The sequence below is a fragment of the Apteryx mantelli genome, chromosome 35, assembly GCF_036417845.1.
Source record: "Apteryx mantelli isolate bAptMan1 chromosome 35, bAptMan1.hap1, whole genome shotgun sequence".
Classification (NCBI taxonomy): Eukaryota; Metazoa; Chordata; class Aves; order Apterygiformes; family Apterygidae; genus Apteryx; species Apteryx mantelli.
In genome coordinates this window covers 639,151-760,646 of record NC_090012.1, presented here as the reverse complement: position 1 = coordinate 760,646, position 121,496 = coordinate 639,151, and the positions used below count along the sequence as shown (strand labels likewise).

General features: G+C 62.0%; 10 protein-coding genes and 2 long non-coding RNA genes across 12 annotated transcripts in view; 8 read left to right on the top strand and 4 right to left on the bottom strand.

The window, feature by feature from the left end:
* Positions 1–4,897: 4,897 nt before the first annotated feature.
* On the top strand, positions 4,898–24,126 carry ZNF541 (zinc finger protein 541). The gene is made up of 14 exons (XM_067314411.1): positions 4,898–5,201; positions 6,495–6,738; positions 8,064–9,840; positions 11,820–11,878; positions 13,367–13,526; positions 15,021–15,345; positions 16,056–16,119; positions 16,855–16,997; positions 17,487–17,590; positions 18,504–18,579; positions 19,124–19,212; positions 20,111–20,251; positions 21,106–21,287; positions 21,663–24,126. Exons 1-14 carry the CDS (start codon positions 4,898–4,900, stop codon positions 21,841–21,843), a joined length of 3,849 nt encoding a protein of 1,282 aa, XP_067170512.1. The 3' UTR covers positions 21,844–24,126.
* A 991-nt stretch (positions 24,127–25,117) lies between these two features.
* LOC106486164 (E3 SUMO-protein ligase ZBED1-like) lies at positions 25,118–27,145 on the bottom strand. Its single transcript, XM_013944705.2, has one exon. The coding sequence runs from the start codon at positions 27,143–27,145 to the stop codon at positions 25,118–25,120; it is 2,028 nt and encodes a 675-aa protein (XP_013800159.2).
* A 4,604-nt stretch (positions 27,146–31,749) lies between these two features.
* On the top strand, positions 31,750–46,371 carry NAPA (NSF attachment protein alpha). The gene is made up of 11 exons (XM_067314393.1): positions 31,750–31,888; positions 35,407–35,486; positions 36,048–36,164; positions 39,832–39,878; positions 40,337–40,414; positions 42,308–42,363; positions 43,017–43,101; positions 43,433–43,537; positions 43,731–43,799; positions 44,290–44,340; positions 44,902–46,371. Exons 1-11 carry the CDS (start codon positions 31,791–31,793, stop codon positions 45,001–45,003), a joined length of 888 nt encoding a protein of 295 aa, XP_067170494.1. The 5' UTR covers positions 31,750–31,790; the 3' UTR covers positions 45,004–46,371.
* A 1,178-nt stretch (positions 46,372–47,549) lies between these two features.
* Positions 47,550–52,390, top strand: KPTN (kaptin, actin binding protein). The gene is made up of 12 exons (XM_067314512.1): positions 47,550–47,787; positions 48,422–48,504; positions 48,586–48,670; positions 49,122–49,176; positions 49,626–49,701; positions 49,916–49,989; positions 50,114–50,223; positions 50,584–50,684; positions 51,137–51,186; positions 51,470–51,605; positions 51,945–52,154; positions 52,267–52,390. The coding sequence occupies exons 1-12, from the start codon at positions 47,577–47,579 to the stop codon at positions 52,375–52,377; spliced, it is 1,302 nt and encodes a 433-aa protein (XP_067170613.1). The 5' UTR covers positions 47,550–47,576; the 3' UTR covers positions 52,378–52,390.
* A 9,333-nt stretch (positions 52,391–61,723) lies between these two features.
* Positions 61,724–70,593, top strand: SLC8A2 (solute carrier family 8 member A2). Its single transcript, XM_067314463.1, has 7 exons — positions 61,724–63,462; positions 66,009–66,112; positions 66,248–66,265; positions 66,782–66,906; positions 67,061–67,160; positions 69,098–69,373; positions 70,217–70,593. Exons 1-7 carry the CDS (start codon positions 61,910–61,912, stop codon positions 70,591–70,593), a joined length of 2,553 nt encoding a protein of 850 aa, XP_067170564.1. The 5' UTR covers positions 61,724–61,909.
* Positions 70,594–76,432: 5,839 nt separating this feature from the next.
* Positions 76,433–85,160, bottom strand: CATSPERG (cation channel sperm associated auxiliary subunit gamma). The gene is made up of 27 exons (XM_067314410.1): positions 84,954–85,160; positions 84,812–84,865; positions 84,576–84,720; positions 83,788–83,914; positions 83,617–83,686; positions 83,186–83,341; positions 82,919–83,090; positions 82,688–82,825; positions 82,536–82,601; positions 81,588–81,648; positions 81,313–81,424; positions 81,044–81,202; positions 80,756–80,871; positions 80,245–80,458; positions 79,806–79,868; positions 79,504–79,687; positions 79,073–79,191; positions 78,766–78,846; positions 78,533–78,589; positions 78,258–78,414; positions 78,042–78,105; positions 77,845–77,943; positions 77,477–77,575; positions 77,188–77,280; positions 76,978–77,077; positions 76,735–76,861; positions 76,433–76,630 (listed from the first exon to the last, which is right to left on the bottom strand). Exons 1-27 carry the CDS (start codon positions 85,158–85,160, stop codon positions 76,521–76,523), a joined length of 3,150 nt encoding a protein of 1,049 aa, XP_067170511.1. The 3' UTR covers positions 76,433–76,520.
* On the bottom strand, positions 81,658–82,181 carry LOC106486182 (uncharacterized). The gene is made up of 3 exons (XR_001292846.1): positions 82,100–82,181; positions 81,957–82,007; positions 81,658–81,717 (listed from the first exon to the last, which is right to left on the bottom strand). It is a non-coding gene; the product is annotated as an uncharacterized lncRNA (long non-coding RNA).
* Positions 85,161–85,744: 584 nt separating the features above from the next.
* Positions 85,745–89,912, top strand: PSMD8 (proteasome 26S subunit, non-ATPase 8). Its single transcript, XM_067314427.1, is given in 12 exon segments — positions 85,745–85,964; positions 87,717–87,756; positions 87,759–87,788; positions 88,034–88,136; positions 88,364–88,467; positions 88,470–88,528; positions 88,728–88,773; positions 88,776–88,827; positions 89,105–89,181; positions 89,184–89,215; positions 89,368–89,422; positions 89,425–89,912. Coding segments are annotated over 12 exon segments (831 nt in total). The 5' UTR covers positions 85,745–85,811; the 3' UTR covers positions 89,505–89,912.
* Positions 89,913–95,574: 5,662 nt separating this feature from the next.
* On the top strand, positions 95,575–99,905 carry SPRED3 (sprouty related EVH1 domain containing 3). Its single transcript, XM_067314471.1, is given in 5 exon segments — positions 95,575–95,745; positions 96,591–96,759; positions 97,606–97,922; positions 99,317–99,829; positions 99,831–99,905. Coding segments are annotated over 5 exon segments (1,245 nt in total).
* A 2,526-nt stretch (positions 99,906–102,431) lies between these two features.
* On the top strand, positions 102,432–105,874 carry LOC136994980 (uncharacterized). The gene is made up of 7 exons (XR_010886717.1): positions 102,432–102,513; positions 103,310–103,404; positions 103,497–103,623; positions 103,772–103,855; positions 104,132–104,248; positions 104,659–104,821; positions 105,644–105,874. It is a non-coding gene; the product is annotated as an uncharacterized lncRNA (long non-coding RNA).
* A 2,167-nt stretch (positions 105,875–108,041) lies between these two features.
* Positions 108,042–117,504, bottom strand: RASGRP4 (RAS guanyl releasing protein 4). The gene is made up of 9 exons (XM_067314409.1): positions 117,447–117,504; positions 116,173–116,354; positions 114,841–114,933; positions 112,202–112,350; positions 110,975–111,148; positions 110,014–110,130; positions 109,037–109,312; positions 108,381–108,461; positions 108,042–108,296 (listed from the first exon to the last, which is right to left on the bottom strand). Exons 1-9 carry the CDS (start codon positions 117,467–117,469, stop codon positions 108,042–108,044), a joined length of 1,350 nt encoding a protein of 449 aa, XP_067170510.1. The 5' UTR covers positions 117,470–117,504.
* A 2,048-nt stretch (positions 117,505–119,552) lies between these two features.
* RYR1 (ryanodine receptor 1) overlaps positions 119,553–121,496 on the top strand; it is a gene marked incomplete at its 3' end in the record, with an annotated part of 52,462 nt that continues 50,518 nt past the window's right edge. The window contains 1 exon segment of the mRNA XM_067314408.1: positions 119,553–119,597. Within this exon segment, the coding sequence (XP_067170509.1) occupies positions 119,553–119,597 (45 nt within the window).

Sequence of the window (121,496 nt, the reverse complement as noted above, 5' to 3'; positions counted from 1 at the left end):
TGGGACTATGGAGGGGTTTATTTTGGTGCATTACACTATAAAAGTGCAGTGCTAACCGAGTGCAGTGACAGTTTAACAGAGGAAGGAGACCGCGGTCTGAAGCGGCAGTAGCAGCCGCTGCCACTTCAGCAGCATCGTTATTATTTCCTGGTTGTAAGCGGCCTTGCTACGAGTCTGCCAGATAACTGCTGAAAGCTGACCTAATCAGGAACCATTAACGAAGTACAGAAGGCCACGCAATGGTTCCTAAAGTAGTTCAAGAACTTGAAATAATTTGAGTAGGTGTGGAAAAGGAGATGAAAAAACTCCCTTTACATTCATATTCCAGTCTCCATAAAGAATATTGCTTATATAAATGTTAGAGTAATACAATGCATCTTTACACTTGAATATTTTCTTTCCTTTAGCTTTGCCATACCATTACAGAGCACTGGAAAAACACAGTGGAGTCTGCCATGTCTAAAAAAACTTGGCAGAAAGCCACAGTAAGTGATAATTAGAGTAACCCATGGGACAAGATTGTTCAAAGAAAGAAGCTAGTTTGAACTATGTTGCTATCAACAGATCTCTTAAAGCACACGGTTTATTTCCAAGTGGGAAGTGTTAATAAGATACAAAAATCTCTTATAATATTATTACGCTAATTCTACAACCATTTTTTTTTTCTTTCCCATACACTTTAAGCAACCTTTACTAGAGTAACAGATTGCTTCCCCACAGTTTTATCCTGCTATTCTGAATAAGCAAAGGTCAAATTCTCTGCTATAATAAATGGATGTGACTTTGATGACTTCAGTTTGGTGCACCTCATGTACAGCATGAAAATTTAGTCTTTAAAATTCACTGTTCAAAAGTAGGGAAGATGAGGCAAGTTAGATAAACCCTTTAACTTCCATAGAATTATTCGCATACAAATATGCTGTCCTTAGAAATCACTTTTTGTCAGCTGATCTTAGAAAAAACTTTCACAGTGTGGCTGATACAGTTAAGCACGAGAGAGAGCCACAGGGAACTTTGCCATGGGGAACTCAAATGGTGCACTGCGGCAAAGCAGCAAACCCCTGGCAGAATCACCGCTACCTCCTCAGCCCCCCGAGTTGTAGCTCAGCACTCTTCAGGCCACGAAGCCTTCCCTAGGATGATGCTCTCTTGTTACTTTCTTAACATCGGACCAGATTCTTTAGTAGAGCGAAATGTAACAGACCCACTAATACGGCAGCTGCACCGATTTATTCTAAGTAAAAACTTGGCCTATCATAAGAAATAGATTAAAGTGTTAGTCACATCATGCAGTGTACTAGTTAATTGGTCTTTCTATACCTATATGGACACGAAAATTCACTCTCAAAAGAAATCTGTCAAATCAAACATAAAGCAGAGTAATAACAAAAAACCCAAACACAGCTATTTAAGTTTGCTTAAAATATACTGCTGATGACTAATACAATTACATACCATTTTTATGCAATAACACTCAAGGACTGAACCCTTAAAGGTCTGTTAATATCACTGTAGCTCATTCCTGCTTTAACCACTAGACTGCAGCAGCAGTAGTTGCTGAAGCACCATTCCAGTTTAAAACTGTGTCGTCTACTTACTTTCAGTTGATTTTTCTCCCACTTCTTCTGAATTACTTTACTGTGATTCAGGTGGCTCCAGATGACTGCTCTGTCAGCCAGACCAAGACTGTAATACTGATAATAGAGCTTTTTCACTGGTACAGTTAGCGCATTATTACAATTCAGGGAGTAGTAATGGCCTAGAACACACCATGGGACAGAAGGACATCCTACTAAAATTAAACCTAGCTCCCTTCTTTAAAATCCTAACATTAAATAAATAGTGGGGAAAAATGAAATGGGACTGAAAATAGCTTGGAGAGAATGCTTAAAGAGGTCTTGATGAACTGCAATAACCTATCTTTTCTTATTTTGAACTCAGGATTTCTTGGTATTTTTCAGCCATCTGTTAATAACAAGTAATGCATGAAGTATTATTCACATTTTACATGGGAATAATTAAGTTTAATAAATAATTTTTCCAAAGCCCAGCTCTGAAATGCCTAGGTGAGAAGCACATGGGTCAAAACACCTTTGTTCATCCTTCACTTGACATGAACAGTTTTAGCTAGAACTGTATATTCAGATTAAACCCCCTCAATCATGTAAAACGAGATTAAGCTCAATTAAACAAAGAACTTCACCTGTATGTACTAAGTTACACATCACAGTAATGCCCAAAGCTTCCAGGAAGAATTTGCCATCCGCACGTACTGCTAGTGTTCCTGACACCCTGGATTTTCTAAGCACATGCAGATTACCACATACAGTGCACAAGCAAAAATCAGTTATTCCCCAGAAACACCAAGATTTTCTACATATGCACTGTGCAGCAGCTGTAAATGGATTAACGGCTTTAAGTATCGCACATTTTAATTGATTTTTTTGTCTGTTTTGTGAAGCCTTGGCTTAGGAAGGCCTTTAAGTCACAAGGAAGTTTAGTTTAACTACTTCCCCACGATAGCCTGCAGTCACAAGCACATTCTCATGCCCATTTACTAGCCCCAATTTTACTTTTACTCACTGTTCTCCACTTTCCCCCTTAAACCCACGTATTCCTTTTCCCCTTTCTTAAGGGCCTACCCCTTTCTTTGCTTTCTCAGGACTTTACCCCATAACTCTCTTACAACGTTTTTGAGCCTCTTCCCCAAGCATTTCTCCCAAATTCATCCCCATTCCCTACTACACCTCCCTTCATGCTCACCACACACCACTTCCCTCTTCAACCACCTCCCGTTCTCCTTACGTTTTTAGTTTGCACATCATCCTTTTCCACTCACCTTGCTCCTAGGCCGCCGCCACCACCACCTCTCTCAGGCACCTCACGTCCCTTCAACCCCCCCTTCCCCTCACGCCTCTCCCTCCCACACAGCCACCAATTCCCCTTGTTTCTCCTCACAGACTTCCCCCCCACGCCCCCCATCGCTCCTCCCTTCGCACAGCTCCTTTTTCACCCTTCTCCCTTCCCTCTATCCGCTCATTCCTCCTCTCCCCACCCCCCCCCCCCAAAATGGCGCCGCCGCCGCGGCCTCCCGCCCGCCTTTTCCCGCCCAACCCGCCCCCTCCCGTCACGTGACTGCGCGCGCAGCCTCCCTGGGGCGGGGCGGGGCGAGGCGGCGGCGGCACGAGGCGCGCGCGCGCATGCGCCCGCGGCGGGCGGGAAACGCCGGGGCGCGAGACGACGGGTAGAGCGGCCGCACGGGCGGAGGGGTGAGGGGACGCCCTGCCCCCCCATCCCCATCCCTGTCCCTCTCCTCAGCTCCTGCTCCCCCTGAGGAGAGGCCCCGGCCCGCGGCGGCCCCCAGCTCCCTCCTCCCCACAGCTTCCCTCTGGGAGAGACCCCCAAATCCCCGCCTTGGGGGGGGGGGGAGGCCTGCTGCAAGGGTGGGAGCAACATTTCCCTGTGGGAGAGACCCCCTTGGCCCCAAATCCCAGCCCTGGGGTGGCCCCCCAGGCTGCTGCAAGGGTGGGAGCAGCGTTTCCCCCTGGAAGAGACCCCCTTGGCCCCAAATCCGAGCGCTGGAGTGGCCCCCCAGGCTGCTGCAAGGGTGGGAGCAGCGTTTCCCCGTGGGAGAGACCGCCTTGACCCCAAATCCCAGCCCTGGGGTGGCCCCCAGGCTGCTGTAAGGGTGGGAGCAGCGTTTCCCTGTGGGAGAGACCCCCTTGGCCCCAAATCCCAGCGCTGGAGTGGCCCCCCAGGCTGCTGCAAGGGTGGGAGCAGCGTTTCCCCCTGGAAGAGACCCCCTTGGTCCCAATTTCCAGCAATAGGGTGCCCCCCAGGCTGCTGCAAGGGTGGGAGCAGCGTTTCCCCCTGGAAGAGACCCTCTTGGCCCCAAATCCCAGCGCTGGAGTGGCCCTCCAGGCTGCTGTAAGGGTGGGAGCAGCGTTTCTCCCTGGAAGAGACCCCCTTGGTCCCAATTTCCAGCAATAGGGTGCCCCCCAGGCTGCTGCAAGGGTGGGAGCAGCGTTTCCCCCTGGAAGAGACCCCCTTGGCCCCAAATCCCAGCCCTGGGGTGGCCCCCCAGGCTGCTGCAAGGGTGGGAGCAGCGTTTCCCCGTGGAAGAGACCCCCTTGGCCCCAAATCCCAGCGCTGGAGTGGCCCCCCAGGCTGCTGCAAGGGTGGGAGCAGCGTTTCCCCGTGGAAGAGACCCCCTTGGCCCCAAATCCCAGCGCTGGAGTGGCCCCCCAGGCTGCTGCAAGGGTGGGAGCAGCGTTTCCCCCTGGAAGAGACCCCCTTGGCCCCAATTTCCAGCAATAGGGTGGCCCCCAGGCTGCTGTAAGGGTGGGAGCAGCGTTTCCCTGTGGGAGAGACCCCTTTGGCCCCAAATCCCAGCCCTGGGGCTGCGCTTCCCCCCTTCCTACCTATTTGTCCTTGGGAAAGACCCCTTCCTCCCATAACTGCACCTCGGTCTTGTTGCAGCCCCTCGGCCTGTTCCAGGGTAGGGGTAAAATTTCCACCCTTTTCCCCAGTGCGGACCCCCTCCTACCCGTCCACCTTCGGTTAAGAAGTTCTCCCCAGCCCTCCAGACCTGCCCTGGGGTCTCAGCAGCTCTCCCCTGTCCTGACAGCGGCAGGAGCCTGCACTCGTGTTTGGCGTAGGAGCCAGGATCCTTCTGTTTTCCTCTCCGATAAGGTATGGCTCGTGTAGGGGCTGCTACATCCGTTCCAGTCTTGGTTATGGGTTCGGTAGGTAACGTCAGATCGTCTCTGTTATTTAACTTATCCTTTTCGTCTTTTGTTTAGGATTCGTGTTATCTTTTGCTGCTCTTCGCGCTCGTTTTGCTCTAGGTGGAAACCAGAGCAAGTCCCCTAGCCGGTCGCCGGGGTTGGTGGTTGGCATGGACCAGTACCGCTTCGGCGAGGAGAACGCCGTTCATTCGGAGATGCAGCTTTCTGGATTTTCAGAAACTCAGGGGCTGAGCTGTAGTGACGCTCTCAACCACAACTCGTGTCTAAATACGAAAGATATGGCATACGCAGGCCTGAGCGGCTTAGATAAGGTTCCGGGCCTTTCAGCTGCAGATCTGGCCAGTGATGCTTTGGAGGCCAATTTAAACGGACTCTCCTTGTATTCAGTGAAGGACTGTGATTCTGTTAAGCTCCTTGATGAGTCTGACTCTGACTCACAGCCTTCGCTGCGTGGTGAGTACGCTGGACTTTGCTTTCACTGCTGTTTTGAAGGGTATCTTACAGATCAAAGCAGCCAGAGTTATTTAGTAGTTTTATACAGGAGGAAAAGTCCATTACGTGGAAATTTCTTTGGGGTAAAAGCAGTGAATACATTTTTTTTTTTTTTTAATCAGTTTTAGGTTGCTGTCATGTAAGCACTTCAAAAATGTTTCTTGTTGCCTTTTACCTGTAAGATGCTATTCAAATTGATAATGCTGTAGAAGATAATTATAATACTTCTCTTTCACAGGAATTTCACTTCTGTCCTATTTTCTTAAAATTATACTCTAGATAGAAATATGTTTTCTTCAGAAGTCCTTGCAGCCTGCTCTCCAGCTGGAAATGGAAAATTTGGAGGCATTAAAATGACAGATTTGCTAAATATGTTGCTAACATCTATATTACTAGCTTTCCCTGAAGCAGAGAGGAGACAGTCTGTTTAATTTTTTTTGCATTTCAAATTCTCTGTGAAATGGATTAAGCAAAATGGGCTTTTTCTAGGTCTACCATTAAAAGTTAAAAGGAGAGTGCCTTCAGTAAAACACTCTTCTTGAGGGAATGGGTAACTTAATTGCTAACGTATATAAGAGCACACAAAATTTAGGTGACTTGAAAACAATGCAAATCAAAACCCATAACTAACAGCGCTCAGATAAGAAAATGAGACTTTCTCGTAACAGCCGAGGCCTACGTTTTTACTGATTAACAAACGAATGGTGGCAAGGTGTAATAGGTCTCCCCCTCATTTCTTACCCACAGGTGGGAAATCTTGAACTGTCTTAAAGTCCAAGCTAACGTGAAGTACCTGGTTTATCATGCAGTTAATCATCTGATAGCCTTAGATAAAATACTGTATAGTTCAGTTGAACAAAATGGTTTGAAATTGTCTCTTTTTCTCCCCCTTTTCCAGGAAAGGGGAAAAAATTTGGTAAAATTCATTACAATCACTGGTCCAATTAAGAGGTTTGAGATAGCAAAGTATGTTACAGAATGCCAGAGCCTGTGTGAGGGTACAACATCAGTTATGGAAACCCTAGAAATAAGGTATTTACAGAGCTACAGATCATAATATTTGGAGCAGATTTATGGGATTTTCATCTCACTTTTATGCAGATAATCAGTCATCAAAAACCTTGGACCAGAGTTCTCGAATAGAATTATGAAAAGAAATATTTTTATTAGGAATTAAGTGAAAACCTTATCATAAGAGTAACTCGGTATGGCACTGGGCATAATCTAAGGATTTTACTTTCTCCCTCTGTTTAGAACTGGGGCTTCCCACACTTACAGGATCGAAGGAAGTCGAACAAGGAGGCAGATCCAATTCTGGTACTGCAAGGAAAGGAAAGCATCAGCACAGCTCTCCTCAGGCCTCGTTCCTGGATTGCAGTCTCTGTGGGAAGGTGTTCAGCAGTGCCAGCTCTCTTAGCAAACATTACCTGACTCATAGCCAGGAACGGAAACACGTCTGTAGAATCTGCAGCAAAGCTTTCAAACGGCAGGGCCACCTGTATGTAGGCATTTACCATTAAAAATGCATAGAGTTGTTATGGTCTGTTTCACAGATGTAAATAAGACTCCCCTCTGTAGTACTTTATTTTCCAATTTCAGTAGCTGGTAGAAGTTACAGTCCTTGGTAGTCTTTGTTGGTGTTCTCAAGCTAGCAAACACTGTCAAGTTACATCACAAAACTATTTCACTAGCACATGCAAATTAACTTTGAATTTTCCAGAGCAGGCGGGTGCAGAAAAAGCCTCAAATGCACTCGTTTCTATCCATCTGCAGAAGAATTGTAATCCTGAACTGTGTAACAGAAGTTAAAGTCTTTTTCTTTCTAATGACTGGCTTAGGGAAAATTGTATTGGTATTGAAAGAATTTGCAGTGCGTAGTCAAGTTCTGATTTTGGCAGCCAGTGTTTTAGGAACTGTTGCAGTTAAAGCTTGCTTATTCATGCAACTGCTACCTAGGATCCTACGCTCTCAAATGCTGTGAAGCATTTATTATTAACTCTGAATAGCTTTTGAAACACCAAACCTTCAGCAGTCTATTCTAGTTCTGCTTTTTGGCAGTGGTGATCCAGGGCTAAGTAAAACAAGTGTGATGCATCAGATCAGAGCAGTTGCCAACAGTCATACATACCTCTTCTGTCCTAAAAAGTGGCTCTATGAAGTGACTTTGTGGAATTTTACAGTCACAGTTTTCCATTAACTTATGTAACATGCTTGCTTAATTTGGAAGAGTTGTGTTTTTTTTTTTTCCTCTCTACCAAACTTAGCCAAACCGAAAGAAAATCAGGACCAGATTAGGCCCTCCCTTTGGTTCGTCTTGACTGATATCTGTGTGGATATTTGCAGGTATAATTTGGATTATAGTCTGAAAACGCTGATTATAACAGTGCACCTAGAGACGGGACAGTGTTTTGATTGTGGCAGTTGTTAGCTGAGAATGCATAAAAATACAGTTCTGACTTAACAGCATTCTTCCTGAGTGTATGGGGGCTGAGAGGTTGAAAACCTCCTCCCAGATTTTAGGAGAATTTATGAGATTCCTTTTGAACGGTTTTTCTGGAGATATGCCAGCGATGGTGATAGGCAGGGGAAGTTGGGTTGTTCTGCTTCCCAGAGTGAAAAGCAATTGGACTGCAGTTTAGTGAACCTCTTCTGAATAGAAGCCAAATTATGCTTTGATTTATATCCTGTGCCACATCTTTGACTTGCGTAGAACTGTACTAAATAAAAGGAGTGCAAGAGCTGCAGTGGTTTAGATGCATAATGGTTTCATTTTTCAGCTGGAGACATTAACATGCAAAATGTGTCTCTTCTTGGTTATCGCAGGAGTGGGCACATGTTGACACATCAGAAAACAAAACCTTTTATGTGCTTAGAAAAAGGCTGCGCTAAGAGTTACTGTGATCACCGTTCATTGCGCCGGCATTATGAAGTGCAACATGGCTTGTGCATCCTGAAGGAGACTCCTGATGAAGATGGCGGTGACAAATCACTGCTTTCTCACAATGCGTTTATCCAAGCAGGACAAGGCAGTGCGAGGCCTACGGAAAGACTGACTGTGCACTCGGAGTCCAAGTCAGGTTCTTCTCCACCTAGCAGAGACCTACTAAGATGCATTGTGAACAACTTTGTAAATCAGAAGCTTCCATCAGCTACGTTGTCCTCTGCAGAGCACGCAAATACTGATTTAACAGACTCATGGCAACCCTGCTGCTCTTCAGCCAGCCAGGTCTCTTGCCTTGCTTCGAACAGTAGTGGACTTGTCGAGGCTGCAGGTGATGATATGCTGAAGGATCACCTTCCTTGCCAAAAGAGTGCTGCTTCTTCCAATGTGTATGCTATAATAAATCCTGGCAATGTGTCTGTAATCGCACCAGGCGAGAACTTAGTTACAAATTTGACTGACAGATCTTTGATTCCAGAGCCACAGTTCCCCCTGGAGCCCACAGGGCTCGAGTATTGTCCTAACAGTGCTCTACCTTATTTCCCGATATTCAGAGGACAGAAGACTTCTGCAAACGCTCACCAGTCAAGCGGTAACTTTCAGTGGATGAGAAACGTGCCAGTTTGTGCTAAAAACAAAAGGAATAGTGTGTGTGTTGCTCACAAGCCATCTCTTGTAGCTCAGGATGTTTCAGAGGGGTCAGCTGGACCTTCCCACACGTTCTCAGCCTTTCCACAGACATATGAGTGTCCCGACGCTTTATCATTCACTGTTGCACCTTTTAAAGAAGAGGAAGCCTTGGGTGACTCAGTGCTTAGTTGTTCTGAGGAGACCTTTAGGTCAGCGAGAAGCCATGACTCTCACCCGTGGGAGAACTGCGGGGAGTTGAATTTTCAGGACATTCAAAAGCAGAATGCGTTCCAGAACGAGAGCAGCCCCTTAGTGAGGCAGCTTTTCATGAAATCTCAGGAGTCTGTGGTGAGCCAGGAGCAGGTGCAAGTGCAGCAGCACCTGTTTCAGATGATAACCAAATCTCAGCATGTTCTGTCCCATACCCAAATGGTGGCTCCGTCCCAGCTAGTGACTTCTGAGGCTAAACATGTGGCACCAAAACCACTCCAAACAGTATTTCAGCAGCCGCCTCGCTTGACTCACCATCTTCCAGAGCCAACAGAATATGAAGGGTCTTCCACGTACCTGCAAAAGAGCATAACCCAGTTTCAGAAGGACGTTTTATCAGATAATGAGAAAAGAGGACTGCAAACAGTCCCTACTTTTCAGTCCCTTCAGCCAGGACCCTTGAAAGAATATATAGGATTAAAAGATGCCTCTATTCCTAGTCAACTACAGCCTGCGATGCATGACAATGCCATGGGGTACCATTCGTATGGGAAGTCAAATCAGCTGGAAAACAAGACTTCTATATCTAACAGAAAAGAGAAAAGTAAAGGTTGTAGCAAAGAAACAGGTGGAAAAACACAGATGAGTGTTGGTAGATCTCGATGTTTGCCTGGTATCCGTAAAGAAAAGCTGAAATTTGACGTGACTTGCGCAGCTTCCCCGAGTCAAGTAGCCATGGCGTCCTTCTCGTCGTCTGGTACTTCGTCTGCGCCCGTGTTCAGGGAGAAGCCCAGGCTGACCATTTTCAATAGGATTCAAGTATGTTCATGTACTCTTTCTTCATGTTTAGTAGTCTGTCATTTGAGTTCTTAAGTGACTTAAATGTTTTTCGCTAGATCGAAGCATAGAATGTGAAGGTATAATGGAAAGGTTTTACTTTTTTAAATAGATTTTTTTTTTTCTTTTAAGTACAAATACTTGTCAATGACCTGTTATTTTATAAAGTACATGGAGAGGTTAATTTTATTACTTTGGAAAACAAACCCAGGGATCTGCTTTGCGGTGAGTTACTGGAGGAGCCTGGAGTAGAACGCGGGACGCCCATCTCGGAGTACAGTGCCTTAGCCATTTATTGTCTTCCTGTGCTCTTTTAAGTGCTTTTTATTAGTGTTGACAGCTCTAGATTCACCAGTAATAATACTTAGCACTTACATGGCACTTTACATGTCCAGAGTGCTCTAAAAACATTAACTAATTAATCCAGTGCCAAAGGTTTAGAAATGATTTAACAAGATCAAGTCTTGGGGTATTTAGTAACGTGATACATAGCCTTTCACCTAGCTTACTGGTTTGGCTTGCGCGCAGGTCAGTAATAATCAAAAGTCGCTAACATCTGAGCATTTGGCAGGCTCAGTTCTGCCATGGGCACATGTCTGTAGGACTTGAACCACTTTCTCAATTGGAAGTAATTGGTATCTAGTTGCCTGTGTCAACAGGGAGATCAAGAGTCAGTCTAAATGAACTTCTCACCTTTAATGATAGTCCCTTGAGGTCAAAGTCAAAATACGTTAGCTGAGTGGGGTTGTATAAGCTTGTGTTAGTGGTAAATATGCTGTATTTGTTTTGGGGACTGAGTATCTCCAAAGTTTAGGGTTGCTGTACTTGTTTTTCTTTTTAATTATTAGTTGGACTTTGCAGTTATACACAAATCTGGAAACTTCTTCCCCTGCCTCAAGTGTGACTCTGTTCTGTGGGGTTTGCTGCCTCTTTTTCTGAGGTTGGCCTCCTTGCCTAGGTGCAAGGGGACTGGAACCCCTCAGGGCAAGGAGCCTCTTCTGCACTGGGGTTAAACCAGTTCTGCGTTACTCTTTTCTGGTTTCCCTTCTGGGTGCTCGAAAAGGCCTCTGTACTCTGGATGTTACTTGAACTGTCAAGGTGAGAAATCTGATGGCGAGGGGAGTCTTAAATTTGCATCCCTCTGTAACTCGAGGAGATTTCAGGAGCCTGGACTGTGTATGGGGCCTTGAGTCCTCCTCCTGCTTTCAAGTGCCTGGTTGCAGCCAGGGACAAGGGGTTATTTTCTCTGTACCGCTGAGATGATGACTAGTTTTCTCTTAAAGCAGTGGCCTATCTTTCCCTCTAAGTCTCATACCAAAGCCTACGTGAGCCTGAGAGCCACCAAGCACGCAACGCGTGTTTCAGAGCCCTGTGGGATGGGAAAGTTTTGGAAGTAGCTGGCAGGCCGGAGAGATCCTTGGCTGCACAGGGTGAGATCTCACCGCTCCGCTGTGAGCTGCGGCTGGGCAGGGCGCGCAGTCCCGGAACGACCTGACAGTGTGGTTTTCGCAGGCTCTGACTCGATGCCAGCAGCAGCTGGGGATCTGGATTATCCGATACTCCCTGCACTGCTGGAGCTGTGTTGCTGGTCATGTGGCACAACTGCGGCATGGGAACCGTGTGTGGCCGAAGAATCAGAGCGTGGCCGCCCCTGCTTAAACAGCTTGCGATGGAAATAATTCTGTTTGATAGCTGTGTTATGTAAATAGGGATTCATGTTTGCTGTGTATTTACAGTGTGCACATGCGTATCCAAGTGTTGCAAGGAATATTGATTAATGACTGTAAAGATTTATGAGATCTGTTAATGAGCGTTGCTGTACTGTGCAAGTTCAAATTGCTGTTTTCATGGAGAAAACTCAGATGTTCCATTTCTTCTTTAAACATGGAATGACTTTATTGTAAAGTTTTACTTGCAGACAGAATAACATCTGGTTTTGATTATTGCTTCTTTAACTGCAGGGTGGAAATATCTACAGCCTTACTAATACAGTAAAGGAAGAAAGTTTTTCAGCTGGATGGTAAGCAGGTTACATTGACGTTTTGAGGGTGTTTTTTTTGTTCTGTTTTTAAATTTGACTTCCAGGTCTGGCTTCTAGTGTCTATGCTAGCAGTTACAGTCAGGTGCATTTCTTTTCCCTCAAGGCCGAGATTTAACATATCCTTTTCATTTGGCTAGCTTTAGATTGTGCTAATTAATAGATGTCTAAATTAGAACCACAAGACTTTCGTAAATGTAATTTCTAACTCTCAATCATGAAAAATCATGCAGCAACTTGAGCACGACAGAGGCTAACTTGAGTGAAATGTTTAAGACTATTAGGGATGTAATAAAGAATGACTGGGCCTGTTCTTTTCACATGTTACAACGATAAAAGGCCGAAGGATCACCATGCAAGTAAGGAGAGGGAAATCTAGCATAATATTAAGAGATTCACCTAGCTGAAGGGTTTCTGATTGGCTGTGGTTCAGGCTTTACTCTCAATTTCATACCTGGTGAGTATCAAATCAAAAGAAATCACGGCTCTGCCATCTTATTGACCTGTCTACATATCTCACAATTTACTAAATGAGAAAATAAAAGCTGCTCCTTGAAAAAAAGGTTTTGGAATCTATGTCCTTCTGAATATCAGCGAGGTTCCTGCACAGTCTGCAGAGAGCTACCTTTTCTGCAGCGTTGCTGACCGTCATAAATAAGGCAACTGTTGTCAGTCATTAAGAATGAAGAATTGCATCATTTTTTTAGGCAACAAATGAAAGTCATGGTTCCTGGTTAGCCACATGAAAATATTTGTCTGGTACCGCAGGCGTTAGTAGTCTAGCCAGTCTTTGATTTCCATATCAGAAGAGGTTCCAAGGATTAGCTAAGCTATAAAAACGCCAGTTCTCCCAAGGTAAGACAAGAAGTAATGATGGTGTTGAGAAGCTGTAGCTTCTTTTGCTTTCTTTGTAGTGGTAGTAAAGAAATTGATCTTCAGGATTTCTGATGTCACCTCTCATAAACACTAAATTCACAAGGGGAAGTAATCCACAAATAATGCATTTTCCATTAATGAAACCAGATATTGCAGGAATTCCATGTTGTATTAAATGCCTGGTTTCTAAAGAAAATGTTCCTGGACTTTTTAATGCAGGTCATACTTTTTCTCAAGATTTTTTTCCCCCCCCATGATTTTGAAAAAGAATCTTTGCAAATAATACTTGTACATAGCTGTTAATAGTTACAATTCGTGTAAATGCTCCAAAGAGGAGGCATATTACCGCATCTCTTATTTAAAGCTATATCTCTATAATGCTAGTGATTGATGTCCCACTGGGGATTTTCCTCTAGTTAACATCTTTTGCTGGTAAATGAACTGTAGAGGTTTCTCGGCTAGACATGAAATGAGGCTCTGCAGAAGGAAAAGCAAGCATGTATTTAATGTTGATAGTGACTAAATTAATAAAAAAAGCTGTCTGACTTTATAATGCTAATTTTCTATCCCTTTACCTTGATTTTTCACTCTTAGTAATAAGACCAGTGGTGTTCCTACAGATGGAGGCAAATACGAAAGTGGTTTTCTTTGCAAGAACTGCAGTCAGCTGTTTTATACTGAGAAAGGTCTGGAGAGCCATATGTGTTTTCACGGTGAACAATGGTATCCACCAGAAAGGCAGGAGGAACAGCAGGTAAAGAAAAAGTGAATCCTTCAGTACTTATTATTTAATAGGAATTTGAATTAAGGTCATAAGGATTCTTTAAAACCTGCCTGTAGTGTAGGAGGGTAAAAGCTGTGAAGTAACTTAACCTTCTTCCTAAAAATTCTGACGAATAAAAGAATAGGGTCCAGAATCATGGTGCTACTGAAAGCCCTTCAGGTGATTATTACGTAGAGGAAGTTCTTGAGCAATTGTACTGTTTTGCATTCTTTTGCTATTTCCAGTAGTGTTTCTTGCTATACAGTTATGAAGTATGAGAGAGAAAATTAAGCCTGACTGTTATAGCAGATAGTATGAACTTGGGAGCTCAGTTTCATAAAAATTAGGATAAGGAATAGGTAAAGTAAGGATTCTGTTCCAGGCTCTAACTAAATTATGTTGTTTTTAAAGAAACTTATTTTGTGTAGTGGGTCTTAAAGCAGTATTATCATCATTATTTTATATAATGGAGAAACATTTTAAGTGAATTGAAAGAAGTTTGCAAAGCACTTTGATGTCCTCAGGTGGATGATGCCAGAAGATATACCTAACATCCTTATTTTTGTTTGTGGTAAGGTGCACAATGCAGAACATGTAAATGCTCAGAAACTGTTGCTCAGGCCAACAGGAGATGGAAACAGTCCCTCAAAAACTGAGATGCGTTTAGAAGCTGTACCGGTGGCTCCTCTGGTGATTCCTGTCTCGGTACCTGTGACGGCTACAAACCCACAAGCAGGCAATGAAGTGGGTCGCAGTTGTGTTCTTAAAGTATTTCAATGATTTAATAATGACCTCCTGGAATTGCTTCTTTGAGCAACTGGTCACGAATGTGTGAATTTGACTTGCTCAGAAAGTATTTGCACTGTGTTATGGCTCCCTTCAATCCCCCAAATAATAATTCAAATAATGCTGCAGTAATCAACTTGATTTTAAAGGCTCCGGGGTCTGTCCCTCTGAGAGTAATTGATTGGAAATACTTTAACCCATTAATCACTTTGAGTTGCATGAAACTAAAAGATGATGTGAGAAGTGTCAACAGTATGATGCAAGACAGATGCTTGGCATTAGAGTCTAGGAAAATACTTGGAGTTTTACTAAGTGTTTTAAAGAATTTTAAGAATGTTTCAGAAAGAAACCTTTTTCTCTCAATCCTCCCTGACTACAAAGAAGCTTGTAGAGGGTTCTTCTCAACAGCTCTTGTTCTCATGAGGATGTCTGTTGACCTACCTAGGGCTGTCCACATGAGTAAGGGCTAGAGCAGAGGGTCCTTTAACTGCACTCCATGTGTTTTGGAATTTGATGCTCATTATGGAGCTCAGAATAACAGATCATGAAACTGAGAGTCTAGAAAAAAGCCAGAGATGCAACAGATACAGAAGAAAGCTTGCAATTACATAAGATTTGTATGTTTTAAGTGCCTTGAACTTATGCTTATCTTCTGTGACAAACAGGTATTTGACTGTTTGTCTGGAATTGTTTGTCCAGGTTAATGAAAAGGAAAGCCAGGATGCGACGGACCTCAAAGAAAGCTTGCACCAAAAAAAGAGAAAGAGGCAAACTCGGCCAAAATCGCTTTTTATCCCACCTCCATCTTCTTTTGAAGTACAGCCAGGGTCGGGAGGATGTTACCAAAGTAATCTTCGTTCACCTGTGTTCCTGATCGATCATCTCCTGAGAGACTTGTTCCAGTGCTCTCCTTACACTCCACCTCCAATGCTCAGCCCGATACGGGAAGGATCAGGGCTTTATTTCAGCACTCTCTGCTCTTCTGCTAATGGTGATCCCAACCAGCTGTTCAGTACTGTATTAGGTAATAAAATCCTAACGTGCACTTAAATAATATAACTAGAAAGGAATCCAGTTGACTATCATTCATTCTGCAGGAACAGAAAATTGATCCACAGTCTTTTATTCCAAGGTAAATAGGTTATAAATTAAAATGGCATCCACCGTCCTGTAGGATAAGTTATTACATAATATACAGGCCAGTGGATATATGGACGTTTACATTCAGCAGTTTTAATTAAGAATGACTGCTGACCTGATTTTATTTTACCAGTTTGTGGTTTAAAAAAAAAAAATCTTAATCTAAGAATAAAATATGTGTAGTGGCAACACCGAGACAATTAACCCTTAGTATAGCCATATCAGAGTGAGTTGTAGGTGTTTCCATTTGTCAGGCCGGATTCTGCCAGTGCTAGAACAAGGGCGTGCATATGTCTATTTTTAAGTAGTCTACCTGGATTTGGTCTGATACTGCCTTTTGTTTATAAAATTAAGAACTGTTTGATCTGTGCAGGGATGACTTCTCGCTAGTGGTCAGATGCAACTCTAAAATTGTATCCGGATGGGTTATCTTGAGAGCTCTAGCGTGCAGAAGTCAAGTAAGCAGTTTCACCAAATTCAAGGGAATTCCCAGAGAATAGTTAAAGTGGTTTGCTCAGATGAGAATGTGAAATAAGGGTAAAGGACAGTCTCAGCAGAGTGAGTTTTATCTTGAGCATTTTTATATTTTTTTAGACAGAATGGACAGAGACTTTGGATTTTCTCTTGTGAAGGATAACACCAAAATCAGCGTTGAGCCGTAAGTTACAACATAATTAGAATAGTATGAAATATTTGGAAAATGAGTAATGAGGGAACTGCAGTTTTAGGAATCTAATGTTTGGTTAGTTCAAGTACGTGGCTGTAGAGGCCTTTTAATATTCACCTTCTCCCTCTCACCCCCTCATGAATCTGTCACTTGGCTGATTCTCTCAGTCTTGCATCACTGGTAAGATTAATAGCGTTTTTGGCTAGATGATATCAGATGCTGGCCAGAATGAAGTTTCAACAGAATACCCAGTGCTATCCCAGTGAATTATTAGCTTCGTTCATTTGTTAGGCTAGCGTCATAAATAAAGATTCCTGTCTCCCTCTCATTTTACAGGATGTTCAGACATCCTTTTTTTGTCCTTTGTCGTAGGCTTCTCTCTCTTTTTGTTGCCCATTATTGGTCTCGGTATGTACCTCGTGCTTTGTGCCAGGTTTGAGGAAGGGAGAACAAACTTTCTTAATTGTGTGGGTCAGAAGCATTCCAGAGATAGCACAGTAATTCTGTTGGTGCAAAGAAGTGACTGTGCTGAAGAGATAAGGAGAACTAGTGATGCTTTGCAGGGAAATTTGTGCACCGTATACAGACCGTATTTATTACACCTGAACCTTGCTCATTCACATATACCCTCTTTTTCTTTGTGTGTGTGTGAGTATCTGCATGCTTAATATGATGCATCTGTTCACAATTCATTTCTTCCTCACCTCCTATTTTTTATTACTTTAGACACATTAACATTGGAAGTCGATTTCAGGCAGAGATCCCAAATCTCCGGGATAGATCATACTTAGAAAACGATGAGCAGGCAGCCTCATTAGTGTGGAAACCCTGGGGAGACATCGCAACTAACCAGGAAACACAGGACAGAGGTTTCTTTAAAAAATTTTCTTCCAAAGTCACCCCCAAGATAGTATGGTTAAAAATTGCCGTGTTTTCATTGCAGCTTTTTGCACTTTATATTCTCTCCCTTCTTCTCATGACCTCCTTCTCACATGGTAGCAGTAGAGGAAAGGAAATTGCTAATTTTGGTAGAACTGGAGCAGTAAACAAATAATAACTGTTATGCTCTCAGTAACATCTTCCATGAGAGATGGTTACAAACGTCTGTATCTGTCCCGGTTCATCTGCAGTGACCTTGAAAGAGGAGAGTTGTCCCTGGGCTTGTCAAAGAAAACCATTCTTAAGTAGTGACAGCTATGCCCAACTAGTCAAGACATTGAACTTTTTCCCTTGCGTTTTATTGGTATCCAGTTTGACTGTTGCACTTGTTCTGTTTTCCTTCTTGGTGTCTTTTTATTGCACCTTTTCTTCTTTCATTGCAGAAATTGACTTTGTTTTGTTTTTTGTTGCCTTTGTAGTAACAGAACTGCTAAATATGGCCTGCTCCAGTGTAATGCCCGGTGGAGGAACTAACCTGGAACTGGCCTTGCATTGTCTGCATGAAGCGCAAGGCAACGTGCTGGTAAGAAGCAGCTATTCGGTCATAATTAATAACGGACTGGGTTGGGCTTTGCTAGTGGTGTGAACTGGCAATCATTCCATGTGTTCTAGACACATTCCACAGACTGGAATTTGGTCTCTGCTAAACTTGCAGAAGCACTTAAAAATACAGCTTGCAGAGTCCTTCAATGCTGCCTCTTGCTACTGTCTGAATTAATGTATCTTGGAATTATGGAACCTATCATGGTTTATAAATAGGAGCTTGTTTTGTCTGTTGTAAGATATGTGCCAATTTGGAGAATACATGCAACATTACCCTGAACGTTAGGAATGAAGGAATTGCCATATTCGATAAAACCCAAGGTCTGTTCTCGATAAACATCCTGTGCTTGGCAATTGCAACATCACTAGGTGCTCCTTGCTGAGCAGCTGCCTCCAGTATGGATCCCGCTTGCTTTAGTCTCCGAGTGGGTTTGCTTTGCTTTTTGCCCGTTGAAGAAGGGATATAACACTAACAGAAAACCGTATATGCTGCATCTCCACGAGGAGGCTCTACTAGCACATCTGCTGCAGCAGGGACAGGCCCAAAATGACTACAGCAGAGAGAGAAATTTTCTCCTGAAGGTGGCAGGTGGGTCCCACAGCTAAGATCCCAGATGTTTGCCAATTTTTCTATTTTCCTAAAACACTTAGGTGTAGAAATATTTCCATGAACTTCAATGGGTTGAGGTCAGACTCCTAGAGAGCATTGTGACTTTACACTGAAATTAAATTGATATCAAAACACTGTTGTTAAGCGTTGACCTGTATGAGCAAAATTTTCTTCTGAATTATAGTGGACTGAATAATTGAAGTAGCAGAAGAGCTGAGAGCAAGGTTTGCTTCTTTGCTCCTCTTGGAGGCATCTAAAATCTTTTCGTATTAAATTGCTGCAGGAGGCCCTGGAAATGCTGCTCTTTGGAGGGCCCCAGAAATCTGAATCCCATCCTCTTGCTAATTACCGTTACGCAGGTAAATTGAAAATAGCGCCTGTTGCTTTAGTCAATGATCAGAAATGCTAACGGAAGCTGCAGTTGGATATGATTGCTTTTTGTCTGTCTGTACTCTGATTTAAAGCTTGCTTTAAAAAGTATGTGTAAACAATGATCCTGGTTCTTTGGGACTAGGAAAGTAGTAGAGAAGCACTGTAGTTTATCTGTTTACAATGCTTTCTTACATGGAAAGGCATCGTCCTTGTATTTCAACTTGCATCTTTAACGTGCGCTGCCCTGCAGTGACACCCAACGGGAGAAGCATGTCGAAATGTGGCAGTGACGAGTACTCGCTGCCGTCTTGTGTTCCTTTCACTCCTGCCTGTGTTTTACAGCGTGCAATACTTACTATGCTGGCAATAATACTGCTAGTGAATGCACTGCTGTAGTCAGTAATTGTTTTCTGAAGGGGGGAGAGATGTAGATACATGAATAATAAACACATTGTGCTGATTTCCGAGGAATGACGATCCGTTAGGCTTCCCGAGTGATCTAATAATTTGCATGTTACTGTTTGTTACTAGGTTCAGATATTTGGACACCACTTGAGAGGCAGTTGTTTAAAAAGGCTTTTTGCATACACAAGAAGGATTTTTACCTGATACAGAAGAAGGTAAAGCCTTTAGACAGAGATTGATCTGGGGATAAGTCTATATTGTCAGTTTGCCATTCTTTTTTTGTTCTGTGTTGATTAACCGCACTTCATGTGTGCCAGCAGCTTCCAGACTGAGCCAGATAGTTTTAACTTGGGTGGGGTAGTTTGCTCCAGACATTGCTAAAACACGGTCACAAAGTCAAAAACTGTTTTTGCATTCTTTTTCAAAACTAGAATACAAGATAATCTGTGGGTTGGGGGTTTTTTTTTGGTTTCTCAAAAAAAATCAAAGCTATAGGAGTTCAGAGATGCAGTTTGTTTAGGTGATGAGTTCAAAGCGATAACAGCAAGAGTGAATTTGTAATCTCTTTTTTTCTTTTAGCATTAAAAGCCTATAATTTAATTTTTGTTTTTTTCCTTTTCTGTTTTTTTTTTTTTTAATTTTGCATTGAAAACCGATTATTCTTGGTCAGGGGCTGTTAGTGTTGACAGGTTTAACACAAAAAGTAATATTTTGAATTGTCTGTCAGCATCCTGTTCTTTGAAACATTTTCTTTGCCTCTTGATGCTTAAAAGACATCAGTACAAGACATTATTTGCCCTAACATATAATTACAGCAGAACAAAATACCAGGCATATTAAAATAATGAAACGTTATGCTAATCAGCCGCATGAAGTGTACGGATTTGCCTTTCCAGCACTACTTGTACAGCCTCCTTAGAAGAGGAAGATTTGTTTTCTGTCTGGTTTCACAGTCGCATGTAGCTTGGAACCGACATGGCCCTTGCCACTGTGATAACCGGAGCGAACGGGGGGAAAGGAAAGCTGTGCTAGATGCGTTTGTTCTGTATCTGACTCTTCCGTGTTCTGCTACAGTATGTTCATTATAGACTGCTTCTGTTTTTCTCCTAATAGATTCAGACTAAGAATGTGTCCCAGTGTGTTGAATATTACTATATCTGGAAAAAAATAATAAAATTTGACTGCAGTCGAGTTCAAGTAATAGAAAAAAAGGTCAAGAAAGACAAGAATGAGTTAGAAAAGACTGAAGAAAAGGTAGAAAAACTGCTGGGGATTTGTGAGAGGTCAATTCCATAATGAAAGATGTTTCAGTATTTTATGAAATGGGCAGTTCATGCTTCCCAGAGAGAGCTTGTGGCAAACGCATTCTCATTTTATTCTGCTGCTTCTCTGATAAACTTGTAAAGTTCTACAGAATAATTTTGAAACAGCAAAGCAGTATTTCATAGTTAGAGTGTTATACCGTTAATTAGTACAATGTGCCGTTAATCTTTATAGATAGTATTTGTCCTTGATGTGCTGGCGCCATTGCTGATTTAAATAAGATAATTCCCAGCTTCTAATTACTAACATTAGTAAACCTGTTGCATTAAATTTGTTGCTGCTGGTTGTCAGGGATATTCTGTAACACGTCTGTGCTCCCTAAAAGGAACTGCTGGTTACACGACTCTACGTGGGTATTGCTAAAATGTTCCTTGCCCGTCAGCAGGAATTTGGTTAGTAGCAGTATTTTTTGTGATAGAAACAGGATAACCATGGAACTTGGAGGCATAGTAAACCTGTTTTAAATTTTTATGGAGGAAAGTGCCATTTCATTTAGGATAGCATAAGTATTGGGCCATCCTTACAAGGTCTGCGCTTCTGCCCCATCCTAACAGCTGAATTAAGATGTGTGGTGTTGGTTTTGTTTTCTCCAGCTATTTAGTGTTCAAAGGATTTCACCTGGGCATACTTAGGCCAGTATAATTTAGTTCTGGATTTAATACGCTCTTATTGTCTGGGCATTTTAGAGATTTTTCAAACTAGTCTTTTACTTTAGCTATTCCACCACTGTGCTACAAACCTTCTTGAAGAGAAGAAAAAATTACTAAATGTTGTCTGATTTACAGACTGCTTGCAGCCCCCCCAAAAGGCACAGTTATCTGCCTAAAGAAGGCATGAAGATAGAGCAAAAGAGTTATAAAAAGATGCCCCACAGTACATGGAGTCCATCCTGCAGCCCGAAAGGATCTCCATACCAGGCTGGAAGTACAAACGATCAGTGTGCATTTCCATGTAGAGAATGTGAAAGGTATTGGTAGCTATAATCATTGTTCTAGAGATCTGCTCATTTGGGCGAAAACAGTTTTAAACAAACTTTAAAAGCCCACAGAGGGCAAACAGAGCTAACAGCAGTTTGAGGATTACACCTGCCCCTTGGCCTTCTTGCCAATTTTGTTTTTACTCTACAGCCAAGTTTCAACTTAAATGTGTTTCCCCTTTAAACGTGAAAGTCCCACACAAACGGGGGTAATGGCAAAATGAAGAAATGAAACTTTGACATACCATACATCAAAATGTGCAAAATACAGAAAATCAGAGAAGTAGAAATAATGAAGCTTGCTTTAGCAGTGTTTATCTAATTAGGAAAGGAATTACCAACTCATGTTTGTTTTCCAACTTGTAGAGTATTTGACAAGATAAAAAGTCGAAATGCTCATATGAAGTGCCATCGCCTGCAGGAGCAGGTGGAGCCACTCATGAAGATAAAATGGCCCTTGAAACATTTTAAAAATGAAGCAAAGATGGAAGAAACCCAGACGTTGACCTCCTCCAGTGGTAACTGGGAAACTCCAGTTTCAGAGTAGCAAGGAGGTTAGTTTTCTCTGTTTAAAAAATACGTAAGCGTTTTCTAGCATCTGAGCAGTTGTTGAGCTCTGAGGAGGGTTAGATGACATGATGTTGCCCCCACTCTCCAATTTAATCCATCAGTAGCACAGCAGTAGTTGCACCAATACTGAAAAAACAATCTCAGCTTTTCCTAGCACAGAAAAGCACTTAGTGAAGCTGCAGAGAATATTTAGTTCCTGCAGAGAACATTCAAGGATTTCTGGAAGAAAAGCTGCAACTTTTTGTATGTAGAATTATTTAAAAGCTTATTTGGGTTTTCTCAGCATTTAGCACCAATGGTTGGTGTCAAGTTTGACAAAAAGAAACGTGAAGGCAGCAAATGTTCCTCACTTATATCAACACTGCAAAGATATGTGTGTTAAATTAAGTATGCATGCCTGGCATTAAATTACAATTATGCATGGTTGAAAAAAATATGTAGTTGTTAATGACTGTAAAATAGCTGTTGTACAAATACTAGAAGCTCTTTACTTCTGCTTTTGTTTAATTAAAGAAGTCCCCTTGCCTCCATTAAAACGAAAAGTTGGATGTGCTTAGCCCTTGCTTTTTACCATCAGTTTCAGGGTTTGGTGGTTGTTAGAGAGAGAATAGGGAAATCAATGAGAAATTGTCATTGTATTTAATATCCTGTTTTGCCATAAAGTGGTAGTCATGCACAGCATTTCAGATTTAGACTATAGTACTCTTCTGATCCGTGTATTTTTTTTTATGTGCTTTCTACATAGCTTATTAAATGGGGTTCTTGATGTAAAAGTTCTTGGACTGCTTTTGCTGGTTATACTATAAATAATTAAAGCAAAACTTGTTATACTTGGTTGGTGGTCCGAATGCTGCGTGCCACGTCAACATTAGTCTTGAAGGAAGTAGCTGAGCAGGTGCTTCAGCAGGTCCAGTTCCTCTCAGTCGGGTGGAGGTAGATGTAAAGGCAGATCCTGAAACGATTTTGGAAGTTAAGGTTCTACGGACTTGAGACCACAAAACAGTTGAGTCTCGGGACTGATTCAGGACTAATTTCCCATTACATCGTAGCTACTGCAGCCTTCGCTTTCCAGTCCAAATGCAGACATCATTTCTTTCATCTTGCCGTCGCATAATATGGCGTACAATTTATTGGCATTTCTGTCCTGGTATTTCCAATAGGGTGAGGAATGGAGCAGGAGCTGCATGTGATGTGTCGTTGTATCTATTCTGTCCCTGGAAGTGCTCAGACATAGTGATAAACATGGTAGAAGAACCAGAACGCGGTCAAACACGTTTGATCTGCCAAAAATCTTCTTAATTATCTAGCAGATTCAGTGTTAGTATTCCATAATATTTAAAGCACCATATCTAGTTGTGTATTATTGCACAAATTTGTCTGTTATTTTATTTGCATAAATAACACAGCCTTGCTAAACTGCATTTGGTAGTTACAATTGAGGTTTTGATGAGTTCCATGAATAAAATGTAATTAAGGGGTCTTTTCTCCACTGGGAGGGATAAAAGGCTTTTTGTTGCCAGGCCACAAGATTTTCATGGCTTTGTTTTGTTTTAATTTTTGCAAGGCTGAATATTGATATTCAGTCCAGACAAATTTTTATTCCAGTCCCACTCTCCGCTCCATTCTCTCGTTGAAAGAGCAATATTCAGGTCTGGGCCTCGATAAGCTTGATCACCCAAAGCAGAAAGAGGCTTTGCAGAGAGGATACAAACTCTGTTCCTTCTCTTCTCGTAAGTTACATTCTTGTATTTAAAAGAAAAAAAAAAAGTCAAACTTTTTTCTAGCCCTTATGATTTCAAAGGGAAAGCAGCTGCCTTCTGAACATGAAGATGGGCCTCGAACAAATCGCTGGCAGCAGTTCTCTTTGCCTTGGCGTGCTGTTGAAGTCCACCACTTATTTAGGCTGCATCTGTTCACAGAAACGTCAACACTGACTAAAAAATGAACCTTGTTGTTAACCTGGTGCAGACCTCCATGTGCATAATGGTTTAGCCAAGACTTTCGTTGTTTGGGAGGAACTGCGGGAAAAGCTTCAGCTGCTCCTGCCCCCGAGAAAGGCCTCCCGGTGCTACTTGAACGTGCGCTATATAAACTACAAGTAGTGTACGACGTGTGTGCAGGCTGGTGTTACCTTCCCCGTGCAGCGATCTGCTGCGTGATGCTAAAGGCAGCCAGGGTGGACAGCGTTCTTCTAGAGCGGCTTTGCTCGAGTCTGCTGGCAGGGCTGCTGATGACAGGAAAGGAGTTTTGAGGACTGAAAGTTTTAACATTAATGCAACAGAAATAAAATTGCAGAACAGTAAACAGCAGACTGTTTCCTTAAAAAAAAAAAAAAAAAAAAAAGTGTAGTGTGACGATGCAGCACTGAATAATCTTAATTATATACATATATTAACATACTGACCTCTGCTTTATAAAGAGTTGCTACAATTATAATTTATTAGCATATCCCGGAGGAAAATTCAGAGGTGATTTTCAAGTTTAAGTTATAACTTGTAGGGTTTTTTTTCCTGTTCGTTGCCGGCAGGACGGACAGGATGCCCTAGCTATCCCCGTGCGTTCGGTTTGGCCAGCCCTCTGTCGCAGGACATCCCAGAACGCGCTGTCCCAGGTGAAGCTGGTTCCTTCCGTCCTTTTGCAGGTATCGGAAAGCAAGACAATGCGGTTAATTAACGGGGTGTTTGTGGATGAATTAATATTGTTGGCACGCCTGTGTTTCATAGCCGCGTGGGACGACAGTGTCACAGGGCGTATATCTGTACAGGCAGTTCGGCGCGTGTCCGAGCCTGTTCTTAACTCGGTGCTGTTCACGTGCAAAAACACACTCGGGCACGGACTAGGCCTGAGTTTGTCAAGCTGTTTAGAGGAGACCTTGAATGCATTCAGCGCTTTCATCCTGACCCGGGCTCTCGTGTGTCCCCTGGAGATCTCGAGCACAGAGCAAATGCTTTGAGCCTGAGCGAAAAATGCTGGGGCTGTAGGCTCCGCGGTGGGCAAGAAAGCGCGGCCTGGAGTGGGGGGTGTCTACACCCCCTCCCGAGCTCGCTCTTCGCTGTGAATATTGCAAAGTGATTACAAAAATGCGTAGGCAGGAATTCGAAAGAATATTCGGCATTGGTTCCCGCTGACGTGGATGGGTAGCTGCAGTGGGGTTGTTGGACCAACACCCGAGTGTCTGAAAGCCTCGACACGTCGAGTAAACACCTGCTGACCGATGAAAGAGCTCCTCCGCGTACCCTTCTCCACGCGCGTCAGTGCAGACTCCTGTTACGAGCCTCGTTGCTGTTTCTCATTGACTCTAAAAAATCAAAGTTTTGGTGCAAGAATAGGATTTGGTCCAGATTCTCAGGCGCCAGGACCGCCCGTCGATGTTCCAGGGTGCTCTCGCTGGCGGCGAAAGCCTGGTCGGGCAGCACAGCCGTGGCTGGGACAGCGAGGTACTGCCTGCTCAGCCTGGCCACGGCTGGGAAGCGGTGCTCGTTGCTCTTCCACCAGTCCAGGGGGTTGGTGCTGCGTTTGCAGAGGGGCTCCACAATGTAGTTTTCCAGCTGCTGGTGGATCTCGGGCATGCTCTCGGTGGGGTCCTTCCCCAAAAGGATGTCGTACATGCTCTGCGACTGGGTGCTTGAGCATCTGTCCTTGTGAGCAGACAGCTGGCTAGCTGTTTCTCCACCCTCTGCTTTGTAATCTGAGCTTGGCATCCAAAAATGGGTGGCAGATGGAGACTGGTGATTGAAAACCTGCGACAGCATATTTTTGACTCTTTTATGTAGTTCGCTTCTCAGGCTGGGGCTCAAAAACCTCATCTCTTTGAAACGCGGGTCTAAAAAGGAGGCAATAACTGCTGGGCTTTCCAGCACTTTCTCGTCCTCCGATATGCCCCAGCGCCGCGTCAGCTCTGACCTTATGTTGCCTACGACTGTCTTGATGACGCTGCTGGCCTCTTCTGACTGCTGCCCAATGGCAGCGACGATCCCATGAATGCAAGGCATCAGAGACGATATGGATACGTTCTGCTCCTCGCGCAGGAACGAAGTAGCTATCTTAATTGTCCTCATGACTGGCACCAGGTCCTGCAAGAGCTTCCACTGGTGGTCGGCCAAGTTGTGAACGGCCGCTGCGCCCTTGGGATGTTCCTCCAGGACGGACATGATAGCCCACTTGAGGTCCAGGAGGCTCTCGCACATTTCGATCGTCGTTATCCAGCGAGACCCCACGTCCATCACCAGTTTCAGCTTGGTTTTGTTGATGGCTTCTAGCTTACTGTTTAAAGAGCAGGTGGCTTTTGCATCCTGCTGAAAATACCTCACGATGCCCCGAGCGGTGCTCAGAGCCTCTTGTACCTGCTCGACGTCCAGCCCGGCCTTGATGCACAGGTGAAGGGTGTGAGCAGCGCAGCACAGGCTGGTCCAGCCGTACGTGTTTTTCAGCTGCTGTGAATTTGCTGCCGTGTTCTGCAGGCTGTCGTGCATTACACAGAAAACGGACTTGTTGGACAAACCAAATTCGGACAGGACAGCGTACAGCTTCTCTCCTAAATAGCCCTCGGCTTTGTTTTCGTGCACTTGCTGCGTTTCCATAATGCACCTTGCCCGGCGCCATTCCCCGTCGATGAAGTTAGCCATGATGGTCAAGTACGTCTGGCTGAGCTGGGAAACCCAGAACTCCACGCAGACGACGATGGCCTGAGCCGTTTGCAAGTAGTGCTCTAGGTGCTGCTTGACTACGTTGTACCTGTGCCACAACATGCTGGAGAGCTGCACAGGCGATGGGAGAGTAAAACTAGGTTCCAAGTACCCGATGAGGAGCCCGAAACCTTTGTCTTTTACCATGGAAAGAGGGTGCAGGTCGCGGAATATCATCTCGAGCACCAGCTCCAGAATCATGTCAGTCCTCGGTTCCGAGCAGGATGCGGCATGGTACAGGCTGTTTTCCGGCGTCATTTGCCTGGACCGCTTCACAACGCTTTCCTGAGCCGTGTAGTCGGACTCGGAAGCCTGATCGTCTTTGAGCTGTGACAGTAAAGTGTCGCGGATGCTGTGCTTCCTCACCAGGTGCTCCCGCATCGTGGTGGTGCTGTTGTGGAAGGAGAGCTGCTTCTTGCAGACGTTGCACTCGACGTAGGCGTCTCCGAGCTTCGTGTAATAATTCCACACCTTGGACTTCCGACGGTCGACGTAGAGAGAGGTGCTGGTGCCGTCGTGGTTGGTACCTTTCTCCCTCTTCCTCCTGGAGGCTGGCCCGAGGTTGGCTGCCATATTGTACGTGTTGAAGACCATTGATATTTCCTCTGAGAAGAAGAGAAATGCAGCACAATGTAATCTAAAAATGTAATATAAGCCTCCCTTTAAGCCTTCTTTCTTTAGTCCCTTTCATCATTCTAAACCGGAGGCACACGGTAATGTTTTCTGATGTATAAATCCTTTCTAAAGCATTTCTATATGCGTCTTTGGTACAACGCGGCTTTTAAGTACCGTGTTCAGATATCGCTGTTTACAGCTTTCTACATCTTTTTGAGAAAAAGCCAAAGAAATGCACATACCTTGTACTGTCTGAGGGTAGGACTGGGTGATGACAGGAAGAGATTGTTCTTCCGTTATCTCCTCTTTCGGCTGAGGGTCTCCTCCGTTGTCCTCTGGCTTAACGCATTTCTGCAAGAACTGAGATGCTCTCTTGGAGTTTACATCTGCCATTTCGTTCTTCGCGAGAGTTTGGAGGGGGGAAAATAAGGATCGTTAGAATAATGGTGGTGGCTATTAAATGCCATCATCCAGAAGTGGTTGGGGGTTAGAAGCAGAGAAGATAGAACCGGAAAAGGGTCGATTTATACATAATCTCTCTTTAAGTATTTGCCGTCAGACACTGGAACGTGGGCTAGGTGTGACTGTTCCTGTGACAAGGGACGTCGTCCTCTACTTCTGACCTAAGCAATTAAAACCGTGCAGTTACTCGCACGATCAGACTGTTCTTCGCTACGCTAAGGTGGTGGTATCGTTATCTAAGGCCCTGTGCTGTTTTTACAAGGGTCTCGTGCAGTAATTAGCCGTTATCTACGCTACCTGTCATCTGTGAGTTTCACAGCATTTTGGTCCTGAAACTTTTCCAGGATTAGGTCCTTTGTTTGAAAACTTAGGATTAAACCAGCACAAGACGGGAAAAGCTGTAATGGTAATTTAGTTAGGCTTTCTGCATGATCTACTGTGGTAATTCTTGTCCTGCAGGGAATTTCCTTTCCTTAGAAGTATAAGATATTATCTGCCTAGCGCTGAAGTATTTCAGTGAAATGTGGCGGTGTAACAACCCAAGCAAATTGGACAGCACTGTAAACCGAAAGGTGTAAAGCAACAGTGTATATATAGTTCAGCGAAAAGGAAACCTCCTGCTTCGTGCTTCAGTGACCCGGCAGGCTGATTTTCCCCCAATTAGCAAAAGAGAGTCTGTTCTAGCTTCCTGTCAGTGATTCATGCGCTGAGAAATACGGGTTTCTTAGTCATTCCCTTACCTCCCCTCTTTATTCCTCTTCGGAAGTGTGAGTGTGAGCAGAGAGGCACCAGCTGCTTGTGGAATCTTCCGAGAGCTGGGATCTACCTCTGCACTGCAGCACGCGGTGCAGAGGGCAGGGGCTGCCTGGCACCGGGCTTTAAGACCAGGAAGCCCTTGAAGGCATCAGAAACCGGAGATTTATGTATCGCTCAGGCATGGGTTTTAGTAAAGAAGGAACTGGTTGTTTCGTGTATAAAATAAAAAAAAGCTGCTGTACGCGCTTCTTGCAGGCGAGCTGGATAGCTGTGTGTCAAGCTACAGCGCGTCTCTCGGGTGGCTGGGGACGCCTGTTCTGTGTTTTACCTCTGGAAGGAATCGCTCATCTGGCAACAGACGTGACAAAAATCTGTGCCAGCAAGGTCACCCGCTCTGGCAGCGAGAGGTGGAAAGCAAAGGCGTTTTTTTTTTTGCAGGCTGCCAAGTGGTTTCTGCGTGGATTGCACCTGCCCGAGCCTGCTTGTCGGGAGATTGTCCTTAAATCCTAGCTTAGCTCCCTCGCTTTGAATTGCCTCATCGTTTCGGGCTGCCCGCTGCAGCCGTTGGTTCCTGCGGTCGCTTTGTTTAACTCTGGGGAGCGTTCGGAAGAGGGGGGGGACGCGCCGCGCGCGCGGCCGGGCTGCTGCAACGCCACGGAGAGTCACATCGCGCGGCTGAAGGCAGCGCCGGATGGCGATGGAAATAACCCCTCTGGTGACGTCACGCTTAAAACCCTCCAGCCGGCCGTAGGCAGACGCTCTGTTCAGGGGGATTCCTGCCTGAAAACCGTTCCGCAGGCTAATTCGCTCTGCCGGTTGGCGTTTCGCCTCCCCTGCCCTGAAAAGCTGTCAGCTATAGGCATCGTGTTCAGCGCGTGCTGAAGGAAAAAAAACGCACTGAGGTGCACGGACCGAAAGCAAGCTTAGACAGATGGAGAAGCGAGCGGACCGAGGCGGTCGTATACTCACGCCTTTGTTAGCATGGGCGCGACAGGGGCTGGAGGGCTGTTGGCAGCGCGGAGCGCGGCGTGCGGGAGAAGGGGAGCGCTACCCTTTCACCTGGAAGTAATTCATTTAGGGCTCCTCGCAAAAGTTCGTGCCGGGAGGGGAAGTGCTGGGAAGCGAGAGGGATACGCTAAGGGAGGGGAGGGCTGGGGAGGCGCTCGGGCTCGCTCGCGCGTACCGAGGGCGTCTCGGTTTGCGTTCGGAAGAGGTCCCGTACCTGCTTGTGGCAGCGTGGAGAAACAACCCCATTAATCGCCGTCTATTGCAACATTAGGAACGCGCTGGGCCGCCGCACGCCCCGCTAATGAGGTACAGCTTCGACTGTGTGGGTGCTCAGCCAGGAGAACAAATTGCCACAGAAGTGGCATATTTTGTTGTCACGAATAGAAGCCTTTCTGGAAAAGCAGCCCAGAACCTGCATCCTGGGGGCAAGATGCAGCCCACAGCTTCAGTCCATATGGCTCGCAGCCGTATGGTTTTGTGCCCACTATGGTTAGAGAGCACTAAGATATATGTTAAACATGTGGCCTACCAAAGCTGTCTAAAACATTTATTTGGCCCCGAGGGAGAAAAACGCGCCTTACTGAGCTCAAAAAGGAAGATAACGTTTTGTGTCCTTGGTGAGTCAGACTGGATGAGCTGAAAGTCCCTTTCGGTCTTAAAATCTGTGCGAGTCCATAAAAACCAAAGCTTGGTCCTAGCTAATTAATAGAGAACATGGGATTTTGGTTAAATGTCTCTTTAAAGGGGCTGGCGGTGGCCCGGAGGGCGCAGTCTGGAGCAGGGTGCCGGGGCTGCTGAGTTTCTGTGCTCTCTCCCCCGGCTGCAAATCGCTAAAGCGAGAAAAAAGAAGCCCTCGGCTTCTGCGCCTCTGGAACGGGTTAACGGCTTGACGTGGTGAGGTCGCAGCGCTTGCAAAGCTGCGGCAGGAGCGGTGTCGCTTTGAAAGGAGCGCAGAGCCTTCCCCGGACGGCTCGGAAACACATCCGGACACCTCGGGCAACGACGGCTTCTCGGCGCGCGGCTTGCATACGGCGCCGTGCGGAACACGTCCGTAAACCCCAGCCCACCTAAAAAATCAGAGGCCGCAGTGAGGAAGACAGCGGCGGCAGCAATCCTCCCCGGCTGGTTTATGGTATAACGAGGGAAGGGGAGGCCGCGCAGAGGCACGGGTGCGTGTCGCAACTGAAAGCCTGGGCCGGCGGGGAAGCGGCCAGGCGCGCGGCCCTGAGCGAGCTCCAACGCGCTTCGCCCGCTCTTGCCGCAGACCCGGAGCAATTTCCCTCGTTATTTGATCCGTTGTAGCCTGCTCCATCATCGAGGCCCAAAACGTCAATCAGAGTCGAGGCCGGAACCCGGGGGTCGCCGAATAATCCTCGGTGAATTCGGTACCCGCAGGACCGCGGGAGCCTGGCCCTCCCCGGAGCACCGCAGGATGAAAGCGCACCGGAAGAGCTGCTGCCCCGACGCTGGCCTGTCGCTGCACCTGAAAAAAGGACAAAAACGCTTTTATTTAACGCTGTCGCAGCCAGGTTCTGGCAGGGACCCTGCACTCCCCAAAGCCCGAGCTTCTGCGTGGCCGGGCGCAGCTGTGCGGCTCCCTGCGGGGAGTGGGACCGTGCCCCCCCCCCCGGCTGCTGGGGGGACAGGGAGACCCCAGGGTCGCTGTGACCCCCCCAAGGTCCTGGGGTACCCCAGTGTTGCCGTGCCCCCCGGCTCCTGGTGGGACAGGGAGACCCCAGGGTTGTTGTGACCCCCCTGGCTCCTGGGGGGACAGGGGGACCCCCAGGGTCACTGTGACCCCCCCCCCAAGGTCCTGGGGGACCCCAGTGTTGCCATGCCCCCAGCGCCTGGGGGGACAGGGAGCCCCGAGGGTCACTGTGACCCCCCCCAAGGACTTGGGGGGCCCCCCTGTTGCCATGCCCCCCAGCTCCTGGGGGGACTGGGAGGCCCCAAGGTCGCTGTGCCCCCCCCCACCCCAGCTCCTAGGGGACCCCATGGTTGCCGTGGCCCCCCCCCAAGCTCCTGGGGAGATGGGGGGGATCCTAATGTCACCGTGCCCCCCCCCGCAGCTCCTAGGGAGCCCCAGGGTCATCGTGCCCCCCCCCCCCCCCGGGGCACCCCAGGGCTGCCGTTGCCCCCCGCTCAAGCGGGGTTGGGGATCCGGGGGGGGGCCCCGGCCCGGCCCCGCCTGCGCCTCCTCCCTCCGGCCGCCAGGGGGCGCCGCCGCCGCGGGAGAAGGGGGGGTCGCTCACCTCCTCCCGCCTCACGTGGGCGCCGCCCGCCAATGGGGGCGCGCTGCCGGCGTCACGTGAGGAGGGGAGGGGCGGGGCGCGCGCCGGCGTCACGTGAGGCGGCGCCCGGGCAGCGCAGCGCAGCGCAGGTCTGTACGGCGGCCGCCATGGACCAGGCCGGGAAGGAGAAGGAGGCGCTGCAGCTCCTGGCTGAGGCCGACAAGAAGGTGCGCGGCTCCCAGTCCTTCTTCGCCGGCCTCTTCGGGTGAGTGCGCTGTTCCCGGCCCGCCCCGGGCCCGGTCTCGGTCTCCGCCCCCCCCTGGGGCCGGCACCCTCCTCCCGAGCCCTGGCAACAGTGGGGGGGGAGGGGAAAGGTGTTAGGGCCTGGTGGGGGGCTGTGGGGTGAGAGTGCTGGGCCCCACGGGGGGTTTGGGGGTTGTGGGGTGAGAGTGCTGGGCCCCACGGGGGGTTTGGGGGTTGTGGGGTGAGAGTGCTGGGCCCTACTGGGGGTTTGGGAGTTGTGGGGTGAGGGTGCTGGGCCCTACTGGGGGTTTGGGAGTTGTGGGGAAGGGTGTTGGGGGGTTTGGGGGGTTGTGGGGTGAGGGTGTTGGGCCCTGTGGGGGGTTTGGGGTGTGGGGAAGGGTGCTGGGGGGGTTGTGGGGTTATGGGGTGAGGGTGCTGGGCTCTGTGGGGGGTTTGGGGGGTTGTGGGATGAGGGTGCTGGGCACTATGGGGGGGTTGGGGGTTGTGGGGTGAGAGTGCTGGGCCCCACGGGGGGTTTGGGGGTGGGGAATGGTGTCAGGGGTTGGTGGGGGTGCTGAGCCCTGGGGGGATTAGGAAGGCTTTGGGGTTGCTGTGGGGTGGAGGTGCTTGGGCAGTGGGAGGGTGCCAGGGGGTGGGGAAGGGTGTTGGGGGGTGCTATGGGGTGAGGAGGCTGGGCACCAGGGGGTGCTGGGGGGCAGGGGGCTATCGGAGTGCGAAGGGGGTGCCAGCGGCCATTCCCCACGCAGGAGAGAGGAGGGGGGGGGACGGTGGAGAACAGGGAGTTTGGGCTAAAACCGGGAGCCGAGGCCTCGGGGGACGAGCTCAGACCCCTGGGGCGGCCAGTGGTTCAGTCCCCGACGCCATCCTGAGCCTGAAACGACCCTAAAGGAGGGGTGAAACAGCAAAGGGAGCCCTGAAACGACGAGCCGGGTGTTCCCCTTCAGGATTTGGGGAAAGAGGAGCTTTTAGTGATGTTGTGAAGTGAGGAACCTCAGAAACGACAGCAAAATTAAAAGGGAAGGACCAAGGTGCTTAGAGAGGCAGCGCCTGTTTCCGAGGGGCCCTTAAAAGTTGTTGGGTGCTTTTACTGACTCTGTTCCCTGGCGCTCGCTCCTAAGTTCATCGTAAATTAGTTGCTCTCAGCTTGTGTTTTAAAAACAGCAGAATTTTTTTGGGTGGTGGTGGTGGGATTCTGCTCTACCAAAACTTAATTGATCCTGCATCTCTGCACTGGCTTGTTCAGGACTGAGAGTTCTGTTTCCTCCTGCCCAGACCTTATTTGTGAGGGACTAATTACATGGATTTAACTTGCCTTCTCGGCGTAATTTGAATTTACCTCTGTAAACGAAGGCTGGAGGCTCTTCCACGTTCATGCTGCTTGGTTAGGCTCTTGCTCCAGCTTTGCGCAGCTGGATCGCTAGGGGAGGAGAAATCAGAGGTGTCCAGCCTTGGAAGACTGCAAAATTCGGCTTTAACCAAGTACGTAGAGGGTTTCATAAGGAAGAACGAGTTCATCGCTTGCCCTTGCAGGGCCCTGATAAGGGGAAGGTTTGTCAGCCTTGTTTTGCAGGGGGAGGCGATGCGCCGGGAGGTTTTCCCAGCGCTCGCGGGGTGCAGTCCGGACACCTGGTTTCTCTTCTGCAGTTTGTTTTGTCGTTGCTCTGAAGTTACTCTTTGCTTCTGCGTAGCAAGATCCGAAAGAAATTCGATGCTGCTTTTATTATTTGAAAACTTCAGATTAATGGCAGGTAGAAAACTAGGGCGTTTAAATATTAAAGGACGACGATGGTGTTTAATCACAGCGTTCTTTCAGTTAAAAGGCTGTTTCTCGTACTCCTAAAAAAACCTTGGTAGTTTTACATTTCTTTGAGCTATCTTTAGCCCGGAGGGTCTGAAGGCAGATCACAAAGCGTGCGACGCCTGGCTTCAGCAATCTGCGAGATGCTTATCGCGTCCTTGGCGAAGTTATCGCGCACGCCAGCGTTCGCGCTGGCCTGCTTGGTCGTCCTGCCTGAAGATGAAATCACTGGAAATAGAGTTTTTCTTTTTTCGTTGGGGCAGAGCAGCTGATTCTGCGACTGGATCTTGTGGTTCCAGGGGAGCCTGGTTCCTCCAGGCTGAAAAGATAAACTTTGCTGGGATGGAGAGCGCAGGCTGCCTTGATTTTCTGATTAGTGAATTTCTGAGAAAAAAGGGGAAATGACTCTGGTTTGCAGATTAGTGATTTTCCTCCCCCCACCCCTTTTTGTGTAAATCGTAATGATTTGCTTAGTAACATTGATTGCACTGGTAACGTAGATGACTCTCTCGGGTGCAGGGGAAATTTTCCTCCTCGAGTTTGGGTTAATTTCAAGGCACCCGTGCTGGTGCTTTTACCTGTTTTGGGGAGCGGGAAAACTAGGGAACGAGAGAGAACTCGGTTGTTCAAGCCGATCCAGACTGGTGGAATAGCTTGCTGACTCCGACAAACTCTTTCTGTCAGTCCCTGCCACGTCTCTAACTGCAGGTTTCTAGCGAGAGGGAGGAAATGTGAGTGAAATTGCATGTTTTGCCTTAAAGGGAGGGGGGGGGGAAAAAAGGCAACTGTAATAAGCTCCCTTGACTTGTCAGTAGGGTTTTTAGTCAGAATCAATAAGGCCAATAGACGTGCGCATTCGTTAGCAAAACTGAAGAGCCGGAGGGTGGTGCTTGTTTGCTGCAGCTCCTGAATTTTAAGCGGGTTTTGGCTTTTTTTTTTTTTTTTGATGAGCTTGCTCTCTCCCAGCTTTCCCTTCGGGTCTCTCCCTTTCTCCTGGTCGCGTTGCGCGCCGGCAGCGTGCTATTTCTGGAATTTGCCCAGCTTATTCGAGAGCCAGGGCGGCCCTTGGGTGGCTGCTGGCTGCGCCCTTGCCAACATCTGCTTTGGCTGCTTAGCAGCGGAGGGAAGACGTGGGCTGGGGCTTCGCTGACAGCAACAGCGCGGATGCTTTGCCTCTTTGCTGCCGGATGATTTCTCCACTCGTTAATTATTAATAAAAGCAGCTTGTGTGAAGCGCTGGCCCAGCTCCTGCTGAGTCTTTGGAGCATCTCTCTGCCGGGGGGTGGGGGGAAGGCCCAGCCCTGGCGTGCTGCGTGGGCCTGGTGCTTCCCAGAGGGATTAGACTGCGCGGGGTGCCGGAGCTGGCGTTTCTCTCTTGCCTCCTAAGCCCCATCCTCGGTCACCTGCGAGCACGAGCCCTGAGCAAGCAGAACTGCAGTCAGCAAATCTGCTTCCCCCCCCCCCCCCCCCAGTTGGCCTCAATTTTAACTTCAGTGCCCTGAACCACAAGCCGTACTGGAGGGTCTGGCAGGTGCCGGTTCCCCGTAAATCCGGAGCTAGACGAGACGACTTGTCTTTGTTAGTAGCTCCTCCCAGGGGAACCTTTTTTGCTCTTGTTGGCAGCCTGAGTAGAGCAATGTAGGTTTTTTCCACTTGGGCGGTGGGTTTGAGCTTCCCTGCAGGCAACACGTGTGCAATGCCTGGCTTCTGTTCTCTTCCAGAGGCTCCTCCAGGATAGAGGAAGCATGCGACATCTACGCGCGAGCGGCAAACATGTTCAAAATGGCCAAAAACTGGAGCGGTACGTATGCGCGCGGCTGCAGTTGTGAGCCGTTTCCCTGCGTTTGTGGAGACGGGAGCGTGGTCTCGTGGGCTGTGGGTACAGTCTCCCGCCTCCTCCGGGAAGCAGTGAACTGCCGTGTCTGAAATCCAGTGTCACAAGCCCGTGAGAGACCTTACACGTGGCACTGGGAATGTGTACGTTCATATGGCCCGATTCCGGCATCTGGAAGGGAGCACACGCTGCTATTCCTGGCTTAGGAGAGGCACGGCACAGCCAAGGGAAGCATTCCTGGAAACAACCTGCCCAACTCCCTTTCCCCAGTCCCTGTCCCGTTCGCTCCACTGGGACCCAAAGCAGGAGATATTTTTTGGCTGCTGGGTGCTGCCAAACTTCAGTTTCTCGGTGCCTCTAGTAAACTCCTCCCGCAGCTCCTTAGTGCAGGCTGCGGTGCCGCTTACATGTCGCATGCTAAAAAAGCCAGTTTTAAAAATACCAGGAGAGGATAAGCTGCCCGCATCCTGCTTTTCCAGCCCGTATCTCTGAAACGGTTAAGATTATGCTTCCTGTTTTTCCTTCCAGCCGCAGGGAATGCCTTTTGCCAGGCGGCGCAGCTCCACCTGCAGCTGCAGAGCAAGCATGATGCAGCTACCAACTTCGTGGACGCAGGCAACGCCTTCAAGAAAGCTGACCCGCAAGGTGAGGGCTTGCTTCTCCTTTAGGCTTCCCAGAGTGGGGCGCCAGCAGTGCGCGAAAGGTGCTTGTTTTCTCTTGCCAGCTGGGGGAAGACGGGAGAGAATCCACCAGCTAGCAGAAGGGAGGCCCTTCGGGCCGTGTGGCTAGCACTGAGCTGTGACTTAGCAAAAACTGAGTAAATCTACCAGTTCTGCTCCTGTATTATGGGCAGGGATGCAGTGGCATGCATAAAAGGCCCCGATTTTGGATATCGAGGACTGCACGTAGCGTGTACCAAATAAGTTTACTTGCCTGTTACACAAGGATTTCTCCTGGGTGTGTATTATCCCATCCTCTTGACACCTCTGGGAATGAGTTGAGTTGCTGTGGGCTGGATTGACACGTTTCCCAAAGCTGCAAGTCACTCCAGGAGCTGAAGGCTGGCAAAGTTCACCTCCGCAGCTAGCATGCCTGTCAAATGACGCTGATCCCCAGTCTGCGGGAATCCCTGCGCCACCTGCGGAGCCTGTCTTTGAGCATATGGCTTCGGCTGAAGTCTTAGGAGCGGTGCGGTCATGATTCATGTGTCATGCATGAGTTGCGCTTTAATTTGGCTCCCCTCGCTCTAGCTTTAGAGCAACTCCTAGCCTGACTTCTGTTTAGAGCCAGAGATTGGGAGGGGGGGAATATTCTGGTGCTTCTCTGAAGCTGTGTTTGGCAGTTGATAGACCAGCTGAAAGCTTGCGCTGTCGTGAATGTTCTTCGTTCCTGACATCTGGAGCTTCAGCTGGCCTCCCTCGGGATGCGTAAACTAGTTGGGGTGTCCTGTGTGCTTCCCGTTTGGTGGCTTGGATCCTAGCTCTGAGCTGAAATGCCAGGGAGGAAGACAGCGGTAGAAACTGTCACGAGCTTGGACCATTGGGTTTAGGGTTTGAAGAGGGCAAGGAGCGCGTGAATATCCCCTGGGAGCGCGCATGCACGTGGCCAGGTAGCAAGCGCTCGAAACTAGAGCTTCTGGGGGGGCCAACCGCCCTGTGCGAATGTCCCTCCTCTCTGTTCCTTTCACAAAGGTGCTTTCAGTCTCTCTGGAAACGGATCTCGCCGGTATTTCACGGGCATCCCTGGGAAGTCCGAGTTCAGCTGTGCTCTTTGCAGTCTTCCTCCCCGGCAGATTGCCGGTCCTGGGGTTTGTCTTGCTTCACCCGCGCCAAGCGGCTTTGCTGGTCCTGGCAAGCTCTCTTGCTAGTTATCCCTGACACCGGGGTTATCCGACCTGTGGCTGGATCAGTTTGGGTGATTTTCAGAGAAGATAATGAAGTAACCTGAGGAGAAAACAAATTTAATCTCCTGGAGGATTTGCTTAATCTTCTGGAGATTTCTGTTCCGATTATATCCAGTCCTGTCGCTCTCTGCAGCATGCAGCCCCCGTTTTCCGCTTCCAGATGACTCGCGGGAGGAGGGTCGCTGGGTGGCCGTTTGAGCTGGGCTTGCCGAGAAGCGCTCACTCTCCCCAGTACGGTTTGTTGTGTCTTTTGGGTAACTGGAGGGGGAAGGTAGGAGTGAGTCTACCCGTTGCTAATTAGGCAGGCCTTCCTCCGCGTGGGAGCGGCGTGTAAGGCTGCTGTAAGGGGAATTAACTGGGTTGGAGATCCGTCTCTGGGCGTGCAGCCTCTTCTCTGCGATGCCGCGCCGGCTGCTAGACGGAGCGTGTTCTCCCGCGCCGAAGGAGCCGGTGCTGTGCCCCGCGGGGGGGGGAAACCTCGCGGCTTCCTGGCAAGCAAGGTGCGTGCGGAGGGTTAGCGCTGGACAGGCTCTGCCAGACCCCTGTGCCTCCCCGGGCAGAGCCTAGAGCTCCCTGCAAAGCCGAGATTAAGTTGTGACCCTGCAGAGGAACTTGGAGGAAAACCTCTGTAAATACCGGCCACGCGTCCCGACTGGGGAAAGAAAAAGACGTCTGTTGTCTGCCCTAGGTGAGCTGTCTTCGTTCTCGGAGCTCGTTAAGGCCCTTGACGGCCTTTATCTGAGAGCTGCAGGCGGCGAGCGCTGGGGCTCGCGGCCCGGAAGCGGGGAGCTCCTGCCCTTCGACTCGAGTGCCTGCGCTAGCGCGGCCTGTCTGCACCCGTTGGGTGGGATGCAGCGCGAACCCCTGCTTTTGAGCCTGCAATCTAACCCCGCTCAGCTCTTTTTTTTTTTTTTTTTGCGCTACAACGCTCTGCCGCCGGCCCCCGCTGCCCCCAGTCTCTCCTCCACCTTGAACTGCCGTCCCACGTCCCTAGGACTTGATGAGCCGAAGCCTCGATTGCGACAGCCGTCAGTCAGATGGCAGCTGCGCCTCCTGCTCCTTGGCTGTTCGCCTTCCTGCTAGGGAGCGCTGTGAGCCTGACAGCTGGGAGCAGTCAGAAAAAGCTCCGTCTCTGGGAGCCTGGCATTTATCTGCGGCAGAATTCCTCCCACGCCTCTTCGGAGAACGCTAGGGCAAGGCTCCTCCTGAAGCGAAGCAAAATGCTGCAGCTTCGGGCCCGGTCCTGGGCGGTGTGCGGCTCTCTATCTGTGGTCGACTCGGATGCTCGTCTGAGCGACGAGCACGTCTTCCCCCCAGATAAGCCCCGGCCGGGATGAAACACCCGGCTGCTAACAGCAGTGGCGGCTGGGTCTTAGCGCTGCACGGTGAATCCCACTGCAGAGTCGGGCCCTGGAGAGAGATGGCGAGGCGCTTCCTGGCGCTTGGTCCTCCGGGACAGGATCGGGGCTGTGGAGTACTACGCAGGCTGTGCTTCCACGTGGGCTGCTTGGGATCTGCATCTCAATGCTTTCCACCCTAGACAAAGGCCTTTTGTTCTGGGCAGGGGGGGGAAAAAAGTAGCTTATTCCTGCTTTCCGGCTGCTGGGCGGTTCTGCGCTCGGGGCGATGGATGGAGCGATGTCGCGTGGTGCTGGGTTCTGCTCCTAGGTACTGACCTGCTCTGTGAACTTCAGGAAATCGGTGCTTCTCCCCTCTCCTCCCGCCCCGGGCGCGGTGGGCGGTGGATGGAGCTATGGTGCGTGGTGAAGCGATAACTAGAGCCGCCCTTGGGAGTGCGTTACCCGTCCTCTGGCAGGTTCAGATGGGTCGGACCCGCTCCATCTCTAGCGATGTGCATTACCTGGGGGGAGGTGGGGTCTGTTTTAATGCAGCATCTTCTTGCCGTGGGGTTGATGCTGTTCTTGAAGAGTCTTTGCTGCTGTTGAAGCCACTCCGCATGCACCTTGGATTAGGATAACTTCCATCTGTAGCAGCGTTTAGCACTGGGGTTCGCGTACGTACGAAAGCAGTGTTGCTGATCTTGTCGTAGGTGGTCTCTGATCAGAGACCTGTGATGCAGCAAAATGTTCGTAGGCTGCTTGATACGAACTGTCTGACTTTTGTCCATCGGCTGTCTAACGCGGGGGCACAGGGACGCGATGGTACAAACGGAGAGAGAGTCTTTGATTTGCTCCGCAGTCCCCCGATGGTCGGTGTCACCACTCGCACGCTCTAAATTTCCCTAGAAGCCTGTAGCCTCAGCAGCTTTTCTTGAGTAGCTATTGATCTTTGAGCGTGCTATAAATACAGCTTCATCGCTTCGGGGAGGCTGGGAGAAGGAGGGAGGGGTGGCGAACGGCGCTGCTCTTCCAAAGCGCCTGTGTTCACAAATCTGTTCTCTCTTTTCAGAGGCCATTAACTGTTTGATCAGAGCTATCGAGATCTACACGGACATGGTGAGCCTGGCCGCGCTCTTTTCTGTCACCTCGGGAGATGGCTGTTTTTTCCCAGGAGGGAGGGTGGTGACGCTGAAGGGTTTGACGTACCTCCTTGGGTGTGCCATCAGCTCAGAGAGATGCCAGTGGAAGTCAGCATCTTTTTCTGGCATTTTTGTCCCTCTTGTTGGTATTGCAAAGGCTTAACGATGCTGCCCAGGAGAATGGGGCTGAAACCGGTGTCCGGTGGGAGCTAGAAGGTGGGCAGGTACCGAGGGACAAGTGTTTTCCTAGTGCTGGGAACGATGAGCTGAGCAGCATCGCCTGCTCTCAGAGCAGCTGTTAGGCAGCGCGCCCGTCTCGGAGCCGAGCGCTGGTGTCGAGATTGCTGTTGTGGAGCCTGGGGTCGCTCTCCCAAACGTCCCCTCGCGGAGGAGAGAAGTGCCAGCCCACACGTGCAAATGTGTCTCTGCTTTCAGGGTCGATTCACCATAGCCGCGAAACACCACATATCGATAGCGGAAATCTATGAGACGGAGCTGGTGGATATCGAAAAGGTAAACGTGGGGGAGAGAGGGGAATTTGCAGTGCAGGGGCCGAGCCGTCCTTGCAGCGCTTCCTGCCAGCTCGGGGCGTGGGGAAGCACAGCTCGAGCCACATCCGATGAATCCCGTAAATGTATTCCTCCCTTGAAGCTGGGATTTGCGAACCATCGAAACCCAGAGGCTTCATGGCTGGGACGGAGTGCAGGTGCTCGGTACGGGCATTGCTGATTCACTGCAGCCCTGACGGGCGAGCTCGGCACTGTCACGCGTGCGCAGGACGCCATGCCCTGCGCAAAGCGCCCTTTGCCCTGAGGCTGTTCCTGCCTCTTCCCCGAAACATTCCTGGTGCGTTAGCCGCCCTGCTGAGGTCTGCTGGCCTCCCGAAAGCTGCCGGGAAGGGGGCTTTAAGCTCAAATACCTGCGAGACTTCCTGGAGCGTGTCAGTCCCTGTACGGACCTGGGAAAACGCTTGGAATGGCCTTGCCGCTGCAGCTAATGAAAGAATAAAAGCTTCAGGCTTGCGTGGGTGTCTGAGAACTGCAGGAACAGGTCACCGGAGCCATCTGAAAAGAAATCACCACTACCAATCAAGGTAGTGAAGCTTTCTGCCTCTGCAGAGGCTGAAATGCCTGCCTGCCTTGGGCACCCTGAAGGGCCGTCTCTTCTGCTTTTTATACCCCTGGATGGCTAGGTGTTGTGACTTATGGGGGTATTTTTTTCCTTTCCTAGTTTAGACGTGTTCCTTGCTGGCTCGAAGTGAAATAAACCAGGTTTATTTTAAAGGGAAACAAGTTTCCACATCCTGCACGGATCTAATTCAGGCTTCCGCTCGCTTCATGAGTTAATTTAGTGCTGTTCTTGACACTCCTCCCAGCAAGTCTTTGTGACATCCTACTTGACAACTCCTGGGAATAACCCACAGTGTCTTTGCTGTCGCTAGAGCGGTGTACTCCGTGTGTATGTTCCCATGACAACTTCACAAATGCAGCTCCTAGATGCAGCTCCAGCTTCCTGAACACCTATCAGATCTATGGACGTGCCAGATAATAGGACACGTCTCCCTTCCTGCTTAGCTAGCCGGCTGGGCATCTCCCGCGGCCTTCCTGTCCGTCCTGCCCTGCCAGTCGCTCTTCCCCCATCTGTAAACAGCCTTGCTGCTGACGGAATAACCTGTTTTGTTTGCATTTGCCCCGCGGCTGGGCTCCTGTCATTCCCTAAGAAGGGCTGAGCTTGTGCAGCCAGATGCGCCAGCCCCCAGCTGGGCGAGCTCCCATCGGGAAGGCCTTCCCCCTCTTTGACACTGATCCTATAGGCTTAACGAAAGTAATGTGATTTGTCTTCACATTTGGTTGCGGTTGCCCAATAGGTCCCCAGCCTGCTGGCAGGAGATATGCGTGTGAAATGTACCCACAAGCAGCGAGGAGATGAGCCGCCCCCTTAAAGAATGGGCTGGAAAGAGGAAAATATCTCTAAGCTTGTTTTCTTTGGGGAGGGAGCGTGTCTTCGCTTAGCCTGGTGGCGCTGCGATGTCTTGGGGCATTCGCTGGCATCGAATCCGGCTGGAAGGTCCAGGTTCTGTCAAGGCTTTGCCGCACTCTCTCTCTGACCTTGTCCCCGCGGGGGAGCTGCCGGACAGTTGCCACCTTTATATCGGGCCCTGCGTTAGGAGCCAGCCACAGATGGCAGCGCCGATAGCGGAAGCCGCGTGGGCGGATTGGAGCGTGCATGCGTCCTGCAAGGCCCGGCTGTGAAGGATTCTCCCAAGCGGTTTCAGGCGCAGCATTGCTGAAGGCTGTACATCTCTGATATATATTTTTTCTTTTTTTTTTTTCTCTCTTTATTTTTTTTTAAATGGTACGTTACTCCCTGCTTGGGGAGCTCTCACTGTGTTTGCGTTCCTTCTAGGCGATAGCCCACTATGAGCAGGCTGCAGACTACTACAAAGGGGAAGAGTCCAACAGGTATAAAGACATGGCTGCGGACGTTGCGACCTCGGTTGCTCCTGGCTCTCCGGGAGCTGTCGTTGCAGCTCCCCGGGCAGGACAAGAGCTGTAACAGCCCAGAGAGGGTCGGGAAACAGATGGTGACTAAGTTTGTCTCTGAAGTTACTTCCCCCGCTGGAGCAAGGGGTATTGCATGCCTTGCTGGTGCTGGCTTCTTTCCCCGTCCTCTCCACCAGCTTCTGAACCGGGCAAGGTGTGACACCCTTTTCTGCTTGTGCAGGCAAGCCGTGGCCTGTCCCGTTGCAGAAGCTCAGTCGTATGGGAGAGGGGAGGGTTCCCAACTGCCCCTTGCTCCCTGTGCTCTGGCACCAGTAAACTCGCAGGAATCGGTCTCCTGTGCTTAACAGCTTCAGCCACTTCTCCCTCTCTGGGGAAACCCATGTCCTGCAGCGAGGCAGGAGCTGGGGTGTCCGAGGGGCAGGGGCGCTACGGCTTGCAGCACTGACATACGTGCTGGAAGGGAAGGTGGGACTCCCACGACAGGGTTAAAACAATACTTTGCGGATAGCACGATCCGGTCGGACGCGCCGGGGCGGTGATGCTCCGTGTGCGTGCACCGGCGGAGGGCAGTGCCGGCCGCCCTGAGCTTTCCCGGTTCTCTCTCCCCACAGCTCTGCTAACAAGTGCTTGCTGAAAGTGGCCACTTACGCAGCTCAGCTGGAGCAGTACCAGAAAGCCGTGGAGATCTACGAGCAGGTCTGTGACTCCTCGTTGCGTTGGAAGGGCAGGCGCTGCCAGCCCTCTTGCAAAACATGATGGCTTGTGCCCGCTGGAGATGCTGAGGTTTGTCTTCACCCCTGTCTTTAACTGCAAAAGGCTTCTTGCCGGCCTGTAAATGAGCTCCCTAAAGTGGGGGGCAGGTAGGTGGCCCTTTAAAGGCCTCTGAACGGGCTGGCAGTCTCTGCTGCAGCAAAAAGGGCCGTTACCAGAAGCTCTTTGCTGCAGCCCCTCTTGCAATTGCCCTGTTCAGATCTGACACGACTTAAGTATCTTAGGAAGCCTCTCTCATCCCTGGTGTCTTCTCCAGGTGGGCACCAGCGCGATGGACAGTCCCCTGCTGAAGTACAGCGCCAAGGAGTACTTCTTCAAGGCGGCCCTCTGCCACTTCTGCATCGACATGCTCAATGCAAAGGTTTGGGGAAGGCTAGAGCTGCTCGTCTGGGGTGGGTGCGGGGTGCCCGGCCCCTTGACGCAGCAAACGAATGTCTTGGCTGCAAGCAGAGGGTCGGAAGGGGGCTGGGGTCTCGGGGCTGTGAGACGGCCTCCCCCAGTCCTTTTTCAAGCTTCTCTCCCTGTGGGTGCTCATCTCATCTCTTGCTCTCTAGCTGGCCGTGCAGAAGTACGAAGAGATGTTTCCGGCTTTCATGGAATCCAGGGAGTGCAAGTTGATCAAAGTGAGTAGCAGAGTTAATTCCCTCCTCTAACCTGCGTCACGGAGTGGCTAGGAAAGAAACGCCATAAGGAATTGCAGCAAGGAGCACGGCCTGCTCCCGGGGAGCGCTAAAAGGCACCTGGACCAGAACTCCGTCACTAGAGTTGTGGGCTGGCTGCCCCAAGTGTGATTTCTCGCAGCGCGGATCCTGGACAAGATGGGCCTTTGCTCTGCCCTGCCAAGGCAGTTCCTTCCCCCCTGCTGCTCTCCAAATCTGTTCTTAAGAAACTCAGGCGTAAAGCCAACCTAGCGGCAGTTTGCAGGACACGCGCTGGCCCGCAACCTCCCTGGAGGCCGGTGGATTTTCCCTCCGTCGTTGCCCTCAACCGCAAGGGCTTTGCATGTGCGGCACGGCACCTCTCGAGGAGGCAGGCAGTGCTGGCAGGCCCTGCAGCACGTGGGAACGGAGGAAGACCTCTGCTGATCTCCTGCGTGCTCTTTTTCTTTCGTAGAAGCTGCTGGATGCTCACGAGGAACAGAACATAGACGGCTACACTGATGCGGTAAGTTACGTGCTGATTGGAAGCATCTTGTCTTAAAAGTTCCTCTAGGGCAAACACGCTGTGGGGAGGTACCGCAAACGTGAAGGGAAAAGCTCTTGCCTGCCTGCGTCCACCACGGATGCTTCCAGGTCCAGCTTTGTGCCCTCAGCTTGCTCTCCAGAGCTTTCCTCGCTTTGCAGGTTCTCGCACGTGTTTGTGCAATGTTTGGCCCCGTTCCCACTTTCTCAGACCCTCTTTATCACCAAGTTCGTAGAGATCTCCAGGTACTCTGCTCCTGGAGGTCAGCAGTGCTGCCCCACTGCGCAGGCGGGTGTCTGGGGCGCAGCCACCGGATCTGATTTCAAGCGGTAGAAGGGATCTCCTGTGTCCCAGCACCTTGTCCTTGAGGCCGTGCTGCCTGATAACACCCTGAATTCCTTTCCCAAGGCTCTTCGGACTCTCCTTCCCAAATAACGCCCTAACCAGGAGCCTGTCTGGTGCTTCCCTGAAAGCTAGTGCTGCTGGGTGTTTTGCCTCTTCCCTGCTCTCCGCCTTTCTCTGAGGATGTTTTTCTCCCTCTAGGTAAAGGAATACGATTCCATCTCTCGGCTGGACCAGTGGCTCACCACCATGCTGCTCCGCATCAAGAAAACCATCCAGGGCGAAGAGGAGGACTTGCGTTAAACAGTGGCCTGCCCCTTCCTTCCTGGTTAAAGGCAATTCTCAACGCAGCGCCCTGCGGAGAGATCTGGGAGGGTGGGGAGGGCAAGGTCTGGAGGGAGAAGGAATTGGCCTCCAAATAGCATTAACCTTTCTCGTGGCCCTTTTCCCCGCAACCCAAAGAGCGGAGCTGTTGGTCAGGGCCGGGGCCTGAGACATCGCTGCCCGGCTTGGCTGTTCTAGAGAAAAAAGTATTAAGGCGACCCCATTTTCTGCTCTTCAGATTGCCCCAACCTGCCTCCAGCTCCTGCCCCACGGGCCTGGCTTTAACCCTTCCCTCACTGTAAATGAACCTTTCTTCAGATATTTAATTGTATAATATATTCCATACGAGTTGAGGTTTTAAGCCTGCGTTAGCTTCCCCCTCCTGCCCCCCCGTGCTGGCTTCAGCAGACGGCCCACAACCGCCTCTCCTCACTTCTCGCCCCGCTGTTCAGCAGCTTCTCCCCCTGGGACGGGGAGGTCGGGTGGTCCCGATTCTCCGGGACGGGGGCCTGCTTTGGGCTGCGCCTCCTTCCCTCCTGGGCTGGGCGGCCTGAACACCTTGCTCGCCCCAGGCAGGGATTTTGGGATCGATGCGACGTAGCCCTTGTTAGTTCAAATTTCCCCAGTTTTGGCTAGATAGCAGCAGAGACTCCTGCCCCGTCCTTTCCCGCCGCTTCGGTTCGAGCAGTCTCTGCACTTCTCCCCTCTCGCAGCGCACCGAAGCCTGGGCATCGCCTCTCCCGCGCGGGGAGCCTGCCCCCGGCCTCGCTGCTTCCCTGCTTATTTCGGAGAGGAACGCTCTTAAAAACACTGCCGGCAGCAGACGCGTCCTGTAGCAGCCTCCTTCCCTGAAACCAGCAGCTGCGTGCGAGCTGCTCTCGCTCCTTCCTTCTCGGGGCTTTCAGTTCCCTTTTTAAGAAGCGTCGGGAGGGGAATGACTTCGGAGCCCTCGTCCCTCCCAGCTGCCGGTAGGGGAGCCCAAAGAGGAGGAAGATGAAGGATTTCTTTCCCCTTCCTGCGACGGGGGTGGCTCGGACCTAGCACGGTGCTCGGGGGGGAGGCGGCAGCCCTGGCTCTGTTCTGACTCCCGCGCAGAATCGTGCACAAAATCCTGGCTGCCCAAAGGGTTTCAGGTTTTTCTCCCTCTTTGCTTTGGGCACGCGGTGTGGGGCGGCGGGACGGGGCTGCCCTGCTCCCCACGCCTCCCTCGCGGCCGTTCCCGCTTCCGGGCCCCGGTCAGCTGAAGGAGACGGGAGGTGCTGCCGCATGTTTTAACGTCGACCACTCCACTCGCGCTGCCTGTAGCGACCAGTTGCACACGGCCAATAAAACTTTGCATGAGCGGAACTGGGAAAGGGCCCTGTGCTTCCGCGCGGAGCCCGCGCGGAGCAGGAGGGGGGTGCTTGCCTCTCTCTCCATCCCCTCCGGCCCCCTTAGTGCTTCCCTCCTCTCCGTGACCGGGGTTCGGCTCTGGCTGAATTGCAGGAAGCGGAGGAAGGAGGAGGATGATGATGATGATGGGGCCCTGGCCATGTTCTTGCCCCCTCCCTGTGCTGCCCCACTGCTCTCCCTGTGCCCCCGGCCCCCCTTCCTGCCCTGCTAATGACTCCCTGCTGCCCCTAATGAGATTGCGCCCCCCCTGGGGCAGCTCTTGCCCACACTGCGGCCCCCCGGTGTGGGGCAGAGGCTGCGCGGATGGAGGGAGGAGCGATGGAAGTGGGTGCGCCCAGCCCCATAACTGCCCCAGGGGTCGCAGCCCTGCCCCGTAACCCCCCTGCCTATGCTCTGTGGGTCCCTGTCCTGCCCCTTGGAGCCCCCCCCATGCCCTGGGGGTCCCTGTTGTGCCCCATAGAGCCCCCACAGCCACCCCCCATGCACTGGGTGGCCATGTCCTGCCTCATAGAGCCCCCCCCAATAATCCCTGCCCCAGCCCTGAGGGCACCAACCCTGCCCCATAGAGCCCCTGATAGCCCCCCCCATGCCCTGGGGGTCCCTGTTGTGCCCCATAGAACTCTGCCATAGCTTCCCCCCATGCCCTGAGGGTCCCTGTCGTGCCCCATAGAGCTCCCCTACAGCTTCCCCCCCACCCTGGGGGTCCATGTTGTGCCCCATAGAGCCCCCCCCAACCCTGGGGGTCTGTGTCATGCCCCATAGAGCCCCCCCCATGTCCCAAGGGTCCCTGTTGTGCCCCATAGAGCCCCCGATAGCTTCCCCCATGCCCTGGGGGTTCCTGTCCTGCCCCATAGAGCCCCCCCATGTCCCAAGGGTCCCTGTGGTGCCCCATAGAGCCCCCCCCAACCCTGGGGGTCCCTGTCCTGCCCCATAGCCCCTCCCACCCCCTGCCCCCCCGCCTTGGGGGGCGGAGCCAGGCTCGCCCCGCCCCCGCGGCCGCCGCCATGTTGGGGGCGGGCCCGGCGTCGCCGCGGTGACGTCAGCAGCGCGCCGGAGCCGGCGCAGGCCCCGGGGTCGGGAGCGGGAGCGGCTGCGGCGCTGCCGGGCCGGGAGCGGGGCCCGGGATCGGGATCGGGAACGGGAACGGGAACGGGGCCGCCATGGCGGCGCGCTGCCCGCTGGTGGAGGACAGCTTCACCCGGCTCGCCTCGCAGAGCAACGTGTACGGGCTGGCGGCGCTGGCGGGCGGCGAGGGCCCCGCGGGGCTCCTGGCCGCCACCCTGAAGGGGAAGGTGATTCACTTCCGGTACCACGACCTGCGCCAGAAGCTGCGGCCCGTCGCCCGGGAGCTGCAGTTCACCTACATCCCGGGTCAGGGGTCGTGCGGGGTCAGGGGTCACCTTGGGGGGAGGGGCGGGCCGCCTGCGCCCCGGGTCAGGGGTCACAGAGGGTCAGGGGTCACGTGAGAGGCGGGGCAGGCCACCTGTGTCCCGGGTCAGGGGTCACAGAGGGTCAGGGGTCACAGGGATGGGAGGAGCAAACCACCTGTGTCCCGGGTCAGGGGTCACGGAGGGTCAGGGGTCACGTTGGGGGGAGGGACAGGCCACTTGTGTTCCGGGTCAGGAGTCACGGGGATGGGAGGAGCAAGCCACCTGTGTCCCAGGTCAGAGGTCATGAGGGTCAGAGGTCACATTGGGGGAGGGGCAGGCCACCTATGTTCCAGGTCAGGGGTCACGAGGGTCAGGGGTCACATTAGGGGGAGGAGCAGGCCCCCTGGGTCACAGGTCATGGAGGGCCAGGGGTCACATGAGGGTAGGGGTGGGACACCTATATCCTAGGTCAGGGGTCACAAAGGTCAACAGGGAGTAGCCCATCTATAGGCCAGGTCAGGGGTCACGGAGGGTCAGGGGTCGCCGGGGCGGTCCTGGGTGGGGGGGCAGGGCCGTTTGGGGGCCGGCGGCTCCCCCGGGGGCGGCACGGACTGCTCACGCCGCTGCCACCGCAGTCGACGCCGAGATCGTCTCCATCGACTCCTTCCGGAAGTCGCCTCCGAAACGCGGCCTCGTGGTGGGAATCACCTTCATCAAGGTACGGCGGGGCTCTGCCCCCGGCGCCCACGGGGCCTCCCGCCGGCTCCGCACGCCCCGACCCCTTCCCGCTGCTCCCCAGGACTCCGGGGATAAGGCGAGTCCCTTCCTCAACATCTACTGCGACTACGAGCCCGGCTCCGAGTACGACCTGGACTCCATAGCGCGTAAGCGGCCGCCGCGCGGCTCTGCCTCCCGGCCGGGGGGCTCCAGGGATCCGCGCGGGGCTGCCGTAGCGGCAGGCCCTTCCCTGGCCTCGTCAGGGCCGTCTTTAATTAGCTCTGACGGGCTCTGCGCAGCCCCTGACCGGAGCAGCTGACGCGGAGAAAGAGCTCGAGGGAGCAAACGCTGCTGTGTTTTTCCCCCTCGTCACGTTGCCTGAGGCCCGCTGGGACGCAGTTCGTGCCTGGCAGCATCCGGAAACTCCGAGCAGAGCCCGAAATTAAATCCAGACCCAAGTCCCTGCGTGTCGGAGCGATCGGGCAGCAGCTGCTGCGCTGGAGCGGAGTCTCCAGGCTTTGCTTTTCCCCCGCGGATTGTTTCCTCGCCGTCGGTCGGAAGCCGACAGCCGCGGCTCTGCCCGTTCACCGCGGGCTCTTCCCTCTTCTTTTCCCGCAGAAAGCTGCTTGAACCTGGAGCTGCAGTTCACGCCTTTCCAGCTCTACCACGCCGAGTGCGTACGACGCCCGCGCCCTCTCCCTGCGCCCGCGCTCGCGTCGGATTGGTCGTTCAAGCGCCCGGCATCCTTCGGGGCGCAGGTCAGCTGCGCCCCTTCTCCGCGGCGATCCCCCGCTCGGATCCCCCAGAGGCATCCGGCAGGGCCGCTCCGTCCATCCGAGCTCTCCCGGCGGCTCCTGGCCGCGCTCGCGTCGCTGCCTGCTGTTGAGCTGCAGCGTTTCGCCCCGGCGCGGGGAGTCGTCTCCGCTCGCTCCCCGCTTCCTCCCGTGACGCGCGAAGCCCAGCGGAGCCCGCGAGCCTGCGGCACCCCTCGGAGCCGCGTCCCTGCGAGGGGCTGCGGCTTTCTCCGTCCCAGCTGTGACCTCGCTCGCTCCAGCCGCGCTGCTCCCTCCCCACAGCTCGCCGGGCCGTTTTTTTGGGTAACCCTCTCCTCTGTCCGCACAGAGTCTGTGTCGGGGACAAGCCGGAGACCGTCTTCCTGCTGAGCGGGAACGACCCCTGCATCCATCTGTACAAGGAGGTGAGCGGGGGCGCTGAGCCCACACGGTATTTTGGGTTTTCTGTGCCCCGATACGTGCCGGATTTCGGGGCTGGGCACGCGGAGGGCGTTTGCCCCGGCAGGGATGAGGCTGGGGGAAGGCAGGGCAGAGCCCGAGCCCTCTGCCGCCTCGGGAGGGCTGAAGGTGACGGCCGCGGGGTCGCTCAGTGCCGCCGCCCTGCTTCCTCCCGCGCAGAACGAAGGTTTGCACCAGTTTGAGGAACAACCGGTCCAGAACCTCTTTCCCGAGCTCCAGGAGCTGCCGAGCAAGTAAGTTCGTTAGAGGAAGCGGCTCGCCGAGCGCGACAGCGATGGACGGCTTCGCCTCCCGTCCCGGAGCAGGCCGCCCCGGCGGGCGCCGCGCTCAGGCTCGCCTCTCGCCCGCGCCCCGCAGCGTGCTCTGGCTGGACGTCTGCAACATCCCCAGCTCGGGCCAGCGCATCACCGCCTTCGGCTGCCAGAGCGGCTACGTCCGCGTTGCCCAGGTGGACCAGGCCAGCAGAGGTGAGAGCCGGCTGCCCTTCCCCGCTTCTCCGTGCGGGTATCCGGAGCGCGGAATAATTCAGCTCCGAGGAACCAGTCTGGCTCCGTTGCGGTCCGCGGGGCAGTAGCCGTTGGCGGCAGCTAAGTCGTGTCTTACCTGCTGCAAGGCAGGCTGCTGCCCTGGGCCGGGAGCTGTTGGAGCGGCCCCGGGTTCGGCTCTGGATCCGATGCCGGATGCCTCCCTGCCCCAGGCCGTGTCCTCCTTGGAGATGGGGCAGTGACGTTCCCGGTGTCCGCAGGACGGCTGCCGGGAGCCCCTCGCGGCCCGGCCTGGCTCGGCGAGCCCCGCAGCGGCCGCTCTCTCCGCTCTCTCCGTTGCAGTGGTGCTCCAGAGCTGGAGTATCCAGCAGGACGGCCCCATTTCCAAGGTGCTGGTGTTCGCCCTGCCGTCGGCCTGCCCTCGGGAGGAGCCGGGCGCTGACGCAACCGAGAGTGGTGAGAGCCGGGCGACGGCGGGTTGTGCGTGGCAGAGCTGATGCGGCTCCGTGGGTTTAGCCTAGACGTGCTAAATACGGACGGGTCTGTTCTTTAAATCCTGATCGCTGCTTGCAGAGGGACCTAGAGCTCTGCGGAGCTCTGGTTCCCACCCAGCAGCCCTCCGCTGCCGTCGGAGAGGCTGGGGCGGGAGAGCCGGTGGGGCACAGCCCTTCCGCGGCCCCGGAAAACGCCGTGGGGGCAAGGGCACGGGGACGCTGTCCCCGACGCGGGCTTCCTCCTCCTCCTCCTCCTCCGTGAGCGGGCTGGGGAGCGGGAGGCGCGCGCATCCCGGCAGCTCGCCCAGCGCCCCGCAGAGCCTGGGCATCGCGTGCCGGCCGGCTGCGCGCCCGACCGCGTGTCCTCCTTGCCCCTCGCAGGTGAGGCCGGCGCCCCGCAGGGCTACAGCGTCCTTGTCACCAGCACCATCGAGCTCTCCGTGGTGTACAGGTGAGTGCGGCGGCGCGGCGAGGCGGAAAGGCCCCGCCGAGGCCGCGTCCGCCCCTGCGAGCAGGGCTCAGCCCCTCTTTGCTGTTGGACGCGGCTCCTCCAGCTGGGCCCTGCGGAGCTGGCGGCTCCGGGAGGCGTCCACTCCCCGTGCCGTGACTCCCGGCAGCGCCCCGGCTTGGAGCAGGGAGGGCCGCGAGGCGGGAACGTGCCCTCCGCGCTCCTGAGCCGAGCCGAGCCGAGTGTCAGCTGTCGGCGTCTCCCCCTCCGCCCTCGGCTCCCCTAGGGACGTGCTGACGAGGGGCCTGGGAGACCAGGTGACCTTGCCGGGCAGCGACCAGTACGACAGCGTGCTCTGCGCCCTGGTGACCGACGTCGACTTCGACGGCGCCCGGGAGATCCTCCTGGGCACCTACGGGCAGGTGAGCGGGGCGGGGGGAGCGGGGCAGCCCGCAGGGCCCGTGCCGGCACGCGGCCGTGAAACCCCGCAGCCGGCAGTTCCACCGCTGAACGAAGCGCAGACACGTGACGCGCGTGTTGCACGTTTCCTCTTAAACCTCCGCGTTCCTTCTGCCGACGTGCAGACAGCTCTCGAGCAGATCTTTGGCTTTTCCTGGGTTTTTTTTTGGGGGGCGTTAAACGCGCTTCCTCTCGCGCTGAGCCTGTGCTTTGCGAGGCTGCGCTGCCTCCCCAGCCTGGCGAATCCCCCTCTCAAACTCGCCTGCCGTTTCCCAGCACGTGTCCGTCTCTCTGTGCCGCAGGAGCTGCTCTGCTACAAGTACGGGAGCCCCGACGCTCCCCAGGCCGCGGCGGCGGGGTCCCCGGCCGCATCCCCGCGGGGCGGCGAGTTCCACCTGCTCTGGAAGCGGAGCTTCCCCAGCCCGCTGCTCTCCATGGAGTACGCGGACCTGACCTCCGACGGGCTCTGCGAGCTGGCCGTGGTGTGCCTGAAGGGGCTCCACGTCTTGCAGGTGAGCGGGCGGCTCGTCCCGGAGCGGGGCGCACACGCGGCGTCGGCGGCGTCAGCGTCCGGCTTCTCCGTGCCGCGGCGTCACCCCCCCGTCTCTCCTCTCCCGGCTGCAGCACAGCCTGGTGCAGACGGCCCAGTGCGTCCTGGAGCGGCTCCGCTGGGAAGCGGCGCGCAGAGCCCAGCGCAGCCTCGGCCCCACCGACGCGGGCGCGACGAAGGACTGACGGTCTGCGGCGGCAGCGGGGTGCCCCAAAGAGCGTGGCCGGGCCACGTCGGAGGCTCCGTCGAGAGCCGCGGGACCAGGCGGCGGAGGAGGACGGTGCCTTGGCGGGGGACGAGGCTGAACGTGGGGAAACACCCCCAGAATCCTCCAGTCTTGCCACCGAGGCAGGAGCCAGCCCGGGTAGATCCTGGCCTCGGTCTTAGCGAGGCTACGGCCAACTTGGATGTAAACTTGTCGTGCCCCAGCCAGTAAACGCGCACGTGTGCCCAGCTTCCTGCTGGCAGCCCTTTCTTCCCCGAGGAATGCCCGAGGGTGCCAGGAAAAGCCCGCAAGGCTCCTCTCGCTGCCCGGCTCCCTTCCGCGCCCCGCGGATGGGCCGTGGCCGGGCTCCAGCCCGCGGAGCGCAGAGCGGCGAGGAGGGAGAGCCCGGCGCGGCGCTCGGAGCCGCAAGCCGAGCGGTTTGACGCCGAGCGCTCAAAGCAGCCTCGACCGCCCCCGTCGCTGGGGTCAGCCCCCAGCCGGGATTTCGCGTAGGCGTCCGCGAGCTCCCCCCACCCCCCCCTCCTCGCCGGGGTTTGCTGCGCGGCGGCGGCGTCGACAGTCTCTCAGCCTCGCTGCCAGGTGCCTCCCCTCCTCGCCGCAGCGCGTTCGCATCTGGTTCCTGTGCTAATTGTGCCACGGCCGAGGAAGGGGCCGGAGCGCGGGGAGGCGCCGCGAGGGAGACGGCGCACGGAGCTGCGCTCGCGGGGTTAAAACGCGGCTCCAGGCGATGCCGAAGCGGCCCCGGGCGTGGGTGAAGCGCGGGTGACTCATCCCAGCAGGTGACGGGGGTGGGGGGGGGACTCGGGCGGCCGTTGGCCGTGCAGGGTGGGTGTGTGGGGGGGGGGACGCGGACCCGCGAGCCCCCGGCGCGGGGCGGCCTCGCGCTCGGCCTCCTCTCCGGCGACGCAACAGGTCTCCCCTCTGCCTTCGGGCCCTCGGGGGCTCCTTCCCCGCGTCCTGGGACCCCCCCGGCTTTCCTGCGGCGTCTGGGGGGGCTCTAATAACCCCCGGCGGCAGCGGTGGCTGTCGCCTGCCGGGTGCAGAGACCCCAGCGCCCGGCTCTCGGGGCCGGCGGACGTGGGCGGGGGGGGAGCCGTGCTGCCCCGCGCGGGGCGGTTTCAGCCCCCCCCCCCGGCAGTCGCTGTGCTGGCAGTGGGGGCCCTCCATGGGTGTCCCCTCGGTTTTGGGGTCACCCCGGGGGTGTGCGCAGCCGGGGCCCCCCCGCCTCCCGCTCCGGGATGGGCATGGAGGCGCCAGGCCCCGGGAAGGGGCCGCCCAGCTCGGAAGGGGAAACTGAGGCAGGGCTGGTTTTTTTGGGGGGGGGCGGAGGGGCCCAGGCGTCCCGGCGCGGAGCTGTCCAGCGGCGCTGTCCGCCGCCCCGGTGCTGAACGGCGGCCCCGGCCCCGGGGCTCCCCCGGTCCCGGTGCCCCCCGGGCTCTCTGCACCCCGGGGAGGTGCTGCCCGGTCCCGGGGCCCCTCCCGCTTCTGGGTCTCCCCCCTAGTCCCGGCTCTCCCCCGGTCCCGGTGCCCCCTCCCCCCCCCCGCTAATCCCGGGTCTCCGCCGGTGTCGGTGCCTCTGCAGCCCCTGTGCATCCCGGCGAGGTGCTGCCCGGCCCCGGGTCTCCCCCGGTCCCGGTGCCCCCTTCGGTCCTGGGGCTCCCTCCGGTCCCGATGCCTCCCCATCCCCGGTGCCCCCCGGTCCCGATGCTCCCTGGTGAGGCGCTGCCCGCTCCCAGGTCTCCCCCCCCCGCCCCGGTCCAGGGTCTCCCCCGACCTCGGTGCATCCCGATCCCGGGTCTCCCCCCGCTCCCGGTCTCGGGGCTCCTCAGGTGCCGTTGCCCCCCCCGGTCCAGGGTCTCCCCCGACCTCGGTGCCCCCCCGGGGAGGTTTCCCCCTCCCCGCTCCCGGTCTCGGGGCTCCCCAGGTGCCGTTTCCCCCCCCCCCCCCGGTCCAGGGTCTGCCCCGACCCCGGTGCCCCCCGGTGCTGCCCGGTCCCGATGCCCCCCCCCCCCCCGGTCCCGGTGCCCACCCCCCCCCGGTCCCGGTGCCCGGCGGTGCCCGTCGGCGGGGCGGGGGCGGCCGGTAGCGGGCCGGGCTCCCGCCTCCCTCCGCGCTTCTGCCTCCGCCCCCCCCCGGCCCCGCCGCCCTCCCACTCGCGGCAGCGCCGGCTCCTGCCAGGCAGCGCCATGGACAAGTAACCGGCGCCGGGAAGCGGGTCTGGCCGCGGCCCCCCGGGCGACGGAGCCGAGCCGCAGCCCAGGTAGGACCGGGGCGGGGGGGGGGGTCCCGGGGAGGGGGGGGCGGTTCTGCAGCGCCGCCCCTCCGCCGGCCCCCCAAATCCCACCGCCCCCCCCCACCCCCCCTTGCGCCGGCACCTGCCCCCGCTCTCCCCTTGCACCACCTGAGGGTCTCGCCCCGGCTGCCGGGACCCCCCCCCACACCGAGATCCCCCCCCTCCACCGAGATCCCCCCTCCCCACCGAGATGCCCCCCACACACGCCGAGATTCCCCCCCCCCCAACTTCCCGGGGTCTCTCCCGCTGCGCCGACCTCGTCCGCCACCTCCGGGACCCCCCCCGCGCGCCGCCGCCGTGGCCCGGAGCGGGCAGGTGGTCGGGATTTACCGGGAGGAAACGAAATGTTGTGGGTTGTTGTTGCTGTTGGCTTTTTTATTTTTATTATTATTATTGTTATGATGATGATTATTTTTGCGGCTGCTGCTGCTGCTGCTGCCCGTTAATGGTGGGGGAGCGTCTGGGAGAAAAGCAAGGTTTTGCTCGTTGGATGTCGGTTAATCCCGGTTAATGAGCGTCATGCGCTGCGAAAACAAAAACCGCAGAGTTCTCGTCTGTAGGAACAGGTGTTTTGTGGAAAAAAACCCAAAAACCCAAAAGCCCAAATTCTCCCTGCGGGAAGCCCCCGGCTCCCCGGCCGGTGCAAACGAGCTGCCTCCGGTCTGCGCGGCGGAGAATCCGGCCCCGGGAGGGATTGGAGCCTCTCCGCGCGCCGAGGGCTGTTTCCCAGCCCTGGCGACGACGCGTGCTCGGGAAATCCGCGGAGCAATAACGACAACGATCATCAAAGCGCTGCCAACGCGCCGAGCCCCGGCGGGCGCAGCCCCTCCGCGCCGCCGATCCCAGCCGGAAAAGCAGCAGCCGGGAAGATAAGATGCTTTGGAAAAGCCTGGTGGGGAAACAACCCGCCTCCCCCTCGCCCCGCCGCCCCGCTCCCGGGGGACGGCAGCTGGCGCGCCTCCGCTCCGCTCTTCCCCGAGCCGCTCCGGCCCCGCTCGGAGGCTTCGGACGGGGATGGCAGGGAGGAGGCAGGCGGTTTGCTCGGCCTCGGAGGCGCGAGGGCACGTGCCGAAGCCGCGGGAAGCCACCCGGGAGCGCGGCGGCGGGTTTCCGTCGGGACGGGTGAGCCCGTGGCCGTCGGGGCACCGTGGCCGTGCCGCTCCGGCCGTGCGTCCAGCTCCCCGAGCGTCTGCTCCGGGGGTTTTCCCGAGTTTGTGGCATGCTTGGGAATGCGCCCCAGCTGCGCCCCGCATGGAAGCGGAGGGCAGGCTCCATGCCTGCATGCTGCCACCAGTATCGGGCGCCACTGGCCAGCCCCCGGCATGACCGGCACGACCGGCATCCGGCACAACCAGCCCCCGGCACATGCCGGGTCAGCACCCGGGGTGGGTTCCCCGCTTTGCATCCTGGCATTCCCTGCATCCCAGCCTGGTGTTCCCTTCATCCCAGCCTGGTATTCCCTGCATCCCAGCCCAGTGCTCACTGCATCCCAGTCCAGCATTCCCTGCATCCTGGCTCAGCATTCCCTGTATCCCAGCCCGGCATTCTCTGTATCCCAGCCTGATGTTCTCCGCATCGGGGCGGGAGGACCGCCTTGATTTTCCCGAGCTGGCCAGGGGGATCCCTGGTTTGGTGAACAGGGATCATCCTGCATTAAAATGACCCGTTTCTTCCCAAACTTCCCCAGGGCTGGAGCAGCGGCTCCGCTTCGGGAAGGTGCTCAGATTATTCTGGAAGGAAACGCAGCTGGGAACGGCTCTGCCGGAGCCGACGCTCTCCATCGGCCCCATGGCGAGTCTGAACCTGCGAGGGTCTCGGGCCGGATCCCAAACCTCGGCTCTCCCAGCTCCATCCCCCCGGCAAGACTCGCTCCGGGCACCTCAGGGACCCCCGGCATTGCCTGGGCTCGGGGGGCTGGAGGGACCCCGGGCTTGGCCCGCCTGCTCCATAGGGCTGCTCCGCTGGGGCCTTCCCAGGGAAACCCAGCAGCTTCCCGGGGCCTTTCCCAAAGTTTCCCTCTGCTCTCCGTGCTGCGTTTGCCTCCATGGCGCCTCGCTGGAGCCCGGAGCTCCATCCCACCGCGGCGCCCTGGGTTCCCTCCCCGCCTTTCCCAGCGGGAATTCGCAGGCTCGAGGCCTCCAGCCACCGGCTGCCTTCCCAGCGGCTCCTTCCACCTCCCGGCTCGGGATCGGGCTCCCTCACGGCACCGCTCCAAGGCCGCAAGGGATGCAGGCAGCCGGCCGTGCCGCCGGGCTGAAAACACTCGGGGAAGTTTCCTGTCGGACTTTTTAAAACCCAATTAAATGTTAATATTCCCGGGCAGCCGTGCCGGGCAGCCCGCGCAGCCACTGCGCTTCCAGCCTCGCCGCCCCAGGTTGGAGCCGGGAACACCGGGGCTCGGAGCCCCTTGGAGTGCCAGAGCCGGGAATGCCGGGGCTCAGCGCCCCTCGGCATGCTGGAGCCGGGAATGCCGGGGCTCGGTGCCCCTCGGCATGCTGGAGCCGGGAATGCCAGGGCTCGGCGCCCCTCGGCATGCCGGAGCCGAGGCGTTTATCAGCCTCCCGGCGGCTGCCGCCGCAGCCGGGAGAAACGCTAATCGACTCGCATTGTCGCTTTTCCCACTGAATAAACCTCCCGGACAGTTTAATTGATGTTTCACCCAGACGCTGGTAATGAGGCTATTAAATTAATTACAGCCGTGTTTGTGTTGGGATTGGAGATGCTGCTTCTCGCTTGCCCCGGGAGAGCGCAGGGCTGGGCGGCGTCGCCCCCCGCAGCGGGGCGAGGGGCGGCACGAGCGTGTGCGGCCTCAGCCCTCGGCGGCGGTGGGGCAGCACTGGGCCTGCCGGGGGCCGGGCTGCCGTGCCGGAGCCGGAGCCGGAGCCGGAGCCGGAGCTGGAGCCGGGCCGGAGCCCTGCTCGCCGCGCAGGGCTGCTCTTTCCGCAGGGCTGCCGCTCTCGGCGCTGCGGGAGGACGCGTCCCCCAGGCCGCTGGTTTGCACCGTCGTCCCTCGGTGGTGGTGCCGGTGCAGCTGCGCGTTTGCCGCCGCCTCGGGCGCGGGACCCACCTGTGGCTGGAGCTCGAGCCCGGGGGGAAGCGGCAGCAGCAGCAGCTTGGCTTCAGCCATCGGAGCGCGTGGAGCCAGCGGCTCCGGGACTCGCCCAAGGGACGCAGGGCGCGGCTCCAGCATGGGAGTGGGCGTCTTGCTTTGTTTTTCCACTGTCGCAGTGGGGCCGGTGCAAAGGGACCGGTGCAATGGGGCAATGCAGTGGGACTGGTGCAAAGGGACCGGTGCAATGGGGCAGCGCAATGGGACTGGTGCAAAGGGACCGGTGCAATGGGGCAGCGCAGTGGGACTGGTGCAAAGGGACCGGTGCAATGGGGCAGCGCAGTGGGACTGGTGCAAAGGGACTGGTGCAATGGGGCAGCGCAATGGGACTGGTGCAAAGGGACTGGTGCAATGGGGCAGCGCAGTGGGACTGGTGCAAAGGGACTGGTGCAATGGGGCAGCGCAATGGGACTGGTGCAAAGGGACTGGTGCAATGGGGCAGCGCAGTGGGACCGATGCAACGGGATCAGTGCAAAGGGGCTGGTGCAATGCGACTTGTGCAAAGGGGCCAGTGCAAAGGGACTGGTGCAAAGGGGCAGCGCAATGGGGCCTTTGCAATGGGCTTGTTGCAATGGGGCAATGCAATGGAGCCAGTGCAATGGGACTGCTGCAATGGGGCTGGTGCAATGCGACTTGTGCAAAGAGGCCTGTGCAAAAGGGACTGCTGCAATGGGGCAGTGCAAAGGGTCTGGTGCAAAGGGGCCAGTGCAATGGGACAGTGCAATGGGGCTGGTGCAACAGGACTGCTGCAATGGGGCAGTGCAATGGGGCAACACAATGGGGCAATGCAAGGGGGCAATTCAATGGGACTGCTGCAATGGGGCAGTGCAATGGGGCTGCTGCAATGGGGCAGCGCAATGGGGCAGTGCAATGGGGCAGCGCAATGGGGCCTGTACGATGGTACCGGGCCGGTTCGCGGCTGCTCCCAGCTGCGCCCAACGCAGCCCAGCTGCTGCACATCTGCGCCCACCCGGCACTGCCGGCCGCCTGGGCAGGGGGAGAGGGGTCGGGGGATCCCCCCTCCAGCCCGGCGCGGGGGCACGGCTGGCGCCAGGGGGGGTGTGGGGGGGGGGTTGCTCCAGCCTTGTCCTGCCCCACTCCCAGCCGAGCCGTGGGGCCGGAGAGGCGGCGAGGGGGGGGGCGGCTGCATCCCGGGGCCCCCGCGAGCGGGGGCGGCAGAGCCGTGGAGGTGGCCGGCTCCGGCCCCCCCCCCCCCCCGGGCCGCTCTCGGGGTCCCGCTCGTCTCTCCATCACCCTTTTTATAGCCGTTGCCGTCTCCCGTTGCCATGGGAACCACGCGGTTGCCAGGGCGGAGCCTCCGCGCGCCCACGCGCCCACAGACACCCTCGGCGCCGCGGGCGGGGGGGGCTCGGCCGCTCGGGTGGGCGCAGCCGGGCCCCCGCGTCGGACCCCCCGGCCCCACGGCTGGGCATCGCCCCGTTGATTCGCATCGCCCCGTTGATTGGCATCGCCCCATCGCTGAGCATCGCCCCATTGATTCGCATCGCCCCATTGATTGGCATTGCCCCATCGCTGGGCATCGCCCCATTGATTGGCATCACCCCATTGCTGAGCATCGCCCCATTGATTGGCATCGCCTCATTACTGAGCATCGCCCCATTGATTGGCATCACCCTATTGCTGAGCATCGCCCCATTGATTGGCATCACCCCATTGATTGGCATCGCCCCATTGCTGAGCATCGCCCCATTGATTGGCATCGCCTCATTACTGAGCATCGCCCCATTGATTGGCATCACCCCATTGATTGGCATCGCCTCATTACTGAGCATCGCCCCATTGATTGGCATCGCCCCATTGATTGGCATCACCCCATTGCTGAGCATCGCCCTATTGCTGAGCATCGCCCCATTGATTGGCATCGCCCCATCACTGGGCATCGCCCCATTGATTGGCATCGCCCCATTGATTGGCATCACCCCACTGATTGGCATCGCCCCATTGATTGGCATCGCCCCATTGCTGGGCATCGCCCCATTGCTGGGCATCGCCCCATTGATTGGCATCGCCTCATTACTGAGCATCGCCCCATTGATTGGCATCGCCCCATTGATTGGCATCACCCCATCGCTGGGCATCGCCCCATTGCTGGGCATCGCCCCATTGATTGGCATCACCCCATTGATTGGCATCGCCCCATTGCTGGGCATCGCCCCATTGCTGGGCATCGCCTCATTGCTGGGCATCACCCCATTGATTGGCATCGCCTCATTACTGAGCATCACCCCATTGATTGGCATCGCCCCATTGATTGGCATCGCCTCATTGCTGGGCATCGCCCCATTGATTGGCATCGCCTCATTACTGAGCATCGCCCCATTGATTGGCATCGCCTCATTACTGAGCATCACCCCATTGATTGGCATCGCCCCATTGATTGGCATCGCCTCATTGCTGGGCATCGCCCCATTGATTGGCATCGCCCCATTGCTGGGCATCGCCCCATTGATTGGCATCGCCCCATTGATTGGCATCGCCTCATTGCTGGGCATCGCCCCATTGATTGGCATCGCCTCATTACTGAGCATCGCCCCATTGATTGGCATCGCCCCATTGATTGGCATTGCCTCATTACTGAGCATCGCCCCATTGATTGGCATCGCCCCATTGATTGGCATCGCCTCATTACTGAGCATCGCCCCATTGATTGGCATCGCCCCATTGATTGGCATCACCCCATCGCTGAGCATCACCCCATTGATTGGCATCGCCTCATTACTGAGCATCGCCCCATTGATTAGCATCGCCCCATTGATTGGCATTGCCCCATTGCTGGGCATCACCCCATTGATTGGCATCGCCCCATCGCTGAGCATCACCCCATTGATTGGCATCGCCCCATTGATTGGCATCGCCCCATTGCTGAGCATCACCCCATTGATTGGCATCACCCCATCGCTGGGCATCGCCCCATTGATTGGCATCACCCCATTGCTGAGCATCGCCCCATTGCTGAGCATCGCCCCATCGCTGGGCATCGCCCCATTGCTGGGCATCGCCCCATTGATTGGCATCGCCCCATCGCTGAGCATCGCCCCATCACTGAGCATCGCCCCATCGCTGAGCATCGCCCCATTGCTGAGCATCACCCCATTGATTGGCATCGCTCCATTGCTGAGCATCGCCCCATCACTGAGCATCGCCCCATTGCTGGGCATCGCCCCATTGATTGGCATTGCCCCATTGCTGAGCATCGCCCTATTGCTGAGCATTGCCCCATCGCTGGGCATCGCCCCATTGCTGGGCATCGCCCCATTGATTGGCATCGCCCCATTGCTGAGCATCGCCCCATCACTGAGCATCGCCCCATTGCTGGGCATCGCCCCATTGATTGGCATTGCCCCATTGCTCAGCATTGCCCTATTGCTTGGCATCGCCCCATTGCTGGGCATCGCGCCACCGCTGAGCATCGCCCCACAGCCACCATCCCCAGCCCCATGGCTACCGTGCCCGGCCCCTTTGCTAAGTATTGTGCCATCGCCGCCATCCCCAGCCCCATCATCACCATCCCCAGCCCCATCACCACCGTCCCCAGCCCCATCATCCTCAGCCCCATCACCACCATCCCCAGCCCCATCCCCGTCATCGCCAGCCCCATCGTCACCATCCTCAACCCCATCACCATCTCCAGCCCCACCACCACCATCCCCAGCCCCTTCCATCGAGGTCCTTCCCCGGTTCATGGTGCAAGGACACCTCTGTGCCAGGTCCAGCGGGTGCCCGGTGGCCGCAGGGACCACGGCAGGGGACAGGGGTGACCAAAGGGACCGCGGGCGACGATTGCAAAGAGGCGCCGGGTGCGACGCGAGGTGCCGGGCTGCCGCAACCCCCCCCTCCTTTTTCCGCCTTCGCAGGTCGGCGGTGGGCACCATGGCCGCGGCGCGGCGCGCGGCACTGCTGGCCGCCCTGCTGCTGGCCGAGCCCTGCGCCCCGGAGCCGGCGGCCGAGGCCAACGGCACCTGCCAGGGCTCCAACCGGTGCCAGCCCGGCGTGCTGCTGCCCGTGTGGCAGCCCGACAACCCTTCCTTCGGCGACAAGGCCGCCCGGGCCATCGTCTACTTCGTGGCCATGATGTACATGTTCCTGGGCGTCTCCATCATCGCCGACCGCTTCATGGCCTCCATCGAGGTCATCACCTCCAAGGAGAAGGAGATCACCATCACCAAGGCCAACGGGGAGACCAGCATCGGCACGGTGCGCATCTGGAACGAGACCGTCTCCAACCTCACCCTCATGGCCCTGGGCTCCTCGGCGCCCGAGATCCTCCTCTCCGTCATCGAGGTCTGCGGGCACAACTTCCAGGCGGGCGAGCTGGGCCCCGGCACCATCGTGGGCAGCGCCGCCTTCAACATGTTCGTGGTGATCGCCGTCTGCGTCTACGTCATCCCCAGCGGCGAGAGCCGCAAGATCAAGCACCTGCGGGTCTTCTTCGTCACGGCCTCCTGGAGCATCTTCGCCTACATCTGGCTCTACCTGATCCTGGCCGTCATCTCGCCCGGCGTGGTGCAGGTGTGGGAGGCCCTCCTCACCCTCGTCTTCTTCCCCGTCTGCGTGGTCTTCGCCTGGGCCGCCGACAAGCGGCTCCTCTTCTACAAGTACGTCTACAAGCGCTACCGGGCCGACCCGCGCAGCGGCATCATCATCGGCACCGAGGGCGAGCTGCCCAAGGGCATCGAGATGGACGGCGGCTTCCTGGCGCCCGAGCGCCGGGAGGCCGAGGTGGTGGTCGCCTCCTCGACGGCCCTCGCCGAGCCCACGCCGGAGGAGAAGGAGCTGGACGAGAGCCGCCGCGAGGTGATCCAGATCCTCAAGGACCTCAAGCAGAAGCACCCCGAGAAGGAGCTGGAGCAGCTGGTGGAGATGGCCAACTACTACGCCCTGCTGCACCAGCAGAAGAGCCGGGCTTTCTACCGCATCCAGGCCACCCGCATGATGACCGGCGCCGGCAACATCCTCAAGAAGCACGTGGCCGAGTTCTCCAAGAAGTCCTCCAACCTGCTGGAGGTGCCGTCGGACGCCGAGGAGGAGAGCTGCAGCCGCATCTTCTTCGAGCCCTGCATGTACCACTGCCTGGAGAACTGCGGCTCGGTGACGCTCTCGGTGGCCTGCCAGCACGGCACCGAGGCCAACCACACCTTCTACGTCGACTACAAGACGGAGGACGGCTCGGCCAAGGCGGGCTCCGACTACGAGTACAGCGAGGGGACGCTGATCTTCAAGCCGGGCGAGACGCAGAAGGAGCTGAAGATCGGCATCATCGACGACGACATCTTCGAGGAGGACGAGCACTTCTTCGTGCGGCTCCTCAACCTGCGGGTGGGCGACGCCGAGGGCATGTTCGAGACGGACTCGGCCGAGCACCCCAAGGGCCGCCTGGTGACGCCGCTGGTGGCCACTGTCACCATCCTGGACGACGACCACGCCGGCATCTTCACCTTCCAGGACCGGCTGCTGCACGTCAGCGAGTGCCAGGGCACGGTGGAGGTGAAGGTGGTGCGCAACTCGGGCGCCCGCGGCACCGTCATGCTGCCCTACCGCACCGTGGAGGGCACGGCCCGTGGCGGCGGCATCGACTACGAGGACGCCTGCGGCGAGCTGGAGTTCAGGAACGACGAGACCGCGTGAGTACCGCCGGCGCCCCGGGGTTCCTGCAAGGTGCGTGCAGGAGGGCGTGCAATGGGGTGTGTGTGCAAGAGGGCGTGCAATGGGGTGTGCGTGCAAGAGGGCGTGCAGTGGGGTGCATGTCCAAGGGTCTGTGCAATGGGGTGTGCGTGCAAGAGGGCGTGCAATATGTGCGAGTGCAAAGGCCCGTGCAAAGGGTGTGTGTGTGTGTGTGTGTGTGTGTGCGCAAGGGTCTGTGCAAACAGGATGCCTGTGCAAAGGTCCACGCAATGTGTGCATGTGCAAGGATCTGCGCACGGGGTGTTTGTGCAAGGGTCCGTGCAATATGTGCACCCGCAAGGGTCTGTGAAGCGGGGTGCGTGTGCAAATGTCTGTGCAACGTGTGCGTTTGCAGGGGTCCCTGCAATAAGGAGTATGTGTAACGGTCTGTGCAATCTGTGCATGTGCGAGGGTCTGTGCGAGGGGGTGCGTGTGCAAGGACCTATGCAACATGTGTGCGAGGGTCTGTGCGAGGGGGTGTGTGTGCAAGGACCTATGCAACGTGTGCGTGTGCGAGGGTCTGTGCAATGGGGTGCGTGTGAAAGGACCTATGCAATGTGTGTGAGGGTCTGTGCAATGGGGTGTGTGTGCAAGGACCTATGCAACGTGTGCGTGTGCGAGGGTCTGTGCAATGGGGCGCGTGTGCAAGGACCTATGCAATGTGTGTGAGGGTCTGTGCAATGGGGTGCGTGTGCAAGGACCTATGCAACGTGTGCGTGTGCGAGGGTCTGTGCGAGGGGGCGCGTGTGCAAGCGTCCCTGCAGCGGATGCGGCCGCGTCTCGGGGCACCCGTGGCGCTCCGTGCGTCAGGCCCTTTCGTTAGCACGTTAATTGCGATAATAAAGCCGCTTTCGCGCCTCCGCCTCCCCGCCACTGCGGTAAACCAGAGGTGCTGAGCGCTCCCCAGCGCGCCCCGGCCGTGGGGGCTCCCGGCGCTAATTGGGGGCAGAGCAGCAGATTTTGGGGAGGGCTCCGGCCCCTCCTCGCCCTCAGCCCCGTGCACCTTTGCGGGGACCCCTGCACTGGAGCGGCGCCGCGCCGCGCTCGCCACGCGGCCCGGTCAGGGCTGCAGCCTAATTAAAAGCATGTTAGGAGGCAATTGGGCTTAATTGGCAGGGAGTTGTCGTTTGCGCAGCGCTGGCCCCCGGGGCCCTCGACGTGCTTCTAATTAGTGCCGGGTGGCTGCGGGGGGTGACGGGGACGCCGCGAGGTCCCACGTGCGCGTCGGTCCCATGGCCTCCTCCGAGCTTCCCTGCAGGCCCCAGGCTTGTCCGTGCACAACGGGGTGCGTGTGCAAGGGTCTGTGCAATGGTGTGTGAGTGCAAGGGTCCGTGCAATGGGTGTGTGCGCAAGGGTCCATGCAATGGGGTGCGTGTGCAAGGCTCTGTGCAATGGCCGCGTGTGCAAGGGCCCATCGAGTGGGTGCGTGTGCAAGGGTCTCTGCACAGGGTGTGTGCGTGTGCAAGGGCCCGTGCATTGGGTGCACGTGCAAACGCCTGTGCAGTGGGTGTGTGCGCTTGGCTCTGGGGTAGATGCTTGGCTGCTTGTGCAAGCTGGACTGACCCGTGCGAGCAGGGCGGCCCCGTGCACGCTTGTGCAAGCAGAGCTGCCCTGTGCACGCTCATGTGAGCAAGGCTGCCCTATGCACACTCGTGCAAGCAGCACAGCCCCGTGCACACCGGCTCCAGCCCGCAGCAGCTCCCCGGTGCCCGCCAGGCCGAGCATTTTCGGTGCAGACGGGGGGATTTCGCCCCTCGGGGAGCGAACGGGGCGGGTGCAAACGCGCTGCATCCTGCAGCGGCCGTGCAAGGGAGCAGGGCCGCGCCGGCACCCGTGGGTGCTCCGCGGCCTCGGTGCTGCTGCTGCTTCCTCCCAGTGCTGCCAGCAAAAGGGGAGAGACGGAGGCAGCGGCTGGGCTCGGGGCCGGCGGTTCGTCCGGATGGACGGATGCACAGATCGATGGATGTGCAGATGCATGGACAGACAGACGGACGGACAGACGGCCCCCCCCACCCCGGCGCCGCGCGGCGGCCGCTCCTCCTGGGGGATTACTCATCCACCGCCTCCCACCGCCGGCTATAAATACCCGAATTCACAGCTCTTCCCCCAAAGCCGCCTCGCCAGCGCCGCGTGGCCGGGGAGCCCGCGGGGGCGGCTGCCGCGGGGCCCGGACGCCTGGGTCCCCCCCGGCCCGGTGCCCACGGCCCGGACGCCTGGGCCCCCCGGCACGGCGGCTGTGGGCAGGGCTGGGGGCTGGCACCCGTTGCGGCTTGTGCACACGTGTGCGTGTGTGTGTGCACGTGTGTGTGTGTGTGCGCGCACACGGAGGTGTCCGTGCACATTTGTGTGTGTGCACCCGCGTGCGCCCTGGTGTGGGCGTCTGCACCTCCGCCCCTGCGCGTGTGCATGCACGACTGCGTGTGCAGCCATGCATGTGCACACACGCGTGTGCGCACGCGCTGGGGAGCCCCCCGGGGTGACGCTGCCGCGTCTCGCCCGTCCGCAGGAAAACGCTGCAGGTGAAGATCGTGGACGACGAGGAGTACGAGAAGAAGGACAACTTCTTCATCGAGCTGGGGCAGCCGCGCTGGCTCAAACGGGGCATTTCGGGTACGGCGGGGCCGCCCGGACGCCTGGGTCCGCGGTTGGGGGGGGGGTGAGGGCGCGTGGCCGGTGCGGGGTGGGGGCCGGACGCCTGGGTCCTCGCCCCGGCATCGTCTCACCCCCTTTTTCTTCCCTCTGCAGCCCTCCTGCTGGCCCAAGGTAAGAGCCTTCCTCCTCCTCCTCCTCCTCCTCCTCACCCTGGTCCTCGCCAGCCAAGCTGGGGCGCGTCTGCGGGAGGCCAAATCCAGCCATTCCCTGGCACGGGGAGCCCCCGCGGGTGCCCCGGGCCTTTGCTCTGGGTCCCCCAAACAGGCCCCGGCATGGGTCTCCGTGCACCCCCACGTGCATCTGTGCATCCACATGTGCATCCGTGCACCCACACACGTGTCCGTGCACCCACATGTGCATCCGTGCACCCCCACATGCGTCCGTGCATCCACATGTGCTGCCTGCTCCGGGCTGCGTGCCCCGTCCCGTGTCCCCTGCCCCATGCCCCGTCCCCGCACCGTGTCCCCATGCTCCCTGCCATCCCCGTGCCACGTCCCCTGCCCCACGCATGTCCCTGCACCGTGTCCCCGTGCTCTGTGCCTGTGCGCCGTGCCGCGTCCCCTGCCCCACGCCGTGCCCCGCGCTGCGTCCCCGTGCTGGCACCGCCCGACCCGCCGTGTCCCGCAGCCGAGGGCGAGCGCAAGCTCTCCGCCGAGGAGGAGGAGGCCCGGCGCATCGCCGAGATGGGCAAACCCGTCCTGGGCGAGAACTGCCGCCTCGAAGTCATCATCGAGGAGTCCTACGACTTCAAGGCAACGAGGGGGGCGCGCGGGGGTGGGGGGGGGGAGCGGGGCGGCAGGGAGGGGACCCGATTCCCCGGCAGGGCGCGAGCCGGGCGCCGGAGCGGGCTGAGACCCGGCCGGCTCGGTGCCCGCGTGGCGCCGCCTGAGCGCCCGCTCCCCGCAGAACACCGTGGACAAGCTCATCAAGAAAACGAACCTGGCCATGGTGATCGGGACGCACTCGTGGCGGGAGCAGTTCCTGGAAGCCATCACCGTCAGCGCAGGTGGGTGCTGGCACCGCGCACCTGCACACTTGCTTGCACGCGTGCACGCTTGCATGCATGAGTGCATGCTTAAATGCATGTGCACGCTTGAATGCACGTGCATGCTTGCATGCACAGGTGCACAAATTGCATGCACAGGCATGCGTACGTGTGCATGCACACCTGTATGCGTGGGCACGTGCATGCTTTGCCTGCATGCGTGCACACTTGCATGCATGGGCATGAGCACACGCACGTGCGCGCTTGTATGCACAGGCACGTGCACACCTGCATGCACTCACACACGTGCATGCCTGGGTATGTACATGATTGCATGCACGGGCACACGGGCACGCACACAAGCGCTGTTGCACACGTGCTCGTGCACACACACAGGCATGCACGCGCACGCTTGCACGCACACACATCCGCGCCCAGGTCCATCCACCTGCAGGCACACGCGTGTGCGCGCGTGCGCGCGGCCCCGTGTCGCTGCGTGCTGGCAGTGCCCTCTCGTGGCTGCCGCCAGCCTCGTCCCCGCAGCCACCGGCGCGGCCGGGAGTCCCCGGGGTGTCCCCGCGTCCCCCGGGATGTGGCCCTGAGGGGGACGTGGCCCTGGGGGGGGGGAACGTGGCATGGGGGATGGCCAGCCCGGGGACACCCCATCTTGGTGACACAGCCCTGGACGTGCAGCCTCAGGGACACTCGGCCCTGGAGACACCCCACCGTGGGGACGCAGCCCTGGGGGACGTGGTGCTGGGGATGCCCAGCCCTGGGGACACGCAGCCTTGGGGACACCCAACCCCTGGGGACGTAGCCCTGGGGATGCCCAGCCCTGGGGTCCTGGGGCCATGCAGCCTTGGGGACGCCCATCCCTGAGGACACCCATCCTTAAGGACAGGGGATCCTGGGGGGGGACGCCCATCCCTGGGAACATGCAACCTTGGGAATGCCCATCCTGGGAACATGCAACCTTGGGAATGCCCATCCCTGGGGCCATGCAGCCTTGGGGACACCCATCCCTGGGGACACCCATCTCGGGGGATGCCCATCCCCAGGACCATGCAGCCTTGGGGACACCCATCCCTGAGGACACCCATCCTTAAGGACAGGGGATCCTGGGGATGCCCATCCCTGGGGCCATGCAACCTTGTGGACATCCATCCCTGGGGACACCCATCTCGGGGGACGCCCATTCCTGGGGCCATGCAGCCTTGGGGACACCCATCCCTGGGGACCCCCATCCCTGGGACCATGAAACCTTGGGAATGCCCATCCCTGGGGACACCCATCTCAGGGGACACCCATCCTTAAGGACAGGGGATCTTGGGGACACCCATCCCTGGGGACACCCATCCCTGGGGCCATGCAGCCTTGGGGACACCCATCCCTGGGGACACCCATCCCTGGGGCCATGCAGCCTTGGGGACACCCATCCCTGGGGACGCCCATCCCTGGGGACACCCATCTCAGGGGACACCCATCCTTAAGGACAGGGGATCTTGGGGACACCCATCCCTGGGGACACCCATCCCTGGGGATGCCCATTCCTGAGGCCATGCAACCTTGGAGACACCCATCCTGGGGCCATGCAGCCTTGGGGACACCCATCCCTGGGGACGCCCATCCCTGGGGACACCCATCTCAGGGGACACCCATCCTTAAGGACAGGGGATCTTGGGGACACCCATCCCTGGGGACACCCATCCCTGGGGATGCCCATTCCTGAGGCCATGCAACCTTGGAGACACCCATCCTGGGGCCATGCAGCCTTGGGGACACCCATCCCTGGGACCATACAACCTTGGGAATGCCCATCCCTGGGGACGCCCATCCCTGGGGACACCCATCTTGGGGGACGCCCATCCCTGGGGCCGCGCACCCCGGGGGGGGGGGCCCTGTGCCACCTCCCGGAGTGGGGGGGGAGCCCGGCGCTGACGGGGGCCTTGGTCGGGCAGGCGAGGAGGAGGAGGAGGAGGACGGGCGGGAGGAGCGGCTGCCGTCCTGCTTCGACTACGTGATGCACTTCCTGACGGTCTTCTGGAAGGTGCTCTTCGCCTGCGTGCCGCCCACCGAGTACTGCAACGGCTGGGCCTGCTTCGGCGTCTCCATCCTCCTCATCGGCGTCCTCACCGCCCTCATCGGCGACCTGGCCGCCCACTTCGGCTGCACCGTCGGCCTCAAGGACTCCGTCAACGCCGTCGTCTTCGTGGCCCTCGGCACCTCCATCCCCGGTACGGCGGGCGCCGGGCGCGGGGGGCGCGGGGGGGGGGGGGAGGGGATGGGGTGCAGGGGTGCAGGGGGTATGGCTATGGGGTTATGGGGTGCAGGAGGTGAGGGGATGGGTTATGGGGTGCAGGTAGTATGGGGTTATGGGGTGCAGGAGGTGAGGGGATGGGTTATGGGGTGCAGGTAGTATGGGGTTATGGGGTGCAGGAGGTGAGGGGATGGGGTGCAGGGGGTGCATGATGGGTTATGGGGTGCAGGGGGGGTATGGGGATGGGGTGTTGGGGTGCAGGGGATGAGGTGATGGGGTGCAGGGGGTGCATGATGGGTTATGGGGTGCAGGGGGTGAAGGGATGGGGCGCATGGGGAGGGGACACAGCTATGGGGCACAGGGTGTGGGGTGCCGGGCCCACGGGGGGGGGGGGGGCTCTGCCGTGGGCACCGTGCTCCAGCTCGGAGACGGGAGGTGACACGTCCCCACTGCGCTGTCCTGTCCCCGGTGTCCCCTGTCCCTCCATGCCCCTGTGTCCCCATCACCTTGTGTCCCCCCCCCATGCCCGTGTCCCTGTCCCCATGTCCTCATGTCCCCATGTCCCATGCTGATTGTCATGTCCCTGTCCCATGTCCCCATGTCCGTGCCATGCCTCTGTGCCCGTGTCCCCACGCTGATGCCATGTCCCTGTGTCTCCACGTTCCCATGCCATGTCCCTGGCCCCATGTGCCCATGTCCCTGCACCCATCCCATGTCCCCGTCCCCGTGTCCCCGTGTCCTTGCACCCATGCCATGTCCCCGTCCCCATGTCCCCGTGCCCCCGTGTCCCCGCCGTGTCGCCGTCCCCGGGCCCCCGCAGACACCTTCGCCAGCAAGGTGGCCGCGCTGCAGGACCAGTGCGCGGACGCCTCCATCGGCAACGTGACGGGCTCCAACGCCGTCAACGTCTTCCTGGGGCTCGGCGTCGCCTGGTCCGTGGCCGCCATTTACTGGGCGGCGCAGGGCCGGGACTTCGAGGTGCAGACGGGCACCCTGGCCTTCTCCGTCACCCTCTTCACCATCTTCGCCTTCGTCTGCATCAGCGTGCTCATGTACCGCCGGCGGCCCCACATCGGCGGCGAGCTGGGGGGGCCGCGCACCGCCAAGCTCCTCACCGCCGCCCTCTTCCTCGGCCTCTGGCTCCTCTACATCCTCTTCGCCAGCCTCGAAGCCTACTGCCACATCAAGGGCTTCTGAGCGGCGCCGACGGGGACGGGGACGGGGACAGCCGGGCGTCCCCCCCCCCCATGCCGTCCCCATGGGGCGGGGGGTGGGGGGCAGAAGAAGGGGCCGGGGTCCTGCCAAGGGGCTGCAGCCCTGTGCAGGGTGGTGGGAGGGGGTCCTCATGTCCCCGTTGGGTCCTCCTGGTGTCCCCATGTCCCCACGGGGGTCCTCCTGGTGTCTCCATGTCCCCACGTGCCCTAGGGGGTCCTTCTGGTGTCCCCATGTCCACTCGAGGACCTCCTGGGTGGCTGTGTCCATGCAGGGGTCCTGATGTCCCCATAAGGTGCCCTTGGGGTCCTTCTGGTCTCCCCACGTCCCCTTGAGGACCTCTGGAGGGGCTGCATCCATGCAGGGGTCCTGATGTCCCCATAAGGTGCCCACGTGTCCTGGGGGGGGGGGGGGTCCTCCTGGTGTCCTTGTGTCCCCATAGGGTCCCCACGTCTCCTCGAGGACCTCCCAGGGGGATGGGTCCCTGCAGGGCCTCCACGTGCCCTCAGGGTCTTCTTGGTGTCCACACGTCCCCATAGGGTCCCCACGTCTCCTCAGGGTCCCAATGTCCCCTTGGGGACCTCCTGGGGGGCTGTGTCCCTACGGGATCCCCACCCCCACCCCGTGCCCTTGGGGGTCCTCTTGGTGTCCCCATAGGGTCCCCGGCGTCCCCTTGGGGTTCTCCCTAGTGAGTGTGCGAGCGCACGGTGCACCGCGCAATTGCGTCTGCACCCTTCCATTGCACGCCCAGGGACACACGGGTGTGCGAGCGCACGCTGCACCGTGCAGTCGTGTCTGCACCCTTCCATTGCACGCCCAGGGACACACGGGTGTGCAAACACACGCTGCACCGTGCAATCGCGTTTGCGCCCTTCCATTGCACGCCCAGGGACACACAGGTGTGCAAGCGCACGCTGCACTGTGCAGTCGTGTCTGCACCCTTCCATTGCACGCCCAGGGACACACGGGTGTGCAAGCGCACGCTGCACCGTGCAGTCGTGTCTGCACCCTTCCATTGCACGCCCAGGGACACACGGGTGTGCAAGCGCACGCTGCACTGTGCAGTCGTGTCTGCACCCTTCCATTGCACGCCCAGGGACACACAGGTGTGCAAGCGCACGCTGCACTGTGCAGTCGTGTCTGCACCCTTCCATTGCACGCCCAGGGACACACGGGTGTGCAAGCGCACGCTGCACCGTGCAGTCGTGTCTGCACCCTTCCATTGCACGCCCAGGGACACACGGGTGTGCAAGCGCACGCTGCACTGTGCAGTCGTGTCTGCACCCTTCCATTGCACGCCCAGGGACACATGGGTGTGCAAGCGCACGCTGCACCGTGCAGTCGTGTCTGCACCCTTCCATTGCACGCCCAGGGACACACGGGTGTGCAAGCGCACGCTGCACTGTGCAGTCGTGTCTGCACCCTTCCATTGCACGCCCAGGGACACACGGGTGTGCAAGCGCACGCTGCACTGTGCAGTCGTGTCTGCACCCTTCCATTGCACACCCAGGGGCACATAGGTGTGCAAGCACACGCTGCACCGTGCAATCGTGTCTGCATCCTTCCATTGCACACCCAGGGGCACATAGGTGTGCAAGCACACGCTGCACCGTGCAGTCGTGTCTGCACCCTTCCCCAGCACACCCAGGGGCACACGAGCGTGCAAACACACGCTGCACCATGCAATTGCGTTTGCGCCCTTCCATTGCACACCCAGGGGCACGTAGGTGTGCAAGCACATGGTGCACCATGCAGTCGTGTCTGCACCCTCTCATTGCACACCCAGCGGCACGTAGGTGTGCAAGCGCACGGTGCACCATGCAGTCACGTCTGCACCCTCTCATTGCACACCCAGGGGCACGTAGGTGTGCAAGCGCGCGGTGCACCATACAATCACATCTGCACCCTCTCATTGCACACCCAGCGGCACGTAGGTGTGCAAGCACATGGTGCACCATGCAGTCGTGTCTGCACCCTCTCATTGCACACCCAGGGGCACGTAGGTGTGCAAGCGCATGGTGCACCGTGCAATCACGTCTGCACCCTCTCATTGCACACCCAGGGGCACGTAGGTGTGCAAGCGCGCGGTGCATCACGCAATCGCGTCTCCACCTTTCCGCCGCACACCGAGGTGCCCGCGCGTGCACAAACAGCACGTGGCATGCGCTGCCCACGCATGCCCACCCCCCCCCCCCCGCGCCCCCCCCATGCCCCCGCTGCCCGCCCGTGGGGCGCCCCACACCGGCGCCTGGGCCGGGGTCGCCTTTTGTAGCGCCAGCGTTTTTTAAGCCAAGCCTCGGGCCCCCCCCCCCCCCGGCGCTGTTTTTAACCCCCCTTTGGTAGCGCTGGGGACGCAGGGACGTGGGGCACAGGGACATGGGGCGTGGGGACGTGGGGCGCAGGCCAGGCCATTGTGTACATGCTGCTGTGGGTCCCGGCCACCACCAGCCCCAAAGAAACCCCCCCACTGGGAAGCCGCCAGGTCTCTGAGCATCATTGACCCTGCATCAGCCCCACTGCACCCACAGCCCCACGGCACCCACGGCCCCACAGCATCCACAGCACCAATTGCCCCACGGCTCCTACTGCCCCCCATGGTCCCGGGGCACCCACAGCCCCACGGCACCCGCAGGTCCTGCAGCCACACAGCTGGAGGGCATCCGCATGGGAGGGGGCCCAGGCGTCCTGGCGGGCACCGAGCAGCCGAGGGAAGGGAGCTGGGGGGGGGGGTGCAGGGGGGCTGGGGAGGGGGCCCAGGCGTCCTGGCGGAGTGCACGGGGTGCGCGGGTGCTCGTGCACCCTCGTTTTTTGGGGGGGGGGGGGGGGCAGCCCTGCTCCTGTCGGCGGGGATTCCTGTCGCTCCCCCCCCCCCCCGAGAAATCCTCAGCGGGAATTAAATGGGGGTGTTCGTTAGAGACCCTTGATTAAATCCCAGCTTAACCCCTTCGTTATCCGGGCTGGGGCTGCAAGGGGTGATGCTGGGGGGGGGTGGCACATGGGGGGGGGGCACAGATGCAATGCCAGGGGTGCAGTGTGCAGGGGGGGGGGGGCAGTGTGCGGGGGGGGGGCGCGGTGTGCAAGGCCAGGGGCTGTAGTGTGCGGAGGGTCGCGGTGTGCAAGGCCGGGGCTGTAGCATGTGGTGGGGTTGCGGTGTGCAACGCCTGGGGCTGTAGCACGCAGCGGGGTTGCAGTGTGCGGTGCTGGAGGTCGCAGCCTGCAGTGCCAGGGGATGCAGTGTACAAGGGGGGGGTTGAGCATGCAGCAGGGTTTGCAGTGTGCAATGCAGGGGATGCAGTGTACAAGGGGGGTTGCAGGGCGCAGTGGGGTTGCAGTGGGGTTGCAGCGTGCAATGCAAGGGATGCAGTGTGCAAGGGGGGTTGCAGGGTGCAGTGGGGTTGCAGCGTGCAATGCAGGGGATGCAGTGTGCAAGGGGGGTTGCAGGGTGCAGTGGGGTTGCAGCGTGCAGCAGGCTCACAGCATGCAATGCCAGGGGTTGCAGCATGCAGCGGGGTTGCAGCGTGCAATGCGGCAGTCGCAGTGTTTCACGCCCGGCACGCAGCGCTGGGGGTCACGGCATGCGCCCAGCCCAGCAGGCCCAGTGTCGCCGGCTCGTGCACGGCGTCTGTCTGTCTGTCCGTCCCCACGGCTGCCGCTAACACAGGGACACGCATCCATCCGTGCTGCACGACAGCGGGTGCCTTCACGTGCCCTGGCGTGGTGCAACCGCCCGCCCGGCCCTGGCACGAGCTCGGGGGGGGGGGGGGCCTCGGCCGGGGGGAAAAACACCCTTTTAAGGGAAAAAGGCTTTGGGGCGAGCGGTCGTGGCACGCGCGGCAGCGGCGCTCGCCCTCGCAGCACGGGACGGGGGGGACGGCTCCTCGCCGGGGTGACGCGCGGCCCCTGCGTGTGCACACGCGTGTGCTCACGTGTGCACGCGTGTGCACAGGGGTGACCGGGGGGGGGTCTCGGGGCCGGCTGCCCGCTCCGGCGCTCCCCGAGCAGGGCTATTTCGCCGGAGCCCTTCGGTGACACCTTTTTTTACCGCTCCTCCCCAGCAGGATAATTGGGCAATTAGCGGTAAATTGCCTCCCGGAGCCCCTCGCTCCCCTAACGAGCCGGCGGGAGGGAGGTGCGGGGTGTCGGGGAGCGCAGGGACCCCCCAGCTCCAGCCCCACATCCTGCCCCGCCGCTCGGAGGAGTTTTACCCCGGGGGGCAGCTGCAGCCGGGGATGCCGGGTCCCTCCCCGGACGCCTGGGTCCCCTGCGCGGCTGCGGGAAGGCGTGGGGGCGTCCGGGGGGCGGGGGGGCCGCCTGCCCCGGCAGCGATGCGAGGAGCCCCCGCCGCCTCCCCCCAGCTGGTTACAGCCGAGTTAACGAGCGCTGCCCAATTAGTCACTAACCGAAGGAGCCACGAACCCGTTAGGAGGCAGTTAAGGGGAATCGAGTCCGGCCCGTTACCCAGAAGCGCGTAGGGGCTGCCGGGACCCGGACGCCTGGGTCCCTCCTGCATGGGACCCCCCCCCCCCCGCGCTGCCCGGGACCCCACAGCCTCCCAGACCCCACGGCTGTGGGCCAGGTTTGGGGGAAGGGGGGGGGGGGTCCTTCTGTTCCCCCCAGCCCCTGGCACGGCTTTGGCAGGGTTTGGGGTGTCTTTGGGGGTCCCTGTTTTTATGCTGAATTAATTATTATCACGGTGTGGACCAGAAAAGTAAATTAAGTTGTATGTTTTGCTACCGGGTGTCCGGTCTTTTGGGGCGTCCTGGAGTGTGGCGGGGTGCCCTTGATTGCACTGGGGCCTTTTGGGGAGCCCCAGGGAGGTTTGGGGTGTTGTGGGGGGGTGGGAGCGGGGTGCAGGGCCTTTCGGCCGCTCGTTTTCCCCAGCCCTTCGTTAGTCGCTCTCAGCCGCCCCGGAGCGCGCGAGCGAGTGCGCAGTGCTGAGGAGAGGCGGCCGCGCGCGGGTCCCGGGGAAGCAGCGACACCGCTGGGGTGGGGGGAACCCGAGGGACGGGATGGGGGTTTGAGGGGGGGTCGTGTCAACCTGCTGCAGGATGGACCCTGGGGAGAGGGGCCCGGACACCTGGGCCCATCCTCGGACTGGCGTGGAGGGGGGGGACCCGTATCTATTGCCCGGGCTGAGCACCCTGGGGTGCAGCATCCCGGGGCAGGACGGCTCCAGGTGCCTGTGCCAGGGAGCTATTTTTAGCGACGATTAAACTTTTGCCTCCCGTTTCTAGGCGCTGACGGCTGGAGCCAATTTGCTTAATTAGGGGGAACGAAGGGAAGAAGCGGCCCCAATTAAACAGGGCTGCTTCCCCCACCCCCCGCAGCTCCGGCAGGCTCTCAGCCACGGGTGTCGGGAGGAATTAGTGGGGGCCGGGGGGGGGAATGCACTGGGCAGCCGCGACGGGGTCCGTCACCCTGCAGGGATGAGGGCTGGGGGGGCCCTGACCCCCCCCCGCAACGGCTGTCCCGGCTCAGCCGGCACCGCCGGGGTGGTGCTGGCTGCCCGCGGTGCCGTGAACCTCCCTGTAAATCCGGAGGGCCCGGCGGGATGCTGCCGGACAGGGAACCCAGGCATCCGGGGGGAGCCACGATGGCTGCGGAGTACCTGGGGAGGGGGCAGTTGGACCCCGGCATCCCCAAAATTGCCCCACGGGCAAACCCTGCTCTGCCGAGTTATTGCTAACGAGGAGCTCGTCAGCGCTCGGAGCCCCCCCCGCACCACCGGGACCCAGGAGTCCGGGTTGGCACAGCAGGAGCGGCGCCGGGACTGGGCTGATCCGCCAGTTAAACCGAGGATGGGGTTTATTGCGAATGCCGCGACGGGCGTTTCGGGGACGGGGCGGTAACGGCGCGGAGGGCAGCCGCGGTGGCCCGGTTCGGTCCGGCCGGGCCGCGAGGCGTCACATCTGCTAGGGACGGGCCGGCTCGCTGCCGGTGCTGCGGACCGAGCCGGCGGAGAGCGGGTACTCGCAGTGCTCCGTCTTGCTCGCCACCGAGGAGGTGCCGGCGCTGGCGGAGCCTGGGCAGAGCAGAGCAGAGCAGAGGCGCGTGGGGCCGGGACCTCGCCGGGCGAGCGATTTGCCCGTCCCTCCTGCCGAAACCGGCCCCGGCGGCGTCGCTCACCCGCCGGCGGGGCGGACGCCTCCTCCAGCCTGTGCACCACGTTGAAGAAGGACGCCACGATCTTCCTCCCCGCCCGGCAGTAGAGGAAGTAGACGGTGACGAGGCCCGTCAGCGTGCTCAAGGTCACCTGGGGAAGAGCCGCTTTTCGGGGGCTCGGCAGGACGGCCGCGGGCCGGAGGAGGGTGCTCGAGGCGCCCGCCGGCTCGGGGCGGGGGGCCGCGGACGCCTCCCTCGCGCTCTTACCTTCATGAAATACAGCTTCCTGGCGGAGCTGAGCTGCAGCCCGTGCACGTGGACGACGAACTCCAGGTTGTAGTCGCAGTAGGTGGACGTGTCCACGTCTCTGCCGGGGAGCGGGCAAAGGGGGGGGGCTCAGGACCAGGGTGCTGACCCCCTCCTCAGTCCCCCCCCACACCGATCCCGCACCCCGGGACAACAACAACGACAACTCGCCTGTTGGACACCACCACCAGGAAGAAGTAGCTGGGGGCCGTCAGCCCCACGGGCGCGACGTCGTGGCACGGCGAGTTCCTCCGGCACAGCCACCTGCGGGGCGCCGCAGGCTCGGCATCGCCGGGGGGGGGGGGGGATGAGCGCGCGGCTCCCCTCTGCCACGCGTTTCCGAAGGGTTCGGGGCCGGATCCCCGCCGCGCGGCCCCGGAGGCGCAGCTTGCCGCCCCGTCCCCAGCGGGGAGGCTGAGGGCAGGCTCCCAAACCGCCCCCAGCTCATCCCGGCGCTTACTTGATGCCGTTGTTTGTGCTGGAGTGGATGGGGTATCCCTGGGGATCCGTCTCGGACACCTCTCCGTCGGCTTTCTGCCATATCAGGCTCGATTCCGTGCTGCGGAGAGAGCGACCAGGGTTTGGAGGGTGCTGGCGGGCTCCCTTTTTTCGTCGCAGTCGCTATCAAACCGGGTGCCGTCGTCCTCAGCTGCAGCGAGGAACGGGCTGGAGGCCCAGGCCGGCGAGGAGAGGCGTCGCGGGCCCCAGAGCGCTCTGCTCGGACATCCCTGCATCCGGCTACCCTGACGGCCGGCCGGCAGGCATCCCGGGATGGCGGAGAAGCGCCGGCCTGGCACGCGGGGCTGGCTCCGGGCAGCCTCGGGTTACCTGGCGTTGTCTACGTTGTACTTCCAGACGTCCTCAGGTTTGTAGCGTACGACGGCGCCCTCCGAGTCCGAGGCGCCGCCGATGACCTTCAGCGTGTACCTGGGCAGGCAGAAACGGCCTCGGTGAGGGTCTGACACCCCGCGGCGAAGCGATGTCCCCATCCGCCCCCACCCCGACCGCCCGTGCTCCGCTCTCACCGTCCCGAGAAGGACCCCGAGGCCCCTGTCACCATGTCCTGGATCAGGAAGAGAGGGTAAAACACTGCAGGAAGAAGGCAGGGGGAGGATCAGAGGACCCTGCCCCGGCGCGGAGGGCCCCGACGCCCCGTCCAGCCGCTCGGGGACGCGGGACGGAGCGACGGGCCGGTCCCCGGCACAGCCTGTGACACCCCCCCCCCCCCCCTCGGGCCCTACCGTCCTCGAAGAAGAAGCAAGGCATCTCGGGGTTCTGGCTCAGGCAGTTGAAGTAGCGCTTGTTCATGCCGGTGGTGTATTTGATGGTGTTGGTGATGTCGAAAGCCATGCGCATGCCCGGCGGGCAGCCGACGTACACGGGCACCATCCTGTAGCCCTGCGAGGCGCGGGGAGACGGCAGCGCTGGAGCTTCCCCCCGCCCGGGGCCGGTCCGTTCCCTCGGGACGCGAGACGAACCCCCGGCGCCCTCGTGGCGGGGACCGCAGCACGGTTACCTGCAGGGCCGGCCCCGACTCCGAGTACCGATAGCAGTTTGTCGCTGAGTTTACCACCTGGGAACGGCGAAATCCGAGAGGAACCGACGTGAGGAGCCGACCGACATGCCGTGGAGCCATCCCCAGCCCCGCGAGGCTCGTGTCTGCAGCGCGGGGAACCGCACGGGCCCGGAGCCGAGCTTCGCCCTGGCTATCCGCGCGCCGAGCCGGGCTCCGCCAGCCGCCTCTCCTACCTTTAGCACCATGGAGCTCTTCAGCAGGTTCTTCCCGCTGAGCTCTTGCTGCGGGTACTGTGCCGTGTCCTGGATGCTCACCTGCAGAGTTTATTGGGTGGGAACGTGGAGGAGGAAGAGCAGGAGGAGGAAGAACCTCCCTTAGGCCCAGAGAAGCTGCTTGGCTTTTTGCTGACAGGCAACTTCGCTCGTCTCGCTCGCAACAGCGGGATGCACCACAGGGAAACGGATCAGCAGGGATGTCCGTTCTCCGTACGGAGCGTGCCGGTACGTGGCGCCCTCCCTGCCTCTCCGCGCCCAGGCGTACCTTATAGAGCACCGAGGCCCGGTTCACCAGGTTCTGCCTCTGGAGGAAGAAGACCAGGTTGAAGGGGTGCGAGAGGACCACCGTGAGCTTCAGGCGTCCGAGGAAGTTCTTCTCCCACGCTGCAAAGCAAGCAAGCGAGCCGCCTGGCGAGACGGCAGCACCCCGCGGCGGGGACGAGCCTGCAGCTCTCGGCCAGACCTCGCGCCCCTTCCCGCGCCCGGGGTGACGGGACCTGCCCAGGGCTGGGGCGCTCGCCCCACGCACCCGCAGGCTCCCCGCGAGATACCGCGGAGAAGAGCAAGGCCCGTGTTCCTGGCTCTTCGGGCCCCGTTCTCGCAGCAGAGCAGCTGTGACGGCGGCTTTTTTTGGCTCGTGTCCCCCGCCACGTCTTGGCTAGGCCCTCGGAGACAGGCCGAGAGGCTTCCCCTTACCGTTCTCCACGGTGGAGCGGATGCTGAGGGTCACGGAGAAGCTGTACGTGTCGCCCTTGTCCAGGTAGATCTGCTCAGGCAGCTCGTTGTTGGAGCGCAGGTCGTAAATCTTCACGTAGTGCTCCATGTTGATGTACAGGCCTCCCGGGGAGCTGCCCGTGCTGGCCAGGTAGAGGTAGTAATCCTGCGGGAAGGAAAGCGCTCCCCGTTACCAAAGCGCCGGCAGGGAATGAAACCCTCCTGGGGGCCGGTTTTCCCCCGCGGCTGAGTTGAGGCTCGTGGGGCTCCTTTCCGCGACTCACGGCATCTTGCTTTCTGTTTTTCCACCAGCGCCACGTTGGGTCATGGACAGGGTCAGCGTAAGGCTGAAAAACAGCAGGAGGACGGCAAGCTGCGAGCCTGGCTCTTCCTCCTCCTCCTCCTCCTCCTCCTCCTCCAGGCATCTGCATCCCCAATGCCCGAACAAATCCCCCACGATTCCTCCCAGAGCCAGTAAGTGCTGAATCTGTGTTAAATGAGGCCCGAAATGCAGCTGTTTCTGGGCTGGGAGGCAGCACAGCATCTGGAGAGCAGGGAGGGGGGCATTGGGCGCCTCGTTTTCCCTCTCAGGGGCTTGGACTCGGAGGCTCGGGATCGCGGCGGTGCACGGGGGTGTCGCGACGCCCGCTGGCCCCAGGGACTCCGCCGGCCCTGGCTGCGCTGCTCCCTGGCTTTGCTGCCAGCCCCGGGCCGGGGTCTCACCCGGTTGTAGTCGGAGTGAAGCCAGAGGAGGTGGAAAACGAGGCCCTGATACACAGCCAGAGACTTGTTGTTGTGGAAGCCCGTTTCGTCCGTGACGACCGGCGGCTCGGCGCGGTAGTGCTCCAGGCGGCTGAAGCGCTGCGGCTTGGGCAGGTCCCTGAACTTCATGACGGTGAAGGGGCAGAGGTTGGTGAAGCCGATGAACCCGAGCTCGCTGGGGAGAGCGGGAGGCGCGCCGCGTCGGAGAGGGAAAGCGGCGCTCGGGCCCGCCGAGAGCGACGGAGGCCGCCGCAGCCTCCCCGGTGCCGTGGCCTCGCAGAAAGGCTGGGATCGCTCCCGTCCGGCGCTGGGGGACTACGGGGCAGTCGCTTCCCCCCCCCCCCCCGCTCCACTGCCTCAGTTTCCCCAAGAGGGAAAGATGCTCCCTATTCCCGGAGGCGGGAGCTACCGCCCAGCAGCACAGCCCGAGCCCGCGCTCCGCTGAACCCCTCCGCACTCCTCCGCCACTCACGGGCTGCTGCTGCTGGAGGAATAGCGGTGGGAGTAGAGGCAGCGGTGCGAGAGGATGTAGGTGAGGGGAAACTTCCTCCTGACGATCCTCCCGCTCCCGTCGCGTACGTAAACGAGCTGAAAGGAGAGCGGCGAGGCAGAGCAGGCGCCCGGGAAACAGCTCCGCTCGAGCCCAGCGTTATCTCAGGACGTCCGGCCGCGGGGCTTGGCCGCATCCCCCCGGGTGGGTTAGGGCCACCTTCGGGGTCAGCCCTGCTCCCAAGCTGCTTTCCCCACTCCCGGCGCCTACCTGCTGCAGCCCTTCCCGGTTGTAGAAGAAGCTCAGGGAGGACTCGTTGACGCCGTAGTCGTGGGAGCCCTTGACGAGCTGGATGTTGGCGTACATGCTCCAGGCTCTGCTGGGGTAGAGCTTCTGGATGGCCGAGCTGCCCTCCATGAAGAACCAGACCTGGGGAGAGCATGGAGGGAGCAGGGATGGGCTGGGGGGGGCCTCTGCGTCCCAGCCTTGGGGACAGCGGGGGGAAGGACGGGAGCCCCGGCAGCTCCCGCACCGCATACCTCTTCCGCCTCGGTCACGCACACAATCTCCCCCCTGTACGACTGAATGAAGTATTTGATGACAGACTCGCCGGGGAATTCGGAGAGGAAAACGTAGTTTTTAATGTCGTAGCTGCAAGGAAACGGAGGGAAAGGGTTGGGCTCCGCTGCCCCACCACGATACCCGGCTCGGTGGTCGTCGCGGCCCAGCCGCCCCAAACCCGGGGGTTTTGTCCCCAGGGGCGCAGGAGGAGGGCGACGGGGGAAGCTAGACGTGGGGCCGCAGCCGGCCCTACCTCTGCAGTATGGCGTTGCCCCAGATGTAGAAGACGGTGCTGAAGGGGTTGTAGGACAAGCCTCGCAGGACCATGGGAGCGTCGCTGTACTCCTCGAAGCCCATCAGCATCACGAATGACTTCTCCGTGGCTGCGGAGGGAGGGAGCGAGGCGGCGGGCTCAGGAGGGGCCGCGGCTCAGCCACGCCGTGCCGGGAGCAGGTCCCTGCGCTGCTGGCGAGGGCTCCGCGACATCCCTCGGGCAGACGGCCGGACCAAACAGCCCCAGACGAGGTAGAAGCCCCTCCACCAGCACCTTTGCAGGGATGGGGAAGCTCTGCTCTGTCTGGGGTTTCTCGGGAGGCTCCGGTCACCCCTCAACGCCACTCACCTTTGGGCCGGAAGTAGGGTACGTTGTACACGATGGAGAAATGCAGGTTTTCTGCGCTCAAACACACAACAGGGACGAGGAGTTAGGGCAAAGCTCCTGGCGTTGGTCCCGGAGCCCTGGCCGCCCAGCCCCGAGCGGCCCACCGTGCTTGCACGCAACAACGTGGTAAGAGGTAGCGTTGTCTTTCTCCTGCTGCACCAGCAGAAGGGTTTTGTTCTCCTCGGGGATGTAGACTGCCCACTGGATCTTGCAGGATGCCGAAACTGGAGAGGAAGGAACAGCTTGCTCCAGCCCGGCTGGTCCCCAGGGTGGCAGCCGCGAGACGTCCCTGAAGAGCGGACAGGCCCAGGGCGTTTGATGGAACGAGTCCTCGTCCCTGGCCGCGGAGGTCCGGGATGCGGTGCCCATGGCCCGTTTACCCCACGTGGGGTCTGTCCCGGTGACCACAGCGAAGCCGTTCCCGTTTGTCCCCGCTGCAGATCCGCCCCAGATGACTCCAGGACCCCAATTTCCTCCATGGGAGACTGGCCCGGAGCTCCCGACGGGCACGTAGGGACCCCAGCGCCCGCGGGCACTTACACTCAAAGTACTCGCACACCGTCTTCTTTTCAGTCCTGATCGAGTCGGAGAAGTAAACCACTCCGTCTGTTGGATGACAGACAAGGACGCGCGTGTACGACAGCCGGGGGGGGACCCTCGCCCGTGGGGAGCGCCCCAGCCCCGCGTCCTACCTCGAACGGTGCCGAGGAAGAACTCCGCTTTCTGCTGGCCCCTGCCTATGGCGATCACGTACTCGGAGCCGTTGTGGGAGAAGGGCACGGGGTTCAGCTTACCCACGCAGACGCGGTTGAGCACGCGGGTCCAGAGGGCTGGCGGGGGGAGCGGGAGGGTCGCTGGGCGCTGCAGTGCGGGCCGGGACCCCCCCCCTCCTCCTCTCCCTTCGCCGTCGCCGGTTTTCTTACTCGATCCCTGCGTGGCCATGTGCAGGACGGAGTAATTCCCGGTGAAGTAGTAGACCAGCTGGTTCTGGCGGATGAAGAGGGTGCTCTCGGTGGCGATGGCGTCCAGAACGGTGGAGGAGAACTTGGTCCAGGGGCAGGTGAGGGACCCGATCCAGCAGCTGTCGATGTCCACCTGCGCGCGGGCGCGGGGAGCGGAGCCTGGATGAACCCGGCTCTCGGCGGCCCGGGGCCATGTGCTGCCACTCCGGGTCCCGCTCTCCTCCCTACCTCCACAGCAACGAAGTCCTCGAAGTCCGAATCGGAAAGCAAGATGACCTTGTTTTTGGAGAAACCGCCGAGGATCAGGACCGGGGCTTTGTCCACGGTCGCCCACAGGGGCCGCGAGGGGCTGTCCACATCCATCAGCTTCTTCAGCTTCGTGATCTACAGGGAGGGCAAGAGACTCGGGGCGGAAAACGGGGGCGGGGGGGCAAATCCGTCCCTGCTTATTCTTCCCACCTCGGCTCCTCCGCGAGCCTGGCTCGGCCTGCCCGGCAGCGGGGTATCCCAGCGCCCGGCAAGCGACGAGGAAGCGGCCGACGCCAAACCCGCGAGCCTCGATCTCCCTCGGGAGCCGAAGCCGCCGAGCGCCCCGGCTCGGCCGGGATTCGGGCTGGGAGCGCGGCCCTCGTTCCCCCCGAGCCCTCGCCGCGCGTTACCGGGTGCCCCACGGTGCACTGCAGCCCCTTCTCCGTCTCCTTCATGTAGCCATTGACGTTGAAGGAAAACCTGGCAGCGGAAAGGAAAAAATCGTCCTTGAAAGCGCCCGGAGAGAGCAGGGCGGCGCGGGGATGGGTCCTGGCACCGACCCCGACGCCGGCACCGCTCACCTCTGCTGCTCGATGCTGAAGCCCGGCATGCTGCTCCGCACCCGGACGTCCGCGACCACGCTGCCGTTCACCATGGGCATGGGGGTGTACCAGCGCAGGCGGCAGAGCTCCTCGTCGCCGCAGCGCCCTGCCGGGCACGGGGACGCCGGCACGGGATGGGGGACGGGCGCCCCGGTGGCCCCCCGAGCCCGCCGGGATGCCTGCTGAGTCCCATTCCTGACCCCGGTGCCCCCCGAGCCCGCCGGGATGCCTGCCGACCCCCCGATCCTGCCCAGGTGCCTAATCCCAAATGGATGCTCCTTCCTGCCCCCCATCCCTGCTCCTTCCTGCCCCCCATCCCTGCTCCTTCCTGCCCCCCATCCTTACTCCTTCCTGCTCCCCATCCCTGCTCCTTCCTGCTCCCCATCCCTGGCCCTTCCTGCCCCCCATTCCTGACCCCTCCTGCCCCCCAGCCCTTCCTGCCCCCCAGCCCTGCTCCTTCCTGCCCCCCATCCCTGCTCCTTCCCGCCCCCCATCCTTACTCCTTCCTGCTCCCCATCCCTGGCCCTTCCTGACCCCCATTCCTGACCCCTCCTGGCCCCCGACCCTTCCTGCCCCCCAACCCCAGCCCTTCCTGCCCCCCATCCCTGCCCCTCGCCGCAGCCCTCTGCCCCCCAGCACACCCCTGGCCTCGGGCTGAGCTGGGGCCAACCCCGGGCCGGTGTCCCTTGGGGAACCGGGGCGTTGGGTGACCAGCGGCAGCGTCCCCCCCACGCCCGGGCAGCGGTGGCGGCGGTGGCAGTGCTCACCGGGGTCGCGGTACGGCGCCGCCCGCATCTCGATCTGCAGCCGCTCGGGCTTCTGGCGCACGGCGTGCACGGGCTCCTCGAAGGCGACGGTGACGACGGGGTGCAGCCCCAGCAGGTGGGCCCGCCGCGTGGCGCGCTCGGGCTCCTGCCGCCGGGAGGGCACGGTGACGGCCACCGCGGCGTCACCGGCATGTCCCCCCCCCCCCCCCCCCCGCACCACCCCGGTGGCCCCCTACCTGCGCGGTGCAGCCCAGCCTGATCTCCAGGTAATAGGGGAAGCCGAAGTAGTGCTGGAAAAAACAGCGGGGGGAAAAGCGGTGAGTCGGCAATGGGGGGGGACGGACAACGGGACGCACGGCCGGGCAGGGGGACGCGCACCGCGTTGTCGGCGGCCACGTCGATGGCCGTGTCGGTGAGCGCCTCGAAGACGGCGGCCACGGAGGCCTCGGGGTGCTGCCGGGTGAAGACGTGGCGGCGGCCGGCGGCGCCGTCGGGGACGCCGGGGGCCAGGGCCGCCCGCCAGGCGCAGCCCGCCCGGGCCCCCGCCAGCAGCGCCGCCAGCAGCGCCGCCAGCGCCCAGGACATCGCCCCGCCGCGGCGGCGGTGACGTCGTGGCGGCGGTGACATCACGGCGGCGGTGACATCACGGCGGGCCCTGCGTGGCATTCGCTTCCCGTTGGCACTCTTTTTTTTACCCCTCGCACCCGTGTTCCCCCCCCCCCGACATCACCCTCGTGACATCACGCCGCCTCCCCCTTCGCCCCACCCCCCTTCCGATGTCCCGTGATGAGGTCACGGCGCTACGGTGCCCCCTGCGTGACGTCACTGGTGGTCACGGCCCCCCTCCCCCAGTGCCGCCCCTCCCACCCCGCCCTCGTGCGCCACCTCATGACATCACCCTCGCGGTGTCACACCCCCCCATGACATCATAGCTGCCTCCCCCTCCCAGTGACGTCACCTCCCCTTCACGCCCCCGCCCCTCTGACGACACGCTCCCTCCTCGCAACGTCACAGCTGCCGCCCGCCCCCCGGCGCGGTCCGTTACGGCTCGGTGACGTCACGCCCCAACGGCCGGCCTCGCCGCGCGCCCTCTGCGCATGCGCTCCCACCCCCTCCCCTCGCGGCCCGGGCGCGCGGCGCGGTTGGCTGCGGGCGGCGTTGCCGGGGCGACGCGGCGGCCGTCAAGCGCGGCGGCGGCGTCGGCGTCGTCGCCGTCGCGCGCGGGGTTGCCGATTCATGGCGATGGCGGCGGCGGGGCTGGTGGTGAACGGGGCGGAGGGCGCGGGCGGGCTCAAGGCGGCCGCCGGGATGTACGAGCAGCTCAAGGGCGAGTGGAGCCGCAAGAGCCCCAACCTCAGCAAGTGCGGGGAGGCGCTGGGCCGCCTCAAGGTGCGCCGGGCCGCGCCGAGCGCCGGGCAGGGCCTGGGGGCGCCGGGCCGGGCTGGGGTGAGGGGACCGGGCCGGGCTGGGGGGGGGCTGGGGGCGCCGGGCCGGGCTGGGAAGGGTCTGGGGGGGACCGGCCGGGCTGGGGGCGCCGGGCCGGGCTGGGAAGGGTCTGGGGGCGCCGGACCGGGCTGAGGGGGGTCTGGGGAGACCAGGCCAAGCTGGGGAGGGGTCTGGGGGGACCAGGCTGGGCTGAGGGGGTGTCTGGGGGTGCCAGGCCGGGTTGGGGGGCACCGGGTCGAGCTGGGAAGGGTCTGGTGGGCACCGGGCCGGACTGGGGGGGGGTTGGGGGTGCCAGAGCGGGCTGGAGGGGGTCTGGGGGTGCCGGACCGGGCTGAGGGGGGTCTGGGGAGACCGGGCCAAGCTGGGGAGGGGTCTGGGGGGACCAGGCTGGGCTGAGGGGGTGTCTGGGGGTGCCTGGCCGGGTTGGGGGGCACCGGGCCCAGCTGGGAAGGGTCTGGTGGGCACCGGACCAGGCTGGGGGGAGTCTGGGAGTGCCAGTTTGGGCTGAGGGGGTGTCTGGGGGGCACCGAACTGAGCCGGGAAAGGTCTGAGGGCACTGGCACCGGATGGGGGGGTCTGGGGGTGCCGGGCTGGGCTGGGTGGGACGTCTGGGGGCACTGGGTCAGGCTGGAGGGGGTGAGAGGGGACCAGGCTGGGCCAGGGGGATTCTGGGGGCATCGGGCTGGGCTGGGGGGGGATCTGAAGGGGGTCTTAGGTTCATCTGGGGTGAGGGTCTCTGAGGGGAAGCAGGGCTATGAGGTCCTGAGGGGGACCTGGGTTATGGGGGGGGGGTCTTGAGGGGGTCAGGGCTGGGCTGGGGTTGAGGAGAGGCCTGAAGGGGAGTAGGGCCCGGTTTAAGGGGGCCCCTGAGGGGGTTTGGGCCTGGGCTGTAGGGCACCTGGCTCGGAGGAGCCCCCCTGCCCCGGCAGCTCAGCCCCCCCGGGGCGGCAGCATTCGGGACGCTGGCGGAGCTGCCCGGTGGGAGGAGGAGGAAGAACCCGGCCCTCGATTGGGGCTGAGCTGGTCCGAGGGAGGCAGCAGGGCAGCGTAGCCGGGCCCTGAGCTGGCGGTGGCCTGGATGAGTCCTCGGGAGGTGTCAAAGGACCCGTCACTCGAGTGGCTCCAGGGGACCTGGAAGCTTTAATTAGTAGCTGGAGCAGGCGGGAATCTCCAGTGGGGTCGGAGAGGAGAGCGGGGAGGCTGGGCAGGGGGCGAGGGCGCCGGGGGGCGTGAGTCAGGAGGTGCCGTCTACTGCGGGGCAGCGTGCTTCCCACAGTCATTCGTAAACATTAATTAAGCTCCTCTGTCCTTCCTCTGAGTCAGCGGTGAGCACTGTTCCTCGGCCCCGGGTTGGAGATCCGCTTGCGAGGGCTGAGGCGTCCGACCATGGAACCCTGCCCGAGCTGGAGGCCGGGCCGGGACGCGGAGGGCCTCAGCCAAGCTCAGAGCTGCATCGCCGCAGCTGTTAAACGTCCCAAAAAAATGACCGAGGGAGCTGAGTTAGCTTGTGTCGCTTCAGCTTAACATGGCCCCGCCACCCTCGGAGACCCTCGAAACAGAGGGGGAGAGGGCCCGTGGCAGCGCCGGGATGTCCCGCGTGGCTCCAGCTGGGCTCCGTGCGTCCCCGCCGAGTTTGGCGCCTCGGAGAGCCGGCTGCACCGGCTCTAACCGTGCGTCTTCTCCCTTGTCCCTCAGCTGGCCCTGCTGGAGCTCAACTTCTTGCCCACTACTGGCACTAACTGACCAAGCAGCAGCTCATTCTGGCGAGTAAGTGTTGCCTCTGCCTTCGGAGCAAGCTCTCACCCCCCGGGCTGTGCCTGACAGCCGTTCTCTGCCCGTATTTTGGGGGTAAAACTGCACAAGGAGGAGGAATCCTTCCCGGAGGAGCTGGTCCACCTTGCTCAGCTGCTGCGGTGCTGACAGCAACCCGGCCCTCTCTGGCTGTGCCGCGGCGGCTGCCGCTCCACAGGTCGCGCGTTTACCTCTCCTGACCTTCCTGTGTCCCCCGCCAGGAGATATTCTAGAGATCGGAGCGCAGTGGAGCATCCTGAAGAAAGACATCCCCTCCTTCGAGCGGTACATGGCCCAGCTGAAGTGCTACTACTTCGACTACAAGTGAGCGCGGCCCCTTTGGTGACGGGGCCTGGGGTCGCGGCGGCTGGGGAACGTCGCGCTGGGCTCTGCCTGGCTTCTCCTTCCTTTTAGCTCGAGCGCTCGGCCCTGAAGCAGCGCCGTGCCCTGCCTCGAATCCCGTCGCGCGTCCCCTCAGGCGCCGGGAGGGGTGCGGCGTGAGCGTTCGGTGGGCCTGCCTGCAGGAGCGCTCCTTGTCCGTGTCCCGGCAGGGACGAGCTGCCGGAGTCGGCCTACAAGCACCAGCTCCTGGGGTTGAACCTGCTCTTCCTGCTGTCGCAGAACCGCGTGGCCGAGTTCCACACCGAGCTCGAGCGGCTCCCGCCAAGGAGATCCAAAGCAACGTCTACATAAAGCACCCCGTCTCCCTGGAGCAGGTACCTCCCTCTGGCCCCGCGGAACATGATCCCTCTGTGCCCGCAGCCGCCGCAGCCCTGGGTGGGAATTGTCCCTCTGACCCGTGTGTATCCTCAGCTCTTGAGCCGGCGTTGGCTGCGGGCAGCTCTTGAGCATCTCTCTGGGAGCAGAACGTAACGTGGGTATCGGCGTGTTTGAACTTCCGACCTTCTCTTGCAGTATTTAATGGAAGGGAGCTACAACAAAGTCTTTTTGGCGAAAGGCAACATCCCGCGGAGAGCTACACCTTCTTCATCGATATCTTGCTGGATACCATCCGGTGAGTTGCGTTCCCGCTGGCGCTGGCTTGTTCTGTCCCCGCTGCCGGGAAACACGGAGCGCAGCGGCGCCTCTGTCCCGAAGACCCTCTGATGAGGCCTCGGAGAACCGAGTTGCTTCACCAGCCCCTCTGCTCATCCCAGCTGGGATCTTGACCTCAACCCCCTCCTCATTTTATCGGCATTTTGGCTCCTGTCTCCTGGCCCGGCGAGTCCGCTGTGCCTCGCGCCGCTCCGCCAGGCAGGGACGTAACCTCTGGGGTTTGGCTGCGTTTTCAGGGACGAAATTGCCGGCTGCATCGAAAAAGCCTACGAGAAGATCCTGTTCAACGAAGCCACCAGGATCCTGTTCTTCAACACCCCAAGAAGATGACGGAGTACGCCAAGAAGGTAACGCGGGCCTCCGCCGACCGGGCGGGCTGCGACGGCCCTGCCGCCTCCCGCGGCTTCGCGGGCCGGGATTAACCCAGCCGGGGCCCCGCGCCGACCCCCCGACGCCTTGAGGCGCTCCCTGAACCGTCCCCCTTCCCCGCTGCTTTCAGCGCGGCTGGGTGCTGGGCCCCAACAACTACTACAGCTTCAGCAGCCAGCAGCAGAAGCGGAGGACACCACCATCCCCTCGACGGAGCTAGCCAAGCAAGTCATCGAGTACGCGCGGCAGCTGGAGATGATCGTCTAGCGGGGCCGCGCAGGACTCTCTCGGGGCTTCCTCTGCCTTCCCTTCCCCTTTTTATTTGGTGTCTTTTACTTCTGTTACCACCCGTCTGCCCTTTGTTTTGTTTTCGTTTTTTGTTTTTTTAAACTATTTAAAGGGTTCACTTTGGGCCGGGGGCAGGGAGGAGCTGTGAGCAGCCGCCGTTGCTCTCGGCGCCGGGGGCTGCGGGGCGGCCGTGTCCCGGGGGGGGAGGCGAAGCGCCCTTTCACGCAGCTCCCCCGCTCGTCCCCCGCTCCGGTTTTCCGCCTGTTGCCGTTAGCACGGGCGACGCCGCGGAGGGACGCGGCAGGAGGGGGGGGGTGGCCGCGTCCCCCCGCCTCTCTGGCGTCCCCCGGGACCGCACCGCGTTCAATAAAGCGATGGCTTCTTGTACCCAGGCTCTTCCTGGGCCACGTCAGCGAGGCGCTGGCATCGGAGGGGGAGCGGAGAGCACCGGGATGAGGGGAGCGCCCCCCCCCCCCACCTTCCCCAGGGAAGGAGCGAGCGCAGGGGAGAGGTTTGGGGTAGCTGGAGGTGGCTTTTGGGCCACTGCTGGGCGAACACGGCTGCTCCGACCCCGCTGCCGCCTCCTCTGCGCGCAGGGATGTGGCCCCTGGCCTTGCCCCCCCCCCCGGCGCTTTTTGCCCACCCGTGTTTCATCCTCGAGCGAAGGCGCTGGCTTGGGACGGAGCTGATGGATGGGGTTTAATGAAGGGGGGGTTTAATGAGGGGGGGGGGTTCGCGGGGGTCAGTCCTCCTCTCCCCCCTGCTCCTCGTAGGCGCCCAGCAGGAACTCGGTGCCGGCGACCAGGGAGCTGGCCAGGATGGCGGTGGAGACCCAGGGCGGCTCGGCCAGGTGGTTGGCGGTGGGGGTCAGCCTGCGGAGCGCGGGGGCTGAGCGGGGCGGCGCGAGAGGGGGGCCGGGGCAGGATCCCCCCCCCACCTCGCGGGCAGGGCAGGGGGGGAATGGGGCAGCAGGACTCCTGCCTTGTCCCCCCCCCCCACCGTCCCAAGCACTTTGGCCACCCGTCTCCGTGCCGGAGCCGCTGTTTTGTGGCCCCCCGGGTTCACCGCTTCGGGCTGGGGGGGGTCCCGGCCCCGCTCACCAGGCGCTGACGTTCCTGGGCAGCTTGCGGGGGTCCTGGTGCTTGCAGTGGCAGCGCCGGGGGCAGGAGGCCCCCACCTGGAAGGGGGGCCAGCGGGACGCAGGGGCCGGCGGCTCCTCTGCTGCCGCCGTCTCCTCCGGCGGCTCGGCCTCGGCGGCCGGCGGCTCCTTCCCCCGCCTCGGCGACTTGCGTTTCTGCTCCTTGGCCTGCGCCGCGGGGGCTTTGGGCTGCTCCGGGGCTTCGGCGCGGCACCGGGTGCTGCCTTGCTCGGCTGGGGCAAAGCCTTGGCGCCCACCGCCCGCTTGGCCTTGGCCCGCGCCAGGGCCCGGCAGGACGCCAGCGGCACGTGGGGCCGGGGGGCCACCGGCCGCGGAGACTCGGGGGGCTGCTGGAGCCCCGCCAAGCCGCCCGCCCCGGGGGCTCCGCAGCGTGGTCCCCGTCCCCGCGGGGCGGCGCGGGGCGCGAAGCTCCAGCAGGTACCACCGTCGTCTCCGCCTTGAAGTGGAACGTCACCGGGGGCTGCGGCGGAGGCGGCGGCGGAGGTGGCAGATCCCCTTCCTCGCCCGGGGGCTTCGCCTCCGGCTCGGCCCCCTCGGCGCGGGGGGCCAAGGGGGAGGCCGGCTCGGGGTCCGGGTGGGCGGCAGGGCGCTGGAGTGGCAGTACGGCACGGGCGCCCGCGGCGGCTGGATGCTGACGGAGCGGAGGCTGTTGAGGATGTGGGTCATCTCGGCGGGCGTCAGCACCGGCCCGGGGGGCGGTGGGGCGACGGCGGGGCGCTGCGCCGGCGCGTTGAACTTCTGGAATTGCTCCAGCACCCCTTGGCCCAGGCGGCCGAGCTGCTGCTGCTGCTGCTGCTCCCGGGTGCCGGCGGCCGGCAGCCACGGCGGGCAGAGCCTCCCGGGGGCCGGCGCCCTGGCCTGGCGCCGCACGGCCGTGACGATGGGCTGCCCCTCGCGCGACTCGACGGTCACCCGGTAGAGGATGCTCGCGGCGTCCTCGGCGGCCGCTCCAGCCTCGGCCGGGCTGCCCCAGCTCCAGCCGGGCGCTGTGGGGCTGCCGGCGGGAGCCGGCGCTGCGCTGGTGCGGGGCGCCCCGGCGGGTCCCGCGCCTCCCACCTCCTTGCCAGCCGGCGCTGCGGGGCTGGGATTGACCCAACCGGCCGCCTTGGTGGTGCCGGGATCCGCTCGGCTGGCCGCCTTGGCGGTGCGGGGATCGACCCAACCGGCCGCCTTGGTGGTGCCGGGATTGACCCAGCTGGCTGCCTTGGCGGTGCCGGGATTGACCCAACCAGCTGTGTTGGCAGTGCTGGGATCAACCCAACCAGCCGTCTTGGCGGTGCCGGGATCAGCCTGGCCGTCTGCCTTGGTGGTGCCGGGATCAACCCAACCGGCTGCCTTGGCGGTGCCGGGATCCGCTCGGCCGGCCGCCTTGGCGGTGCGGGGATCGACCCGGCCGGCCGCCTTGGTGGTGCCGGGATCGGCCCGGCTGGTCACTGCCTTGGTGGTGCCGGGATCAGCCTCACCGGCCGCCTTGGCAGTGCGGGGATCGACCCAACCGGCCGCCTTGGTGGTGCCAGGATTGACCCAACCAGCTGCCTTGGCGGTGGCGGGATCGACCCAACCAGCTGTGTTGGCAGTGCCGGGATCAACCCAGCCGGCTGCCTTGGCGGTGCCGGGATCGACCCAACCAGCTGCCTTGGCAGTGCCGGGATCGACCCAACCAGCTGTGTTTGGCAGTGCTGGGATCAACCCAACCAGCCGCCTTGGCGGTGCCGGGATCGGCCCGGCCGGCCGCTGCCTTGGCGGTCTTCTTCCAGCGCCTCGCCTTCTTCCAGCGCCGCAGGCTGGGCTCCCCCGGCGCCGGTGGGCTCCAGCCCACGGCGCTCAGCACCTCCGTGCCGCCGGGCTCGGCCCCCGGGGACGGCGACGCCGGGCGGCTGCCCTCGCCCAGCTCGGTGGCCGCCCGCGGCGGTGAGGATGACGGCGGCGGCGGTGGCGGCGCGAAGGCCTCGCCGATGCCGCCCCCCCCCAGGGCCGGCGGCCCCCCGGGGCTGGCGAAGGGTTTGGCCTCGGCCCCGGCTTCGGCCTCGGCCTCGGCGAAGCCCGGCGCCGTCTCCGACTGCGCGTTGCCCATTCCCGCGGCGGGGCCTGGGGGGGGCTCGGGGCGTCGCGGGGGCGCTGAGCCCCCAGGGCTGGGTTGCCGCCTGCGGGGGGGGGGATTCTCTAGTGTCTCGTATAGGGGCTGGGCAGCCCTGCTGCGAGGGGGCGGCCGGCTTCCCCTTCCGTCCCCCCCCTTCCGTCCCCCCCCCCCCGCTCCCCTGGCGCTGGAGGGGAGGGCGGATGCTCAGCAAGGGGAAAACTGAGGCACAGGTGCTGCCCCCCCCCCCGACCACCCCCGTTCCCCTCTGGTCCCAGGCACCCCCTTAACTCCCCCAGCCCCCTTCCCCCTCCCTGGTCCTCTGCACCCCTCAGTCCCACGCACCCCTGGACCCCCCGGACCACTGTGCCCCCCCCCACTCCAGTCCCAACCCCCCCCCTTGGTCCCCATGTCCCTTTGCCTCCCTGGTCCCCCTGCACCCCATAACCAGGCTGGGCCCCCCCCAGCCCAGTTCACCCCCTTGACCCCCTGCATCTCCCGGACCCCCAGACCCCTGCACCCCCATGTCCCCCCCCCACATCCCCAGTGCCCCCCCAAACCCTCTGGGTCCCCTGCACCCCCCCTTGCTGCCCTGCACCCCCCTTCCCCACCCCAACCCCTTGTTCCCTGGCCCCCCCATTGCCCTCCCCACACCCCAAATGCCCCCCCAGCCCTTCTCCCCCCTGCACTCCCCATTGCCTTCCGCCCCCCCCGGCTCCCTGGCCCCCCCCATTGCCCCCTGCACTGTCATTGCCTTCCGCCCCCCCCGTCTCCCCTGCACCCCATTGCCCCCCCAACCCCTCTTCCCCCTGCACCCCCCTTGCTCCCCCATCTCACCCGCACTCACCCCGGCCCCTCCGCGAGCAGCGGCGGGTGAGAACGGCCGCAACGGCCGCCGTTGGGGGGGGGGGGGAGGCGGAACGTGCCCTCCCCCCCCCCCCCGCTTCCCCCCCCCCCCCGCCGGGGCGCACCGGGGCGGAGGGACCCAGGCGTCCGGCGGCGGCCGCACCGGGGGAGGCGGCGGCGGCGGCGGGGGGGGAAGCGCTCCCGTATCCCCCCCCTTCTCCTTCTCCGGGCCCCCCCCCCCCACCCCGCCGCCTCCCGGCCCCCCCCCCCGCCGCACCGGGGCATTAGGACCAGGCGGAGCGCGGCGCCGCCGGTTGCAGCTCGGCTCGGGCTCCGCCGGCTCTGCCCAGCCTCGCCCGCCGCCGCCGCCGTGGTCAGTGGGGCCGGGGGGGGGGCACCGGGCCGGGGGGGGGGGGGACCGGCGCCGGGGAGGGGAGGGGGGGGGCAGCGCGGCCGGGCGCCCCGGGGCGCAACCTCTTTCCCTGGGGGGGGGGACCCCCCGCTTCCCCGAGGGGGGGGGACCCGTCCGTGCTGGGGGGGGGCACCTGCTTTCCCGGGGGGCACCCCCGTTTTATCCGGGGGGGGGGGGAGCCCGCTGCCCCCTCCATACTGGGCCCGGGCGCGCCGGGGACCCCTTTTCCCGCGGGGACACCCCTCGTTCTGGGGGGGCACCCCCTTTTCTAGGTGTGGGGGGGGTCCCCGCGGCCCCCCCCATCCCCGGCTGGGCGCGCCGCGGGCCCCCTTTTCCGCGGGGGCACCCCCTTTTCCGCGTGGATAACCCCTTTCCTGGAGGGGGGACGCCCCATTTTCCCCCCGCGAGCCCCTAATTCCCGTGAGCGGGGGGGGGCCACTGCCCCCCCCCCGCGGCATGAGCTCCCCGCGGACCCCCTTTCCCGGGGGGGCCCCGCTATTCCGAGGGGGGGACCCCCTTTTCCAGGTGGGGGGGGGCCCCGACTGCCTCCTCCCCACCCCCCGCTGGGGCCGGGGGCGCGCGGGGCGGAGAGGGTGGGGTTTTTTCTATGAATGAACGCGCCCCCCCCGCCCTCCCCGCCGTGCCCCCCGCCCCCCCCCCCCCCACCCCGGGGCGCGCGCCGCGCTTGTGAATGAGCGTCCGGAGCCATTCATAAAACCGGGGGGCGGGGGGGGAGCCGGGCCGCGCGCCCCCGGAGGCGGGGGGGGGGGGGAGAGGGAGGATAAGGAGGGGGGCGAAGGGGGCCTGGTCCTGCCCCCCCCCCGCCGTGCCCCCCTCCCCCACCTCGTTGTTTATGGCAGGGACAAAGCCCCGGGTCACGTGCCCCCCCCTCCCCATTCACAAAATCCCGGCCCCATTGAGGGCTCCGGGGAGGGGCGCGGGCCGGGCCCCCTCCCCCCCCCCCAGCCCGGGCCTGGAGGTGCGTGTGTGTGCATGGTGGGGCCGGGGGGGGGGTGCAGAGGGGCCCCCCCCCACACCCCGGGGTGGGGGGGTCCCTGCTCTCCCCCCCCCTCCCCCTGCCTCCCCTCCCCTCCCCAGCACACTGCCGTTTGCCATGGCAACGCGTGGTGATGTCACGGAGCCGGGGCGCGCGCGGCGCGGGGGGCCACCCGGACGCCTGGGTCCAAGCCCCGCGCTGGGCCCGGGTGGCCGCAGCCGGACGCCTGGGTTCGGGCCCGGTTCGGCGGTGGCGGAGCCGGCGGGGGGGGGGGGGGGACGCGGACACGGCGGTGGTGGCAGTGGCGGCGGCGGCGGTGGCGTCGGGCCGGGCAGGGAGGGAGGGAGGCCTCGCCGGTTGGCACCCGGCGGCAGGGCCCGGCGCGGGGGTGTCGGGGTGTCGGGGTGCCCCCCCCCCCCCCCCCCGGGAACGGGGAGCCCGGCCGGGTTCGGTGCTGCCGCCGGGGCAGGACAGGGCAGCGCGGGGGGCCAAGGGTGCACGGTGCCCACCCACCCCCGTGACACCCGCGCCCCCCCCCCCCGTCTGCCCCCCAGGTACATGCTTCGGGTGCGAGCCGTGGTGATGACCCGAGACGACTCGAGCGGCGGCTGGGTGCCGATGGGCGGCGGGGGCCTGAGCCACGTCACGGTCACCAAGGCCCGGCGGCCCGAGGACGGCGCCAGGCACCGGCAGTACCTCATCTGCGGCGAGCGCCTGCGGGACCAGACCGTGAGCCGGGGGTTACGGGGGGCCGGCGGGGCGGCAGCCGGGACGGGGCCGAGGGGGTGACGGCACGGGGTTCGCAGGGGACCCGGGCTGCGTTTGGGGACCGGGTGCAGGGGACGGGGGCTGTGCTGGGGGGACGAGGTGCAGGGGACTGGGGTGCAGGGGGCTGGGACTATGCCAGGGGGACGGGGTGCAGGGGGACGAGGTATAAGGGACCAGGGCTATGCTGGGGGGACAGGGTGCAGGGAACTGGGGTGCAGGGGATTAGGTCTGTGCTGGAGGGACGAGGTGCAGGGGATCAGGGTGCCTGGGGACTGGGACTATGCCAGGGGAACGGGGTGCAGGGGGACGAGGTGCAAGGGACCAGGGCTATGCCGGGGGGGGCAAGGTGCAGGGGGACGAGGTGCAGGGGACCGGGGCTATGCTGGGGGGACAAGGTGCAGGGAACTGGGGTGCAGGGGATTAGGGCTGTGCTGGGGGGACGAGGTGCAGGGAACTGGGGTGCAGGGGATTAGGGCTATGCCGGGGGGACGAGGTGCAGGGGATCAGGGTGCAGGGGTCCGGGACTATGCCAGGGGGATGGGGTGCAGGGGGACGAGGTGCAAGGGACCAGGGCTATGCTGGGGGGACAGGGTGCAGGGGACTGGGGTGCAAGGGACTAGAGCTGTGCTGGGGGGACGAGGTGCAGGGGACCGGGGTGCAGGGGGACAGGGCTGTGCTGGGGGGACAAGGTGCAGGGGGACAGGGTGCAGGGGGACAGGGTGCAAGGCACCAGGGCTATACTGGGGGGACGGGGGGACGGGGACGGGGTGTCAGAGCGTCTCAACCCCCCCCCCCCCCGGCCCCAGACCATCCTGGAGTGCGCGGTGAAGCGGGACCTGGTGTACAACAAGGTGAACCCCATCTTCCACCACTGGAAAGTCGGCGAGAGCAAGTTCGGCCTCACGTTCCAGAGCCCCGCGGACGCCGCGGCCTTCGAGCGGGGCGTGCAGGGCGCCCTGGAGGCGCTGGCCGCAGGTGGGCGCGGGGACCCCCCCCCCCGTCCCCGTCCCTGTCCACCCTGGAGGGAATGGGTGAGGGCGCCGAGGGGTGTGTGTGGGGGGAACGTGGGACTTGTGGGGATCCCCCCCTGCTCCCTCCGACCGCCCTGGGCACTCCGGCTGGAGCTGGGCACTTGGGGACCTGGGTGCGTGGGGACGTCGGGGGTGCGCGTGAAGGTTAGGGGGTGCATGGGATACTGGGGTGCACGGGGACACCGTGGGGCATGGGGACATCAGGGGACATCGTGGGGCATGGGGGACCTGAGGGATCCCGGGGACACCAGGGCGCATGGGGACACTATGGGGCACGGGGACACCGGGGTGCATGGGACACTGTGGGGCGTGGGGGGACCTTGGAAGCTCAGGGACACCAGGATGCATGGGGACAGTGTGGGGCATGGGGACACCGGGGTGCATGGGGACACTGTGGGGCGTGGGGGACCTTGGAAGCTCAGGGACACCAGGACGCATGGAGACAGTGTGGGGCACGGGGACACCGGGGTGCATGGGGACACTGTGGGGTGTGGGGACCTTGGAAGCTCAGGGACACCAGGATGCATGGAGACAGTGTGGGGCATGGGGACACCATGGGGCGTGGAGGGACCTGGGGAGCCCAAGGACACCAGGGTGCCATGGGGACACTGCTGGGCATGGGGGACACCAGGATGCACGGGGACACCGTGGGGCATGGAGGGACCTGGGGATCCCGGGGACCCCGTCACGCCTGGGGACCCCCCAGATCCCTTTTTCCCGATGTCCCCAGGCGCGGGGCTCTGTGTCCCCATGGCCTCCCCATCTCACGCTGCCTTTCTTCCCCCCGCAGGCTCCCCATCCTCCTCCTCTTCCTCTTCCTCCTCCTCCTCCTCGGTGGGGGACGCAGGTGACGCGGCGGCACTGAGCCGGGGCTCGGCACCGGAGCCGGCCAGCGCGTCCCCGCCGGTGTCCCCGTGCCCGCCGCCGGCGTCCCCCTGCGCGTCCCCCTGCGCGTCGCCCCGCGCCCGCCCCGCCGGCCGCCCGGACATGCTGCCCGCCCTCGTCACCATCGTCACCAGCGAGTCCTACGGCCGCGCGCCCGCCGCCGCCGCCGAGGCCTTCGGCTTCGTCACGGCCCCGGGGACCGGCGCCCTGCCGGCCGCGCAGGTGGGCAACGCGCGGGGGCCACCCAGGGGTGCGGGGCCCAGTTCGGGGTCTCAGTTTGGTTTCGAGGTCCCAGTTTGGGGTCCTGGTTCGGGGTCTCGGTTTGGTTTCGAGGTCCCAGTTTGGGGTCCTGGTTCGGGGTCCCGCTTTGGTTTCGAGGTCTTGGTTTGAGGTCCTGGTTTGGGGGTCCAGGTTCCAGTTTGGGGTCCCAGTTCAGTTTGGTGTCCTGGTTTGAGGTCCCAGGTTTGGGGTCCAGGTTTGAGGTCCAGGTTTGGGGTCCAGGTTTGGGTTTGAGGTCTTGGTTGGGGTTTGAGGTCCCAGGTTTGAGGTCCCAGGTTTGGGGTCCAGGATTGGGGTCCAGGTTTGGGTTTGAGGTCCTGGTTTGGGATCCCAGTTTGAGGTCTTGGTTGGGGTTTGAGGTCCCAGTTTGAGGTCCTGGTTTGAGGTCCCACTTTGGGTTCCAGGTCCCAGTTTGGGGTCCTGGTTTGGGATCCCGGGTTGGGTTGGAGGTTCCAGTTAGGGGTCCCAGTTTGAGGTTCAGGTTTGAGGTCCCAGCTTGGGGTCCTGGTTTGGGGTCTGGGTTCGGCATCCTGGTTTGGGTGCCGGGTCCCAGTTCAGGGGTCCTGGCTTGGGGTCCCAGTTCGGGATTCGGGTCCCATTCCCAGTCTGGGGTCCTGATTTGGGATCCCAGCTGGGAGGTTCTCGGTGGGGGGGCCCTGATCTAGGGCCCCCATCAGTCGGGGGGGGGAAATCCCCTTTGGTGGGGGGGTGTCCCCATTTGGGGTGTCCCGGTCAGGATGTCCCAGTTGGGGGTCTCTGGTTGGGGGTTCCCATTTGGGGGGCTCCAGTTTGGGGGGTCACGGTTGGGATGTCCTACTTGGGGGTTGCCGGTTGGGGGGCTCCAGTTTGGGGGGCCGCAGTTGGGGTGTCCTATTCGGGGGTCCCATCGGGGGGGTCCAGTTTGGGGGGCCGCAGTTGGGGTGCCCTATTTGGGGGTCCCATCAGGGGGGGTCCAGTTTGGGGGGCCGCAGTTGGGGTGCCCTATTCGGGGGTCCCATCGGGGTGGGTCCAGTTTGGGGGGGTCACAGCTGGGGTGTCCTATTTGGGGGTCCCATCGGGGGGGTCCAGTTTGGGGGGGGTCACAGTTGGGATGTCCTATTTGGGGGTCCCATCAGAGGGGTCCAATTTGGGGGGCCACAGTTGGGGTGTCCTATTTGGGGGTCCCATCGGGGGGGTCCAGTTTGGGGGGGCCGCAGTTGGGATGTCCTATTTGGGGGTCCCATCAGAGGGGTCCAATTTGGGGGGCCACAGTTGGGGTGTCCTATTCGGGGGTCACCGGTCAGGGGTGTCCCATCAGGGGGGGTCCCATCGGGTGACACCTCCGGTCCCGGGCGCAGGCGCAGGCGCAGCCGCTGCCGCTGCAGGAGGCCGAGGAGCTGGAGACGCTGACGCCCTGCAAGGAGCCGTGGGCCACCCGGGGCTACGAGGACTATCGGCGCGCCGGGGCGGCCGGCCGGGGCGCCGCTGCCACCGGTGCCACCGGTGCCGCCGGCGCCGCCTGCGTCCGCTTCGAGAAACCCGCCAAGGCCGCCGGCGACCCCAAGGGCTCCCCGTCCTGCCGCATCCACGGGGCGGCCGAGGCGCCGTCGCGCTGCGTCTACTGCCGGGACGTCTTCAGCCGGGAGGAGAACGGGCGCGGGCAGTGCCGGGACGCGCCGGACCCGGCGGGCCGCTGCGTGCGCCGCCTCAGCTGCCTCTGGTGCGCCGAGAGCCTCCTCTACCACTGCATGTCGGACGCCGAGGGCGACTTCTCGGCGCCCTGCTCCTGCGACCGGGGGCACCCGCACTGCTGCGCCCGCTGGCTGGCGCTGGCCGCCCTGGCGCTCCTCGTGCCCTGCCTCTGCTGCTACCTGCCCCTTGCGCGCCTGCCACTGGTGCGGCGGCCACTGCGGCTGCTGCGGCGGCAAGCACAAGGCCGTGCGGTGAGCCCCGCCGCGGGGCGCCGGCGGCGTGGAGTGCCGGCGCGCGGCGGGGCTGCGGCGGTGCACGGATGGCACGGGGCATCGCTGCACGTCGGGGACTGCAGCGGTGCACGGACGGCACGGGGCATCGCTGCACGTCGGGGACTGCAGCGGTGCACGGACGGTGTGGGGCATTGCTGCACATTGAGGACTGCAACGGTGCACGGATGGCGTGGGGCACCGGTGTGCATCGGGGACCACCGTGGTGCACGGACAGCATGGGGCATTGCTGCACGTCGGCGACTGCAATGGTGCACAGATGGCGTGGGGCACCGGTGTGCATCGGGGACCACGTGCTGGATGTGTGCAGGGCGGATGGCGTGGGGCATTGCTGCACATCGGGGACTGCAGTGGTGCGTGGACGGCATGGGGCACCAGTGCACATCTGTGCAGGGACCACAGCAGCGCACGGACGGCGTGGGGTGCTGCTGTGCATCGGGGACCGCCGTGGTGCACGGACGGCGTGGGACACTGGTGCACGTCGGGGACCGCTGCAGTGCACAGATGGCGTGGGGCACCAGTGCACATCGGGAATTACGGCGGTGCAAGACAGCGTGGGGCATCGCTGCACATCAGGGACTGCAGCGGCGCATGGACGGCGTGGGGCACCGGTGCGCATCTGTGCAGGGACCGCAGCGGCGCACGGACGGCGTGGGGCATCGCCGCACGTCGGGGACCGCAGCGGCGCAGGGACGGCGTGGGGCATCGCCGCACATCGGGGACCCCGGTGGCGCACGGACTCATCGTGGCACTGGTGCACGCTGACGTGGGGACCCTGGCGGTGCACGGACGCCGTGTGACATCGGGGGACAGCAGCGCGGGGGCCCCAGCGTCGCGCGGGCTCATCGTGGCGCCGGCACGTGCTGGCACGGGGACCCCAGCAGCGCGCAGATGGCGTGTGACAGCAGGGAACAGCAGCGCGGGGACGCCGATGTTGCGCGGGCGCCGTGTGACACCGGTGCATGCCAGCACCGGCACCCCGGCGGTGCACGGACGCCACGTGACATCGGTGGACGGCGGCACGGGGACCCCGACGGTGCACGGCTGCTGCGCGACACCAGCGGACGGATCACGTGTGACGCCGGCACAGGGACCCCGGCGGCGCAGGGATCACGTGTGACGCCGGCACAAGGTCCCTGTGGCACCGGCACGTGTGGACGCGGGTCACACGGCAGCACACGGACCCCACGCGGCTCCGCCACGGGATCCCGCAGAGCTGCGTGGATTCCGCACGGGATCCCCCGGCACCACATGGACCCACACGGGATCCTCCTGCCACCGCACGGATGCACATGGGATCCCCCTGGCGCTGACACATGGACCTACACGGGATCCCCCACCGCCAGAAGGACCCACACAGCATCGACACGGATCTCCCCCAGTGCCACACGGAGCCACACGGGATCCTCCTGCCACTCCATGGATGCACATGGGATCCCCCTGCTGCCGCCACACGGACCCACACGGGATCCTTCTGCCGCTGCCACCTGGATCCACATGGGATCCCTCCACCGCCGCCACACAGACCCACATGGGATCCTCTCCGCCACCACATGGATGCACACGGGATCCCCCAGTGCCACACGGAGCCACACGGATCCTGTGTCACTCCACGGATGCACACGGGATCCCCCGCCACTCCATGGATGCACATGGGATCCCCTGCCACCACACGGGATCCCCCCCACCGCCGCCACACAGATCCACGTGGGATCCCCCCCCCGCCACCCTATGGATGCACACGGGATCCTCCTGCTGCCGCCACATGGGATCCCCTCCGCCACATGGATGCACGCAGGATCCCCCCGGTGCCACACGGACCCACACGGGATCCCCTTGCCGCCGCCCCACGGGATCCCCCCGCTGCCGCCCCACGGACCCGCATGGGACCCTGCCCCACACGTGCACCGAGCTGGGGGGGGCTCAGCCCTCCCCCCTCCTCGTTTATTTATGACGGAATTAATTTATCTTAATTTATTCGCCCCGGGCGCCGGGGCCCTTCCCCCCTCCCCCGTTATTTATTGGTTCCGGGGGCCCCGGCCAGGCCCCCTCGTTATCGTCGTTCCTGTGTAATTAACACGCGGGTTTTAATGACGGGGGGGGTGGGGGGGGGGGAATAGACACCCCCCCTCCCCCCCCCCCTGCGTCGTCATTAAACCGTAGCGACCGTCACCAGGGCCAGGGCTCTGCTTCCGCCCCGCCCCCGCCCGGGCCCTGCTTCCTGATTGGCGGCGACGCGGGTGAGAATGCCCGCGGGGCGCGCTGATTGGCTGGCCGCTTCGGCGAGGCGGGCGCTGGCGGCGGCGGCGGGCGGTGCTAAGCGACGGGGGCGTGGCCCCGAGGCGAAAGGCTCGGTCTGATTGGCTGGCGGCGGAGGAGGAGGTGGAGGTGGGCGGGCGGCGATATCGAAAGGAAAGCCCCGATTGGCGCTCGGAAGGCGCGGCGCCCATTGGGCCGGGGAAGGGCCCGCCCTCCCGGCGGGAGCCAATCGGAGCGGTGGAGGGGGGCGGGGCCCGCCCGCGCAGGCGCAGTGAGGGGAAGGCGCGCATGGGGGAGCCGGGAGCCGAGGAGGGGTGAGGGGAGGCTATGGGGGCTATAGGGGGCCCGAGGGTTTTGGGGGGGCCTGTAGAGGGGGGATGGGGGCCTGGTGGGGAGTTATAGGGGGGTTATGGGGGGTTATAGGGGGGGTTATGAGGGGCTATAGGGGGCCTGGAGGGGGTTATAGGGGGTTATGGGGGGTTATAGGGGAGTTATGAGGGGCTATAGGTGGTCTGGGGACTATAGGGGGGTTATGAGGGGCTATAGGGGGTTATGGGGGGTTATAGGGGGGTTATGAGGGGAGTTATGAGGGACTATAGGGGGTCTGGAGGGGGTAATAAGGCGATATGAGGAATTGTAGGGGGCCTGGGGGGCTTATAGGGTTCCTGGGGGGGTATAGAGGGCCAAGGGGTTATAGGGGGGTTATGGGGTTTTGGGGTGGGTTATAGGGGGCCTGGTGAGGGGCTATAAGGGGATTATAGGGGCCTGGGGGATATGAGGGGACTGGGGGGTTATAGGGAGGTTATGGGATGCCTGGGGGGGTTATAGGGGTTTTTTAAGAGGTTATTGGGGGTATAGGGGGGATATGGGGTGTCTGGGGGGCTATGGGGTGCCAGGGGTTTATAGGGGTCCTTAAGAGGCTATTGGGAGGTATAGGGGGCCTGGGGGGATTAGGGGAGGTTATAGGGGGCTATGAGGGTGTTATAGGGGGGGTTATGGGGTGTCTGGGGGACTTATGGGGTGCCCGGGGGGTTATGGGGGTTGTAAGGCAGCACGGGGAGGGGGGGGGAATTGGGGGAGGTGGGGGCTCCCTGACCCCCCTCCCCCCAGGGCCCCCCCGAGCGAGGCGGCCCCAGCGGTCGGGGGGGGCTGCGCCTGCCTCGGGGACCCCGGCGTCCGGGGGGACCGCGACACCCCCCCGCCCGGTGAGTGGGGGTCGGGGGGGGGGAGGGGGGGATGGGGGGGGGCGCGGGGCGGGGGGCCCGGCGTCCGGGGCTGAGGCCGTGCGGGTGCGCAGGGGACGCCGAGGCGGAGGCCCTGCAGCGGGAGGCCGCGCGCCGCGAGCTGGCGCTGATCCGGGGGGCCCTGGGGCTGCCCCCCCCCGCCGCCGGCCCGCAGACCCCCTGGGCGACATCGTGGCCAAGGTGAGCGGGCGTCGTCGTCGTCGTCGTCCCCCCCCCCCCCCGGGTGACACCGGTCGTGTGTCCCCCCCCCCCACCCCCCTTCCCCACCCCGGGGACACGGACCCCCTCCCGGGACCCCCGCCCAGGTGACATCACCCCCCCCCCGCAGGTGACATCAATCCTGTCCCAGCTGCCCCCTGACTCGCCCGTCCTGGCCCCCCTCCTGCGGACACCGCTGACCCCCCAGCAGTGGGTAGGTGGGCCCGGACGCCTGGGCCCCCCCAGCCGTGGGGTCTGGGAGGGGGGGCGGGGGCTGCGTCCCGGACGCCTGGACCCCCCCAGCCGTGGGGTCTGGGAGGGGGGCGGGGGCTGTGTCCCGGACGCCTGGGCCCCCTGTGACCGTGGGGCCTGGGGGGGGGGGGGCGGGGGCTGCGTCCCGGACGCCTGGGCCCCCTGTGACCGTGGGGTCGGGGGGGGGGTGGGGGCTGCGTCCCGGACGCCTGGGCCCCCCGCGGCCGCTCTCGCGCAGGAGGTGCTGGGGCGGCTGGCGGCGGCGCTGGGCGCCGAGTACGAGTGTCGCCGGCGGGTGATGGTGACGCGCTGCGAGGTGACGCTGGCCTCCTTCCTGGGGGCGGCGGGGGCCAAGGTAGGGGGCAGGGCCGGACGCCGGGGTCCCCTGCGGGCTGGGGGCCGCCCGGACGCCGGGGTCCACGCAAGCATTGGGGGGGGGGGGGTCTGGGGGTCTGGCATGGGTCAGGGTGCGGAGCATGGGCTGCCAGGACGCCTGGGCCCCTGGGTGACGGGGGGGGGGGTCTGGGGGGGGGGTTGTGGGCTCATTTGGGGCAGGGGGGGGTCTGGGGGGATGCCTGGGTCACCTGGGTGATGTGGGGGGGCTGAGGGGGTGTATGGGCTGGTTTGTGGGGGGGGGATTTGCCAGGACTCCTGGGCCCCCGGGTGATGGGGGGGGGGGGTTGCATGGGCTGGTTTGGGCGGGGGGGGGGGGGGGGAGGTGTCTGCCCGGACGCCTGGGCCCCCCGGGTGACGCGGTTGCCCCAGGCCAGCGAGGCGGCGGCGGTGGGGGCCGCGCTGGCCCGGCTGCGCCAGGCGGCCGCTCGCCCCCCCCCGGGGCTGCCCCACGTCCTGGCCGCCCGGCGGGACGCGTCGCGCCTGGCCCCCGCCAGCGCCGGCACCGCCCGCACCCCCCTGCGCCCTCAACCAGGTACCGGCCCCCCCCGCGACCCCCCCCAAACACCCAACCCCCCACCTGGGACCCCGCCAACCCCCCCAGGGACCCCCAAACCTCCCCAGACCCCTCCAAAAACCCCCCCAGGGACCCCCAGACCCCCCCAGGGACCCCAAACCTCCCCAGACCCCTCCAAAACCTAGACCCCCCCAGGGACCCCAAACCTCCCCAGACCCCTCCAAACCCCCCCAGGGACCCCCAGACCCCCCCAGGGACCCCAAACCTCCCCAGACCCCTCCCAAACCCCCCCAGGGGACCCCCAGACCCCCCCCCAGGGACCCCAAACCTCCCTAGATCCCTCCAAACCCCCCCAGGGGACCCCCAGGGACCCCAAAACCCCCCAGACCCCTCCAAAACCCCCCCCAGGGACCCCAAACCTCCCCAGATCCCTCCTAACCCCCCCCAGGGCCCCCCCAGCCCCCCCTTGACCCCCTATGGGCTCCCCAAACCCCCCCCAGGGTCCCCAAGGCTCCCCAGACCCCCCCCAAAACCACCCTTGGGGCCCCCCCCAGGGACCTCAATCATCCCCAGACCCCCCTGGGGCCCCCAAACCTCCATGAACCCCCCCAAAGCCCTTACTACCCCCCCCTAGACCCCCCACATCTCCCCCCCCCAGGGTGGCACTGGCCATGGGCCCCCCCCCCTCCCTGGCAGGGCTCACCCCTGGTGGGGGGGGGTCCCAGTTTTGGGGGGTGAATCCCCGGTTTTGGGAGGGGGTTGCGGGGGTGTCACTGGCATCGGGGGGGGGGCTGGTCCCTAACCCCCCCCCCCATATTGTTTTCCCCCCCCCCCCCCCAGGTGATGATGGGGCCGGTGCCCGGGACCGGGGGGGGCCGCCCGGGGGAGCTGGAGCCCCCCATGCGCCCCTGGGAGCCGCGGCGGCAGGGGGGCACCCGCCCCCCCCGGGGCCGGCGGAAGCGGCGCTGAGCCCCCCCGGCCCGGACGCCTGGGCCCCCTCCCGGAGCCGGCGGTGGAGGTGGGGGGGGGGGGCCCGGACACCTGGGCCCCCTCGTGTTTTTTTTTTGGGGGGGGGGGGGGCAGGTTTACCCAGCTGTGTGACATTAAAGTGTGTCCCCCCCCCCCCCCCCCCCAAAATGGGCTGCCCTTGTGTGAGTGTGTCGGAGCGGGCCCAGGCGTCCGGGACGGGCCCAGGCGTCCGGGGCGGCGGGAGCCGGAGGCGGAGGGTGATGGTGGTGGTGGTGGGGGGGGAACGACACTCCCTTTATTCGGGGGGGGCGCCGGGGCCGGGCTGCAGGCGCAGGGCCCCCATGGCCCCCAGCAGCGGGGGCAGCGCCGCCGCCGTTGTCCCCCCCCCTCCCGGGGCCGCCCGCAGCCGCCGGTTCTCCTCCAGCAGCCGGTCGCGCTCCTGCGGAACGGGGGGGGGGGGGGGGTCAGTGCGCGGGGGGCTCGCACGTGGCACGGGGACCTCGCACGGGGGACCTTGCACGTGGCATGGTGACCTTGCACGTGGCACGGGGACCTTGCACGGGGGCCTTGCACGTGGCATGGTGACCTTGCACGGGGGGCCTTGCACAAGGGCCTTGCATGTTGCACGAGGACCTCACATGTGGTACAGGGGCATCACACGGGGGCATCACACGGGGACCTCGCACGTGGCACGAGGACCTTGCACGGGGGCCTCGCACGTGGCACAGGGGCCTCGCACGTGGCATGGGGGCCTTGCACAAGGGCCTTGCACGGGGACCTCGCACGTGGCACAAGGACCTTGCATGGGGGACCCTCGCACATGGCACAGGGGCCTCGCACGTGGCATGGGGGCCTTGCACATGGGCCTTGCACGGGGACCTCGCACGTAGCACGAGGACCTTGCACGGGGGCCTCGCACGTGCACGGGGCCTTGCACAGGGGCATCACACAGGGGCCTTGCATGTTGCATGGGGACCTTGCACGTGGCTACGAGGACCTCGCACGGGGACCTCGTATGTGGCATGTGTGACCTTGCACGTGGCACGAGGACCTTGCACATGGCATGGGGGCCTCGCACAGGGCCTTGCATGTGGCACGAGGACCTCGCATGTGGCACGGGGGGCCTCGCACGTGGCACAGTGACCTTGCATGTGGCACAGGGGCCTTGCACGGGGGCCTCGCACATGGCACGCCTCACATGTGGCACGCTGACCTTGCACGGGGGCCTTGCACACGGCATAAGGACCTTGCACAGGGACCCTCGCATGTGGCATGGTGACCTTGCACACGGCACGGGGGGCCTTGCACGGGGGGCCTTGCATGTTGCACAAGGACCTCGCACGTGGCACGGGGGCCTCGCATGTGGCACGGGGGCCTTGCACGTCGCACAGGGGCCTTGCACGTGGCACAGTGACCTTGCACGTGGCACAGTGACCTCGCACGGGGGACCTCGCACGTGGCATGGGGATCCCACATGGGGGCCTTGCGTGGGGACCTCACACGTGGCACAAGGGCCTCGCACGTGGCACAGGGGCCTTGCATGTGGCACAGGGGCCTCGCACGGAGCCTCGCACGTGGCACAAGGGTGTCGTACAAGGGCCCTCGCGCGTGGCACAGGGGCCTCGCACGGGGGCCTTGCACGGGGACCTGGCACCCTCGGGCTCTCACCTCCCGCAGCTGCACCAGCTGTGCCAGCAGCGCGGCGGTGCCGGCGCCGGCGGGCGCCATCGGCTCCGTCTGCGTCCCGGCGTCCCGGCGGGCTCCCCAGGGGCCGCCCCTGGTGAAGACCAGCTCCTCCTCCTCCTCCTCCTCCTCCTCCTCCTCTTCCTCCTGCGCACGCGCGTGTGCAACACCCCCCGCCCCTCCTTTGGCACCGTTGCACGCCGGCGCTCGGCTCGGGCTCCCCGCTGTTGCACGCTCGCCGTGCACAGCCCCTGCGGGCCGGCCGTGCGCCTGCCCCTTTGCACGCTGCCGCGCGGCCCCTTGCACACTGGGCACCGCCTGTCCCTTGCACGCTGGCCGTGCACATCCCCCCCCTCCGGCACGCCGGTGCATGTCCCTTTGCACGCTGCCTGTGCACAGACTCCCCTTGCATGCTGGTGCATGCCCCTCTTTGCACACCAGCTTTGCACGATGCCCCCCTTGCACACCAGTTGTGCACCTTCCCCTTTGCACGCTGGCTCTGCATGTTCCCCCCCCTTGCACGCTGGTGCATGCCCCTCTTTGCACACCAGCTTTGCACGTGCCCCCTTGCATGCTGGTTGTGCACCTACCCCCTTGCACGCTGGTGCATGCCCCTCTTTGCACACCGGCTTTGCACGTGCCCCCTCGCACACTGGTTGTGCACCTTTCCCTTTGCACGCTGGCTCTGTGCATCCCCCCCTTGCACACCAGCCCCCTTCCGTGCCGCTCTCGCACGCTCACCTCCAGCGTTTGCTGCGCGCGGCGGCCGGCGGGGGGTGCGGGGGGGGCGGCGGCGGGGGCCCAGGCGCCCTCGGGGGGGGGCCTTGCCCGGTGCGGGGGGCTGCAGGGGGGGGGCAGCATCAGTGAGGGGGGGTCCCGGTGCCCCCCCCGGACCCCCCCCAGCCCCCCCCCGTCCCCAGCTCACCAAGGCCTTGGGGCTCCGCGGCTCCCGCGCGTGCGACAGCTCGTACAGCTCCTCCTCCGTGTAGAAGAGGTCGAGGGAGAGCTGGGGGGGGGGGGGGACGGGGTGAGGTGGGGGGGGCGTGGGGGGGGCTCGCACGGCTCTTTGCACACCCTTCCCTTTGCACACCCCTCCCTCACACACTCCCCCTTGCACGCAGCCCCCTCCTCCCCTTGCACGCAGCCCCCTGCCCCTTGCACGGCCCATCCCTTGCATGCTCCCTTGCATGCAGCCCTCTTCCTTCCCCTTGCATGCAACCCCCTTCCCCTTGCACGCACACCTCTGCCCCTTGCACACCCCTCCCTCACACGCTCCCTTGCATGCAGCCCCCTGCCCCTTGCATGCACACCACTGCTGCTTGCATGCCCAGCTCTTGCACACTCCCCTTGCATGCAGCCCCCTTCCTTTCCCCTTGCATGCACACTGCTGCTCCTTGCACACCCATCCCTTGCACACTCCCCATTGCACGCAGCCCCCCTTCCTCCCCTTGCAGGCAGCCCCCTGCCCCTTGCACACCCCTCCCTCGCACGCTCTCTTGCATGCAACCCCCTGCTCCTTGCACACCCCTCCCTCGCACACTGCCTTGCACGCACCCCCCGGCCCGGCCCGCCGCCGCTCACCGAGAGCAGGCGGAGGAGGTGGGGGTCGGCGCGGAAGGGGGGCGGCAGGCGCTGCAGCGCCCGCAGGTCGAGCGCGTGCTGGTAGAGGCCGTGCAGCTTGGGCAGGTTGAGGCGGCCGCCGGGCAGGCGCCCGGGCAGCGCCGCGTCCAGCGCCGCCAGGTCCTTCAGGTGCACGGCGAGCAGCGGCAGGCGGAAGCCGCGGCAGGCGCCGAACGCCCGCCGGTACGCGCCGAAGTTGCCCCGCGCCGACACCAGCTCCGCCATGGCCCCCAGCGCCTGCCGGGCCGCGCCGCTGCTCCCAGGGCTCCCGGGGCTCCCGGGGCTCCCGGTGCAGCCCATTGCATCCCCAGTGCAGCCCCAGTGCAGCCCCATGCTCCCAGTGCAACCTGGTGCTCCCGGTGCAGCCCAGTGCAACCCAGTGCTCCCAGTGCTCCCAGTGCAACCTGGTGCTCCCAGCGCAACCCAGTGCTCCTGGTACTCCCAGTGCTCCCAGTGCAGCCCCAGGCAGCCCAGTGCTCCCAGTGCAACCCGGTGCTCCTGGTACTCCCAGTGCTCCCAGTGCAGCCCAGTGCCCCAGTGCTCCCAATGCAGCCCAATGCAGCCCATTGCATCCCCAGTGCATCCCCAGTGCTCCCAGTGCATCCCCAGTGCTCCCAGTGCAGCCCTGTGCAGCCCATTGCATCCCCAGTGCCCCCAGTGCAGCCCCAGGCAGCCCAGAGCCCCCAGTGCAACCCAGTGCTCCCAGTGCAGCCCAGTGCCCCCAGTGCAGCCCATTGCATCCCCATTGCATCCCCAGTGCAGCCCAGTGCAGCCCCAGTGCAGCCCAGTGCTCCCCATGCATCCCAGTGCTCCCAGTCCATCCCAATACCCCCCAGCACCCCCTCCAGCCCCTTCCAGTGCTCTCCCAGTCCCTCCCAGGGCCCCCAGGACCCTCCCAGTGGCCTCCCAGTGCTCCCAGTGGCCTCCCAGCAGCCCACCTTGGCCACCTCGGGGGGCAGCAGGGCCTGGGTGTCCTTGAGGCGGGAGATGGAGCTGTGGCAGAGCCCCCCCACCACGGCCATCAGCGTGTTGAAGTTCTGCAGCTCCCGCAGCTTCTGCGGCCGGGACCCGGGCGGCCGGGTGAGCCGGGCCCCCCGCACGCCCCTCGCACGCCCCTCATGCCCCCCGCGCCCCTCACACGCCCCTTGCACACCCCTGGGCTCACCCGTGCCCGTGCATGCCCCTTGCACTCCCCTTGCACGCTCCTGGGCTCGCCTGTGCCTGTGCATGCCCCTTGCATGCCCCTTGCACGCTCCGTGCCCGTGCACACCCCGTGCACACCCCTTGCACACCCCTTGCACACTCCTGGGCTCCCCTGTGCCCGTGCATGCCCCTTGCACAGCCCTTGCATGCCCTTGCACGCTCCTGGGCTTGCCTGTGTCTGTGCATGCCCCTTGCACACCCCTTGCATGCTCCGTGCCCGTGCGCACCCCTTGCACACCCCTTGCATGCTCCTGGGCTTGCCTGTGTCTGTGCATGCCCCTTGCACGCCCCTTGCATGCCCTGTGCTCTCGCATATCCCTGTGTCCCCTTTCCCCTTGCACACCCCTCACGTGCTCCTGGGCTCACCCGTGCCCTTGCACGCCCCTTGCACGCCCTGTGCTCTTGCACGTCCCCACGTCCCCTTTTCCCTTGCACACCCCGTGCCCGTCGTGCCCCTTCCACGTCCCCATGCCCCTTGCACATCCCGTGCCCCTTGCAAACCTTATCCCCCTTGCACGTCCCCATGCTGCTTGCACACCCCGTGCCCCCCTGTGCCCCTTGCACGCCCCATGCCCCTTGCATGCCCTGCACCCATTGCACACCCCTTGCACACCCCTCGCACACCCTTTGCATGCCCCGCACCCATTGCACACCCCTCGCAGGCCCCTCGCGCGCCCTCGCGCCGGCCGGGCGCACCTGGGTGAGGCGGGTGAGCTTGGCGACGACGTCGGCGCGCTGCGGCGCCGTGGGGCGGCTCAGCACCATCAGCTGCACCCACTGGCAGACGCCGTTGCAGAGGGCCACGGCGCGCTCCAGCGCGGGGCTGCCCTGCGCCCCCCCCCGCTGCACGTAGCGCCGGTAGTCCTGGCACTGGCGGCACCCGTCAGCCCCCGCCCGGCGCCCCGGGGGGCCTCCGCCGCCCCCCTCGGTGCACCCCCCCCCCCCGCTGCACCCGCACCCCCGGCGCCCGGTGCTCTGCCCGTAAATGCACCCCCGGCACCCGCCCGTGCACCCCTCAGTGCACCCCACAGCACCCATAAATGCACCTGCAGCACCCATAAATGCACCCCCGGCACCCACCTGCGCACCCCGCTGCACCCCTCAGTGCACCCCACAGCCCTGCAGCACCCCTCAGTGCACCCTATAGCACCCATAAATGCACCTGCAGCACCCATAAATGCACCCCCGGCACCCGCCTGCGCACCCCGCTGCACCCCTCAGTGCACCCCACAGCCCTGCAGCACCCCTCAGTGCACCCTATAGCACCCATAAATGCACCTGCAGCACCCATAAATGCACCCCCGGCACCCGCCTGCGCACCCCGCTGCACCCCTCAGTGCACCCCACAGCCCTGCAGCACCCCTCAGTGCACCCTATAGCACCCATAAATGCACCTGCAGCACCCATAAATGCACCCATAGCACCTGTAAATGCACCCACAGCACCCACTTGTGCACCGCACAACCCTGCAGCACCTGTGTGTGCACCCGTAAATGCACCCCACGGCACCCGTAAATGCACCTGCAGCACCCGTAAATGCACCCGCAGCACCTGCCCACGCACCCCACGGCCCCGCAGGACCCTTCAGTGCACCCCACAGGCCCCACAGCACCCATATATGCACCCACAGCACCCATAAATGCACCCACAGCACCCGCCTGCGCACCCTACGGCCCCGCAGGACCCTTCAGTACACCCCACAGGCCCCACAGCTCCCATAAATGCACCTGCAGCTCCCATAAATGCACCCGCAGCACCCCTCTGTGCACCCCACAGCACCCCTCCATGCACCGCGCGGCCCTGCAGCACCCACCCATGCATTGCACTGCACAGCGCTCACTCGTGCGACGCACGGCCCCGCTGCACCCGTCTGCGCACCCGCAAATGCACCCGCAGCCCCCGCCCTCGCACCCCGGGGCTCACCGAGAGGCGGCAGAAGGCGCGGTGCTCGAGGCAGCTGAGGTGCTCGGCCAGCTCCGCCGCGTCCAGGTGGTCGAAGAGCAGCGAGAGCTTGCGCTTGGGGCTGCAGCCCGGGCCGCCGGGGCCGCCGGGCCGCCGGGGGCCGCGGCGGGCTCAGCCGGGGGGGCCGCGCGCACACCCTGCGCACACGTGCGTGCACAGGCACCATGCACGGCTTGCACACGTGCTTGCACAGCCCCCATGCACCACCAGCGTGCACACGCATGCACAGCCCCCATGCACGGCTTGCACGTGTGCTTGCACAGCCCCCATGCACCGCCGGCGCACACGCGCATGCACAGCCCCCGCGCACGGCTTGCACATGCTCTTGCACAGCCCCCCATGCACCGCCAGCACGCACACGCATGCACAGCCCCCATGCATGGCTTGCATGCATGCTTGCACAGCCCCCGTGCACTGCCGGCGCACACGTGCATGCACAGCCCCCGTGCATGGCTTGCACACACACGTGCGTGAGCAGCCCCCGTGCACAGTCGGCTTTTGCACGTGCACAGTCCCCGTGCACAGCCTGCTCGCACACACATGCACCCCTCAAGCACAGCACGCACGCAACCCCCGTGCGCCGTCACACACCCTCCCCGCGCTCCCCCCTCGCCCCGTGCACAGCGTCCTCGTGCACGGCCGCCCGGCTGCCGCCTGCTGCCGCGCGCACGTGTCCCCAGGCGTGCTGCCCGTGCACGGCCCTCCTCGTGCATGCCCGCCCACGCACGGCCCCTGTGGCTGCACCCGTGCTGCAAGCGTGTGCCCGTGCTCGTGCACCCGCAGTCGTGCCCCTGCGCTCGTGTCCCCGTGCACCCGCACTCATGGCCCTTGTGCACCCACGCTCGTGCACCCTGTGCCCCCACATTCATGCACCCATGCACCCACGCTCGTGCACCCATGCTCGTGCACCCCATGCCCCCGTGCTTGCGCACCCCGTGCCCCCATGCTTGTGCACCCCGTACACCCGCGCTCGTGCACCCTGTGCCCCCACGTTCATGCACCCACGCTCGTGCACCCGTGCTCGTGGCTCCCCGTGCACCCACGCTCGTGCCCCTGTGCTCATGCACCCCGTGCACCCACACTCATGCACCCTGTGCCCCCACGCTCGTGCCCCCCATGCACCCGTGCTCGTGCCCCCGTGCTTGTGCACCCCATGCACCTGCGCTCATGGCTCCCCGTGCACCCGTGCTCGTGCACCCCGTTCCCCCATGCTCGTGCCCCCCGTGCACCCACGCTCATGGCTCCCCATGCACCCGTGCTCGTGCCCCCCGTGCACCCGTGCTCATGCACCCCGTTCCCCCATGCTTGTGCCCCCCGTGCACCCGTGCTCGTGCCCCCCGTGCACCCACGCTCATGGCTCCCCATGCCCCCGTGCTCGTGCCCCCCATGCCCCCGCGCTCGTGCCCCCGCGCCGCGGCGCCGGCGCCCTTACGCGGGGCTGGTGTCGAGCAGGCGGCCGTGGCCCTCGCGGCCCTCGTGCAGCGCCGCCCGCCGCAGCTCGCCCACCGCCTCCTCCAGCGCCGGCTCCAGCCGAAAGGCCTCGGGGTAGTGGGTGACCCAGTGCCTGCGGCCGCGGCCGGCCGTCACCCGGAGACACGGGGCCGCGACGCCGGCGGGGGACGCGCGGGGCGGGGGGACACGGGGTGGGGACACGGGATGGGGGATGGGGATATGGGATGCTGAATGGGGGACACAGGATGGGGGACATGCGATGCCAAATGGGGACATGGGATGGGGACATGGGATGGGGACACAGGATGGGGGACACGGGAGGGGGGACATGGGATGGGGGACATGGGATGCTGAATGGGGGACACGGGGAGGGGACACAGGATGGGGACACGGGATGGGGACACGGAATGGGGGATGTGGGATGGGGGACATGGGGTGCCGAATGGGGGACATGAGATGGGGGACATGGAATGGGGGACGTACGATGCCAAATGGGGGACATGGGATGGGGACATGGGATGGGGGACATGGGATGGGGGATGTGGGATGGGGTACATGCGATGCCAAATGGGGGACATGGGATGGGGACATGGGATGGGGGACATGGGATGCCGAATGGGGGACACAGGATGGGGACATGGGATGGGGGATGTGGGATGGGGGACATGGGGTGCTGAATGGGGGACATGAGATGGGGGACATGGGATGCTGAACAGGGGACACGGGATGGGGACAGGGGATGGGGAAATGGGATGGGGGACATGGGATGCCAAATGGGGGACACAGGATGGGGACACGGGATGGGGGACACGCGATGCCGAACAGGGGACATGGGATGGGGGGCATGGCACGGGGCACATGACGTGGGACGCAGGACGGGGACACCGGGCAGGGGCCGGGGGACGCGGGACGCGGGACGGGGACGCGGGCCAGGCCCTCACCGGACGAAGAGGCAGACGCGCAGCGCCCTCTCCTCCTGCCCGGCCCGGGGAGGCCTCCTGGTACGTGGCTCCGAGTTAAGGGTCCTCGCGCGCGGGGGGCCCAGGCGTCCGGCCCCCCCGCACACACTGGGGACCCAGGTGTCTGCCCCCCCCCCCGCCCCCCCCCCAGGGGCCCAGGCGTCCGGGCAGGATATATGGCGAGGAGGCGGTGCGCCAGCTCGGCGGAGGGCACGACCCAGCTGTGCACCGTCAGCGTCATGTCCACCGTGTACTCGCCGCGGCGCAGGCGCCCGTCCAGGTCTGCGGGCGAAGAGGCGCCGGTGACGCCGGGGATGGGGACGGGGGTCCCCGAGGGATGGGGGTCCCAGGGGAGGGGGTCACCCAAGGGATGGGGATCCCCAAGAGACGGGGGTCCCAAGGGATGGGGGTCTCCAAGGGATGGGGGTCCAAAGGGATGGGGGTCCCAGGGGATGGGGGTCCCAGGGGCACGTGGTACCCAGGGGATGCAGCTCCCAAAGGATGCGGTACCCAAGGGATGCTGCGTCTAGGAGGGATGCTGTGCCCAGGGGACGTGGTACCCCAGGGATGTGGTACCCCAGGGATGTGGTACCCAGGGGATGTGGTACCCATGGAGACATGGCACCCAGGGGATGTGGTACCCAGGGGGGATGCTGCACCTGGAGGGATGTGGTACCCCAGGGACATGGTACCCAGGGGATGTGGTACCCATGGAGACGTGGTACCCGGGGGGGGATGCTGTGCCCAAGGAGATGTGGTACCCCAAGGATGTGGTACCCAGGGGATGTGGTACCCAGGGGACGTGGTACCCAGGGGGGATGCTGTGCCCAGGGAGACGTGGTGCCCCGGGGATGTGGTACCCAGGGGATGTGGTACCCATGGAGACATGGCACCCAGGGGACGTGGTACCCAGGGGGGATGCTGTGCCTGGAGGGACGTGGTGCCCCAGGGACGTGGTACCCAGGGGATGTGGTACCCATGGAGACGTGGTACCCAGGGGGGATGCTGTGCCCAGGGAGACGTGGTGCCCCGGGGATGTGGTACCCAGGGGATGTGGTACCCAGGGGACGTGGTACCCAGGGGGGATGCTGTGCCCAGGGAGACGTGGTGCCCCGGGGATGTGGTACCCAGGGGATGTGGTACCCATGGAGACATGGCACCCAGGGGACGTGGTACCCAGGGGGGATGCTGTGCCTGGAGGGACGTGGTGCCCCAGGGACGTGGTACCCAGGGGATGTGGTACCCATGGAGACGTGGTACCCAGGGGGGATGCTGTGCCCAGGGAGACGTGGTGCCCCGGGGATGTGGTACCCAGGGGATGTGGTACCCAGGGGACGTGGTACCCATGGAGACGTGGTACCCATGGAGACGTGGTACCCAGGGGGGGATGCTGTGCCTGGAGGGACGTGGTGCCCCAGGGATGTGGTACCCAGGGGATGCCGTGCCTGGGGGGCGGCGGGGGCAGGGGGGGGGGGGGTCACGTTTTCGCGCTGCCGGCGCCCCGTCCCCCCCCCCCCTCACCGAAGGCGTCGAGACACTGCTCGAGGAGCTGGTCGAGGCTGCAGGCCTGCGGCAGCTCGCCCAGCCCGGCGCTGGCCATGGCCTGGCTGATCTCGCGCGGCGTCGGGCAGGTCATGCGCCTCCGGCAGGGCCGCCGCGCCTTGGCCCCCCCTGCGGCGCCGCAGCCCTCGCCCCGGGGCTTCCTGCAACACAGGGGCCCAGGCGTCCGGGCGCTCCCCGCTCCACCCCCCCCCCCCCCCGGGCCGCGCCGCGCCGCGCTGCCCGCCGGGGGCCCAGGCGTCCGGGGTGTCTCCGGGGCCCCCCGGCCCCCGCGGCGGCACTTCCCCTCCCGGCCCCTCTTGCCCAACGCTCTTCCGGGGCAGCAGCTCCGAGGCTCCGCGGGGCCAGCGAGGGGGCCCAGGCGTCCGGGGCTCCCCCCCGTCCTCCTTTCCCGCCGCAGCCGGGGGGGCCCAGGCATCCGGGGCTCCCCCCCGTCCCCCTTTCCTGCCGCAGCTGGGGGGGCCCAGGCGTCCGGGGCTCCCCCCCGTCCCCCTTTCCTGCCGCAGCCGGGGGGGGCCCAGGCGTCCGGGGCTCCCCCCCCGTCCCCCTTTCCTGCCACAGCCAGGGGGGGGCCCAGGCGTCCGGGGAGAGCCCATGGGGCCGGAGCAGGCCACGGGGGCTGGGTGGGTCCCCGATTGGGGGCAGGACTGGGCCCAACTGGGGAGCTGGACTGGTCCCAGTTGGGGGGCAGAGCTGGTCCCCGTTGGGGGGGGTCACAGCCTGGTCCCCCTTCATGGGGGCAGAGCTGGCCCCAGTTTGGGACCTGAGCTGGTCCCGTTACGGGGCGCAGCCTGGCTCCAGGTGGGGTAGGGAGGAAGAGGAGGAGGATGGGGATGGGGACAGGGGACCAGGATGGGGACTTGGATGGGGAAAGAAATGGGGACAGGATGGGACCAGGGACCAGGATGTCAACAGGGACCAGGATGGGGACGGGACAGGATGGGGACAGGGACCAGGACAGGGATGGGGACAGGGATGGGGACAAGATAGGAACAGGGATGGGAACAGGGGACAGAGATGAGAACAGGGGACCAGGATGGGGACAGGGGACCAGGATCAGGGCATGGACAAGGACAGGATGGGGACCAGGATGGAGGCAGGGACCAGGACGAGGAGCGGGATGGGGACAGGAAGAGGGATGGGGACAGGGGTGGGGACAGGGACCGCGTGGAGACGGGGCCGGGGACGGAGCTGGGGACGGGGACGGGGACGGGGACGGGGCGCCGCGCACCCACCTCTTGCTCTCGCGGCGGTCCATGGCGGCGGGGCCGGGCTGGGGGCCGGTGACCCCCTGTGCCACCGCCGCCACCGCCGCCGCCGGGGCCGAGGCAGGAGGAACTCGGTGCGCGAGTGGGGGGGGGGTGGGGGGGAAAAGGAACTGCCGCGCGTGTGATGTCAGGCCGGACGGGGCGCGTGTCACCCGCCGCCACTGCCACCGCCACCGCCGGGGAGGGGGCCCAGGCGTCCGGGAGCCCGGCCCCCGCCTCCACCCCACGGCCTCGCCGGACGAGGGGCCCAGGCGTCCTGCCCCCCCCCACCACCACCCTGCGCCTCCTGTCTCATCCCCCCCCCCCCCACCCCGTCCCCGTCGCGCCAGCGAGGGGCCCAGGCGTCCGGGCTGGGAGCCCTCGCGCGGGAGCCGCCAGACGTCGCTGCCCCGGGAGGAGGGCCCAGGCGTCCGGGCGGTTTCCCGGCCGCCTTTGGGGAAGCTGCTAGGCTGCGCGGCCCCATAGATCCCTGGCCCCACTGGGGACCCCCCCCCCCACAACCTTGGGGACCCCCCGCCCCCTTGCTGAGACCAGGGAACCCCCCAGCAGTGCCCCTGCCCCTGGGGACCCCTGCGCTGTGGGTCCCTGCGCCGTGGGGCACCCCTGGGCCATGGGTCTCTGCACCATGGGGCACCCCACACCATGGGGCACCCCGTGCTGTGGGTCCCTGCGCTGTGGGTCCCTGCGCCATGGGTCCCGGTGCTGTGGGTCCCCACGCCGTGGGGCAACTCCTGGGCCATGGGGCACCCCGTGCCGTGGGTCCCTGTGCCGTGGGTCCCATCCCCGCGCTCAGCCCCACACCGAGGAAGGAGGAAAGAAGGAAGCAAAGGCGGTTTGGGGTGGGGGCCGGGGGGGCCGGGGGGGGACACGGGGGCACCTGGGGGCACCTGGGGGCACCTGGGGGCACCCGGGAGACACCCAGGACTTGGGGACGGCAGTGGGGGGGGGGGTGGCAATGGGGCTGGGGACTGGGGGGGGGGCACTTGGGGGTCCAGGGTCCCCCCACAGCGGCCGTCTGGCCCCACACGGCCGGGGGCAGCGGGGACACGGCGGGGGGGGGGGTCTGGTCCTGTCCTGTCCCCCCCCTCCCCATCCCCCGTCCCTGCAGGTGGCGGCGATGGAGGCGATTGCAGCCAGCTGCCTCGTTAGCGCCCGGCTAATTAACTGGGGGCAGCTGAGGGGCTCCAGCCCTTTGGGGGGGGAAGCCAGGTTCAGCCCCCCCCCACGCGGTGGGGAGGTCCAAAGTGAGCAGCCGGCCCGGACGCCTGGGCCCCCCCCCCCTCCCGGACGCCTGGGCCCCCCCTCCCCCGGACGCCTGGGCCCCCCCCCCCGGACGCCTGGGCCCCCTCCCTGCTGTGTGCCAGGACGCCTGGGAGCTATTTCTGGCCCTGTGAGATGGGGGGGGGGGGGGGGGGTTAGAGCAGGAAAGGGTGCTCGGACGCCTGGGTCCCCCCCCCCCGGACGCCTGGGTCCCTTCTCCCTCCTCCTCCTCCTCTTCCTGCTGCTGGGACTCCTGGGCCCCGTCTGACCCCCTCCAGGTTCCCCCCCACCCCCCACCCCCGGCCCCTGCTCCTGGGGGAACCCAGTGCCCCCCCCCCCCAAAAAAAAAGCTGGACTCTGCTGGGCAGCCCTGGGCTCGCGCCAGTATCCCCAGCTGGGATGAACTGGGATGTGCTGGGATGGGATTCCCCCCCACCCCCCGGGGGGGGGGGCTGCGGGGAGCCTTGAGGGGGGGGGCCCAGGCGTCCGGGTTGTGCCCCCCCCCCTCCCCCAGCCCCTTCAAGGGAGGGGGGGCCCAGGCGTCCGGGCCCCTCCCATCCCCTTAGACGGGGGGGGGGGGGGTGTCGGTGCCTCAGTTTCCCCGTCCGTCTGTCTGTCCGTCCCCCCCCCGGGTCCCTCCCTGTTACGTGGCACCGGGGGACGGGCCTGCGGCACCGGGACGCAGCAGCGCCCCGCGACACCCGGACACCGGCGGCGGGGACCCACCGGTGACCAGTGACCCACCAGTGACCATCGACTGGTGACGGGGACCCACCGGTGACGGGGACCCACCGGTGACCGGTGCCCGCAGCCATGGCCGAGGGTGACGGGGAGGACGATGTCCAGTTCCTGCGGACCGTGAGTGGGGGGATACTGGGGGGAACTGGGATTGGGGAGCTGGGGATACTGGGGGGAACTGGGGGACACTGGGACAGGGAGAGCTGGGGGGTCTGGGATGAGAGAAGCTGGGGGGACTGGGACAGGGGGAGCTGGGGATACTGGGGGCACTGGGAACTGGGGTTACTGGGGGAACTGGGACGGGGGAACTGGAGGTACTGGGGGCACTGGGGGACACTGGGACAGGGAGAGCGGGGGGAACTGGGATGGGGGAGCTGGGGATACTGGGGGCACTGGGACAGAAGGAGCTGGGGGGACTGGGACAGGGGGAACTGGAGGTACTGGGGGCACTGGGACAGAAGGAGCTGGGGGGACTGGGACAGGGGGAGCTGGGGATACTGGGGGCACTGGGACAGAAGGAGCTGGGGGGACTGGGACAGGGGGAGCTGGAGGTACTGGGGGAACTGGGACAGAAGGAGCTGGGGGGACTGGGACAGGGGGAGCTGGAGGTACTGGGGGCACTGGAGGAACTGGTGAGGGGGCTCTGGGAGGATACTGGGGGGAATTGGACTGGGGACAGCTGGGGATACTGGGGGCTGGAACTGGGAGGGACTGGGGGAAACTGGTGGGGGGGAACTGGGGAGACTGGTGTGGGGGGAACTGGGGAGACTGGGGAGCCGGGCTTGGGAGGGACTGGGGGAACTGGGAGGTACTGGGAGGGGGTCAAGCACAGCGGGGGGGTACTGGGATGGGGTGGGGGGGGCAGCGGGTGCCTGGCGACCCCCCCCTCCCCATTGCACAGGGTAATTAGGAGCCCTAACGAGCTGTGGGGGGGGGGGCTCTGGTGCATGTGCAAGGGGCGGGCGTGCAAGGCGTGTGCACACGTGTGAGGTGTGCGTGTGCGAGGCGTGTGCGAGGCGTGTGCGAGGCGTGTGCAAGGCGTGTGCAAGGCGTGCACACGTGTGAGCTGTGCGTGTGCAAGGCTGCGCGTGTGCAAGGCGCCGGCCCCCCCCCCCCCGTGCGAGGCCCCGGCCGGCTTGCACACGCGCGTGCCCCGATTCGGGGGGGGGGGGGGCGGCAGCTCCACCTGTCCGGCGGCAACTCGAGAGCTGCCTTTCGGCTCCCAAAAAAGCAACGTGCAAAGCCGGGGGGGGGGGTGCAGCTGTCCGGGGGGGGGGGATGAAACTAGATCGGGGCTGTCGGGGGGGGGGGCAGCAGGGTGCCCGGACGCCTGGGCCCCACGAGCCGGGGGGACCCGGGGGCTGTCGTGCCAGGGGGTGTCCCGCGCGTCCCCCCCCCCCAGCACAGTGGCACATTGGGTCCAAAAATACCCTTTTTGGGGAGGGCGGTGGCCCAGTTCCCTGCTTTGTCCCAATTCCTGGCAGTTTGTCCTCAAAACGGCAGCGGGGGGGGGGCCCTAATTGCTTCGCGGGGCTGTTAATTGCCGCGGCCCCCCCCCCCCCGGGAGCAGCCGCCTAATTTCCAAACCTGGCTGCGGGGGGGGGATCAAGGACGAGGAGGCGTCCTTGGCGGGGGTGGGGGGGCCCAGGCGTCCGGGCCCCGGCTGTGCTGTGGGGTCCTGAGTCATGACCCCCCCCCCGGGGAAACTGAGGCACGGGGGGAGCCCAGGCGTCCGGGTCCCTCCCTGCGGGGAGCCTAGAGAGAGGGCCCAGGCGTCCGGGCCCCCCCCCCCGCTCAGCTGAGACCCGGGGTGAGCCCAGGCGTCCGGGCGGGCCCAGGCGTCCGGGCCGCTGGCATCCCCGGCCCGCGGCAGGAATTTGGCCGGAGCGACGGGCGCAGGTGGAGGCTGTTTGTGGGGCTCCGTTTGCAGCGTCATGTGGCTGCGATGGGGGGGGGCCCGGACGCCTGGGCCCCCGGACGCCTGGGCCCCTGCGGGGGGGGGGGGGGGCTGGTGACGCT

Excerpts from the sequence above, each read along its gene's own strand:
- ZNF541 (XM_067314411.1), top strand. The coding sequence starts at position 4,898 with ATGGACCAGTACCGCTTCGGCGAGGAGAACGCCGTTCATTCGGAGATG. Across the intron at positions 11,879-13,366 it reads GAAAGTTTTTCAGCTGGATG|TAATAAGACCAGTGGTGTTC; the intron begins GTAAGCAGGTTA and ends TTTCACTCTTAG. Across the intron at positions 20,252-21,105 it reads TAGAAAAGACTGAAGAAAAG|ACTGCTTGCAGCCCCCCCAA; the intron begins GTAGAAAAACTG and ends TCTGATTTACAG.
- LOC106486164 (XM_013944705.2), bottom strand. The coding sequence starts at position 27,145 with ATGGTCTTCAACACGTACAATATGGCAGCCAACCTCGGGCCAGCCTCC.
- NAPA (XM_067314393.1), top strand. The coding sequence starts at position 31,791 with ATGGACCAGGCCGGGAAGGAGAAGGAGGCGCTGCAGCTCCTGGCTGAG. Across the intron at positions 39,879-40,336 it reads TCGAGATCTACACGGACATG|GGTCGATTCACCATAGCCGC; the intron begins GTGAGCCTGGCC and ends CTCTGCTTTCAG. Across the intron at positions 43,538-43,730 it reads TCGACATGCTCAATGCAAAG|CTGGCCGTGCAGAAGTACGA; the intron begins GTTTGGGGAAGG and ends CTTGCTCTCTAG.
- KPTN (XM_067314512.1), top strand. The coding sequence starts at position 47,577 with ATGGCGGCGCGCTGCCCGCTGGTGGAGGACAGCTTCACCCGGCTCGCC. Across the intron at positions 50,224-50,583 it reads GGTGGACCAGGCCAGCAGAG|TGGTGCTCCAGAGCTGGAGT; the intron begins GTGAGAGCCGGC and ends TCTCCGTTGCAG. Across the intron at positions 52,155-52,266 it reads AGGGGCTCCACGTCTTGCAG|CACAGCCTGGTGCAGACGGC; the intron begins GTGAGCGGGCGG and ends TCCCGGCTGCAG.
- SLC8A2 (XM_067314463.1), top strand. The coding sequence starts at position 61,910 with ATGATGTACATGTTCCTGGGCGTCTCCATCATCGCCGACCGCTTCATG. Across the intron at positions 63,463-66,008 it reads TTCAGGAACGACGAGACCGC|GAAAACGCTGCAGGTGAAGA; the intron begins GTGAGTACCGCC and ends GCCCGTCCGCAG. Across the intron at positions 69,374-70,216 it reads CCTCGGCACCTCCATCCCCG|ACACCTTCGCCAGCAAGGTG; the intron begins GTACGGCGGGCG and ends GGGCCCCCGCAG.
- CATSPERG (XM_067314410.1), bottom strand. The coding sequence starts at position 85,160 with ATGTCCTGGGCGCTGGCGGCGCTGCTGGCGGCGCTGCTGGCGGGGGCC. Across the intron at positions 83,342-83,616 it reads AGTGCACCGTGGGGCACCCG|ATCACGAAGCTGAAGAAGCT; the intron begins GTAACGCGCGGC and ends CCCTCCCTGTAG. Across the intron at positions 78,415-78,532 it reads AGTCGGGGCCGGCCCTGCAG|GGCTACAGGATGGTGCCCGT; the intron begins GTAACCGTGCTG and ends CGCGCCTCGCAG.
- RASGRP4 (XM_067314409.1), bottom strand. The coding sequence starts at position 117,469 with ATGGACCGCCGCGAGAGCAAGAG. Across the intron at positions 112,351-114,840 it reads CTCCGCCGAGCTGGCGCACC|CCCGCCGCGGCCCCCGGCGG; the intron begins GCCTCCTCGCCA and ends CCCCCGGCTGAG. Across the intron at positions 108,462-109,036 it reads ACCTCCTCCGCCTGCTCTCG|CTCTCCCTCGACCTCTTCTA; the intron begins GTGAGCGGCGGC and ends CCCCCCCCCCAG.